The sequence below is a fragment of the Podarcis pityusensis genome (genome assembly GCF_964106645.2).
Source record: "Podarcis pityusensis genome assembly, chromosome: 16".
Lineage (NCBI taxonomy): Eukaryota > Metazoa > Chordata > Lepidosauria > Squamata > Lacertidae > Podarcis > Podarcis pityusensis.
The window spans coordinates 5,848,300-5,972,266 of record NC_138041.1 but is presented as its reverse complement, the minus strand read 5'-3'; the positions used below and the strand labels follow the sequence as shown (position 1 = coordinate 5,972,266).

General features: G+C 45.1%; 1 protein-coding gene and 7 long non-coding RNA genes across 12 annotated transcripts; 7 read left to right on the top strand and 1 right to left on the bottom strand.

Moving 5' to 3' along the window:
* The first annotated feature begins 19,555 nt into the window (after window positions 1-19,555).
* Window positions 19,556-30,528, top strand: LOC308465755 (uncharacterized protein). Of its 4 annotated transcripts, none has more exons than XM_080985961.1 (3): window positions 19,556-19,692; window positions 21,521-22,317; window positions 29,428-30,528. In XM_080985961.1, exons 2-3 carry the CDS (start codon window positions 21,521-21,523, stop codon window positions 29,777-29,779), a joined length of 1,149 nt encoding a protein of 382 aa, XP_080842087.1. In that variant the 5' UTR covers window positions 19,556-19,692; the 3' UTR covers window positions 29,780-30,528. The 4 variants fall into 4 exon arrangements, with proteins under 4 accessions (XP_080842087.1, XP_080842090.1, XP_080842089.1 ...); XM_080985964.1 differs by lacking the exon at window positions 29,428-30,528 and adding an exon at window positions 22,318-22,893 and having other exon boundaries at window positions 19,557-19,692; window positions 21,521-22,215; XM_080985963.1 differs by lacking the exon at window positions 19,556-19,692 and having other exon boundaries at window positions 21,712-21,890; window positions 21,927-22,317.
* A 14,740-nt stretch (window positions 30,529-45,268) lies between these two features.
* LOC308465236 lies at window positions 45,269-47,348 on the top strand. The gene is made up of 2 exons (XR_013980379.1): window positions 45,269-46,119; window positions 46,795-47,348. It is a non-coding gene; the product is annotated as an uncharacterized lncRNA (long non-coding RNA).
* A 3,189-nt stretch (window positions 47,349-50,537) lies between these two features.
* On the top strand, window positions 50,538-53,721 carry LOC308465102. Its single transcript, XR_013980244.1, has 2 exons — window positions 50,538-50,683; window positions 53,124-53,721. It is a non-coding gene; the product is annotated as an uncharacterized lncRNA (long non-coding RNA).
* Window positions 53,722-56,862: 3,141 nt separating this feature from the next.
* On the bottom strand, window positions 56,863-58,655 carry LOC308465767. Its single transcript, XR_013980562.1, has 2 exons — window positions 58,045-58,655; window positions 56,863-57,412 (listed from the first exon to the last, which is right to left on the bottom strand). It is a non-coding gene; the product is annotated as an uncharacterized lncRNA (long non-coding RNA).
* Window positions 58,656-73,964: 15,309 nt separating this feature from the next.
* Window positions 73,965-76,856, top strand: LOC308465119. Its single transcript, XR_013980248.1, has 2 exons — window positions 73,965-74,115; window positions 76,393-76,856. It is a non-coding gene; the product is annotated as an uncharacterized lncRNA (long non-coding RNA).
* A 9,391-nt stretch (window positions 76,857-86,247) lies between these two features.
* LOC308465125 lies at window positions 86,248-88,849 on the top strand. Of its 2 annotated transcripts, XR_013980254.1 has the most exons (3): window positions 86,248-86,352; window positions 88,235-88,423; window positions 88,496-88,849. It is a non-coding gene; the product is annotated as an uncharacterized lncRNA (long non-coding RNA). The 2 variants fall into 2 exon arrangements; XR_013980255.1 differs by having other exon boundaries at window positions 88,235-88,849.
* Window positions 88,850-90,204: 1,355 nt separating this feature from the next.
* Window positions 90,205-92,695, top strand: LOC308465135. The gene is made up of 2 exons (XR_013980270.1): window positions 90,205-91,623; window positions 92,152-92,695. It is a non-coding gene; the product is annotated as an uncharacterized lncRNA (long non-coding RNA).
* A 17,915-nt stretch (window positions 92,696-110,610) lies between these two features.
* LOC308465124 lies at window positions 110,611-111,917 on the top strand. Its single transcript, XR_013980253.1, has 2 exons — window positions 110,611-111,120; window positions 111,431-111,917. It is a non-coding gene; the product is annotated as an uncharacterized lncRNA (long non-coding RNA).
* The last annotated feature ends 12,050 nt before the right edge of the window (window positions 111,918-123,967 follow it).

Below are 123,967 nucleotides of genomic sequence, written 5' to 3'. Positions count from 1 at the left end.
GTTAAGGGTGGCATGAGTTACTCAGAGACCCCAATTCTGCTCAAAGAGCTGCAGTTCTCAGAGTGGTCTAACTATCACTCAGTCGTCACATTCTATCAAAGCAAAGGACAATAAAAGAAAATGAGATGAACCAGAGAAGAACAGACTTTGAAACCACAAAACCATTATGTGGTTTGTACTGCAAACTAAGCATAGGCAGTATCATGAGCAGTGGTTTATTCAAGGAATGCAGTTGCCAGACACGAACACACAGGGCAGGGTGCCTGGGGCAAAACAACAAGGAAGGGTGATAGTCTCCATGCCTTGGGTGTGTGCTTCCTGAAGCTCTCTGTCAGTCCCCTGTTGGATGCAGGATACTGGGAGATCTGGACCCAGGAAGGCACTTCTTATGCTTATTTGTCTTATCACATTCTGCATTCCTGCAGTGCTACCCAGTAATGACAGACTACGCAGAGCATCTTCTTGCTAAGCGATTTAAGCAGGCATCGTGTTCAAAATCCTGAGGATCACCTTTCTCTTTATGCAAAGGAGGATTCCAGAGCTTATACAACAAAGTGCTCTATAATTAACCCTAATTCACATGAGTCAGCTTGCTGCGATGTCAGGCGTTAAGCCACAATCCTTGAAATCACGCCTCTGAGCTCTCACCTTCTCTTCTGCGGTCTCAGCTAATTCTTCTTCATTTTTTCCCCCTGTTCTCCTCCTCTCGGTGTCATATACGCCTCCTGTTTGGCAAACAAAACATAAACATTACACTCTTCCAGTCTTTCAACCCTTAGCACAAGTGGTGAGAAGTATAGCCAATGGGCAGGGATGATGGGACTCGTAGTCCAGTGCGGTGATTTTATTATTTATACCCTGTCCATATGACTGGCTTGCCCCAGCCACTCTGGGCGGCTTCCAACAGGAGATTAAAAGTACATTAATACATCAGTCATTAAAAAACTTCCCTAAACAGGGCTGCCTTCAGATGTCTTCTAAAAGTTGTATAGTTATTTATCTCCTTGACATCTGATGGGAGGGCATTCCACAGGGAGGGCACCACTGCTGAGAAGGCCCTCTGCCTGGTTCCCTGTAACCTCACCTCGCTGTGAGGGAACCTCTAGAACAGGGTCAGCAAACTTTTTCAGCAGGGGGCCGGTACACTGTCTCTCAGACCTTGTGGGGGGCCGGACTATATTTTGAAATAAAATAATGAACAAATTCCTATGCTCCACAAATTATCCAAGGATGCATTTAAAATAAAAGGACACATTCTACTCATGTAAAAACATGCCAATTCCCAGACCATCCACGGGCCAGATTTAGAAGAAGAAGAGGAAGAGTTTGGATTTGATATCCTGCCTTTCACTCCCTTTAAGGAGTCTCAAAGCGGCTAACATTCTCCTTTCCCTTCCTCCCCGCAACAAACACTCTGTGAGGTGAGTGGGGCTGAGAGACTTCAAAGAAGTGTGACTGGCCCAAGGTCACCCAGCAGCTGCATGTGGAGCAGCGGGGAAGCGAACCCGGTTCCCCAGATTACGAGACTACCGCTCTTAACCACTACACCACACTGGCTCTCTCTTTTGAAGGCGATTGGGCCGGATCCAGCCCCTGGGCCTTAGTTTGCCTACCCATGCTCTAGAAGACCTTCAGAAGTGGACTTCGGTGTCTGGGCTGAACGATATGGGTGGAGACGCTTCTTCAGGTATACAGGGCTGAAGCCGGTTAGGGCTTTAAAGGTCAGCACCAACACTCTGAATTGCATTCGGAAAAATACAATGAGCCTTTACCACCACAGCCTCATCGCGGATAACACAAGATGACATGACAACTGCATCTTTTCAAACATTATATAAATGGTTCAGACAACAGAGATGAAAATTTTGCAGAAGAAGAACTAGAAGCTTCTCAGTTTTCCACCCCCAAATCTAATAATCTTGACGAAGATGAAAAAAGGAAGGCATGCTTGGAGGAAACAGGTGTTTGAAACCACCATAGCTGTTGGCAAAGTGGGTTCACGTTTGTGAGTTAAGGGGTGTAACAAAAGAATACAAGAGGTTGCCTACTGGAACAGGCTAATGGCCCAGCATCCTCTTCCCCACAGTGGGTAACCAGATGTCTAGGAGAAGCTCACAAGAATGACCTGAGCTCAAAAGCACGCTCCCCACTTCTCATTCCTCAAAACTGGTATTCGAAGCAACATAGCCATCATGGCTATCGACTATCAATCACTTTATCCTCCATGACTTTGTCTAATCCTCTTTTAAAGTCATCCAAGTTGGTGGCCATCCAACATCTCATTGGAGAGAACTCCATGATTTAACCAATTTGTCCTGAATTGTCCATCCCTGTGGAATGTGAGTGGCACCCACTAGAGCACTGGTTCCCAGCCTTTTTTTGGGCCATGCCTGTGATGGCCTGGGACTTGGGCTCAGACTCAGAACCAGAGGAATCTCAGTCTGCACTGGATCCTTTCCCTCAGGCATCATCTGAACCAAGTCTGGGGCCTGATCCTGAAGAGTCCCAGTCTGCACAGGTTTCCCTGCAACAAATACCAGCTGGGCCGAGTCAGGGGCCTGAGCCTGGCTCCAGATGCGGGGATTACCTCGTTGCCTCCAGCTGGGCCATCACTTACAGCTGCTCCACTACTGGTTCAGTCAGGAGAGGCTGAGGCGGCCCCTGGGTCTAGTAACCCACCAACATCTCCCGAGCTGCAGAGACTGAGGTCTGAGAGAAGGAGAGACCTGAGTACTCGCAGAAGGAGTGTTCACCTTCGGACGAAACAGAGAGGTGAGTCGCTGGGGGATCAGGACCAGCCGTTACCCCGACAAATATAAAAGGCTGTCGGACCCTTCCCCAGGTTGCAGGAGCAACATTGCTGTATGCTAGATCCTGCCTGAGATCCTGTACCTTTCCTTGCCTGGTATCCTGCCTGGTTTCCTGCCTTGGCCCTGTCAGACTGACTCCCAGTGGAACCTTCAAATTCTGGACTGGTCCTGGACCGTGTTTCATGGGTTACCCCCGGGCCCAGCACAATGCCCCACCTAAGTATCTCTAAAATCCTGATGCCCCCCATGACATATAATTCTTATTATTCAAAAAGTGAACTCCTATTCATGTGGAGGAAGCCTAAAAGGCCATTAACTGATAACTCATTCTCGAATTACCCCCCTTAAAAATCAAATTGCCCCCCTGTGGGGGCATGTGTCCCACATTGGGAATCACGGCACTAGAGGTTCTCAGGATGGGTGTCACAATTCCCCCATTCTGGAACCCATAGACTATTTTCTGGAACATGGAGTGGTTCTCAATATACTAGGAGATGTCTTCTGCTCTTGTAGAACATCCACATGGTATGTGATCTGCAATATGGCATGTGCCAGCCTTGTGAGCATGACCATGCCCAGCAATAAGTCCATCGTAGCTGCATTCACAATGCGTTCCGATCAGCATTATCCATGATTTCCTATTGTTCTGCTGCCCTGTCAGAAGACTGAGAACCAGAAGTCTTTTTCGCCTAATCACATCTCTGCCACACCCTTAGGCGTGCTTCTTACATCATGCCTTCTCATCTCCTATTGGTAGCTTCACCCGAGGCAGGTGGGAAGATGTCCTAATAGCCTCCAGCTGATCAACATGCAAACGAGCAAGCTGGCAAGGCATAAGAGAAAAATGAAGGTGACGAAGTCAAAAGCCATGCGTCCAGAAGGGTGACCAGGTGATTCTGAATTCGTCTCGTCTTCTCTCCTTCAGAAGTGATGCAGGAAATGAAGAGCCCAATCATAAGAGGGTGATTCAAGGACCAGATAAAAGGCCATCGTCTTGGCACTGTTCACTATCATAACTGCAGGTCTTCTCCACAGACGATTACCAGGCTATTGGGTAAGTCAGATTCAAGGCTATGTCATTGACATCCATGGGTGGAATACTTTTTAAAATGACACCTGGGATGTAGTCAACCAAGTGCTTTGTTCAGAGCAGACGTGTTAGATTCAAGGAACGATGGAGTGCGTGGTTGAACTATGGAACTTGCTCCCACAGGAGGCAGTGATGGCCCCAAACTGCGATGACTTTGGAAGAGGGTTAGACAAATTGATGAAGGAAGGGCTATTGATGGCTATCAGCCATGATCACCATGCTCTGTTTCCCCAGTTGAAGGCAGCAATGCTGCCTCGAAGTCTTCACAAGAGGTGGTGGGCAGCATCAGCCATTCTCCCAGCACAGGACCATAGGAGGTTTGCTACTTTGTAGCAAGTTGGATCATTGCCTCCATCTATCTCAGTATTGCCTACACAGACCGGCAGTGGCTCTTCATGAGGCACAGCTCTCACCCAGTTCTATCTGGAGATGCCAGAGACTGAACCTGGGAGCCTCAGCATGCAGGACAGATGAGGAGATAGGGCTCTAGCAGATGCCCAGAGATGCCGTTGGCTGCTGCCAACCCTTGTCAGGGGCTGTCAAGGGAGCAGCTTCATCAACGGGTCAGAAGGGAGTGTCAGAGCTTCGAAGTAAAGTCAGCTGTTTTATTTAGGAAATTAGTATTGCTCTGGCATGGCTGCCTCCGTGAAGATGTTGCCAAGACTGGCTCATGGCATCTCCCCTCCTGCTACCCCTCCTCTTCCAGACGTCTTCCATGCAGACAGAAACTCTGAGAAAGGAAGGGCCCCTTCCTTGGACTTTTCTAACTTTCTGTTTAGCTACATGTAATGCTCTACATGACCTCAGAGTCAAAGGGGGAGGGGAGTTCAAGACAGAGGGACCAGGTAACGTCTGACCTCTCCTTCAGACCCTGCACTCCAAGTGGGTCCCTCTGCACGTAGCCCTGTCCTTGGAGAACTCACTGCCTTCTTCACTCTTCATTCAAGCCTTCTGTGTCTTCCACCTCCTAGGTTCCTCCCTCCTCTGATCTGTCTTCTGGGTCCCACCACCATTCCCCTGGGTCTGAGCCTTCTTCTTCTTCTTCTTCTTCTTCTTCTTCTTCTTCTTCTTCTTCTGCTGCTGCTGCTGCTGCTGCTGCTGCTGCTGCTGCTTTGGCTTCCCTAAGGAGTTCCTCAGCTGGGCCTCCCGCCACTCTTTGTCATCCAACCAATCCCTGACAACCCGTAACAGCTTTGTGGTTTAAGGGATTTGGTTTAAGTTGTGGTTTAAGGGATTTGTGGCTTCAGGTGAGCGAAGCCATGAGTCACCTTCTGCTCCCTTTGACAAATGGGGAATTAATTTGAATTTGTTACTGAGGACTCCCAATGAGAAAAAGCCACAATTCAGTGACAGAGCACCAGCTTTTCCCTCAGAAGCTCCCAGGTTGAATCCCCAATGCTTTCAGGAAAGTCTGTGGAAAACGTCTGTCCCAAAGCCTGATGACCCACAGCCACTCACTTTGGCTATCTGGTATAAGGCAACTTCCTGTGTTCCTATTTAAATCAGACCTTTCCTTAGAATGTATGAGGACTGGAATCTTATTTTAGGACTCAGCTCTAGACATTTTCATATGGAAGGTCCCAGGTCCGGTCCCTTGACATGTTCAGTTAAAAGCATCTAAGAATGATTTATAAATTCTAGAGAGGCTCTGCCAGTCAGTGTGGGCAATCCTTAGCTAGATAGGTAGACCAAAGGTTTGACTCAGTATAAGCAGAACTTTTTTCAGAAGGAATTCACCAGGACTCAGTTCCTGCCACTCTCAAGTGGGTGCCAGTGCCTTACCTTGGGCTAAGAACTTAATTCATTCTGGAGGTCCATTCTTAACCTGAAACTGTTCTTAACCAGAGGTACCACTTTAGCTAATGGGGCCTCCCACTGCCGCTGCGCCGCCGTTGTGTGATTTCTGTTCTCAACCTGAAGCAAAGTTCTTAACCTGAGGTACTATTTCTGGGTTAGTGGAGTCTGTAACCTGAAGCGTCTGTAACCCGAGGTACCACTGTTTAAGAGAACTTCATTCATTGAGAGCTCTGGCACCTTTTTTCCTAGAAAAATAGCACTGAGTAAGTACAGTGGTACCTCGGAACTTTGCTGCAGGATGAGAACAGAAATCACACGGCAGCAGTGCGCCAACAGCGGGAGGCCCCATTAGCTAAAGTTTCAGGTTAAGAACGGACCTCCAGAACGAATTAAGTTCTTAACCCGAGGTACCACTGTATAAGGCATCTTGCTAGGTAAGGACTACATGGTTTAAGGGAGCAGGATCCCTGAGATGGTTGGTGGGTTCCAGCCAAGGAGAGACCTGGGTTGAAATTCCTTTTTTCAAATGGGCCATTCGTTGGGTGGCATGGGGTGGAGTGTTGGTGTTCTGAATCTTAGGAAATTGAATTGGTAGGGCTGTGCAGTGGGAGACCTGGGAAGCAGAGCTCGCTCCATCAGTTCTGCTGTGACAGGCCGGATCCAACAGGCCTTCTCCTCTCATCTCAGCTATCTCCTGGGGACAGACATTCCATTAGGCTGCCTCTGCGGGAGAGATAGGAAGCAGGGCTGATTTCATCAGCTTTGCTGAAGGCCCAGCTCCATCAGGCACCTCCTGCCCCTGAACTGTGCCAGCATTTGGTCATTATAGGAGCAACTGTTTAGAAACTGGTTTCTGAGTTTTGTTTTCCTCTTCCCTCCCAGTTCCCTCTCCCTTGTGTGATGTGTTTTATTTTTAATTTTTGTTTAGATGGTAATCCTACGGGTAGGGACTGTCCTGTTTTGATTGTATGTAAGCTGCTCTGGGAACATTTTTGGCTGAAGAGCAGGGTACAAATGCCTTAAATAAATATAATAATGATAGCAATAGCAACAATATGGCCAAAGTATGAAAGGAATCTGGCTGGTGACCACAAGATTCAATCCTGCGGGCTGCAAGACTGCTTTGCCAGCATGTTCCTTGCAAGGAATGCCCTGGCAAAACAGCATCCTGCGTTTGTAATAAAATTCAGATGAATTTTCATGAGGCCTAGCAATCATAATCTTAATTGCAAACTGATGTGCAAATTGCAGAACTGAACATAAATTGGGGAACATGAGAAACCCAGAATAAACTCAGAGCTTCACTCAGCACTAGTTTTGACTCCATTGCTTGAGCCAGATGGATACATTTTTGGCCGAATATACCGTATTGGCCCGAATATAAGCCACACTTTTTTTCCAAGTTCTGACCGTGAAAAGTTGAAGTGGGGCTTATATTCGAGCCAATACTGTATTCTCTGAAGGAATTTGCTGAGCATGTTGCATCTTCCACTCCTTCCTGCTAATAGCTTGTGCAACAATGTAATAATGGACCGGTTTATTACTGTGGGAGCCCTACAATTTGTTCAGATGCTTAATAGGAAACTCTGTATCCCAACCTGTTCCAACTACTCCAGATGGTTGATTTTACACTGTTCCACTGAAAAGGTGAAGGATCCAGGGGAAAAGATCTTCCTTTGCATTAAGAATGGGGAACGTCAGGCCCAGAGGAGGAAGAAGTGGCCTTCCAGGTTTCTCTGGGTGGCCCTCAAAACCCTCTCTGGGCCACCCACCCACACCCAACTCAACAGCTCTCCTGTATGCCTTCGTTGAGTACTGTTCTTAAGCTTGAACTTGCCGTTGGGCTTAAAAATGCTTCTTGCTTGCCTAGATGAAGGATGGAGACATGGGTATGTGTGTTTCTATGTAGAAACCTCTGATTTGGGAGGGCTGCATTCCCTCCACTCCAGGCCTGGGGTACCCCACTCTTGATATAAAGCAAAAACTTTGCTCCTGAATCCTTCACTCTGTTGGTGGAGCCAGTGATTTCTTCTTGGGGGACACGGGGGTACGCATACCCCTAAACATTTTGTGAATCTTTGTACTTTTGTCCATTTACTGTATTTACTTTTCTCAATTTGAACTATAAAATGGTGATTTTCTTCAGTCAAAATGAGAGTACCCCTAAACATTTATTTAGGGGAAAAAGCACTGGGTGGAACAATGTATTAACAGAAGGGGCAGCTGCAAAAGGGTGCAGAACCATTTTTCCCAATAAGTGTCGGAAAGTTTTTTTCCAAGAGCACTACAATTTCTTTAAAGACTTTCCAATTTCAGCAAGCATTCTAAGGACATTTTCTGCTTTTATTAATAAGTTTGATTGATCTTATCCATTGCATGCTTTTTCAGTTTGATGTGCACCACTTAATTAAGCCATATACCGGTACAAATAGCTTAAATCAGAAGCATGTCTCACATCAGCGAGGAGTTGTGCCTTCAGTGCTGTGGGTCCAATACCCTCCTGTCAGAAACCAGGCAGGAACCATCCTTTGCTCAGCTTCAGATGGCAGATTAAAATAGTTTTATTTCAGGAGTCCTTTGTACCATGAATGCATACCCTCCAACATTTCTCTGATGAAAATAGGGACATCCTGTTCCATAATAATAACAAGAATGATTTTACTATTTATACTCCATGGGCGGCGCTGTGGTCTAAACCCCTGAGTCTCTTGGGCTTGCCAATCGGAAGGTCGGCGGTTGGAATCCCCGCGACGGGGTGAGCTCCTGTTGCTCGGACCCAGCTCCTGCCAACCTAGCAGTTCAAAAACATGCCAGTGCAAGTAGATAAATAGGTACCACTGTGGCGGGAAGGTAAACAGCGTTTCCGTACGCTGCTCTGGTTTTGCCAGAAGCAGCTTAGTCATGCTGGCCACATGACTCAGAAAAACTGTCTGCGGACAAACACCAGCTCCCTTGGCCTGTAAAGCGAGATGAGCGCCACAACCCCAGAGTCATTCACAACTAGACTTAACTGTCAGGGGTCCTTTGTTGTTGTTTAGTCGTTTAGTCATGTCCGACTCTTCGTGACCCCATGGACCAGAGCACGCCAGGCCCTCCTGTCTTCCACTGCCTCCCGCAGTTTGGTCAAACTCATGCTGGTAGCTTCGAGAACACTATCCAACCATCTCATCCTCTGTCGTCCCCTTCTCCTTGTGCCCTCCATCTTTCCCAACAACAGGGTCTTTTCCAGGGAGTCTTCTCTTCTCATGAGGTGGCCAAAGTATTGGAGCCTCAGCTTCAGGATCTGTCCTTCCAGTGAGCACTCAGGGCTGATTTCCTTCAGAATGGATAGGTTTGATCTTCTTGCAGTCCATGGGACTCTCAAGAGTCTCCTCCAGCACCATAATTCAAAAACATCAATTCTTCGGCGATCAGCCTTCTTTATGGTCCAGCTTTCACTTCCATACATCACTACTGGGAAAACCATAGGGGTCCTTTACCTTTACCTTTTTATCTGACTGGGTGGCCCCAGCCACTCTGGGCAGCTTTCAAGCTATATAAAAACATAATAAAGCATTAAACATTGAAAACCTTCCCTATGCATGGCTGTCTTCAGATGACGCGGGGGTCACATAACTCCATACCCTCCAACATTTCTCTGATGAAAATAGGGACATCCTAAGCCGGGAAAGCAGGACATTCTGGGATCAAACCAGAAGGTGGCTTCTCTAAATCCAGGACTGTCCCTGGAAAATAGGAGCACCTGGAGGGTGTGTGAATGCTGTTCTTGTGTTCTGTGTTCTTATAATCCAGGGGGCAGCAACCTTTTGCAGCCTTGGGCTGGTCCACCGTTCCTCAGACCATGTGGGGAGCCAGACTATATTTTGAAGGGAAAAAATGGACAAATTCCTATGCCCCACAAATAACCCAGAGATGCATTTTAAATAAAAGGACACATTCTACTCATGTAAAAACACGCTGCTTCCTGGACCTTCTGCGGGCCCTTTTGAGAAGGCGATTGAGCCGCATCCAGCCCACGGGCCTTAGGTTGCCTACTCCCGTTTTAATCTGTGCTTTAAAGCTTGTGTATTAAATGTTTCATTTGCTTTTGTAATCAGCTCTGAAACTTATAGTGAAGGTATATTTCCAAGACCAACAACAACAGAACGGTGGCAGTAGTTGTAATGATGATAATAATAATAATTCTTGCACGTTTTTCCAGGTCTAGTCCATACTCCCAGGAGATGTATCCTCCACAGTATAGAGATGATCAAGATTCCTGTGACGACTATGGAGCATCAGTGTGTTCCGAGCCATCATGTGCTCCATCAGGAGCATCATATGACCCCTGTCACTCTGTGAGCTCCAGCTCTGCGGTGGACTGCTGTGGTACATCATCGCAGCAATACTGTCCCCCTGCACAACAGTATTGCCCTCCTGCTCAGAAGTACTGCCCTCCAGCTAAGAAGTACTGCCCTCCCGCCCAAAAGTACTGCCCTCCTGTACAGAAGTACTGCCCGCCTCAGCAGAAATATTGCCCCCCTGCTCAAAAGTACTGCCCTCCCGCTCAAAAGTACTGCCCTCCCGCCCAAAAGTACTGCCCTCCTGTACAAAAGTACTGCCCACCTCAGCAGAAATATTGCCCTCCAGCCCAAAAGTACTGCCCTCCCGCCCAAAAGTACTGCCCTCCTGTACAAAAGTACTGCCCACCTCAGCAGAAATATTGCCCTCCGGCTCAAAAGTACTGCCCTCCCACCCAAAAGTACTGCCCTCCTGTACAAAAGTACTGCCCACCTCAGCAGAAATATTGCCCTCCTGCGCAACAGTACTGCCCTCCCGTCCAACGGTACTGCCCTCCAGTCCAACAGTGCTGCCCTCCAGCCCAGACATGCTGCCCACCGCCTCAACAGACCTTCACACCGGTTGGAGAGCCCGAGATCTGCCAGATACAACAAGTCTGCCAAGCGCCACCACATCTTCTGAAGAAGTAGCTACGACTATAGATAAAGGCAAACGGGCTCACAAGGACATTTTTCATCTGTCTAGAAATGTTGTTCCTTTCCTTCCTTCTTGTGGTCCCCATGACCCCTGTGCCCTCTAAGGCAGGAAGACCTTTGTGGTTAATTCCCGGTGGTATAAATTCAGCACACAATATTCTGTGTGCTTCCTTAGTAATGATTAGTCATTTGCTCCCAATGTATAAGGCCAAATTCATGTGCACCTACGTAGCTGCATCTTAAGAAATTGATCATTTTGCTCCACCTTCCTGGAGAATTCGGCTGCTTTCAAGCCCAGCGGTCTATCAGAAACGTGGAAAGACCTTTTGATTTGGCTTTTACCTGCTGAGATTGAACCAGTGTAGTGGCATTTGCTGAAGGCCACACTGAAGTATGGGACTCATCCGTGGCATGCGGTCAGTGGACTAGGGAGACTAGGCTACTCCCCTAAAGGGTCCAAGAGCCCTCCCACCACCTTCCCAAAATCCACCCGACTTTGGGAAGAAGGCAGCAGGGTTCCAGCATCTTGTCAGAGGCCTGCCGCTTCCTTCCCAGAACTCAGGAAGCTTCTGCCTGGCTTAGGGAGGGAGGTGCAATGGTCACACATGTGACGTCACACACACACACACCATCACACTCGCAAGCTGGCCTTGCTCTCCCATGAAAAATTTCACCGCATGCCACTGGGACTCATAGTGCATAAGCTACTCCACACACTGAAGCATGGGTTTCGTAGTCCTTACAAAATAATGTATTCTTGCTCATGGGAAATGTTAGCATTTGCTGTCCTTTGTTGAAAGCTGATATTTATTGGAGATATATTATTGGTTCTGATATTTATTGGAGATCTTTTGTGTAGACTTAATTTACTGTTACTATCCTCATCATTTGAACAAGTATGCATGCAACAAAATAAAAGCACTTTCAAAAAAAAATCCATCTCTCCTGGCTCCTTCAGTTCTCTCCAATTTTTCTTTATGTTTTTATTTAGATTAATGATTCAGTTTTGATTAAAAAGGTATCCGATAGTACTCTCTGTATCCCCCCCATTCTAATAAAATTTCTTACAAAGTTATTTTATTAGAATTGAATGTTAAACCACTCTGTGAGGTGTAACTCTGCAAGGAAAATAAGAGGAAACTTCTAACAATTCTCTCCTTTTTTTAAAAAAAAATAGTTTTTATTAAGTTTTTAAATTATGCATCTCAAAATAAACATTTTACATAATACCATATATCCAATGACTTCCCCCTTCTCCCTCCATGGTTCATTTAACTTGCTTATCATTCCTGCATATTTTACTGTAACCATTCTAGTCTGTTCTCCAATTTACATCATTCAAATATTAATCACGCTGTTGAGTTAATGCTGCTAGTGTCTTCAGCTGTACAAAAGTTGTTTTCCAAATACTCACCAAAGATTTTCCACTCCTCTATAAATAAATACACTTCTTGCTCACTTATTCTATATGTCAAAACTGCTAGTTCTGTAAATTCTATCATCTTGAGTTGCCAGACTTCCTTACTTGGAACTTCCCTTACTTTCCATCTTTGGGCTAACAAAATTCAAGCCACTGTTGTTGCATACATACACACACACACACACACACACACACACACACACATATATATATATATATGGTAAAGGTACCCCTGCCCGTACGGGCCAGTCGTGTCCGACTCTAGGGTTGTGCGCTCATCTCACTTAAGAGGCCGGGAGCCAGCGCTGTCCGGAGACACTTCCGGGTCACGTGGCAAGCGTGACGAAGCTGCTCTGGCGAGCCAGCGCAGCACACGGAAACGCCATTTACCTTCCCGCTATAAAGCGGTACCTATTTATCTACTTGCACTTAGGGGTGCTTTCGAACTGCTAGGTGGGCAGGAGCGGGGACCGAACGACGGGAGCTCACCCCGCCGCGGGGATTCGAACCGCCAACCATGCGATCGGCAAGTCCTAGGCACTGAGGTTTTATCCACAGCGCCACCCGCATCCCACGATATATATATATATATATATATTGTATTATATTATATATATTATATAAATTTATATACAGTGGTGCCCCGCAAGACGAATGCCTCGCAAGACGAAAAACTCGCTAGATGAAAGGGTTTTGCGTTTTTTGAGTCGTTCCTCAAGACGAATTTCCCTATGGGCTTGCTTCGCAAGACGAAACGTCTTGCGAGTTCTTGCGAGTTTGTTTCCTTTTTCTTAAAGCCGCTAAGCCGTTAATAGCCGCTAAGCCGTTAATAGCCGTGCTTCGCAAGACGAAAAAACCGCAAGACGAAGAGACTCGCGGAACGGATTAATTTCATCTTGCGAGGCACCACTGTATATGGGAACTTCGTTCTGAACTATTCCTAACAGAAAGACCTCTGGTCTTTGGGGAATGTTGTTGGGAATCTTTTCAACTCATTATAAATCATTTCCTAATATTCTTTAACCTACTCTGGCTTCTCCTCAGATCGTATAATCTTTCACCTTTTACACCTAACAATTTTCAGGACTCTCTTAAGGCCACACCCTCTCCCCAGCCATACTCGCTCTCCTAAAACCACCCTCCCCCACCAGCAAAACTTCACATCTGCCTTGAATGTATTTGCCTTACTGGAATGCGTCCTTGAATTTTGACAATGGATGGGTCTACACATGCGGGGTGTGTGTGTGTAACCACACTATAAATAAGTCAGAAATTAAATCATTATATCAAAAGGGGGGGAAACCGCTATGTAAAATTGCATAGAAAAGTTTTTTACTCTGCAGCGCCATCTGGAGTCTCATGTTTACAATGCATTCTAAACACTGCTTTTTGACTAATGTACATGAGTCCAATGCCTCTTGCTTGCTTGCCTGGATGGTGGATGGGTGCGTGGATAGAAACTAGTCTACTGTACAAAGGTACAATCTACATTCACGGCTCTGCCCACTTTTGCCCTGCCCACCACTGGTATGTGGTCAACAGAAAGTTTCCAAGAATAGAACGCAGCCCTCAAAAATATGGTTTCCCACCACTGTTTTACATTAAGAACTGAGCTAGAAAAAGCGGAAACTCTTCTCTTTGCAGCTGCCTTTTGGGATATTTTTTTTCCCCAGGGTCTGGACACACTGCGTCCAATTCTGGCTACATTAACATATTGGACTTTCCCACTGATTTTTTTTTTTAATTTATGGGTAGCTCTCCCTTCCATTCCTGAAGATATTTTAAAACTGCTTCTTGGGACTCAGTTACAATAGTAAAAAAAAAACAACCAGTATTTTGAATGCATTATAAACATGCAACACCAGATGGCACTGGAGAGCAAAAAAAAATTCTATAGGAATTTGCATAGCGATTTTTTTCATTTGTTATAACGATTAAATTTCTGATTTATTTATAGCGTTTTTTTCCTGTGTGTAGATCCACCCTCAGTCAGAACAGGAAGTGACCCATCCAAACAATGGTTCGTATATGTGTGTCTGTGTGTGTGCGCGTTACACACACATAGACACACACGCAAACACAGTGCTACTTTTCTAGAAAAAGGTGCCAGAACTCACCATGAATGCCTCCCTTATTTTATTATAATGCCAATGGCGCCCACCTGAGAGATGCCAGAACTGAATTCTGGTGAGTTCCAATGCAATTTCCTTGAATTGGGTCAGTTCTGGAAGACAATTGCATTATAATGAGTTGTTTATGCTCTGGTAACTTCAAGGTTAGATTACTGCAATGCGTTTTCTGAAGATGGTTTGGAAAGTTCAGCTGGTGCAGAATTCAGTGGCCAGGTTGCTCACCGGAGCAAGACAGTTTGTGCATTTTGCACCGATCCCGGTCTGATTGCACTGGCTACCAATTAGTTTCCGGGCCCAATTCCAAGTGCTGGTTTTGACCTATAAAGCCTTAAATGGCTCAGGACCGCAATACCTCAAGGACCGCCTCTTTCCATATGAACCTACCCAGACCCTGAGATCATCTTCTCAGGTCCTTCTTCATGTGCCTCCTCCTCGAGAGGTCCGGAGGGTGGCAACTCAAGAACGGGGCCTTCTCTGCAGTGGCTCCCTGTTTGTGAAATGCTCTCCCCAGGGAAGTTCGCCTGGCACCTTCATTACACACCTTTAGGCACCAGGCAAAAACGTTCCTTTTTAACCAGGCCTTTGGTTGATCTGTTTGACATCCTATACCCTTTTAAAATGCGGCTCTTTTCGGGGTGAGGGTATTATTGGCTTGTTGTTATTATTCTGATTATATATGTTGTGATCCTTTCTGATTATATATGTTGTGATCCTTTCTACCACAGGGTGGTGTATAAATTCAATAAATATAATAATAATAAGAAGAAGAAGAAGAAGAAGAAGAAGAAGAAGAAGAAGAAGAAGAAGAAGAAGAAGTAGAAGAAGAAGTGTGATGCCCTGGAAGTTTCCCCCTTTGCTGCAATTTTGTAGAGTAGAGATCTGTAAGAGTTCAGCACAGCTTGCTAGAATGAGCACTTATTCCAGAAAGGCCAACCTGAATGAAGGAGTGGGAGATGTAGGGCCATGTGTCCTTTAGAGATAGGGCCACCTGGTCCCCACATGAGTCATAAGACATTGATTCAGCACTTCAAGGGTTGTGTAGAGTAGCATGGGAATATCTAAGCTATCACATCCCTTTGCTGTCTGCTGTATGTTATGACTACTTCAGACACTCCAAGTGTCAGGGAATGGTCTGAATCAGAGGACAAGCGTCCACTTGTTATGGTTTTAGTCTTGTTTTAAATATACTTCTTGTTCCTGTGTTTAAACTTCCCTTAATTCTCTTTAGTGTAAATTGCCTTTGAGATGCTCGTTTAGAAAGTGATTAATAAATCAACGAAGGTGATAATAATAATAGGTAGAAATATCTGGTTTTAATCTGGTCATGGGGCTCCATTTGGTGTTATACACACACAAACACACATACACACACACACCCCTACGTGGTTACAAAGCACGGATCCACATGGATTCTCAGGATTTTTGCATTGGGCTACCCCAAACTCACCGTCTAATCACATGTCTGTGGCCACAGCATGAACCACAAAAATCATACATCCACTGTTTCGTTCAGAATATTTTTTTTTCGTGTTTTCCTCCTCTGAAAACTAGGTGTGTCTTATGGACAGGTGCGTCTTATGGGGCGAAAAATATGGTACTCTTGGTATATGTATTGTTTTCCACTGTGTGCAGGTTAATTCTGTATCCAGGGCAGTACTCAGGCCGAGACCCTCCCTGCCTGCAGACTGTCTTGCCAGAGTGGTTCAGTTATCTCCCGCTTGGACTACTGCAATGCGCTCTATGTGGGGCTACCTTTGAAGGTGACTCAGAAACTGCAACTAATCCAGAATGCAGCAGCTAGACTGGTGACTGGGGGCGGCCGTAGGGACCGCATAACACCGGTCTTGAAAGATCTACATCGGCTCCCAGTACGTTTCCGAGCACAATTCAAAGTGTTGGTGCTGACCTTTAAATCCCTAAATGGCCTCAAAGGCCCAGTAGACCTGAAGGAGCATCTCCACCCCCATCGTCCAGCCCAGACACTGAGGTCCAGCTTCGAGGGCCTTCTGGCGGTTCCCTCACTGCGTGATGTGAGTTTACAGGGAACCATAGCAGCCCTAATTAAGGAAGCTTTTAATGTTTGATGTTTTATCATGTTTTTAATATTCTATTGGGAGCCACCCAGAGTGGCTGGGGAAACCCAGCCAGGTGGGTGGGCAATAAATAAATTATTATTATTATTATTATTATTATTATTAAAAATCAGGGTGGGGTCAACAGAAAACTAGAGAGAGGATGCGTGAGCAATGTTTCATGTGAATTGATGGTGACGACATTGCTCAGCTGACCTCATGCCAAAGCACGGGGGAATTTCTGCTTTCTGAATGTGGCTAATAGCGTCCGCAGCGTGGATGATCGTCTTGAGATGTACTGGACATGTTTCGCTCACGCGAGGGCCTCCAATTAGTTCTATCTCCACCACTAATTGCTCTTGATGCATCCCAACAACTCATTGCCCAATTCATATGTTACAATGGCGACATCTTGTGCAACTGATAATTGTCATGTTTCTAAGGAGTAACTCATACTTACTATGTACGCTTCCACAGATGAGTCACATGGAAAAACAACAGCAGATTTGTCTGACCTTATACCTTTCCAGCTGAGTACACTTCCCTGGCCATCTATGCTGGCCCACCAGGACTTTGATCAACTTCCTAGATTTGCTATCCATGTGGATGGAAACCTTGCAGTGCTCCAGATGTTTCTGCACTCCAGCTCCCATCAGCCCCAGCATTCAGCATGGCCCAATGGTCAGGAGTGATGGAAGTTCAAAATAACTTTTGTTTTAAAAAAACAAAGCCCAGAAGCCTTTCTTTCGGGAATTATAGGAACAGAACTACCTGAATTGGATAGAAATTTATTTATGTGTGCTACTACAGCAGCAAGAATGTTACTTGCCCCAAAATGGAAAGAAGCAGAAATCCCATTAAAGGAAAATTGATATAAAAAATTATGGCATATTCAGAAATAGTGAAACTTACCGGAAGAATAGGAAATCAAGATAACGAACTTTTTATAAAAGAGTGGAAATGGTTTATTGCAGGCATAGGCAAACAGCCCTCCAGATGTTTTGGGACTACAATTCCCATCATCCCTGACCACTGGTCCTGTAAGCTAGGGATGATGGGAGTTGTAGTCTCCAAACATCTAGAGGGCCAAGTTTGCCTATGCCTGGTTTATTGAATATTTACAGATAAATTGCAAACAGATAAAAACATTAGCAAGATTATTGTCTCTGGACCATAAATAAAGATTGATTGATTGATTGATAATAACCTGCAGTTTCATAAGAGTATATATTTCAAGTAGATAGGAAGGTAAACGGTGTTTCTGTGCGCTGCTCTGGCTTCGCTAGAAGCAGTTTAGTCATACTGGCCACATGACCCGGAAAAACTATCTGCAGAAGTGGACAATTGCCGGCTTCCTTGTAGAGCAAGATGAGCACTGCAGCCCCAGAGTCGTTCGCGACTGGACTTAATTGTCAGGGGTCCCTTTACCTAATTAAATGAGCAAATTAAATGAATTTGGATTTGCAGAAGATATTAAAAAATAAATTTAAGGAACCACAGAAAGAGGGGGAAGGAAGCCAAACTTTGAAATGTTAAATTGATTGTAAAACTAATGAAATGTATAAACTTCAAAAGTATAAATAACAACTTTTTTAAAAAAAGGAGTGATGGAAGTTGAAAGCTGGCAACATCTAGAAGGCCATAGACCTCCATAAACTTACACCTTCCAATTTATATAGAGAAATGCAAATTTAGAAATTTAGGTTGCAGCATCTGGGACCTCCTAATTTAGTTGGGGGGAAAGACTAAATGATGAATGATAGAAGCTTATATAATTATGCATGGCATGAAGAAAGTAAAAAGAAACAGTTTTTTCTTCCTGTTTCATAACACTAGAACTCGTGAACATTCAACGAAGCTGAATGTTGGAAGATTCATGCAGCAGATAGTTAAACTCAGCAATTCCATTCCACAGGTTCTAACCCACCCGAAAGACCTTTTCCAATTTGAAATGTGGTGGAGTAATTATAAAAATAATTATGACTATGGAAAAAGAAACTCTGAATATATCATATAATCAATAGCATGTTAACCCATTGTTATTTATAATAATAGAACAGTAGAGTTGGAAGGGACCTTGAGAATCATTTAGTCCAACCCCCTTCAATGCAGGAATATGCAGCTAAACTATTATGTGCTTTCGATGGTTATTATCATTTAACACTCATAAAGTGCCCATATCCTTCTAAGTAGAGTGTGTGCATACACACACAAAGAGACACAGGCACGTTAACCTATGTCCATGATGACTGGGACTCTAAACTAAAGAGCTGCCCCTTCCTGTATAATAATGAAGTTTGGAGTCTAAAATTATCTCAATGCACCATTGCCTACATCTGTACTGTCTATCCCAGGAATAGAGGAATTTTCGCATTCCTATAGCTGTTAGATTCCAACTATTATCAGCCCCAAGCAGGACAGCCAATGGCCAGGGGTAAAGGAGTTGGAGTCATATAAAGAGGACCACAGATACCAATTCCCTCCACTGGTTTAGCCCAGTGGAAGCCAATGTGATGCCCACCACAACTTCCATCACCCTTGGCCATTGACTATACTGTCTGGGGCTGAAGGGAGTTGGAGTCTAACAACATCCACAAGGCACAAGATTCTGCACTCCTGATCTAAAGATCTCCCCTCACCCACCATAACACCATTAAGCCCAAAGTCTGAAATTACCTAAACATATCACTATCTATATGTGTGCTGTCTGGTTTAGGAATTAGGACCCTGTGGTCTTCCAGATGTTATTGGACTTCAATACCCATGTGTCCTTCACCTATTACCATGATGGCTGTGGATGATGGGAGTCCAACATTATCAGGGTGGGCAGCAGATTGGGGAAGGCAAATCTGGAGATCGGAGTGACCCTCTGAAAATCCATATAAATGAGCCACCTGGAGAACTCCCATTCTTCAAATCTCAATCCACATGAGCAGCTGGCACGGGGTTCTACAAATCTGTGTGGCAAGGAGCTCAGCATGGTTCTGCCTGGTGCTGATGTGGAGACATTGATCTCCCACAACTTCATCTCTGAGTCACTAGGGCTACCATCCAACCACTGTAGCCAGCATCCCGTGCATTTCCCATAGAGCTCTTTGATCTTTATCGAAGCCACATCCTTTATCATCTGTATCATGGAACTGGTGTGACTACTAATTAGATGTATCTTGATCCATCGAAGTATGGTTAAATAACGTGTCAAGGATCAGGTGCCAATGAGTCCATGGTCTCCTTGGGTCCATGGTTTTGGACTGACCCACCATTCCCCGGCTCATCTATCATCTATAGGGAGGAGGACTGTTTAGAACCATATAAAAGGGCCTCTCTATCCAAGAGTCCTCATTCCCTCACTGGCCTTTGCCTCTTCACCAGCTGTCTTCTCCCCACTTGTTAAGGTAAGTCAGATTCTGCTGGTGCTTGTGTCTTCACTTTGCCCTGAGTGAGTTTCTAGACTTCTGCTATCAGTGTTAACTAGAATCCTGTTCAAAATAAAAAAAATCCTTCCAGTAGCACCTTTAAGACCAACTAAGTTAGTTCTTGGTATGAGCTTTCGTGTGCAAGCACACTTCTTCAGATACCTGGTATCTGAAGAAGTGTGCTTGCACACGAAAGCTCATACCAAGAACTAACTTAGTTGGTCTTAAAGGTGCTACTGGAAGGATTTTTTTTATTTTGACTATGGCAGACCAACACGGCTACCTATCTGTAACTAGAATCCTGTTGTTCAGATTGGGACTACACCATCAGGATATCAGGGAAAAACAGTGGACTCAGATGGTGGTGTGTGAGGTTTTGAAACAATGAATGGATGGATGCCCTGAAGCAGTGGGTTTTCTGTATCAGTGCTAGTTACCTTTTAGGTCCTACACTATGTTTCTATGGGTTGAGAATAAGGATCCCAGAGAAATGAGGAAGGGAGCCATTCAGGGATTCCTGTTGTGGATTTGTTTATTCTCTGTACTCTGGACAAGATTGGAGGGGGATGGGTGACAGGAATGCTCAGTCCTCGAGGCAGAAAAAGAAGCTGTACATTTCCACAGGTTAAGGTGGAACTTAAATGGCTCAGGACCACAATATCTCAAGGACCACCTCTTTCCATATGAACCTACCTAGAACCTGAGATTATCTTCTGAGGCCCTTCTTGGTGTGCCTCCTCCATGACAGGTCCGGAGGGTGGCAACATGAGAACGGGCCTTCTCTGCAATGGATCCCCATTTGTGGAATACTCTCTCCAGGGAAATTGGCCTGGCGCCTTCATTATACACCTTTAGGTGCCAGCTGCCAGGCAAAAATGTTCCTCTTTAAACAGGTCTTTGGCTGATTGATATCCAGTGCCCTTTTGAAATAGGGAGGGGGGATTTATTGTTATGTATATGCTTTTATTATGTATATATTTTTTGTTTTTATGCATATGCCTGCGGGCATAGGGCAGTATACAAATGTAATAATAAATAAAATTAAATAAGTGCAATTTTATATGAAGAATTATCCAAGCGGTGGAGGTTGGGTCATTGGAGCTAATGAGGGCAGTGTCACAAAAACCTCAGTCTGCTCTCAGAGAAGTCACAACTGTTTGCCTTCTGCAACCAGTTTAGGGATTGCCTGACATAACAGGCTCCTCTGCCCAAATCTGTTTCCAAAAGGTGAAAAGCCAGGTGCCTCCATGAAGGGCACAAGCAGAACAGGACCACGTCAGCCCTCAAATGTGTGGGTAGATGAGGTGTGGAGAACCTGGTGGACCTCAAGGTGTTGTTAGATGAGAAACTACAGAAAGTAGGACTGCTCTCAGTTCCTGCTTGTGGGCTTTCCATAAGCATTGGTTGGCTACTGTGAGAACCAGATACAGAACCACAAGGGTCACTAGCCTGTGGTCTCAAGACTCCAACTCCCACCATCTTTGATCACTGAACATGTTGGTTTAGGTTGGTGGGTGTTGGGGTCCCCACAACATCTGAAGAACACCAAGTCCTCCCAGCCTGATCTAAAGAGCTCCCCCTTCCCATTGGGAAAGACTGGCGTATTCACATCCTGTGTGATGTTTAAGAGCAAGGTTAGCTCTCTTACACTTGAAACATCATCCATGCACTTCCATCATATACTTGTAATTCAAGAATGGATGGACATAGAAGACAACAACAGATACATAATCTTGGTGGTTCAGGGAAAGAGAAGAAATCTGTGTTTCTGATCTAATGAGGTGTTGTTTCCCCCCGTGTCTTTCAGATGTGTGAAGAAGGGTGTAACGATAGAGTTATCTACTCTTCTGGGAGAGAACCCTGGTTCAATCTGAACTCAACATGGTATGGCCCAGCTGGATCCTGGTTGGACAACCGCCGCAAACCATTTCGCTATGTTGTAAACACAGCCTGTGTCACCGGTTGCAACCGCAGGGATGATGTACCGAGAAGAGGAGGCCACAATTACCGATGCTACGGCTATCGGCGCTCCACCTGTAGACAAGGGGGAAACCCAAGAGTGACCTGCTGTGTCCACAATCCTTCGGGAGGACCCCGTGATTACTGGGGGCGTCCAATAGGCGATTCGTGCGATGGAAATACAGGGGGGCACTATTCTAATGAAGAGTCGTTCTGCTGTGGATCCGGTGGTGGATCTGCTGGTGGATGCGGAGGTGGATCTGCTGGTGGATGCGGAGGTGGGCAAGGAGGGGCATGTGCCCAGCCAGTTGCTTCATCAGGAGGATGTGGAGGAGGACGAGGAGTGTGTTCTGAGCCTGGATGTGGAAGAGGAAGAGCAGTATGCGCAGAACCTGGATGTGGCAGATCTTCAAGAGGGCTGCAAACCTCTGGGGGAGCAGGGTGTGCTGGGTCTTCAGGAAGATGTGGAGGAGGACGAGGAGTCTGTTCTGAGCCTGGATGTGGAAGAGGACGAGGAGTATGTTCTGAGCCTGGATGCGGAAGGTCTTCAGGAGGGCTGCAAACCTCTGGGGGAGCAGGGTGTGCTGGGTCTTCAGGAGGATGTGGAGGAGGACGAGGAGTGTGTTCTGAGCCGGGATGTGGAAGGTCTTCAAGACGGCCACAAACCTCTGGGGGCTCAGTGTGTTCCGAGTCCAGCGTTAGATCTTCAGGAAGATGTGGAAGAGGAAGAGGAGTATGTTTTGAGCCGGGATGCGGAGGAGGAAGAGGAGTATGTTCTGAGCCAGGATGCCGCTCATAGGAGAGTATGTGCTGAGCCAAGGGGTTCATCTTCAGGTGGATGGAGGAGGAAGTGTTCCAATGATGAGCTCATCATCTACACAGAAGGTTCTTCCTTCCAGATGGTGAGAGGGAAGAAAGCTGCAGGTGCCGTCCTAGACTGACTGATGGTCCCAATACCAAACCACATAAATAGCCTTTTCCATCAATGCCTTCTTCTAAATTTGAAAACATCCTGAAAATGATGTACCGTTTCTCACTCCATCAACCCCTGAGTGATCCTGAAAACCTAAAGACTGTGTCCACTGCAGAGAAGTGTGAACATTTCTTACTGGACCATATCTGGACCATTGGTGCCTGAACATTATCTGCCTGCAACGAAGTTCTGTGCTTTTCCTGTTTTTCTTTTCCTTGGCATCAATAAAATTATGTTGATTGGCTAAAGTTGTGTTCTTCTGATGATTGGGTGCAGTCAGTGGCTGCCCTGCTAGTACCTTCTTTGTGGCCTGGGAAGATGGGTGTGGCTAGGGATTGATGTAAGTCAGAAAATAAATTGTTATATCAAAAGGGGGGGAAAGTTATGTAAAATCGTATTGAAATATTTTTTGCTCTACATCACCATCTGGTGTTTCATGTTTATAATGCATCGAAAACGCTGCTTTCTGAATAATGTAGCTGAGTCCAATGTTTCTTGCTTGCCACCACTTATTGCTCTTGATGATGCAAACAATTCATTGCCCAATTCATACCGTATGTTACAATGGCAACAACTTGTGCAACTGATAATTGTCATGTTGCTAAGGAGTGACTCATACTTACTATGTACGCTTCCACAGATGAGTCACATGGAAAAACAATGGCAGATTTGTCTGACCTTATACCTTTCCAGCTGAGTACACTTCCCTGGCTATCTATGATGGCCCACCAGGACTTTGATCAACTTCCTAGATTTGCTATCGATGTGGATGGAAACCTTGCAGTGCTCCAGATGTTCCTGCACTCCAGCTCCCATCAGCCCCAGCATTCAGCATGGCCCAATGGTCAGGAGTGATGGAAGTTCAAAGTAACTTTTGTTAAAAAAAACCCAGAAGCTTTTCTTTTGGGAATTATAAGGGCAGAACCACCTAAATTGTATTGAAATTTATTTATGTATGCTACCACCACAGCAAGAATGATACTTGTCCAAAAATGGAAAGAAGCAGAAATCCCATTAAAGGAAAATTGATATAAAAAATTATGGCATATTCAGAAATAGTGAACCTTACCGGAAGAATAAGAAATCAAGATAACAAACTTTTTATAAAAGAGTGGAAATGGTTTATTGCAGGCATAGGCAAACTCAGCCCTCCTGCTGTTTTGGGACTACAATTCCCATCATCCCTGACCACTGGTCCTGTTAGCTAGGGATGATGGGAGTTGTAGTCCCCAGACATCTGGAGGGCCAAGTTTGGCTATGCCTAGTTTATTGAATATTTACAGATAAACTGCAAACAGATAAAAGCATTAGCAGGATTACTGTAATAACCTGCAGTTTCATAAGAGTATATATGTGAAGTAGATAATTAAATGAGCAAATTAAATAAATTTGGATATGCAGAAGATATTGAAAAATGAATTTAAGGAACCGCAGAAAGAAGGGGGAGGAAGCCCAACTTTGAAATGTTAAATTGATTGTAAAACTAATGAAATGTATAAACTTCAAAAGTATAAATAAAGACTTTTTTAAAAGGGAGTGATGGAAGTTGAAATCTGGCAACATCTGGAAGGCCATAGACCTCCATAAACTTAAATCTTCCGATTTATATATTGAAATGCAAATTTAGAAATTTAGGTTGCAGCATCTGGGACTTCCTAGTTTAGTGGGGGGAGAGAAAGACTAAATGATGAAATGATAGAAGCTTATATAATTATGCATGGCATGAAGAAAGTAGAGTGAGAAAGGTGTTTCTTCCTGTTTCGTAACACTAGAACTCATGAACATTCAGCGAAGCTGAATGTGGAAGATTCTTCTTCATGCAACAGATAGTTAGTCTATGGAACTCCCTTCCACAAGAGGCAGCGATGGCCATCAACTTGAATGGCTTTAAAAGGGGACTGAACAAATGAATGGAGCAAAGACTATTTTTTTAAAAAAATAATTTTTATTAACAGGCCAATCACATCACATTATCTATATCACATTAGTTCCAAATTATACAGCCAAATTTTAAATTTTGTTGGGGGTACCCATACATCAAGCTCCGCACGAGTCCAAAACAGGCATCACTTATCTTACTGCTTTAATTAGACAGTTCTATCCATTTTGATCCGGACAGTCCTTTATTACTTCCTTTCTCTTCTTGTTGTTATCGTATATTCCTTTCTTTGAGATCTCTGATGATTTTCACAAGCAGGTTGAAAACTGGCATTCTGTGTGGGTTTTGTACTCTTCCAAAAATCATATTGGTCAGGGACAGCCTCTGTACAACGCTTCCATAAACAAAATTAATCTCCGGTCTGTCCTTTATTTTTCTCAGGCTTACCAAATAAATCAAATGAATGGAGCAAAGACTAGCATAGCTACAAGCCACAGTGGGTATGGGGTGCCTCCATGGGGAGAGGAAGAGATGCTTCTGAATGGCAGTTGCTGGAAACTACAGGACAGGAGAAGGGGGTTGCTTTCAGGTCCAGCTTGTGGGTTTCTGACAGGCACCTGGAGTGGCTGCTGTGAGCTGAAGATGCTGAACTAAATGAGCTATTGGCCTGATCAAACAGACTCGTCTTCTGTTCTTATATTGTCATGCATTTAATTGTTTTTGGTGGTTCTACCCACCACAAAGGGACGCGGGTGGCGCTGTGGGTTAAACCACAGAGCCTAGGACTTGCCGATCAGAAGATTGGTGGTTCGAATCCCCACAACGGGGTGAGCTCCCATTGCTCAGTCCCAGCTCCTGCCACCCTAGCAGTTCGAAAGCACGTCAAAGTGCAAGTAGATAAATAGGTACCACTCCAGTGGGAAGGTAAATGGCATTTCTGTGTGCTGCTCTGGTTCGCCAGAAGCGGCTTAGTCATGCTGGCCACATGACCTGGAAGCTGTACGCCAGCTCCCTCGGCCAGTAAAGCGAGATGAGCGCCGCAACCCCAGAGTCGTCCGCGACTAGACCTAACAGTCAGGGGTCCCTTTACCTTTACCTTTACCTTTACCGGACCCCAAAGACCTTTACCAATTTGAAATGTGGTGGAGTAATTATAAGAATAATTATGACTATGGAAAAAGAAACTCTGAATATATCATATAATCAATAGCATGTTAACCCATTGTTATTTATAATAATAGAACTGTAGAGTTGGAAGGGACCTTGAAGATCATTTAGTCCAACCCCCGTCAATGCAGGAATATGCAGCTGACCCATAGAGGGATTGAACCATGCTCTAACCCAGGGGTCAGCAAACTTTTTCAGCAGGGGGCCGGTCCACTGTCCATCAGACCTTTTGGGGGCTGGATTATACAGTAGTACCTCTGGTTACATATGCTTCAGGTTACAGACTCCACTAACCCAGAAATAGTACCTCGGATTAAGAACTTTGCTTCAGGATGAGAACAGAAATCGTGCTCCGGCGGCGTGGCGGCAGCAGGAGGCCCCATTAGCTAAAGTGGTGCTTCAGGTTAAGAACGGACCTCGAGAACGAATTAAGTACTTAACCCGAGGTACCACTGTGTTTTGAAAATAAAAATAAAAAAAATCCCACAAATAACCCAGAGATACATTTTAAATAAAAGCACACGTTCTACTCATGTAAAAACACGCTGATTCCAGGATTTAGAAGGTAATTGGGCCAGATCTGTGCCCCGGGCCTTAGTTTGCCTACCCATGTTGTAACCAGCTGAACTATTATGTGCTTTCGATGGTTATTATCATTTAACACTCATAAAGTGCCCATATCTTTCTAAGCAGAGTGTGTACATACCCACACAAAGAGACACAGATACCCTAATCTATGTCCATGATGACTAAGGCTCTAAACTAAAAACCCCCGTAAAACCATGAAGTTTGGAGTCTAAAATTATCGCAATACATCATTGCATACATTTGTACTGTTTATCCCAGGAACATAGCGATTATGTCCCTCCTACAGCTGTAGGATTCCAACTCTTATCAGCCCTGAGCAAGACAGCCAATGGCCAGGGGTCAAAGGAGTTGGAGTCATATAAAGAGGACCACAGATACCAAAGCCCTCCACTGGTTTAGCCCAGTGAAAGCCAATGTGATGCCCACCAGATTGTTTGAACCACAACTTCCATCACCCTTGGCCATTGACCATACTGTTTAGGGCTGAAGGGAGTTGAAGTCTAACAACATCCACAAGGCACAAGATTCACCACTCCTGATCTAAAGATCTCCCCTCACCCACCATAACACTATGAAGCTCAAAGTCTGAAATTACCTAAAAATATCACTAGCTAGATGTGCGCTGTCTGATTTAGGAATTAGGACCCTGTGATCTTCCAAATGTTATTGGATTTCAATATCCCACGATCCTTCACCTATTTCTATGATGGCTGTGGATGATGGGAATCCAACATTATCAGGGTGGGCAGCAGATTGGGAAAGGCAAATCTGGAGATCAGAGTGACCCTCTGAAAATCCATATCAATGAGCCACCCTGGAGAACTCCCATTCTTCAAATCTCAATCCACATGAGCAGTGATGAATAATACATTTATCAGCAGGCACGGGGTACTACAAATCTGTGTGGCAAGGAGCTCAGCATGGTTCTGCCTGGTGCTGATGTGGAGACATTGATCTCCTACAGCTTCATCTCTGAGTCATTAGGGCTACCATCCAACCACTGTCACCAGCATCCACTGTCACCAGCATTTCCCAAAGAGCTCTTTGATCTTTATAGAAGCCACATGCTTTATCATTTGTATCATGGAACTGGTGTGACTACTAATTAGATGTATCTTGATCCATCAAATTATGGTTACATAACGTGTCAAGGATCAGGTGCAAATGAGGCTGCTGTAGTATGCAGACATGGTCTTCTTGGGTCCATGGTTTTGGACTGACCCACCATTCCCAGGCTCCTGTATCATCTATAGGGAGGAGGACTGTTTAGAACCATATAAAAGGGCCTCTCTATCCAAGAGTCCTCATTCCCTCACTGGCCTTTGCCTCTTCACCAGCTGTCTTCTCCCCACTTGTTAAGGTAAGTCAGATTCTGCTGGTGCTTGTGTCTTCACTTTGCCCTGAGTGAGTTTCTAGACTTCTGCTATCAGTGTTAACTAGAATCCTGTTGTTCAGACTGGGGCTACACCATCAGGATATCAGGAAAAAACAGTGGACTCAGATGGTGGTGTTTGAGGTTTTGAAACAATGAATGGATGGATGCCCTGAAGCAATGGGTTTTCTGTATCAGTGCTAGTTACCTTTTAGGTCCTACACTATGTTTCTATGGGTTGGGAATCAGGATCCCAGATAAATGAGGAAGGAAGCCATTCAGGGATTCCTGTTGTGGATTTGTTTATTCTCTGTACTCTGGACAAGATTGGAGGGGAGTGGATGACAGGAATGCTCAGTCCCCGAGACAGAGAAAGAAGCTGTACATTTCCACAGGTTAATGTGGAACTTAAATGGCTCAGGACCACAATATCTCAAGGACCACCTCTTTCCATATGAACCTGCCTAGACCCTGAGATTATCTTCTGAGGCCCTTCTTGGTGTGCCTGCTCCATGACAGATCCAGAGGATGGCAAAATGAGAACGGACCTTTCCTGTATTGACTCCCCGTTGGTGGAATGCCCTCCCCCGGGAAGTTCACCTGGCACCTTCATTATACACCTGCTTCCCCTTCTGCAACCAGTTTAGAGATTGCCTGACATAACAGGCTGCCCAAATCTGTTTCCAAAAGGTGAAAAGCCAGGTGCTTCCATGAAGGGCATAAGCAGAACAGGACCACATCAGCCCTCAACTGTGTAGTTAGATGAGGTGGACCTCAAGATGTTGTTAGACGACAAACTACAGGAAGTGGGGTTGCTCTCAGTTCCTGCTTGTGGGCTTTCCATAAGCATTGGTTGGCCACTGTTAGAACTGGATATAGAACTACAAGGGCCAGTAGCCTGTGGTCTTATGACTACTACAACCTCCACCATCTTTGATCACTGACCATGTTGTTTGGGGTTGGTGGGTGTCAGAGTACTCACAACATCTGAAGAACACCAAGTCCTCCCAGCCTGATCTAAAGAGCTCCACCTTCCCATTGGGGAAGACTGATTAACCTTCTCTCCATGTTTAAGAGCAAAGTTAGCTATTTTATACTTGAAACATCATCCATGCACTTCCATCATATACTTGTAATTCAATAATAGATGGACATAGAAGACAATGGCAGATACATAATTTTGGTGGTTCACAGAAAGAGAAGAAATCTGTGTTTCTGATCTAATGAGGTGTTGTTTCCCCCCCGTGTCTTTCAGATGTGTGAAGAAGGGTGTAACGATAGAGTTATCTACTCTTCTGGGAGAGAACCCTGGTTCAATCTGAATTCAACATGGTATGACCCAGCTGGATCCTGGTTGGACAACCGCCGCAAACCATTTCGCTATGTTGTAAACACAGCCTGTGTCACCGGTTGCAACCGCAGGGATGATGTACCGAGAAGAGGAGGCCACAATTACCGATGCTACGGCTATCGGCGCTCCACCTGTAGACAAGGGGGAAACCCAAGAGTGACCTGCTGTGTCCACAATCCTTCGGGAGGACCCCGTGATTACTGGGGGCGTCCAATAGGCGATTCATGCGATGGAAATACAGGGGGGCACTATTCTAATGAAGAGTCGTTCTGCTGTGGATCCGGTGGTGGATCTGCTGGTGGATGCGGAGGTGGATCTGCTGGTGGATGCGGAGGTGGGCAAGGAGGGGCTTGTGCCCAGCCAGTTGCTTCATCAGGAGGATGTGGAAGAGGACGAGGAGTGTGTTCTGAGCCTGGATGTGGAAGAGGAAGAGCAGTATGCGCAGAACCTGGATGTGGCAGATCTTCAAGAGGGCTGCAAACCTCTGGGGGAGCAGGGTGTGCTGGGTCTTCAGGAAGATGTGGAGGAGGACGAGGAGTGTGTTCTGAGCCCGGATGTGGAAGAGGACGAGCAGTATGCTCAGAACCGGGATGCAGAAGGTCTTCAAGAGGGCTGCAAACCTCTGGGGGAGCAGGGTGTGCTGGGTCTTCAGGAGGATGTGGAGGAGGACGAGGAGTGTGTTCTGAGCCGGGATGTGGAAGAGGACGAGGAGTATGTTTTGAGCCAGGATGCGGAGGAGGAAGAGGAGTATGTTCTGAGCCGGGATGCCGCTCATAGGAAAGTATGTGCTGAGCCAAGGGGTTCATCTTCAGGTGGATGGAGGAGGAAGTCTTCTACGCCATTGGAAAGATGCTGAAGAAGGCCTGCCTGTTCCAAGCCATCAGATGGGCTCCAAATCATCCTGTCGCTGCAACCACAATAATGTTACAGAGAGAGATGCTGTTGGGCCGAGTGGCTGGCAAGAGCAACCACAGCAAAGGAAGCTTGATCTTATTTATTTATTTATTTATTTATTTATTTATTGTATTTATGCATCAATTAGTAGCCAAGCTGGGCTCTCAAAGCAGCTTACTCTAGAAATTCAACCCCCCCCCCCCTTCCAAAACTACAATACATCAGGAAAGCATGAGAGCGGTAATAGCCTCTTCTGGGCCATGTCTATTGATGAGCTCATCATCTACATAGAAGGTTCTTCCTTCCAGATGGTGAGAGGGAAGAAAGCTGCAGGTGCCGTCCTAGACTGACTGATGGTCCCAATACCAAACCACAGAAATAGCCTTTTCCGTCAATGTCTTCTTCTAAATTTGAAAACATCCTGAAAATGATGTGCCATTTCTCACTCCATCAACCCCTGAGTGATCCTGAAAACCTAAAGACTGTGTCCACTGCAGAGAAATGTGAATGTTTATTAGTGGACCATATCTGGACCATTGGTGCCTGAACGTTATCTGTCTGCAATGAAGTTCTGTGCTTTTCCTGTTGTTTTCTTTTCCTTGGCATAAATAAAATTCTCTTGATTGGCTAAAGTTGTGTTCTTCTGATGATTGGGTGCAGTCAGTGGCTGCCCTGCTGGTTACTTCTTTGTGACCTGGGAAGAGGGGTGTGGCTAGGTATTGATGTAGCCAGGGTCATGTCTCAGAAGGCATACAGAGAGGAAAGGAGGTCCACATTTTGTTCCAAGCCTAAGACTCCCTATCCTTGTCCTATATATCTGTCCAGGGCATCTACAGGTCCTTTTCATATTTCCTGAACCCCTTTGCTGATACAGGTGAAAAGGAACCATTAGACGACAGATGAGGAATCTTGCAACTTTTCAATCTACAGGGTGAAGAGGTGGTCCCATTCCTCCTTTTCCTTCCCCCAAGGAACCGTACATGGGAGCTATATGGGATAGCATCCACTGTTAGCCCTGCTCAGGGCAGATTAATTTAAATTAATAGAACATTAAATTAAATTACTCTGAGGAGGGCTAACATCAGTGACAACCCCCCCACACACACACTTTAGAGAGACATGTGATATCACTAGCGATTGCACTAAAAGGCATTCCTTGAGCAATGCATAAAGGAAAAGAGATTCAAGTAGGTAGCCATGTTGGTCTGCCGTAATCAAAATAAATAAATAAATAAATAAATAAATAAATAAATAAATAAATAAATATATTGAAAAAGATTATTTTAAAAACTCTTCCAAAAAAAATTCCTTTAAAAGTTTCAAGTCCTTAAAAAAAAAAAATTCTAAACAAGTCTTTAAAAGAATCCTTCCATAAAAATTAAAAAATTGTCCAGTAGCACCTTAAAGGTAAAGGGACTCCTGACCATTAGGTCCAGTTGTGGCCGACTCTGGGGTTGCGGCGCCCATCTCGCTTTACTGGCTGAGGGAGCTGGCATACAGCTTCCAGGTCATGTTGCCAGCATGACTAAGCTGCTTCTGGTGAACCAGAGCAGTGCACGGAAATGGCGTTTACCTTCCCACCAGAGGAATTTATCTGCTTGCACTTTGACGTGCTTTTGAACTGCTAGGTTGACAGGAGCAGGGACCGAGCAACAGGAGCTCACCCGTTGCGGGGATCTGAACCGCCGACCTTCTGATCGGCAAGTCCTAGGCTCTGTGGTTCAACCCACAGCGCCACCCGCGTCCATCTACCTTAGAGACCAACTAAGTTTGTTCTGGGTATAAGCTTCCATGTGCATGCCTGGGCAGGAATTCAAGGAAGGGCTAGAGGTCAGTGCTAATTGTAAGGGTTGAGGTGTGCGTTGAGTAGGAGCAAGATGTCTCCAGCTATTGGGGTGGAGCAGAATCTGCCTTGGCAAAGAGGGTTGGGTCAGTTAATTCTCGGACTCCTTTCTGGTCCTGCTGTTCCCATGAATGCTATCTCTGAAGGGTGCAAAAGAGGGGATGGGAAAAGGAGATAAGGACCTGGGTAGCTCACTTGATAGATTATGAGACTCTTAATCTTGGGCTCATGGGTTCAAGCCCCACACTGGTCAAAGAAGAAAAAATCTGCATTGCAGGGAGTTGTGCTAGATCAGCCTTTGCCCACCTGTGGGTCCCCAGATGTTGTTGGACTACAACTCCCACCACTCCTAGCTAGCAAGGCCAGAGCTCAGGGATGATGGGAGTTGTAGTCCAACAACATCTGGGGACCCACAGGTTGAGAACCACTGTACTAGATGAACCTTGTGGTCCGCTCTAACTCTACAATTCTCGTTGGGAGGGGGGGACAAGTCAGAATGGCTGTTAGCTAATATGACAAAATGGAACTTCCAGGTTCAGATGCAGTACACCTTTGGATACCAGATGTTGGAAGAAAAACAACAGATGTTTATGAGCTTTCCAGAGGGATGCGTCTGGCCCATCCTTTTCCAGCTTGATGGCTTCCAATTGTCGCTGGACTACATCTCCCATCAGCCCTGACCACTAGCTGGTGCTGATGGGAGTTTGGGTCCAGCAATGTCTGAAATGTCACAAGTTCCCTACTCCAACTCTATGAGATCATGGAATGCCACCAGGACAAATAACTGCAGCATATTAGTGGGAGATGAGCACCACCTTCTGGCCACCATGCTTCTGGCACAGTTTCTTTCCTTTGTGAGGAATAGGTCTTGATGTTGGTTGGCATTCTTAACTGGTGAGATCAATATTTTGGGCACAACCTTGGCCTGTAAAGCGAGATGAGCGCCGCAACCCCAGAGTCATCTGCAACTGGACTTAACTGTCAGAGGTCCTTTACCTTTAAGCATGGACAGGGCTTCCCAGAGGCCACAGTCACACCACACATTCAAAGCACCATGATACCTCTTTAAATAGACAGTCAGTCAAGTTTATTGCTTATAGCCAAAGGCTGCTGCAATGTATGCCATGTCATTCAATAAAATATATACTAGTTTGATACAAAAACTTAAAACATTTATATTGTCAAAACGTGACCTAATCCTCACATAGCTATAGGAACTCCTTAATATACAAATTGAAACATTAGACAATAAAATTTATAAGCTAAAATCACCGCGGGGCCACTAATATATTACAAGTAATATTAAACAATACAATAGACAATTATGTACAAAGTTTAGGGAGAAAGCTACAGCTTGGTGTAGATGGGGTCAAATAAATTCATCCCCATTACAGTTGATAGCTATCTCGGCTATATAATTTTTTCTAATTTTCCTGGGGGCAGTTGCAAAAAGTGCCACACCCCAGTTCACATCTTTAAATAGTCATGGCTTCTGCCCAAAAATTATGGGAGCTGCATTTTGTTCTGGATACTAAGGGTTGCTAGGAGATCCCCTGTTCCCCTCAGAGAGCTACAATTTCCAAAGTGGTTTAACCATTGATCCTTCTTCACAGGGAACTCTGAGAATTGAAGCTCTGTGAGGGGAATTGAGGTCTACTAGTAACTCTGTTAGAGCTGCCATATTTTGAAGAGCAAAAAAGAGGACACATTTGCCGACTTCTGCTTTTAACTATGGATCAGTATGTCGACTCTCATTTTACATACCCATGAGAAAGAGGTTGTGTCCTGGGAAAAGAGGACATTTGGCAGTTCCTAAGATTCTTTGGGGGAAGCCATGACTGTTTAAAGTGGTATAAAAAGGGACCCCTGACCATTAGGTCCAGTCGTGACCAACTCTGGGGTTGCGGCACTCATCTCGCTTAACTGGCCGAGGGAGCTGGCGTACAGCTTCCGGGTCATGTGGCCAGCAGGTCTAAGCCGCTTCTGGTGAACCAGAGCAGTGCACGGAAACGCTGTTTACCTTCCCACCAGAGCGGTACCTATTTATCTACTTGCACTTTGACGTGCTTTTGAACTGCTAGGTTGGCAGGAGCAGGGACTGAGCAATGGGAGCTCACCCCGTTGTGGGGATTTGAACCTCCAACCTTCTGATCGGCAAGTCCTAGGCTCTGTGGTTTAACCCACAGCGCCACCCGCGTCCCACGTAAAGTGGTATAAAAAGGCTTTAAAGGTAGGGTATAAATATGGCCTGATTATCAAAAGAATAAAAAAGGAAAAGAAGAAGTAAAAGATTCTATACCCTCCAAGTGTCCCAATTTTCCATGGACAGTCCAGGAATTGCAGAAGCCATCCCGGTTTGTGATTTAATCCCAGAATATCCTGGTTTTCCTTTTTCCTCCCCTCCACGTCTCAGAGAACAACTGAAACTGGTAGGTGCAAAAACTGAGTCTTGTCTATACTGACAATAAAATACCTGCACCGAATGAAGGAAATGGTAAAGCTGGCATATAATTTTGAAGAAAAATGTAACCAATCCACTTTACATTCTTTAACTGAAATGTTTCAGCAGACAGCAATTTTGTTAGGAAAGGTGGGAAGTGTTTATTCCTATTTTCAACGGAGAAATGCTGAAGCATATAGGACTCCAAGCCACGGAGCTTCAGATAGACTCTTTTTTCAAAAAATAATAATATTTATTAAGTTTTCCAGTTTAACAATCCAATAAAGGCCACATTAAAGACATTCCAAATTATAAAATAATCAAACAGTTGGGAGGATGATTACTCCCATCTCATCCTCAAAATATCCCATGTGAAATGGCTCAGCCTCCGCCATGGCAAGTCAAACCGGAAGTCTAACTTCAGATAGACTCAAAAGAACAAAGAAGGACAGAACTTTTTTTATGTATGCTACAACAGCAGCAAGAATACTCATTGCAAAGTATTGGAAGACGCAAGATCTACCCACTCTGGAAGAATGGCAGATGAAGGTGATGGACTACATGGAATTGGCGGAAATGACTGGCAGAATCCGAGACCAGGGAGAAGAGTCGGTGGAAGAAGATTGGAAGAAATTCAAAGACTATCTACAGAAATATTGTAAAATTAATGAATGTTAGAATGATGTTGGATAGAAATTAAGTGGTTTCCTGCTGTAACGCTTTAAGGGAATATGAAAAAAGGGTTATTAATAGGTAAAAATCTAATGCTATTATTTTCAAGATCAAAGATTAGGATAAATAAAGAGGGTAAGGATTTGCTGAACCAACAAATTGAAGTGGAATACAAAAAAGGGAGGTATGAGGAGGTCCGGGAAACAAGCTAAAGGAAAATAATCAATGGAAAATCTGTGTGTTTTTAACTATTTTTATTTTGTATTTTTGTTATTTATTTATTTTTTCATTTTTATTGTAATACTTTAAAAAAGCTTAATAAATATCTTATAAAAAAAAAAAAACAAAGAAGAGCAAGACTCTGCCTCTTTGTTGGGAGAGATAAGAGGGTTGATAGAAATAGGATCTATCTATATCTCTGTCTATTGATCTATATCTCTGTTTTGTTTTGTTTTGTTTTGTTTTGTTTTGTTAATTTTATATCTCTCCCTTCCTCCCAAAGGAAGCCAGGGCAGCACTCAGCAAGTGACAAAACAATAGAACACACTGTAAAAATATCTTCAAAACTAGGTTGACCAATAAAGATATCAGTTTAGAAGGCTCATGGGCATCTGGTTGGCCAATGTGAGATCAGGATGCTGGACTAGATGAGCCATTGGCCTGATCCAGTAGGGTTCTTCTTATGTTCTTATCAGTGCTTTTTTTCTAGGAAAAAAATAGGTGCCGGTGAAGTTGTAACAGTAAGTGCCACACTTTTTGACAAAAACAAAAAAAGAGGTGCCGGTACTGTGTACCCCTGAGTACCCCCTTTTTAAAAAGCACTGGTTTTATATACCTAATGAGACCTCATATGGCCAGGAGCCATCAGGAGGTTTAATATTTTATTTTATTTCAAGTATTTACATGCCACTTTTCATCACAGAAGACCACAAAATGATTTACAAAACGTCAGCAAGTCAGAACTGCTCAGATTTCCAGTTTGGATGGAGACTTTTCAGATTCAAAATGCAATTATTCTTCTCTGGGGAACCTTCCAAGGGCCATATGCCAGAGTAAAGAGATGCATATATAGGTAAGATCTAGCATTGAATGCAACCCATTGAAATTAATGGGTCCAAGTGAGTCACATCCATTAATTTCAATGGGTCTCCAATCCATCAAAATCCAAGGAACCTCCTATTTCCTCCTTTACTGAATTAGCTGGTTCTTTTTAGACCACATTTTATTCCTATTTCAGGCTCTGAATCAGGCTTCCTCAACCTCAGGCCTCCAGATGTTTTTTGGCCTACAACTCCCATGATCCCTAGCTAGCAGGACCAGTCATCAGGGATGATGGGAATTGTAGTCTCAAAACATCTGGAGGGCCGAGGTTGAGGAATTCTGCTCTAAATTATGTATCAGAATACCTTATAATATAACATTTCACTTCCATAAATCAAGAGCTATGTTTTCCCTTTCCTACAGCTGTGTGGGGAGCAAAATAATTTCTTCCTGTTGCATCTCAGCAATAATGAATTGACTCTAATGCTAGCCCTACTCAGAGAAGGCCCGTTGAAATTAATGGGCAGGTGAAGGAAGGTGGGCATTCTATGATCCGTCCAGAGGAACCGTGGGCACTTGCTCTACGGAAATGTTTGGTTACCAATAAAATAAAATAAAATAAAATAGGATTCTCTGTACAGGCATTGAGCCAATGAGGAAAGGATAAAAATGACTTTAAGCAAAAGGTCTTGGATATAGGAACACAAATGGCTCTTTTTTTGGAATATTATGTAATTTGCTATTTTGTGCACTCATATAAGGGAGCACCCATCAAGTGAGATTCTACGTGCATTCTCCAGATTATGATGCCCTGGGCCATATTAGCACAGTAAAAGCTACAGTGGTACTTTCGTTCTCAAACTTAATCCGTTCCGGAAGTCCATTCCAAAACCAAAGTGTTCCAAAACCAAGGTGCGCTTTCCCATAGAAAGTAATGCAAAATGGATTAATCCATTCCAGACTTTTAAAAACAACCCCCAAAACAGCAATTTAACATGAATTTTACTATCTAACAAGAGCATTGATCCATAAAATGAAAGCAATAAACAATGTACTACAGTCACACATTCAATCAGTCAGTAGCTGAACTGGGTTCCACACAGTCACAAAAACAGAACAAAAAAGCTGCAAAAAGAAAAACGCAAAATAAATAGCAAAAACAGATGGACCTCAGCGTAACACTCAAAACAGAGGACGTCCAGCTTCCAAAAAAAGTTCCCAAACCAGAACACTTACTTCCGGGTTTGCAATGTTAGGGTTCCAAGTTGTTTGAGTACCAAGGCGTTTGAGAACCAAGGTACCACTGTATTCTGCTTAATTAACTTGGGTTCTTTAATTCTTCCACTCTGCAAAGCACGTCATTGGAGATGACCCAATATTTTTGCTTACTCCTCCTTGACAATAAAACGAGGTTTCCTTCATCCATCTCTTGAGTATAAGCCTGTTGATTGTAATTCACGTGTCTGGGGAAATGACAGAGTTATCCATCACTGCCTTGCCTCATAATTATGGCTCACACATCACTTAACAGTTCCTCCATGTGAGTCTTACCTTCTCATTTCAGAAACACACCTCAGATAACCCAAGACACCAATCAGGGTTTCACAATGGTGCACCCTGTTCCCAACTTTCTGCATTTCCTGCATTCATTAGATGTTTTGTTATATCTGTATATGGATGGGCGTGTCTAAAATCACAGGCGAGGAGAGCACTGTTGTTGCAATGAGCTCCTGTTGGCAAGCTTCCCCTTTGGGAAGCAGTGTGGTACAGTGGCGAGGGTGTCGGACTAGGACCTGGGAGAGAGATGGCTTCAAATCCCTGCTTGGCCAGGAAGCTCACTGGGTGACCTTGGACCACTCACTGTCTCTCTGCCCAACCAAGGTCATAGTGGAAATGAATGTTCCATGGCCCTTCTTATATTCTTGGACGTACCGTATTTTTCGCTCTATAAGATGCACTCCCCCCCCCCCTAAAAAGTAAGGGTGAATGTTTATATGCAATAACAGCAGTAAGAATATTATTGGCCCAAAAATGGAAGCAAGAACAGTTACCGTCAATTGAAGAATGGAGGATGAAGTTAATGGACTATGCAGAATTAGATAAACTAACAGGAAGGATTCGAAACCGGCGAGACCAGAAATTCACGGAAGACTGGAGTAAATTTACGGACTATTTGAAAAATAATTGTGAAGAACAAAGGTCGACGTTTGTAGGGTTGCATGAAGTTTTGTGAGGAGTATTATTAGAAGTATTGTAAAAATGGACAAGGGGAGGATGATTTGTTAAGAGATGTAAAGGCAATATAAAGTTAAGAAATGCATAAGAAGTGGTTAAAACGGTGGATCATCAGAGGTGCTGATGGGAGTCCAAAAAAATTGTATAAGTGATAAGTTTTGTCGTACATTTTATAATTTATATGTTAAAATTAATAAAAAAAATTATAAAAAAGTAAGGGGAAATGTGTGTGCATCTTATGAAGCGAATGCAGGCTGCACAGCTATCCCAGAAGCCAGAACAGCAAGAGGGATCGCTGCACAGCAAACTAAGACCCAATCGCCTTCTAAATCCAGCCCGCGGACTGTCCGGGAATCAGCATGTTTTTACATGAGTAGAATGTTTCCTTTTATTTAAAATGGGCCTGCCTGGTGTTTTTACATGAGTAGAATGTGTGCTTTTATTTAAAATGCATCTCTGGGTTATTTGTGGGGCATAGCAATTCGTTCATTTTTCTTCTTCAAAATAGAGTCGGGCCTCCCACAAGGAGCCTGGAGAAGAGGAGGTCAAGGGGTGATATGATAGCCATGTTCAAATATATAAAAGGATGTCACATAGAGGAGGGAGAAAGGTTGTTTTCTGCTGCTCCAGAGAAGCGGACACGGAGCAATGGATCCAAACTACAAGAAAGAAGATTCCACCTAAACATTAGGAAGAACGTCCTGACAGTAAGAGCTGTTCGACAGTGGAATTTGCTGCCAAGGAGTGTGGTGGAGTCTCCTTCTTTGGAGGTCTTTAAGCAGAGGCTTGACAACCATATGTCAGGAGTGCTCTGATGGTGTTTCCTGCTTGGCAGGGGGTTGGACTCGATGGCCCTTGTGGTCTCTTCCAACTCTATGATTCTATGATTCTATGAAGGTCTGAGGGACAGTGGACCGGCCCCCTGCTGAAAAAGTTTGCTGAACCCTGCTTTAGAAGCATGGTAGAAAAGTCAAGGTCACCTGGGAGATTGGTGTTCCGGGATTCCCCTAAAAATCAGCACTGTTCAAGGTCAACTGGGAGATCTGGTTCAGGACAGGAAACAGGAAGTCTTTCTTCATCTCATGTGCTGTTAATTACAACTTACAAAACTCTCTGGCACAAGGCGACAGCCACTGCCTTCAGTGACTCTGGTCTGGCTCCATTTAAGGCTGGTCTCTTTGTTCGGGTGCACAAGCTGCCTATTTCAATCAGCCCTGCGTTTTCAGTGATGAGGACTGGAATCTTCCTTTCTTTTTAGATAGGAGGCTGCATCCTAAATCCCTCTGAACTCCCCCCCCCCCCAAGCTGGGATGAAGTTGGCCCACATTCTCCTGAATCAAGTACTCCGATAAGCCTCCCCCACAATTGCATGACTCTTCCTCCCTTGAGCAAACCAGTCACTCGAGTCTCATACCTGTTTGCCATTGGGTGGACACCTAAATGCTTAATCTCACTATAATATCCTGCTCATCAACCTGGAATGTTTACTCAACACCTCCAAACAATGCCAACCTCTTCCTGGGTCCAGAGAGGGACATCAAAGGGGGAATCTCTCAACAGTTGCTCCTAAGATGCTCATTCTTGCTAATTTTACCCAGATTCTAAATTCAGCCCAAATTCCATTTTTTCAAATAATAATATTTTACTTTGTTTTCCATATAGAAAATTACATTTGTTACTCAACAACTATATTCCAATTCAGAAAAACTAGTTACTCCCCCCCTCACCCAATTTCGATGTTTATAACCCAAACTGCATATAATTGTATTTTAAGGTTCCGTCTTATTTTATTTCATCCTCTCCAACATGTTACTTCATATATTCTGCTGTTTTCTTGCACTTCAATCCCCGCTATGGTGTTCGCATATGAGAAGTAACTTTTTATATGGACCAGAAATGGTTTCCAGTCTTCTTTAAAAGAGTCTAAATTTGCATTTTTTATTGGTGCCGTCCATTTTACCATCGCTACGTATTCCAGTACGCTTCAAAGTGTTGGTGCTGACCTTTAAAGCCCTAAACAGCCTCAAACTAGTATACCTGAAGGAGTGTCTCCACCCTCATCGTTCAGCCCGGGCACTGAGGTCCAACGCCAAGGGCCTTCTGGCAGTTCCCTCACGAGGGTTAGAAATGAAGTTACAGGGAACCAGGCAGAGCGCCTTCTCTGTAGTGGTACCCACCCTGTAACGCCCTCCCACCAGATGTCAGATCTGACTTTTAGAAGACATCTGAAGGCAGTCCTGTTTAGGGAAGTTTTTAATGTTTGATGTTTTATCGTTGTCAGGGCTGCCTCAAGTCTCAGCTCACAAAAGACCAACGCCTTTCTTTTCTTATATACAAAAGTGTTTATTGCAGTTCATTGTTTGCTTCAGATCCGAGGCGCGCAGCCCTACGTCTGCTAGGCTTAGACCGCTGAAGTCCCTTCTGAATCTGTCCCTCCCCTGCACCAGTTTAAGAGGCTTGCGCTGCTCCACCTCTTTCTCTCTTTCCTTTTCCGCAGGGTCTTTCTGCCCGCTGGGGTTTCGCCCCTCCTGGATTCCTCCGACGCGGAATCAGACTGCTCTTGCCCCCTCCTGCGGGCTTTGGGACCTGGCCCCTCCTCCGGGCTCCCTGTACTTCCGCGCGCCTCTACATTTGAACTTGGCGCGCGCCCCCAACCTCTAACGCTACTCCCTTCACTACTCCCCTTCCGGGAGGGTGGCTTGCTCCGACCTCCCTCCTTTCTCTACTGCCGGAGCCGCCTCCCCTGATACACTGGAACCTCCACCCCCTTCGCTGCACTCTGGCGGGGAGGCTGGTCCTGATGCCCAGCTGCCACTTTGGGATCCCCCGCTGGCCCCCTGCTCCTGACAAGTCCCCCCTGGGGCTCCCCTGGCCTTGACCACCGGCGCCCCCTTCTGGGAATCCTCTGATTCGCTGGAAAGACTCATGGAATCTCTAGAGTCATCGTCATCCTCTTCCTCGCTGTCCTGGGATTCATCCCCATCGCTCTCCATCTCCTGCCTACCCTGTGCCTCTGTCCCTGAACCCCTGACAATCGTGTTTTTAATATTCTGTTGGGAGCTGCCCAGAGTGGCTGGGGAATAAATTTATTATTATTATTTTATTATTTTATTACTTTATTATTTTATTATTTTATTAATTTCTTATTATTTTCATCAACCATTCTTTCTGTGAATGTGTTCTCGCCTCCTCCCATTTCTGAATCCTTACCACTGTAATCACATATATACATAAATACTGTTAAGGCTTTCTTGAGATTTTGCTGTGTAGAAGGATTCTGGCCTCCTGGGAAAAGTCACTTTAATTTTTTTCTTTAATTTCATGTCCCATATACAGTCATACCTCTTGTTACGTTTGCTTCATGATACATTTTTTCAGGTTGCGTCCCACAGCGACCCGGAAGTACCAGAAAGGGTTACTTCTGGGTTTTGCCACTTGCGCATGCGCAGAAGTGGCGAATCACGATCCACGTGTGCGCAGATGCACAGATATGGGTTGCGTTCCTTTCAGGTTGTGAACAGGGCTCCGGAACGGATCCCGTTCGCAACCAGAGGTACCACTGTATTCAGCCCGAATTCCAAAGCAAACCCTAAATGCACTCACACTTATCTGTTCCTCCATCTGCTCTTGGTGTGATTGACATGAGCAGACACACTAATGCTGGAAGGGAGGGTGGTAAATTACATCTGCAGAGCACCGTCACCATGGAATGATCTGTATATGTCAGTGGGAGGGGAGAATGTTTCATTAAGACTGACAGCAAGCCCTTAACAGACAGTGTCCTGAGCCCATAGAAGATTGAATCCAGATTAAAATCTTCAGCATTGTGCATAAGTATGTCCTAAGAGCACAGCTGCTGGATCAGACCAAAGACCTCTCTAGCCCAGAATCCTGTTCTCACAGTGGCCAAACAGATGAGAGATAGGAAGCCCTTAAGCTTCCAGATATTTTTTTCTGAATAATTAAGATGGTTTTCTATTGTCTTTGTTTTATTCTTAAATCTGTGTTGACTAAAGTGATTAAAATTTGCAGTTCTGCTGTATCTTACAAAGGTCTACTATTTTTCTTTGCTTTGCTGTCATCAGCGACAGGTGACCATGGAAGCAGGAAGAAATATCAGGAGAAGTTCAGTAGCTCACTGGTAAAGTATCTGCTTTGCATGCAAAAGGTGCCAGCTTCAATCTCCAGGACTTTGGGATGTCCAAAGGACCAGAACAGATTGTTATTGTATGTGACAACAGCTTCACAGATGCTTCTAGCCCAGAGATGGGAGGAAGAGTCAACCCCGACCAGAGAAGAATGGCAAACCAAGATGGTGGACTATGCCGAAATTAACTGGGAAGCTCGGGAATCAAGAAGACAAGAACTTTTGTTTTGAGAAAAAAGAATGGGAAAAAATTATAATTTATTTACGAGACCATTACAAACAGGTCAAAATATTGGCAGGATTCTAATCACACTTGCAAAGAAACGAAAATTATGGATAAATTAGAAGGGAAAAATTTGGATTGTATTGATATTCAGTTGTAAATATTGTCATATGGACCCATGGAAGGGACGGGGGGAAGTCAGGAGATTCAGAGCATAGCTGTCAACGTTTCCCTTTTTTAAAGGGAAATTCCCTTATTCCGAATAGGATTCCTCGCAAGAAAAGGGAAAAGTTGACAGCTATGAGTCAGAGTCATCTCAATATTTGGATTCTGAATTGTTGTTTGTTGTATGTTTATACTTTTTAAAATCAAATAATAATTAAAAAATAATGAAAAGGTATGTCCCATGCCTGAAATCCTGGACAGCCATTGCCACTCAGTGTAAACAATCCTGAACTAGATAGACCAATGGATTGAATCAGTATAACTCAGTTTCCTATTTAAACTGGCCCTTAATTCACAACCATGAGGACTAGAATCCATTTTAGAGGAAGGACCATAATTTGGAGACAGAGCATCTGTTTTGCATACAGAAGGTTGCAGGTTAAATCTCTGGCATCTTCAGGTAGGGCAGGGAAAGTCTGGATAGCTACTGCCAGTCACTGTAGACCAGTGGTGGCCAAACTTGGCCCTCCAGCTGTTTTGGGACTACAATTCCCATCATCCCTGACCACTGGTCTTGTTAGCTAGGGATGATGGGAGTTGTAGTCCCAAAATAGCTGGAGGGCTAAGTTTGGCCACCACTGCTGTAGACAATGCAGAGCCAACCAATGATCTGACTCGGAGGAAGACAGATCTTCCTATCTTCCTAACTGTGGCTTTTATAGGTTGCATAAGAAGACTTCATTTCCTGTTTCCATTTCGTTAAATGGAAACTTCAGCTGCACACAGCATTATGTCTTCCTCGCAGCTCCAATGATCTCATTGTAGTCCTGTTAAAGGGACAGTTCCAGCAGTCTATGGGTGTCATTTCCTTCCTTGTGACAGTGTCATAATAGTAGATCATCTAAGGCGACACATGGGCCATCATTGCTGTGAATCATCAGGAGTGATATCTCTGTTACTAGTATAGTGATACTCAATGCTTTTTTCCTGGAGGGACGCATACTCCTAAACATTTTGTGAATCTTTGTACTTTTGTCCATTTACTGTATTTATTTCCCCCCGATTTGAACTATAAAATGGTGATTTTCTTGAGTCAAAATGAGAGTACCTCTCAACATTTTTTTAGGGGGGGGGAGCACTGGTGGAACTACTAGCCTCAAACCTGTGTCAGTAGCTTGAAAACCACAGAGTTATAATAGAACAAGTGAATGTTTAAATGATCATGTTTTTACACTTTATGTGTTCCGTTTTCATGGGTCTGTGACCATATAATAAATGACTGAATCATTACAAGCTGTTCAGCAGTAGAATGGACTACATAAGACTCGCCTTCACTGGAGGTTTCTAAACAGAGGCTGGAAAGTCATCTATCGGGGATTTTTTAGCTGTGATTCCTGCATTGCTGGGGTTTCAAATAGATGACCCCTGTGACCTCTTCCAGCTCTACAAATCTATGATTGAATGAAGGAGCAATAGAACTTTGACTAGGGATTATGGGAGGGCATATATGTTGTGTTCCATGATAATGCTTTTGTGTATATTTGTTTTTAACCGGGTTGTGGATTTTAGTTTTATTTGTACACGGATTGGAGAGCTTTTCGATCGAATGGTTTACACATCTTATCATACACATACAGTGGTACCTCGGGTTACATACGCTTCAGGTTACAGACGCTTCAGGTTACAGACTTCGCTAACCCAGAAATAGTACCTCGGGTTAAGAACTTTGCTTCAAGATGACAACAGAAATCGTGCTCCAGTGGCGCGGCTGCAGCAGGAGGCCCCATTAGCTAAAGTGGTGCTTCAGGTTAAGAACAGTTTCAGGTTAAGAACGGACCTCCGGAACGAAGTACCACTGTACTACAGCCAATTGGATGGTCTTATAGACTAATTCCAGAAGGATGAGGGGTTCGTCGGTGCCTACCAGACATAAAACAGAAAGCCCATTGGATCATAAGAATGTACCTGCTGGATCATCTAGGCCCATCTAACCTAACAGCCAGGTCTCTCAGTAAACTATTAAATTCTGCCAGGAAAGCCACAGGCAGAGCATGAATGGGAGAGCCCCCTCTCTCACTGTTAAGTCATAAGAGAATAAAACCAACCAGAGATGGAAAGAAGACCAAGTCCTTACCAGAGAAGAATGGCAGATGAAGTTGATGGACGATGCTGAAATGGCCAAAAGGACCGGAAGAATCAGAAATCAGGAAGGCCAAAATTTCCATAAGGAATGGGGAAAAATTATAATATCTTAAAGACCATTGTAAACAGTTAAAATCGTTAGTAAGGATTGGAATATGACTTGTAGTTTAAGAGTGAATTCTGGAAACAATGGAGATGTAAAATATTTGGACTATCATAAAAGATGCAGAAGGAAATGATAAATAACAGGACCCACAAAGGGGAGGGTGGGAGGCCAGGAGATTCCTTGGATTCTTGTTTTTATGATTGATGTTTGATATATCTCTATGAAATTTTGATTTGAAAAACAAAATAAATAAATAAAATTTTAAAAAAGAGAGAATAAAACCAACCTGGCTGCTGGGTCAACGACCAATCTAGTCCAGCATCCTGTCCTTACAGTGGCCAATCAAGTGACCCACAATGGGAAGCCCACAAGCAGCAATTCTTCCTACTGATGATTCCCAGTGACTGGTATTACGCTCAGGCATACAGCATATAACACTGGGAGAACGTAGCTCTCATGGCTGGGAGCCACTGTTAATCTGATCTGCACTAATAGGTTGTATCCCCTTTTAAAGCCATACAAGCTGGTGGCCATCACTGTAGAGATGAAACACACCACTTCTGGAAATCCTGCAGACTCCTGTCAGGCCAGTGAGCATGGGCTGCAGGATAGTTCAGTCGGTAGAGCATGAGGCTCCTAATCTAAGGCTCATGGGTTCAAGCCCCATATTAGGCAAACAATTTCTGCATTACAGGTTATTGGACTACTTGACCCTCCTAGTGCCTTCCAGTCCTACAATTTTCTGATAGAGAAGGTGAGTAATTGAATGTGTACATAATGTCGTTTTGGTTCATTGTAGCCATAACTGAATTTCCATGGAATGTGCATGAGCTCTGCCCACACCAAGTGATCTCATAAGAGAGAGAAACACCCCTGGTTTCCCCACCTTGGAACTCATATGGGGTGTGTCCAGCAATCATTGCCCAGGTGACACAAGGACAACACGACTGAGACCCAAATGGATGGAGACATAATCCCTTGTTGGAAATTCTGTGTGCAATGCCATGAGTCAAAGCCAAGGTTGCACAGCTCCAACTAATTAAGAAAGAGATTGGTACAAAATCCAAGGAAAAGAAAACAAATAGGCATGGCTGGGCCATGGCTGACTTGACAGGAGGGGTTGGCTAAGGAATAGTATAAAAAGGTGCTCTGGATGGGAAGCTGACATTCACAACAGCTGCACTTCCAGAGATCTCTTTGGTGAACTAGGTAAGTCAGTCTCTGTCTCTGTCTCTGTCTCTGTCTCTGTCTCTGTCTCTGTCTCTGTCTCTGTCTCTGTCTCTGTCTCTGTCTGTCTCTGTCCCTCCCTCCCTCCCTCCCCTGTCCTCCTTTCAGGCAGTGGTGACTGGTGCCCATTGGGACTGGCATGGTGGAAGGCCTTAGAAGCAATCTGGTTCCCTCCAATGCTGCTGGACTCCAGCTCCCATCATTCTCCTAACAAGTCTCAGCACTCTTAACAAACTACAGCTCCAATAATTATTTGGGGGAAGCCAGGACTGTTTAAAGTTGTTTCTTGGGGCCTTAAATGTATGGTCTGCATGTGGTCTTGAGAACAATCTGTTGCCCACCAATACTCCTATTAGCCGCAAGCATGGCCAGTGTTCAGGGGTGCTGGGAGTTGCCATCCAACAACATCTAGAAGACACCACATTGGCTACTCCTGGAGTAGTGTGAGAGAGATGTTGGATAATTTCCATGCTGACTGGTGGGGCAGGAGGCAAGGAGCCCAACAGCAGGGTTGTTGTGGGAATAAAATGGGGCAGGAGAGGGTCATTAATATCCATGCCTTGTGTGGCTCCCAGGACGAAAGTTGGGATGCAAATGCATTCAGAAATTAACCAATTATACAAGAGTAAGCCCAGATCTGCCTTCTGTTTCCTTCAGGTTCGCTTTGACAAGCAGGAAAGATGTGCTCCCGTCAGGACAAAGACCAATGCTACAAGCAGGAGAAAGAAGAAGGGTCCTGCTGTGGTGGCCGGAGGTCTTCCACCAGTGAGGACCGAGGTTCCTGCTGTCTGGGACGGAGAAACAGCGGAGGGTGTCATGGCAATCGGGGTTCATCCGGCTGTCATGGGAAGCAACAAGAGCAGCAGCAGCAGCAGCAGCAGCAGGTCTTCCAAGTGCCATCCCAGAAGCTGAAGTAACACCAAGGAGAATTCCTAGAAGGGCCTAATTCTGCAGGAATTAGGTGGAATCATTTCAACACCAGTTTCTGAGCACTTGAGACACTCTCAATACGTTCTGTCAGCTTTATCCCTGCAACAAATTCCACCACCCCAGTGCTCCAAATTCTCAGCTGCCTCTTCTCCTCTTCAAAGGGGAACATCTCCTGTGACATTTGAAGCATTAGAAGAGCAAGGAGAGACCTCCAGCTATTTCTATTTGCTGTTCATTTGCACACATGAGAGAATAAATAATAAACAATTAATAATAATGAACTCTTGATTTTTTATTTCTTTTAAACTTTTTTATTTTAAGAAACTCTGCATTTCATCCAAAGAATCATCCATTTCAATCCCGTGAATGACCAATGTCAATGTCATGTTGATGTAGGTTCATAGGAAGTTGCATTCTCCTGAAACAGAGCATTAGTCATGTAGCTCAGTATTGCATACATTGATTATTGTGTACATTCTTGTGTACAGTGGCTCTCCACGGATTCAGGTAAAGGAGGCAGTGATGCTTCTGAATTCCAGTTGCTGGGAATCCCAGGAAGGAAGAGTGCTCTTGCATAGCCTCCAACATTTCTCTGATGAAAATAGGGAGGTCCTATTTCTATTGTTATTATCATCATCATCATCATCATCATCATCATCATCAATATTCCACCCATCTGACTCAGTTGTGAATCACTATGGACAGCTTCCAACATAAAAAATAAATAAACTTCAGTATACGTGGTTTCCTTCAGTTGTCTTATAAAGGTTGTATAGTGACTTATCTCTTTGGTTCAGGGGTTGGATAATTCCATACCTTCAAACATTTCTACAATGAAAATAAGGATGTCCTAAGGAAAAGTGGGACATTCTGGGATCAAATCAGAAACCAGGAGAGCTTCTGTAAATCCAGAACTGTCTCTGGAAAATAGGGACACTTGGAGGGTCTACTCCTGTGGTTTTTGCACTGTGAAAATAGGATATTGAATGAGATGCCTCATTGGCCTGATCTATCATGATTCTTCTTTTGTTCTTATGGGAATGCCCGGTATTGAACCTGGGAGATTGTTTGCTTGCAAGAAGTGCTCAAAAGAGACATAGAAGACACTATCTAACCTTCTGAAGGACTCCACTCTGTATTTGTGTAGGGTTTCTTCTCCTGATGATAACCCACAAGGCAGCAGGAATGGCTTTCTCCTCAGGGTTCACTTCCAAAGCCTTTCTCACGAATGAGTATAACCACAAGGCAGGAGAGATTTGGATCACAGTTTTCCTTCTCCTAGATGAACTACCTTCTGAATATGATGAGCCCCGTCTGCCCCCATGCCACTGTATAAGACAGTAATATAAAAATATCTGAGCAACTAATGGTAAATGATTACAAGCAAGCAACAGTAAGGGTCACAGCTTAGTGGCAGAGCATACAGCAAGTGCCAGGTACAGTCCTGGCATTTCCAGATAGGGCTGTGAAAAGCTCCCTGCCTAAAACCCCAAAGACTCAATGCCCTTTCAGTGTGTTTAACAGTAATAGATGTACCAGTGGTCTGACTCTGTAGAAAACAGCCTCCTGTGTAAACCAGCTTTTTATTCAAGAACACAGGACTGAATACTCACTTGATTTTTAGGCTAAGGACCATAGCACTGTGGCAGAGCAGTAATATAAAGGCATAGCTGTCAACCGTCCCTTATTTGGCGGGAAACTCCCTTATCCCAGTGCCGTTTCCTGCTGCTGTCCCGGATTGATGATGTCCCTTAAATTTCCCAGGTTTCATGCTCACCCGGCTCAGGAGGGAAGCAGCGGCTCGGGGTCCTCCGCCGCACGAGAGAGAGAGCGCGCTCGAGCTGCCGCTTCTCCGTCTCTCCCTTTTCCCCCTCAGGGGCGCGTCATGAGGAGACGGGTGGCGGCGGGCGGGCAGGCAGCCCCTCTCTTGCGAGACTTCCACCGCGTTGCTAGGGGAAGCCGGAGGCGGCAACAGCAGAGGCTGAGGAGGCGGCCTGAGGGAGGAGGAAGAGGAGGGGATGTGGAGGGACGCAGAAGGGCGGCACTTCAACAGCCGCAGTGCCACCGCAACTGCCTCATGCCGGGCTCACAGGAGAGAGTCTCTCTCCCTCTCTCTCAGGCGGGGAAGGGCCGATGGAACTCCTCGTGCAGGACGATGGCAGCCCCAACGTGCATAAGCTAAGCAAAATCCCTTATTTTGGCTGCTGATCCCTTATTTTCAAGGCTGCTGGTCCCTTATTTTGAAATCTGTAAGTTGACAGCTATGTATAAAGGTAGCTTAGTGGCAGAGCAGCCTCCCTAACTAGAGCTTAGAAAGGCACCCTGTCTGAAACACTGCAGACTGACTTTTTAAAATTTATTAACATATAAAACGCATACATATACATTTACACAATACACATACACAACACACTACCTTATTTTCTTAACATAAACCATACCTACATTACTCTATATAATACCTACCTATACTGTACATATCAACATACCTACATACCTACCCCACACAGACACCCACCAAGTGACTTCCAGCCATTCTTGTTACGCTACTTTATTTTTCCAACTAGCTTAAATGCATTTCATTATTTCTTTAATCTCTTCTTCTATCTTGACTTTACTCTCCTTTCACTCTAATCATTTTCTGGATTCACTCAATATCTGCCAGAAATTCTACTTGTTCCACATAAATTATGATGTATTCCTTAAAGATAAAAGGTAAAGGGACCCCTGACCATTAGGTCCAGTCGTGGCCGACTCTGGGGTTGTGGCGGTCATCTCACTTTATTAGCTGAGGGAGCCGGCGTACAGCTTCTGGGTCATGTGGCCAGCATGACTAAGCTGCTTCTGGAGAACCAGAGCAGCGCACGGAACCGCTGTTTACCTTCACACCGGAGTGGTACCTATTTATCTACTTGCACTTTGACGTGCTTTCAAAGTGCTAGGTTGGCAGGAGCAGGGACCGAGCAACAGGCGCTCACCCCATCGCAGTGATTCGAACCGCCGATCTTATGATCAGCAGGTCCTAGGCTCTGTGGTTTAACCCACAGCACCCCCATTCCTTAAAGATAACCGACTCCTTATTCACTTTTTGTACCATATCTCCTCTTATCCTCCCTGTTAGTTCGGCAACACTGCAGATTGACTTGGTGTAAGACAATTCCTTATGTTCTATATTGGGACCAAGGCCCAGTAGCAGAGCATCTTCCTTTAGTACAGAAGGTCCTAGGTTCAAACAACAACACTTCCAGGTAATTCTAGGAGAGCCTCCCACCCTGAGCCCCTCAAGAGCAGTTGCCAGTCCATGTGGATGGGGCTAGATGGTGAAGTCAGGTGTTGCATCCTGACAGAAGGCACCCACAGACACAGGTGCATAACATACTCAAGTGTAACGGAAGATAGGAATCTCATGTAGGAATGAGTCAAAACTCATTAATGCAAGATGGTGGGGAGTTAATGAAATGTGAGGCCATGGGTGCGTCAAAAATTCTAATAGAATGTCTCTGGTGCCTGAAATGGAATGTCTGGAGATGGTATAAAAAGCTCTTTTGTTCCGAGGGATCCTCATTCGCTCGACAACACTTGACTTGACAACAACGTCTTCTCAGTGATTGACCGGGTAAGTGTGAGGACCTCACTCTTCTCTGGACTGTCAATGGATCTATCATTCTTCAAGGAAGCCTTCTGCCAAATCTAATTGAGTAGGACCAATAGCTTTCCAGATTTGCGACCGGAGAGGTTAATGGCTGCTAGTCACGATGGCTATGTTCTACCTCCACGGGCAGAGGCTGTTTGGCTCTGAATACCAGTTACTGGGAAGCTGTTGTGCTCAGGCATCTGGTTGGCCACTATGAGAACAGCATGCTGGACAAGATGGGTCTTTGTCAGATTCCCGTAGGCTCTTTTGTCTTGTCTTGCTTTCATGCAAATATTTTACCAAACCAAATTCAAGATGCTTGTGATAACTTAGAAACTCATTAACAACTTGGGACTTAGATACTTGGGCTCCCAACTTTCATCATCCACAGCCAGCCAGACCAAAGGTAAAGGGAGATGGGCATTGTATTCCATCCTGCTGTAAACGATAGTGATGGGATGAGCCTGGTGAAACTCGTCCTTTAGCAAGGAAGGGGAAGAGGTCCTGCAGACCCATCTCTCCCCCTGCTGCAGCCTGATGGAATTCCTAGTGATGTGCTGAACCTCTGAATGGCCTTTATCTTGATTAGATTGTTGGGTTCATATAGCTCAGTGCTGCCTATTCTAATGGGCAGCAGCTCTCCAGGGTTTCAGACTGGATCTTCTCCCAACCCTTCCTGGAGGATCCAGGGATTGAGCCTGGGACCTTCTGCATGCAAAGTCAATGCTCTACTTCTGAGCCACAGTCCTCCTCCATAGGAACAAACAAAGTTGCCTTGTATGGAGCCAGACCATTGGCTACAGATTGCTCAATGTTGTCTACCTTGATTGGTAGCGGCTCTGCAGACCCAGCCCTGTCTGAGTGAACCTATGGCCTTCTTCTGCATGCAAAACAATTGTGCTATTCACAGAGCTATGGGGCCATTCCCCCTCTTAGTCAAACTGTTGGTCTATCTCACCTAGCTGTTCCTCCTCTGACCAGCTATGGTTGTCCATGAGTATTTGGCGGTGGCAAATCTATGATGGAGATGCTTTTTAAAAAAAAAAACTGAGCAGGGATTTGATATACAAAGCATGTGTTTTAGTGCTGAGTAATGGGATTTCTCGATTGACATAGCATTTTGTGAGAGCTTGACTACTGTCTATAAATGGCTGTAAAATCAGGATGTAGCTGGAAATTTAGAGGGTTTTTATGGCATTTCTTTTTGTGCCTGGTTAGATTGGCTGGACAGGAGTGGGGACAAGGAACAAATCTTGATTTCTGAAAACACAATTGAAAACTGCCAGGTGTCCTAAAAGCAATGTAGATTTGGGGGAAAGAATCTCAATTCAGAGGCATCTGTGTTGTAGGGAAAGATCTCTCTGGGGCACCCTCTAAACCCTAAGGTGCAAGGATAAATATCGTATGAGCAGCAGCATGTATTACAAATGTTGCTGATGTTGCATATCCACCACTGGTGGGAAATAAATTTCCTTGGGAAATATTCTAGTATATTTAAAGAACATGCCTCAAGCAATCAGGGATCCTATATGAAACATACATATAGAGGTATAAAATAGGGAAGGGGGAACCTGTATCCCTCCAGATGTTGTTGGTCCCTGATTCCCATCACTGCTAGCCAGCATGACTGATAGCAAAGAATGATGGGGGCTGGAGTCCAAAAACAACTGGAGGATCTCAGGTTTCCCATTGATGATCAACAGGGTTGCCAAACCTCCAGGTCTAACCTAAAGTCTCCAGGTTTTCTTTGACTCCCTTCAAATGCCTTGTGGGGTCTTGAATCTCCAGGTGTGGAAGAATGCCAGTAAGAATAATAGTGGAAGTAAAAGTAATAATTCATTCAGAAGATTGGCAAGCTTCATCTCACCAGGAGCTGGCTGCAAATGACAGCCCAGATACTTGGGGAGGGTCTGCCCTGCTTGCTTTTCTCTCTCAATTGACCTCAGTCTCCAGGACACATAACAATACAAGGAACCACCCCAGGGTCTCAGATTTGGGCTCTAAAATATCAGGGTCTGGGATGTTCCTCACGTGGCAACCCTGCTGGTCTAGGAAATGATGTCTATCAAAAGTAGGGAACCTCTGGACCCCCAGATGTTATTGGACTTTTATGTCTATCATCACCAGCCAGCATGGCTAATGGAAGAAGGAAAATGAGAGTTCTAGTATAGGCATAGGCAAACTCTGGCCCTCCAGATGTTTGGGACTACAATTCCCATCATCCCTAGCTAACAGAACCAGTGGTCAGGGATGATGGGAAGTATAGCCCCAAACATCTGGAGGGCCAGAGTTTGCCTATGCCTGTTCTAGTCCAAAAACATCTGGAGGATCACATACCTGCTTTACAGAATACCCCAAAAGCTGCTCCCTTGGAGAAACCGGATCAAAAATGACGTTGGTCTTTCTCTCTCTCTCCATCCAGAAGTTATCAAAGCCATAGCAAAGATGAGCCAACAACAACAACAACAAGGAGGAGGTGGCTGTTGTGGCGGCAGAAGTGGTGGTGGAGGAGGAGGAGGCTGTCATGGTGGTGGTGGCCATGGAGGAGGAGGAGGCTGTTGTGGTGGCCGTGGAGGTGGTGGTGGATCATCTCAACAAAGCCAGAGGAGTGGAGGAAGCTGCCATAGTGGTGGCAGTGGTGGTGGTGGAGGTGGTGGAGGATGTTGTGGTGGCCGTGGAGGTGGATCTTCTCAAAGCAGAAGCAGCAGCGGAGGAGGATGCTGTGGTGGCAGGAGCAGCGGTCAAAGTAGCGGTGGAAGCAGTGGTGGAAGCAGCGGCGGATGTTGCGGTGGTGGCGGCGGTGGAAGTTCTCAGCAGAAGATGAAGTAGATGCCTCCAGAAAGAGCTGAAATCCCAACCCACAATGACCACCACCTCTTCAAGATATCTTCTTGCAAAGCAAATGGTTGCTGTCTTTTCCAGATGATGAGCCAGACCTTCCTCTGGCATGGAGAACATAAGTCTTTCATTTTTCTGCTATGACTACCTCTTTCAAGGCATTAAAAACTTCTTTCCTGCAAGCCTTTTAGTGTCATGGTGTTCTTTTCCTATCTTCACTTCTCCATACACACATAATGTTCCTACTCTTCATCCACATTGTCCTCTCTGCTCCCAAGCTCTGCAAGTAGTCCTTACACAAAACGTATGGGAGATGCTTGGGATTGAACCTGAGACCTTCTTCATAAAGAAGGTTCTCTGCCACTGATTTAGGAGTCCTCCCAAAATAGGAAGCCGCCTAGATAATCTTGCCCAGTATGGCCTACTGTGACTGGCTGCATCTCTCCAGGGCCCCAAAAAGAGGAAGATATCCCCCATCCTTTCCCACGTGATCTTTTTTCAATTGGCGATGCTGTTGGCTAAACTTAGGATCCTTCTTCCATTATTGAGATAGAATGATGGACCTACGGTCTCAGTATAAAGGAGCTTCCTATTTTCTTCTTCCACGGTGGAATATGCAGGTGGCTTTTAAGAAAACCTGATTTAAATTTGACCTCTTCAGTGAACGGTTCACTTTGTACCTATTATTTTACATCCGTTCTTATTTCAGGCAAAGACAGAGGTGTTCTTTTGAATCTCCTCCCAGCTTCCACCTTTTCCAAAAACACCCAGATGAGTCATCTTGTCTAATTCCTTGCCAAACAAACAGAACCTGATTATCACATGACACGAGAAGTTAGCCAGAAAGTCTGATTAGGAAAATATATAGAAGAATGTCTAATGCTCTCCTTAGGGTTGTAGATCATAGGAGCCAATTCCTAAGGGCCGTAGTGGCTTCTCCCTCCCTTAAAATATTTGAGGGGACTGGGCCCCCAAGAAGTTAATAGGCATTGTCATTCAAATGGTGTGGGGTGTGGCTTAAGTGGCCCCCCACAATACTTCATTCAGATTGGCACCCCTGTTGCAGATGATTGGTCCATCTAGCTCAAGGTCAGTTACACTGATTGGCAGCTGCAGCTTTCTAGTGATTGGACCTAGCCCCTCCTTCATGCAAAACAGCAGTTTTACCAGTGAGTTACAGTCCTTCCTTTGGGTTGGATCTGTGGTGTCCCTGTGGACCCAACTGGTTGTCATCAGATGGGCTTCAGGTGTGTTGTGGTTCTAGACTGTCAGGAGTTAACACTTCAGGAGCATGGTTCTTATCAACTGGGTGCACTGCCCACATGATCTGTGCTTTTTTCCTTTGATCTGTGCTCTGTGGGGGCTGAGCTCTCTCTGGAGAGCAGTCTGTCTGAGAACGTTAGCAAGGTTGTTAAGAGGCAGAAAGCTGCAAACATGCAGCTAGATTCTGTAGGTTTTTCTTTTCTGTTTTGAATGTTTCTAAATAAAGAGTTTTAGATTAGAAGCACTGGTGTCAACCTGAGTTATTGAGGACACCACGTAGACACAGACAAGCCATTTTATGCTGCTTGTGAACTCTGCTATTATCTGGTGTGATAGGAATTTTATGGTCTTAAATATATGGTAATGTTCATAAGTGTACCAACCAAGCACATACATAGATCAGCACAGGAAGGCCAACCTGAAACCATTTTGATTCCTAAACTGACCAAATCTTTTCTCTGCAGGGTCAAAATGGAAAAGCCTCCCCATTGTCTTTTCCTTCACAAATCCTGTCTTAAGAGTATGTCTGTGTTTGAATAGGGTGTGAGCCTGTGACCTGGCCCAGGAACTAAGTATTTATCATTACAAAAGACTGGCCAGGCTACCCAGGAAATCCAATCAAGTAACCTGCCAGATAGGAGATAAACAAGGACAGGAGAAAAACAACATTCAAATTTCTGTTTTAGACCGCCTTTCCTGTGATGCAGGTGTGATGTATCTGAGGGGTGGTCTTAGGTTACACCCCTTCTGTGATGTATGTATGATGTTTCTGGGGGGTTGTCTTGATCTACAGGGTGGCAATTTCAAAAGTCTTTATAAGGCCTTGCACACCATTTTCCGAGATCTCTCCTCTCTCCTGCAGGTGAGGGGAGCACCCTGTTGCAACAGATCAATAAAGGCCAAGCCTACAGGCTGCTGTTTTGCTCCAAGTAATCCCGGTTGGTGTCTTTGTTTTTTGTCCAAGGGAGCCCTCGGATTTTTCTGTTAACACTGGCAACTGAGGAGAGTGGCAGTGCATGGAGTGGAAGCATGTGGGTGCCATTGGAAGTTTGTCGGAGTGGCAATAAATCAAATTTATTGCAGGGCCATTGCAGCAGACTCAGTGGGTCAAAAGATATACGACCCAACAAACTTTAACAAGGAGACATTGTATAAGAGTAAGGTATTTTACGTGTTTGTGTCTGTTTGTTCATTGAATGTGTTTAAAAGCTCGCTTTGAGGATAAGTCCTCCAAACCGGCTTTCAATAAAAACAAACAAACCAATGTCCCAGGTTCAATACCTGGCATTCCCCAAAACAAAAGAAGAATCGTGATAGATCAGGCCAATGATGCATCTCATTCAATATCCTATTTTCACAGTGCAAAACCCCAAGAGTAAACCCTCCAGGTGCCCCTATTTTCCAGGGACAATTCTGGATTTATAGAAGCTGTCCCGGTTTTTTATTTGACCCCACAATGTCCTGCTTTTCCTTAGGACATCCCTCTTTTCACTGGAGAAATGTTGGAGGGTATGAAGTTATCCAACCCCTGAGCCAAAGAGATAAGTCACTATACAACCTGTAAAAGACATCTGAAGGAAACTACATATACTGAGGTTTATTGTGTTTTTTTATGTTGGAAGCTGTCCAGGGTGACTCACAAGTGAGTCAGATAGGTGGAATATTGATGATGAAGATGCTGGTGCTGATGCTGATGCTGATGATAGTAATAATAATAATAATGGCATAGGACCTCCCTATTTTCATCAGAGAAATGTTGGAGGCTATGCAAGAGCACTCTTCCTTCCTGGGATTCCCAGCAACTGGAATTCAGAAGCATCACTGCCTCCCTTACCTGAAACCCTGGAGAGCCACTGTACACAATAATGTACACAATAATCAATGTATGCAATACTGAGCTACATGACTAAGGCTCTGTTTCAGGAGAATGCAACTTCCTATGAACCTACATCAACATGACATTGACATTGGTCATTCACGGGATTGAAATGGATGATTCTTTGGATGAAATGCAGAGATTCTTAAAATAAAAAAGTTTAAAAGAAATCAAAGCTCAGGAGTTCATTATTACTAATTGTTTATTATTTATTCACCCATGTGTGCAAATGAACAGCAAATAGAAATAGCTGGATGATTCTCTTTGCTCTTCTCATGCTCCAAATATCACATGGGATGACCCCCTTAGAAGGGGAGAAGAGGTAGCTGAGAATTAGGAGCATTGGGGTGGTGGAATTTGTTGCAGGGATAAAGCTGAGAGTGCCTCAAATGCTCAGGAACTGTAGTTGAAATGACTCCACCTAATTCCTGCAGAATTAGGCCCTTCTAGGAATTCTCCTTGGTGTTACTTCAGCTGCTGAGATGGCACTTGGAAGACCTGCTGCTGCTGCTGCTGCTGCTGCTGCTGCTGCTCTTGTTGCTTCCCGTGACAGCCGGATGAACCCCGATTGCCATGACACCCTCCGCTGTTTCTCCGTCCCAGACAGCAGGAACCTCGGTCCTCACTGGTGGAAGACCTCCGGCCACCACAGCAGGACCCTTCCTCTTTCTCCTGCTTGTAGCATTGGTCTTTGTCCTGACGGGAACACATCTTTCCTGCTTGTCAAAGCGAACCTGTAGGAAACAGAAGGCAGAACTAGGCTTACTTTTATTGAATCAGTTTATTTACGATTCCATTTGCATCCCAACTTTTCTCCCGGGAGCCCCACAAGGCATTTATAAATGACCCTCCCCTGCCCCATTTTATTCTCACAACAACCCTGCTGTCGGGCTCCTTGCCTCCTGCCCCACCAGTCAGCATGGAAATTATCCAACATCTCTCTCACACTAATCCAGGAGTAGCCAATGTGGTGTCTTCTAGATGTTGTTGGATGGCAACTCCCAGCATCCTTGAACATTGGCCATGCTTGCGGCTAATGGGAATATTGGTGGGCAACAGATTTCTCTCAAGACCACATTCAGACCATACATTTAAGTCCCCAAGAAAAAATAGTCCTGGCTTCCCCCAAATAATTATAGGAGCTGTAGTTTGTTAAGAGTGCTGAGACTTGTTAGGAGAATGATGAGAGCTGGAGTCCAGCAGCATTGGAGGGAACCAGATTGCTTCTAAGGCCTTCCACCATGCCAGTCCCAATGGGCACCAGTCACCACTGCCTGAAAGGAGGATGAGAGAGGGAGAGTGGGAGAGAGAGAGAGAGAGAGAGAGAGAGAGAGAGAGAGAGAGAGAGAGAGACTGACTGACTTACCTGGTTCACCAAAGAGATCTCTGGAAGTGCAGCTGTTGTGAATGTCAGCTTCCCATCCAGAGCACCTTTTTATACTATTCCTTAGCCAACCCCTCCTGTCGATTGAGCCATGGCCCAGCCATGCTTATTTGTTTTCTTTTCCTATGCATTTTGTACCAATCTCTTTCTTAATTAGTTGGAGCTGTGCAACCTTGGCTTTGACTCATGCCATTGCACACAGAATTTCCAAGCAAGGAATGATGTCTCCATCCATTTGGGTCTCAGTCATGTTGTCCTTGTGTCACCTGGGCAATGATTGCTGGACACATCCCATATGAGTTCCAAGGTGGGGAAACCAGGGGTGTTTCTCTCTCTCATGAGATCACTTGGTGTGGGCAGAGCTCATCCATATTCCTTGGAAATTCATTTATGGCTACAATGAACCATCAAATGTGTATTTGATTACTCACCACTTTCATAGAATTGTAGGTCTGAAAGGCACTAGGAGGGTCATCTGATCCAATACCCTGTAATACAGGAATTGTTTGCCTAACATGGGGGTTGAACCCATGACTGTGAGATTAAGAGTCTTATGCTCTGCCAACTGAGCAATAATCGATCGCATGACATGGTGCATACACGCCGTTTTTAAAAAAATAATATTAATGTTTTATTGGTTTAAAAAAACAAAAACAAAACAATCAAGAAAACAAATCCGAATCGATACATATTACCGAGAGAGAAAAAAATTAGATTCCTACATAACAAATTCCATCATGACTTCCGATCACCACAATGTGGTTCCTAAACTACATTTTCGGCTACATACTTTCTATTGTCTCTCCGAAGTTGTTTCAGTTAAATTGATTTTGTACAACTCTCTAATTTCATGCAGAAGTCAATTCAGGCCTCCCAGAGAATTTAGATTTTTACAATGTTCTTTTAAATATACTCTGTAAATATGCCATTTTCTATTGAAAGTTTGTTTTGTGTCATCTCGGAGTTTTGCTGTCATTCTTGCTAACTTTGCATATTCTAACATTTTCATTTGCCACTCCAGTTTGTTAGGGATGGAATCTCCTTTCCAGACTTCTGCAATTAAACTTCTTGCTGCGGCTATTGCATACATAAAAATTCTCCTTAATTTTTTTTTAAATTTCGTTATGCATTATACATAGCAGAAAAGCTTCAGGCTTATTGGAGAAGGAGAATTTAAACATTTTCTTAATTTTATTATAAATTATATCCCAGAATTCCCTTTTTTTTTTTTTTACAATTCCACATGTGGTTCATCGTGCCTTCCACCTCTCTGCATCTCCAACTTATGACTGGCCTGGTTTTGTACATTTTGGCTAGTTTTACAAGTGTTAAGTACCATCGGTAAAGCATTCTCCTGAAATTCTCTTTCAGGTCATAGCACACAGTGAATTTCAGTTCCTACCTCCATAACCTTTCCCATGCTTCCATTTGAATATTGTGACCAGAATCTTTGGCCCATTGGACCATTACTGATTTAACTTCCTCCTCCTTGACCTCCCAGTCTAGGAGGAGTCTGTACATTTTAGAGGGTGATTTTTTATGGTTTGAATTAGATCTTTCTCAAGTCTTGATATTTCTGTGGAAAAGCCCTTCTGTTTGTCTTTTCGGAATGTCTCATTTACAGTGGTACCTCAGGTTACATACGCTTCATGTTACAGACTCTGCTAACCCAGAAATAGTGCTTCAGGTTAAGAACTTTGCTTCAGGAAAAGAACAGAAATCGTGCTCCAGCAGCGCAGCGGCAACAGGAGGCCCCATTAGCTAAAGTGGTGCTTCAGGTTAAGAACAGTTTCAGGTTAAGAACGGACCTCCGGAACGAATTAAGTACTTAACCTGAGGTACCACTGTAATTGGAAATATTGCAACCAGTGCGTTAAGTGGGTTTGAATTTCTTCAATTATTATTTTTTAAATAGCCTATTTTCTTTGTCTTCCAATAAATCTTTGTAAGTTGCCCAATTATCTCTCATGGGTTTTTTTCCTTTACCGTTAATGCTTCTAACGGGGATAACCACCATGGCATTTTTGGCTCTAACAGGTCCTTATACTTAGCCCACAGAATATATATCAATTCTCTAAACAGGTGATTCAAAAAGCCTTTGTGGACTTTAACCTTTTCATAACCTAGGTAAGCATGCAATTATCGAATCCTTCCAGATCCAGCAAGTGTTTTGTAGTGTCAACCATTCCCAGACCCAGGAGAGACAAGCTGCCTCATGATACATTTTCAGGTCTGGCAATGGGGGGAGGGGACCCTCTCTTTAATGTCACTTAATAGTTGGTGCTTAATCCTGGGTCCTCCCCCAGCCAAATAAATATTGAGATATCCCTCTGCCAATCTCTGAAACACCTTGCACACATGATCACTGGAATTGATTGGAACGTAAAGATCATTCTTGGAAACACATTCATCTTTATCGTGGAAATTCTTTCCCAAAAGGAGATGTTTAATGTATTCCAAATCTCCAAATTCTTTTTTTATCTCCTTCCAAGTCTTAACGTAATTATCCTGAAATAGACACGGTGCACACACACCATTTGAATGGCAGTCCATCATTTTTTGGAAGCCCAACCCCCTCATATATTTTATTGGAGGGAAAATCCACTGGGGCACAAAGGACGACTATGATTTACAACCCAAAGGAGAGCACTAGACATTCATCTATATATTTTCCTAATCAGCCTTTCTAACTAACTTCTCTTCTCAGGTGGTAATCAGGTTGAGTCTGATTGGCAAGGAATTAGACAAGATGACTCATCTGGGTGTTTTTGGAAAAGGTGGAAGCTGGGAGGAGATTCAAAAGAACACCTCTATCTTTGCCTGAAATAAGAACAGATGTTAAATAGTAGGTACACAGTGAACCATTCACTGAAGAGATCAAATTTAAATCAAGTTTTCTTAAAAGCCACCTGCATATTCCACCATGGAAGAAGAAAATAGGAAGCTCCTTTATACTGAGGCCGTAGGTCCATCATTCTAGCTCAATAATGGAAGGAGGGTCGCAAGTTTAGCCAAAAGCATCTCCAATTGAAAGAAGAACACATGGGAAAGGATGGGGAATATCTTCCTCTTTTGGGTGCCGTGGAGAGATGCAGCCAGTCACAGTACGCCATAGTGGGCAAGATTATCTAGGCAGCTTCCTATTTTGGGAGGACTCCTAAATCAGTGGCAGAGAACCTTCTTTATGAAGAAGGTCTCAGGCTCAATCCCAAGCATCTCCCATAAGTTCTGTGTAAGGACTACTTGCAGAGCTTGGGAGCAGGGAGGACAATGTGGATGAAGAGTAGGAACATTATGTGTGTATGGAGAAGTGAAGATAGGAAAAGAACACCATGACACTGAAAGGCTTGCAGGAAAGAAGTTTTTAATGCCTTTAAAGAGGTAGTCATAGTAGGAAAATGAAAGACTGATGTTTCCCATGCCAGAGGAAGATCTGGCTCATCATCTGGAAAAGACAGCAACTGTTTGCTTTGCAAGAAGATATCTTGAAGAGGTGGTGGTCATTGTGGGTTGGGATTTCAGGTCTTTTTGGAGGCATCTACTTCATCTTCTGCTGAGAACTTCCACCACCGCCACCACTACTGCAACATCCGCCGCTGCTTCCGCTGCTGCTTCCACCGCTGCTTCCACCACCGCAGCATCCTCCGCCACTGCTGCTTCCACCTTGAGAAGATCCACCTCCACGGCCACCACAACATCCTCCACCACCTCCACCACCACCACTACCACCACTACGGCAGCATCCTCCACTCCTCTGGCTTTGTTGAGATGATCCACCACCACCTCTGCCCCCACAACAACAGCAACCGCCTCCACGGCCACCACAGCAGCCACAGCCTCCTCCTCCTCCTCCTCCTCCTCTTCCACGGCCACCACAACAGCAACCGCCTCCACGGTTGCCACCACAGCAACAGCCACCTCCTCCCTGTTGTAGTCGTTGTTGGCTCATCTTTTCTATGGCTTTGATGACTTCTGGATGGAGAGAGAGAGAAAGACCAAAGTCATTTTTTGATTTGGTTTCTCCAAGGGAGCAGCTTTTGGGGTATTCTGTAAAGCAGGTATGTGATCCCTCCAGATGTTGTTGGACTAGAACTCTCATTTTTCTTCTTCCATTAGCCATGCTGGTTGGTGATGATAGACATAAGAGTCCAATAACATCTGGGGGTCCAGAGGTTCCCTACCTTTGATAAACATCATTTCGTAGACCAGTAGGGTTGCCACATGGGGAACATCCCAAACCATGATATTTTAGAGCCCAAACCTGAGACCCTGGGGTGGTTCCTTGTGATGTTATGGGTCCTGGAGACTGAGGTTAGTTGAAAGAGAGAAGCAAGCAGGGCAGGCCCTCCCCAAGTATCTAAGCTGTCATTTGCAGCCAGCTCTGTTAGGATGAAGCTTGCAAGTTGTATGCACAGTCTTCTTAATGAATTATTACTTTTATTATTATTGGTATTCTTAAACACCTGGAGATTCAAGCCTCCGCCAGGCATTTGAAAGGAGGTGTTAGGTTAGACCTGGAGGTTTGGCAACCCTATTGATCATCAATGGGAAACCTGAGGCCCTCCAGTTATTTTTGGACTCCAGCCTCCATCGTTCTTTGCTTATCAGTCATGCAGGCTAGGAGTGATGGGAATCAGGGACCAACAACATCTGGAGGGCTACTTGGTCCCCCTTCTTTATTTTACACCTCCGTATGTGTGTTTCATATATGATCCCTGATTGGTTGAGGCATGTTCCTTAAATATACTAGAATATTTCCCAAGGAAATTATTTCCCACCAGTGGTGGACATGCAACATCAGCAACTTTTGCAATCCATGCTCATACGATATTTATCCTTGCACCTTAGGGTTTAGAGGGTGCCCCAGAGAGATCTTTCCCTACAACACAGATGCCTCTGAATTGAGATGCTTTGTTCCCAAGTCAACATTGCTTTTAGGACATTTGACAGTTTTAAATTGTGTTTTCAGAATTCAAGATTGGTTCATTGTCCCTGCTCAAGTCCAGACAATCTAACGAGGCACAAAAAGAAATTTCCACCTAAATCCTGATTTTATAGCATTTATAGACAGCATTCAAGCTCTCACAAATGCTATGTCAAAAGAAAAATCCCACTACTCAGCAGTAAAATATATGCTTTGTATATCAAAGCCCTGCTCAGTTCAGTAATTAGCATCTCCATCGTAGATTTGCCACTGATACAAACTCCTAGACAACCACGACTAGTCAAATGAGGAACAGCTACTGTAGGTGAGAAGGATCAACAGTTTGACTAAGAGGGGGAATGGCCCCATAGCTCTGTGGGTAGCACAATTGCTTTGCATGCAGAAGAAGGCCACAGGTTCAATCGGACAGGGCTGGGTCTGCAGAGCCACTATCAGTCAAGGTAGACAACATTGAACAATCTGTAGCCTATGGTCTGGTTCCATACAAGGCAACTTTGTATGTTCCTTTCTATGGAGGAGGACTGTGGCTCAGAAGTAGAGCATTGGCTTTGCATGCGGAAGGTCCGAGGTTCAATCCCTGGATCCTCTGGGAAGGGTTGAACTTAACAATCTAATCAAGATAAAGGCCATTCAAAGTTTCAGCACATCACTAGGAATTCCATCAGGTTCTAGAAAGGGGAGAGATGGGTCTGCAGGGCCTCTTCCCCTTCCTTGCTAAAGGACGAGTTTCATCAAGCTCGTCCCACCGCTATTCTTTACAGCAGCCATTCCATCAGGGTGGAATACAATGCCCATCTCCCTTTACCTTTGGTCCGGCTGGCTGTGGATTATGAAAGTTGGGAGCCCAAGTATCTAAGTCCCAAGTTGCTAATGAGTTTCTAAGTTATCACAAGCATCTTGAGCATAGCAGCATATCTTGAGCATATCTTGAGCATAGCAGCAGCACTTATAATTTCCAGTAACTGATGCTCAGAGGTGCAATGCTCCAGACATAGCCACCACAGCCATTGATACCCTCAATCTCCATAAATTTGCCTCATCCTATAAAAATGTCAGGAGAGCCTGCTGCATCATGCAAAGGTGGCCCATCTTGTCCAGCATCCTGTTCTCATCGTGGCCAACCAGATGCCTTAATGGGAAGGCTGGAAGCAGGGCCCAAGTGCAATGGTAGGTCTCCCCACTTTTGCTTCCCAGTAACTGGTATTCAGAGCCAAACAGCCTCTGCCAGTGGAGGTAGAACATAGCCATCGTGACTAGCAGTCATTGACCTCTCTGGTTGCAAATCTGCAAAGCGATTGGTCCTACTCAATTAGATTTGGCAGAAGGCTCCCTTGAAGAATGGCAGATCCATTGACAGTACGGAAAAAAAATGAGGTCCTCACACTTACCTGGTCAATCACTGAGAAGACGTTGTTGTCAAGTCAAGTGTTGTCGAGCGAATGAGGATCCCTTGGAACAAAAGAGCTTTTTATACCATCTCCAGGCATTCCATCTCAGAAACCAGTGGCATTCTGAAAGAGCTTTTGACGCACCCTTGACCTCAGATTTCCTTAACTCCCCACCATCTTGCATTAATGAGTTTTGACTCATCCCTACATCAGATTCCTATCTTCCGTTACACTCGAGTATTCTCAAGTATGTTATTCACCTGTGACTGTGGGTGCCTTCTGTCAGTATGAGTTGTTGTTTGAACCTAGGACCTTTGGCAGGAAAGGGAGATGCTCTGCCACTGGGCCTTGGTCTCAATGTAGAACATAAGGAATTCTCTTATGCCAATCAGTCTGCAGTTTTTTAGACAGATGCTGCAGATTTTACCTGTGCATGCAGATTTGATGCTCTGCCAGTGAGCCACCTTTATATTACTGCTCTGCCACAATGCTATGGTCCTTTGCCTAAAAATCAAGTGAGATTTCAGTCCTGGTGTTCTTGAGTAAAAATCTGGTTTACACAGGAGGATGTTTGCTACAGAGTCAGACCATGGTACATCTATCACAGTGTTCAACGCACTGAATGGGCATTGAGTCTTTGGGGCTGTTGTCCAATTGTAATCATTTACCATTAGCTGCTCAGATATTTTTATATTACTCTGCTTCCTTGTGGTTATGCTTATTTGTGAGAAAAGCTTTGGGAGTAAACCCTGAGGAAAAAGCCATTCCTGCTGCCTTGCAGGTTATCATCAGGAGAAGAAACCCTACACAGATACAGAGTGGAGTCCTTAAGAAGGTTAGATACTGTCTGCCTTGCCTCCTTCCAGCAACTCCTGCAGCCAAACAGGGGCCACGTCTCTTTATTTTCCTTTGGATCACATCAGCAAGGCAGAGAGGGGGTTCTTATCATCCGGGCAGCCCAGGAGCTGCATGCATATGGCCCAGGCTTGCGCCCCAGAGATGACTCTTTGATGTTGCTAAAGTAGCAAAAATGACATGGGAGGCAGCAGTTGTGAATTAGTGGTCTCTGCAGCCACAACAGGTGCTGTGATTCTCCAGTGGTTTAACTTCACCCTCAGAGGTGCACTAAATTGTCTCTCAGGACAGATGGATCCCAACAATAGGGGGCAGGATGCAAATATCCTTAATGAATGCCCAGGGAGAACAGATTGAGTGGCCGCAAAGATGGGAAAATGGGGGGGGGGCGGGACAGAAAAGGAACCTATTTTTAAAAAGTGCACAACTCCAGTCAAGGTGGGGCCCTTTTTTCAGTCTTTCAGTGAAAGAGAAGAACATACTTTAAAAAAAGAAAGTAAGAGGCATGTTGACTAAATTTAAAATAATGGAAGAGATGGTTTTAAAAATCTGGTTCCACATGATTGCAAATTTAGTTCAGACTATCCCTAGTGGGAGTTTCCCTGCAAATCCTATAAAACATAGCCTCTTTATGTTTGAGTTTCAGGATTATTCTGCTCGAGATTTGGTCGCTCATCCCACCCTGAGTTTGGAAGAGGGTGAGCATAATCTTACTGGAGGGTGAGGTAGCTGGACTTATATCAGGTTTAATGTTCAATTCCATGGGGACATTTTGGAGGAGCTGCTTCCCTTTTTCCTTGGGACTCATGTTTCACCTCCACTCTTTCACAAATTTTGAAGAGGATCAAAGAAATTCATGGAAGATAAGACTGGATAAGTGGATAGTTAATGGAAATCCTAAGTGGAAGGGTCTTTGTCTTTGTCCATGAAGATCAAACCTCTCCATTCTGAAGGAAATCAGCCCTGAGTGCTCACTAGAAGGACAGATCCTGAAGCTGAGGCTCCAATACTTTGGCCACCTCATGAGAAGAGAAGACTCCCTGGAAAAGACCCTGATGTTGGGAAAGATGGAGGGCACAAGGAGAAGGGGACAACAGAAGACGAGAAGGTGGGACAGTGTTGTCGAAGCTACCAGCATGAGTTTGACCAAACTGCGGGAGGCAGTGGAAGACAGGAGTGCCTGGTGTGCTCTGGTCCAGGGGGTCACAAAGAGTCGGACACAACTAAACGACTAAACAACAACAAACAGGTGGGAGGGTTGCTGTTGTGCTTGGGTCCTGCTTGCAGGTTTCACACAGGCATCTGAATGGCAACAGTGAGGACAGGGTGCTGGACTAGATGGGATCTTCTTCTGTCCTTATGGGAACATGTGACTATTGGCTAATCTAGCTCTGGCAGAGGCTCTCCAAGATTTCACACAGGGAGTCATTTCAAGCCCTACCTGGAGGTTCCAGCAATACAATCTGTTGTAGCAGGCAGATGACTCACCCTTTGACTGATGTTTCCTTATTCGTTGTTGACTTGTTTGTATTTATATTTCACCACCTGCCCTGGGGCAGCTTATGCGATGGCCATAATAACAGAGTCAAGTAAAATCAGTGAAGGAGATCAGTTGCAGGACCAGAACAAAACAGAGGATTGCCCCAATATCCAACCAGTTGTGATTATTGCTATGAGGTAGGCAAAACCACCAGGTCACAGCCAACATATGCACATTTTAAGCAGATGTAGGGCACAAATGGCCTCCAGATGTTACTGGACTACAGTACCCATCATACTTGACCATTGAGCATCTGTGCTGGGACTCACTGCAGTTGGAGTTTAATAACATCTGGATGGCCATGGGCTCCCAATTCCTTCACACCCATGTGTGTGCATTTAATATGTGATCCCCAATTGGTTGAGACATGTTTCTAGGACACAGGCAGAAAACTTGGAACCTTCAAAATATTGATGGACTACAAATCTCATCATTTCTGACTGTTTCCCATACTGGATGGGGGCTGATGGGAAAGCTGGTTGAAGAACCTCTGGAGGACCACCATAACATTTTGGACAAAACAGGATGGGATGGACAAATTATTGAATACCAGCAAGACTGAAATAGAAGGGATTTGGCTGCTTAACCCATCCCCACCTGGTGGCCTTCCTTGAGGGAATTCTGGAAAGGGGGAATCATCTCTCCTTTGCAGATGGGGTCAGAATGTGATACTATACTAGGCAGGGCACTGGTCTGATCCAGCTCGGCTCTTTGATTGTTCTGATTCCATATGATGGGGAATTTGAGCATTGGTTAGGGGAATACCCTGATTTCTCCTAGCCCAGCTTCCGAGATGATTTCCACCACTTTCCTGTAGATTACCATGGAAAATGAGCTGAAACAAATCAAAGCACTGGATGGGTTTGATTCACTAAGCAAGGGAGGAAGACCTACTGAATGCAGCATATGAATGAAGCTATCCCATGGTTGACCTGTATATTCCACCCAGATTATTTTCCTATCTCAAATCCACCACCTCCTGCCAATTACGAGCAGAGTAGTCACATCCTAAGCAATTATCATGCCCACACACTTCTCTGCAGGATGCTATCAACTTCAAACATTACTTATAAAAGTCCTGTAGGTTTAGGTGTCAATTCATCAGCAGAACCCTTGGTGAGGCACCCAACTTGAGCGATCATTGGTTATGCAATGTAAGCTTCAGGTGTGGCTTCCAGCCGTAAGACACATCCAGTAGTCACAAGAACATGATATGGTGACAAGCCTGTTGAATGTCAACCAAGGAGAAGGAATGTAGTTCAGTGCTAGAGCACCTGTATTACATGATGAAGGTCACTGGTTCACTCCCTGGCACCTTCTGGCACCTCCAAGTAGATCAGGGAGATGCTCTCTGAACCACTGGAGATCCACTGCCAATCAGGATAGACAAGACTGAGGTTGATGGACCAAGGCTTTGACATACTTAGTGTCAGGGACTGGCAGGACTCTGAGAAGTGTGCACCATGGAAGGGGAGATGGAATCTGACCCAGGAGAGGAGTCCTGTGTTTTGTGGGGAACTGTGCTGGTCAGGAGGCAAGAGTCAGAGGCAGGGGGAGCTTCAGAGCTGGAGCGTGGAGTGCAGGATGGGTTGGAACAAGAGGAGGAAGCGGTAGGTGGTTTTGTCTTGAAGCTGCCACAAGACTCAGCCAATGGATTCATTCACTAGTTGAAGATGCTGGACTAGGTGGGCCATTGGCCTGATCTGTAATAGCTCTTCTTATGTTCTTATAAGTGAAGGTGAGAACCGCAACCTTCATACCCTGCCCATGGGCTCCTGGAGGAATCTTCTTTGCACATAGCTTGTGAGAGGTCTTTTGATCCAGTGGATGCATCCACTTGCAGAAGAACTGGGTGTGATTTTATTGCCAAGTCCACCTTTCACCTATATTCATGTAAACACACACTCACATATATATATATGGGGCAGGTGCCTTCAGTGGCAGAACGTGTCAAAACACCACCCAGAGGCAGGGGCCAGGGAATGTCCCCAAGGGGGCAGAGGGAGCTGTCTGCAGCTCACATCACATTCTCTCTCACACGCAGCCTCTCCTCCCCCATCTGGGAGCTGGAGGGGCTGTGGATGGAGCTGCATGTGGCCCAGTCCAGCCCAGGAGAGGGGCAGCAGCTCTCTGCCTCCAACTCTCCACTTTGCCCCTGGGCCAAACATGACCCAGAAGTGGAGCTGCATGGAAGGAAGCTGCCTCAGCAGCTCCGGAGCCAGGCTCTGATGGGAGCCTGTTGTGGGGCGCCTAGTCGTGCCCCCTCCAGAAAATGCACCTGGGGATACGCCCCTCCAAGTCCCCATGTTATGCCACTAGGTGCCTTCCCTGTAGTCTTCAGCAAATGTAAAAAATAAAAATAAAAATGTTTAAACAAGTTTATCCAGATGTTTAGAAGGTTGATGAGAGTTTTAATCGGTTTTTAGTTATTATTTTAACTCTCCAGAAGTCTTAAATTATTGTTATTAATTCTTCTCACTGATAATTTAATTTTTTTAATTTTTTTGTAAACTGCTTTCAGGGTGTTTTCTTTTTTACAATCCAGCAGTGTATAAATTTTATGATATAGATGTCATGAACACTTCTGACCAAGGTATAAGCTCTCCAGAGGAGTCAGAAAGCAGCTGACAAGAGAGAGGCTCGCGTTCTTCCCAGACAGCTGCGAACGGTAGTTTATCAACTCCCCCTCACTGTGATAATGACAGGAATGTAGAGAGTGTGCTAGACAGCAACCAACTCTTTCAAATGATACAGGCAATATCAGAAGGCGGGAGGGAAAGCAGTTTGACACTGGAAGGGAAGTTAATTCATCCAAGGAGCAGACGTATGAGAAAGGTCTTAGATAGAAAACAAAGCCAGAAACAGAAAGGGCATAGGTTCTGGATATTCTGCCATACCTGAAATCACTCCCCAGAAGGGTCAACTGATTCATAAGTCACGGGCATGCGGATGGGCATCTGAGGCTGAGTGTTTGTATTGCAATAAATCTTCAAGCTAATTACAACTTGCATGCTGTGTTAACAAGATGGCAGCCTGGCTCTCGACAATAAATAAACTAGATTCCTATAGTTTAAGGCTATCAATGGCTTCTAGTCCTGATGGTTATATTCCCTCCAGAGTAAGAGGTCAGCATATGTCTGCATTCCACTTCCTAGAGATTGCAGGTCAGGGAAAGTGCTGTTAAACCTGCAACTTGTTCTGGACTTCCTATCAGCAACTGGTTCGGAAATGAGAGGACTTGATGCTGGACTAGATGGGCCATTCGCCTAATCCATAATAGCTCTCCCAATGTCCTTATGAGTAAAAAGTAAGGGAGGACTCTATCCTTCATGTCCTGCCTAGGGGCTCCTGGAGTAATCTGACCGGCCACAGTAAGAGCAAGATTCTAGACTGACCTTTGGTCTGATCCAGAAGGATCCCTCTGATATGTTTTACATTCAGATCCCCGATACCGCCTATGCTCTCCAAAGCCTCCATCATAAAGAAGTCTCTTTATTTTCCCCAGATTGCTCTCTGGTGCAATCTGAGCTACCTTACCCTGGAGGCTCTTTCACCAGCCCAGCCCAGAATCCAGGGAGAAACATATAGGGTTCATTGGCAAACTAGCATTGTTCATTTGATGACTGTACGGTAGTGGGTGGAAAAACTCGTGATATACCAAATAAATCTACATGTGCAGGAAAGGGGACAGGTAGACCACAGGTAGTGGTGGGGGAGCTCTTCCCCAGCTGCATTCAGACTTTGGGTGCTCAGTGATGCAGTGGGTGCAGTGCCAGCAACTCCCGGCTGGTTGCCCAGGAACATACAAAGACAAAGGAATGTTTCTTACCGTCCTATTTTTATTCAGTATTTACAGAGGCTATAGAACCCAGCCTCTTGGATAATGGAGGGAATCTCCATCCCTCGTCTCTCTCACTTCCTCAATCGTCACTTCTACAGGTGCTGCTACATGCCCTCTGTCTTTGAGCTCTTTGCTCTCCTACTTTCGAGACACACCAGGTTCTGGGAGAGGGGGGTCTGGAATGCTTTATAAAGACACTGTGTCCATCAGTTGTTGCCCTCCTGGTGGTTCCCCTTCCCCCTCCTCCTCTCCCAGTACTTCCCAACCTTTCTCCTCATCTGCCTCTGAGCTGTGACCTCCATCAAACCCCTGTTGTAAATCTAAACTGTCTTCCTCTTCTCTGGAAGGGTCAGGCTGGGGAGGTGGTCTCCTCTTCTCTGGAAGGAGAGGCAGTCTTCGCCATTCCTCCTCTGCCCAGTCCCTGACATGCAGTTAGGCAATCTTTAACTCTGGATCTAGTGGTTGAATTAAGTACTCCTCTCTTCAACAGGTAATGTGTGGCAGGGACTGACAAGGAATGAGATCTTGGGGTCTACTAGGAAGAAAAGTTGCAGCTTGGGAGTTCTTTGTTTAAAGAAAATAAATAATAGAAATTTTAAATAAATAAATGCAGGGCATAAAGAAAGTGGATAGAGAAAAGGTCTTCTCCCTCTCTCAAAACACTAGAACTCACAGACATCCAACGAAGCTGAACACTGGAAGATTCAGGACAAATTAAAGAAAATGTGTAGAGATAAACTCATTCCCAAAGCTAGCAGTGTTGAACACCCACTTGGATGGTTTAGAAAGGGGTTTGGATAAATTCATGGAGGATTAGGCTATCCATGGTTATTAGCTCTGCCTTGGACGTAAAGTTTCTGAATACCAGTGGCTGAAAACTACAGGAGGAGAGAGTTGCTGTTTTGCTTGAATCCTGCTTGCGTCTTGATGACTACTATAGATGGTCTGCTTGAAGCATAGCTAAAGATGTCCCCTTCCTCCACCACTCATAGCCAGTGCCAGATTTATGTACAGTGGTACCTCGGGTTACATACACTTCAAGTTACAGACGCTTCAGGTTACAGACGCTTCAGGTTACAGACTCCACTAACCCAGAAATAGTACCTTGGGTTAAGTACTTTGCTTCAGGATGAGAACAGAAATCGTGCAGCAGGAGGCCCCATTAGCTAAAGTGGTGCTTCAGGTTAAGAACAGTTTCAGGTTAAGAACGGACCTCCGGAACGAATTAAGGTCTTAACCCGAGATACCACTGTATAATCTAAACAAGCTCTAGCTTAGGGCCCCACTCTCTTGGGGGCCCCCCAAAAAAATAAAGGGGGAAAAACCTGGATGTACATGTCCAAAATATAAGATAAAAAACAAATAAAACCTACATACAGCAACAGTGTTTTATGTTGTGTAGGCTCCTGTGATGTAAGCCATGGGCCCCACCTGCTAGCCTGCTCCCTAAAATATCACTGGTTTGCGCATTTCTACATACAGTGGTACTTTGGTTCTCAAACTTAATCCGTTCCAGAACTCTGTTGGACATATAAAGGGCCCCATTACCTTCAGTAGCTTAGGGCCTCATCAAACCTTAATCCGGCCCTGTTCATACCCCAATTCCTGCCTTTTGACCCTTCCCTTTTCCCTTTTCATGGTGTGTAGAAACTAGGACTGTTCCCACAGAACTCCATCAGACTCATGGCACCAATCCAGGGCCCCCCAGTCAGCTTGCCTTGCCATGAGGAAATTCAGGAATCGGCCCACACCACCTAGATTTATTCAGTGGTGAGGCTAATGTTTATCTTATTTGTATTAAATTAAACATTGGTTTAGTTTAATTAAACATAGGTCCAGGAGGGGGCCAGAGGAAGAAACATTACATCTCCTCCCCACTGCTCTACATAAACCCCAAAATGTATTTTTCATCGCTTGACATTTTCCATAATCAGGCTGAACTAGAATTTGGCATTATTTTGCTTCATCCTTAGGTACCCTGCCTGTCCCAATCACCAAACAAATGAATATGCTTTTCCCTTTCTCACTTCCAGACAAAACAGTACCTTTAAATGCTGTAATTTAAACCCAATATGCCTCAATCCTAAGAACAAGAGTTACCCAAGCACTTCAAGAGAGCTCCCCTGTTCTTACCTACCAATATCAGGTTCTACTTTCGTGTTCCGTTCACCTCTGACCTTTAAAACATATGTTAATTGCCCAAAATATACATTTTCAAGGAACTAGGAAGCCCAAACAAATGGATTTCAATTGGCACATCTTTTGGGAAGGGTAACAACAGACGTCCCCCCAAAACAAAAGAATTTATTATTATATTTCACCATTGCGGCTAGAATCTTATTGGCAAAAAGGTGGAGAACGAGTACGGTACCCGGCAAGGAACAGTTGCAGTTTAAAATGCTGAATATGCTGAATTGGCAGGTATAATGAAGAGGATAAGAAAAAAGGGTGATAAAGAATATAAGGAGGAGGCAGTGGGAGACAGGAGTGCTCTGGTCCATGGGGTCACGAAGAGTTGGACACGACTAAACAACTAAACAACAACAAAAGCTACCAGCTAAGGTGGCTATGCTCTGCCTCCATTGTTGAAAGCAGTACAGTGGTACCTTGGTTTTGGAACATAATCCATTCTGGAAAAACATTCGGCTTCCGAAATGTTCAAAAACCGAAGCATTTACTTTCCGGAAGCATTTACTTACAGAAAACTCAATACAAAAGCCACGTGGTACGTTTGACTTCTGAAAAGCATTCAAAAACTGAAGCAGTTACTTCTGGGTTTCCAGCTCTCGAAAACCGAAACATTCGACTTCCGAGACATTCAAAAACTGAGGTACCACTGTAATGCTTTTGGATACCAGTTGCTGGAAAGCACAGAAGGGGAAACTGTGCTTGTATTCAGGTCCTGCTTGCAGTTTTCCCATTGAGGCACCTGGGAGGCCACTATAAGAATAAGAATTGGGCTAGGTGGCCCATTGACTTGAGCCAGCAGTCTCCTTATGTTCTTATTGGAATCTTGTTTCCAAGCTCTGTCCTAGGTCCCTGAAGATATATCTTCCCCAAAGTTAAAATATATTTCCCCCGTACCATATTGCAAGGGTAATTTGTCATTTGCATCCCATCCCAAAATGCTGGAATTTATGATTTCAGAGGAACAGATGTGAAAGGCTTCGGGACATGTACAAGCCACCCATTAAGCTGTCAATTACATTGTTATAGAGTGGCGTGAAGAATTCACCAAGAGAAACCCACACGTTATTCAGTAACTGGAGATAACCATCTCTCGTCAGTCAGCACAATTAATGCAAATCGTTGTGTCATTAAGGCCAGGCATTGGATGCTGCGAGAGCCAATGGGCCTTCTCAGAACTCATCACCATTTCTGAAAGAGGGCATTGGGAGATGCTATAAAAGGTCCTTTATCTCAAGCTCTTCTCATTCGCTCAGAGACACCTGACTTGACCAACGCTTGACTCGGTGATCAATAGGTGAGTAGGAGGACCTCCTAGCTATTAATGGGTCTATCAGATGCAGGGAGAAGCGTTCTTAGAAGTTCAAAACCCTGGAGATGCTGTGGATTTTTCAGTGGCTAAAGGAAGTCCTTCTTCACATGGTGCATAGTTAAACTATGGAATTAGATATTATTTTTTATTATTATTAGGGACGCGGGTGGCGCTGTGGGTTAAACCACAGAGCCTAGGACTTGCCAATCAGAAGGTCGGCAGTTCGAATCCCCGCGAGGAGGTGAGCTCCCATTGCTCGGTCCCTGCTCCTGCCAGCCTAGCAGTTCAAAAGCACGTCAAAGTGCAAGTAGATGAATAGGTACCTCTCTGGCGGGAAGGTAAACAGCTTTTCCATGTGCTGCTCTGGTTTGCCAGAAGTGGCTTAGTCATGCTGGCCACATGACCTGGAAGCTGTACACTGGCTCCCTCGGCCAATAAAGCGAGATGAGCGCTGCAACCCCAGAGTCGGTCAAGACTGGACCTAACGGTCAGGGGTCCCTTTACCTTTACCTTATTATTATTATTTATATACCGCCTTTCATCCGAAGATCTCACAACATAAAAATACAGGAAGACGTGGTGGTCACCAACTTGGATGACTTTAAAAGGGGATTAGATAAACTCATGGAGGAAAAGGCTATCAGTGCCTACTAGCCACAATAATGATGTTCTCCTTCCACTCTTTGAGGCAGTATACTTCTGAATATCGCTTGCTGCAAATCACAGGTGGGGAGAGCACTCTTGTACTCAACATTTGACTGCAAGCCTCCCATGGGCATCAGGATGGCCACTATGTGAATAGTAGAACTTTTCTTATGTTCAAATCAGTGAGTGAGTGAGTGTTTAGCTCCATGCCCTGCCTGTGGTCTTCCTGCTTGAATTTGATTGCCCACCATGAGAACAGGATGCTGGACCAGATGGGTCCTTGGCCTGATCCAGCAGGTCTCCACTGCATGCGGTGCATTTGTTCCATCACGGAACAATTTTTCTAGCAGCCCAGGTAGCTATAACTGATCAGACCATTGGTCCATCTTGCCTACTAGTAGCGGCTCTCCAAGGTGCCAGGCAATGGTTTATCCCAAGTTTCCACAAACCAGTGGGCTATCAATGCTTTGAACTACAACACTCATCATTCCTGATCATTGGCCAGGCTGACTAATGGGATTGATGGGAGCTGTAGTCCAAACTATTCCCCAAGCTGGGGGAAAGACTGGTCTCTCCTTTCAACTGGAGACTTCAAACGTAAAACCTTCTGCTTGCAAAGCATGTGAGGTCCTGCCAACAGATAGTCCTTCTCAAGGGCCATAGAGCTATTCAATGCTTTGATCAGATTATATATTTGCATAGACATAAGTCATACCTCGAGTTGCGTTTGCTTCACATTGTATTTTTTCAGGTTAAGAACGTGGCAAACCCGGAAGTGTTTGCTTCCGAGTTTGCCACATTGCGCATGCGCAGGAGCAATCTGTGTGCTTCGTGCATGCGCAGGAGCGCTCTATCACGTCACACACACACAGAGAGAAGCAGTGCTCCACTTACGGACTTTTCAGGGTGCGAACGGCACCCCGGAATGGATTGCATCTATAAGTAGAGGTACCACTGTATATGGAGGAACCTTTGTGTAATTTATTTGAATTTTTAGGATATGCACATCATAGAAGTGTAGAGTTGGAAGGTACACCAAGGGTCATCTTGTCCAATCTCCTCCAATGCAGGAATAAAAACATAGAAACATCAGAACATAGGAAGCTGGAAATACAAGATGCTTCCTTCCATGGAAGCAGACCATTGGACAATATAGCTCAGTATTGCCTACACTGATTGGCAGTAGCTCTCTGGGGTTTTGTGCAAGCATCTCTCACTGTTCTACCAGGAGATGCCAGAGACTGAAATGGGGACCTTTGGCATGTCAAGCAGATGCACTGAGCTACAGCTCAGGTCCTGATATCTCTTAGTATATGTATAGATATAGGTTTCTCTGGGAGGTTTAGGTTGGTGGTGGCAGAGAATACCTATAAATGTTTGTGTTGTTTGTAGGAAATCCCATAGCATAACATAAATCTGAATTCCTCACAGACCTTTTTCCTCCAGTCATTCCTGGAATTCAGTTCCCATCAGCCCAAGTGACCCCGGCAAATGGTGAGGGAGCATGTTTAATCATAACCCAGCATCTTCTGGAGGGCCACCAAATCCCTTTGACTTCAAAGGTTCTGCTGTCTTTGAGCCCCCAAATGATGTCAATCTCTTTCTCTCTTCCCCAAGGGTTATCCAATCCACAGAAAAGATGAGCCAACAACAACAAAGAGGAAGCTGCTGCTGTTGTGGTGGTAGAGGCTGTGGGTGCTGCGGTGGCAGCCGCAGTGGCGGGGGATGTTGTGGTGGCAGCCGCAGTGTGGTTTCCTCTCAGCAGAGTCAGAGCAGCGGTGGATGTTGTGGTGGCAGTAGCGGTGGCAGCAGAGGTGGTGGATGCTGTGGCGGTAGCAGCGGCGGCGGATGTTGTGGTGGCAGCAGCAGCGGCGGATGTTGTGGTGGACAACAAAGTCAACAGAAAGTCTTCCCCCAGAAGCTGAAGTAGATGCCTTCAAGGATAGTTGAAATACTCAATTATTATCACCACTTCTTGCATATTCCCTTTCCTTCTTGCAAACCATAATTGGCTAAATGTGAATAATGTAAATGTTCAGACTTCTTTATTGAAAACTCATTAAAAATTTCTTGCAAACGAAGATATCTGTGTGGTTGAGTTTTTCTGCTCCTCTATCTATATGTTTATGCCCAAGATGTACTCATGGTGCATTGATTCCTACCCTTTAACCATGGGCGTCATTGACAGTAGGAAGCAGTAATGTTTTTAAATGCCAGTTGCATGGAGCCACAGGTCCTGCTTGCAGGGTTGCCATAGATATCTAGTTGGGCACTGTAAGATCAGAATATTGGTCTACATGGGACAGCAGGCTCTTCTCATGTTCTCATGACACTCTACCCTGGGTAACAACAGTTAAAGTGTTTATTCCAGAGATGAGTAGATTAATGGAATTTGTCATGATCCCAGAATCCATCAGTGACCAGACCACCAAGCTAAAGGATATAACTGTCAAACCTTAGCTTTGTCTAAGGAACTGAACTGAGTTTCTGACTCTGAGATGGATCAGGGTCCCAATAAACCTGAGACTGGCAGGTGGGAGCCCACCAAATAGATCCTACAGCACCAGGACTAATGCCAGGGGTCACCAATGTGGTGGCCTCCATATGCCTTGGACTACATCTCTCATCGTTCCTAACTATTGGCCATGCCAGTTGGCACTGTTGGGGGTTGTGGTCCCCAACACCTGAAGAGCACTACATTGGCTATCCTTGGCCTATAGGGAACCAACAGTGCAAAAACAAACCCCTGTGTTGCAATACAGAATAATCTGCTCAAATACAGCCGCAACACGTGGCTAATGGATATAGTAAATGTATTATTACTAGTAGTAGTATGTCATCCAAAATTTACAATTCATCAACTTCAAAATACAGTGGTACCTTGGGTTACATACGCTTCAGGTTACATACGCTTCAGGTTACATACGCTTCAGGTTACAGACTCCGCTAACCCAGAAATATTACCTTGGGTTAAGAACTTTGCTTCAGGATGAGAACAGAAATCGCACGCCGGCGGCGCAGCAGCAACAGGAGGCCCCATTAGCTAAAGTGGTGCTTCAGGTTAAGAACAGTTTCAGGTTAAGAACAGACCTCCAGAACAAATTAAGTTCTTAACCCGAGGTACCACTGTAATATATATATCAGTCCATAACCAAGAAGTAGTCAATGAAATGAATTGCTGGCAGGGAACACCACAACGCCTTTCAATGGATGATGTCCAAGTCAGTATATCCAGATTGAATCAACTGTTTCGAAGATGAATCTTCATCAGCAAATAGTTTTAGATAGAATATCCATACAGGTAAATATAATACTTGTGGATCAGAGCTCACTAACCAGTGAGAGGTGCCCATTCATACCAAAGTCTTGTCTTTTTAACACTCTTGTTCTCCAACTGTGGGTGACATTTAGGTGAGGTGAACTGGAAGGAAGAGGCTGCAAAGGCCCTTGGTTCAGTTCCAACTATGCTTGGAGTCTGTTGTTCACTAAAGGGGGAAAAACTTGCTTTGCCCCCTGAACTCCTCCATAAGTCCAGGGGGGAAAGAATTATAGCCCCCACCCTCCTCTAAGCCCAGTGGAAGCTACTGCATTAGGTCAAATGGCCCACTGCTTCAACAACCTCAGTTTGTCCTCAGCCAGCCTCCATCTGCCTATTGTCCTACTTACAACAAGTCCAGGGGGTGTTCACACACCCTGTGAGCATCCTCAGTCTCAGTGTTGTCCTTGCAGAACTCCAACAAGAAGAGGATGACGAGAAAACTAGAATGAGTTGGCCACGGTTCTCATTGACTCTTGCCACACTTTCACAAATAAAATAACATTTTCCTCTCAAATACACTTCATTAAATTGCAGTTATACTGTATTTTTAAGCTAATCGGACTGTGGGATAATTGTTTGAAACACATGTCAGTGGCTTCCTTTATTTCTAAGATCCATATCAGGAAAGACACCCCACGCAACTGTGTCATGAGTGCTCTAGACATTGCACAAAGTGTAAAATATCTATACAGCAGTCAGCACACAATGGGTGCATGAGTCCTCAAATATACTAGAAAATTACACAAATTGTAAGAAGCTTTCAACAGGCTTTGAAAATATGTTAACCCTTTTAAAATCAGTTGATGCAGCAGTCTAGGCTGAGAGGCAGTGGCTTGCCCAAGATCACCCAATGAAATTCATGGTTGAGTGAGGATTTGAACCCTGTTCTCTCATGTTCTGGTCCATCACTCTAACCACCAAACATATGAAGCAAGCAAACAGCACCCTCACCCACCATCCTTTGTTACATACACACTTGAAATGTTGATCAGAACAAAGTACATTTGTCAATTATCCAGAAATCTTATTGATTTCTCTAGATAGATAGATAGATAGATAGATAGATAGATAGATATAGATAGATAGATGATGATGATAGATAGATAGATAGATGATAGATAGATAGATAGATAGATTAGATAGATGATAGATAGATGATAGATGATAGATAGATAGATAGATAGATAGATATAGATAGATAGATAGATAGATAGATAGATAGATAGATAGATAGATAGATATAGATGATAGATAGATGATAGATAGATAGATAGATACATAGATAGATACATAGATAGATAGATACATAGATAGATAGATAGATAGATAGATATAGATAGATAGATGATAGATAGATAGATAGATGATAGATATAGATATAGATATAGATATAGATGATAGATGATAGATAGATAGATAGATAGATAGATGATAGATGATAGATAGATAGATATAGATAGATAGATAGATAGATAGATAGATAGATAGATAGATAGATAGATATGATAGATAGATAGATAGATAGATAGATGATAGAGATAGATGATAGATGATAGATAGATAGATTGATAGAGATAGAGAGAGATAGAGATAGAGATAGAGATAGAGATAGAGATAGAGATAGAGATAGAGATAGAGATAGAGATAGAGATAGAGATAGAGATAGAGAGATAGAGATAGATAGATAGATAGATAGATAGATAGATAGATGATAGATAGATAGATAGATGATAGATGATAGATAGATAGATAGATAGATAGATAGATATTGATAGATGATAGATGATGATAGATAGATAGATAGATAGATAGATAGATAGATAGATGATAGATGATAGATAGATGATAGATAGATGATAGATAGATAGATAGATAGATAGATAGATAGATAGATAGATAGATATAGATAGATAGATAGATGATAGATAGATAGATAGATAGATAGATGATAGATAGATGATAGATGATAGATCTAGATAGATAGATAGATGATAGATAGATAGATAGATAGATAGATAGATAATAGATAGATGATAGATAGATAAATAGATAGATAGATAGATGATAGACAGATAGATAGACAGATAGATAGATAGAGATAGATCGATAGATAGTCTCATTATTGTCTGTCCTGAATCCTCCAACATTCAGCTCCTTGGCATGCCCAATTGTTCTAGAAAATTATGTCTAGACTCATTTCTCAAACTGTGCTGAACATCTCTGTCAGGACACACAAGAGCAGTGGTTCCCAACCTTTTTTTGGCCTTGCCCTACCTAAAAGGTAAAACGACCACTGACCATTAGGTCCAGTCATGACCGACTCTGGGGTTGCAGCGCTCATCTCACTTTACTGGCCGAGGGAGCCGGCGTTTGTCCACAGACAGCTTCCGAGTCATGTGGCCAGCATGACTAAGCCGCTTCTGACGAACCAGAGAAGCGCACGGAAACGCCATTTACCTTCCTGCCCTTTACCTTACCTATTTATCTACTTGCACTTTGATGTGCTTTCGAACTGCTAGGTTGGCAGGAGCAGGGACTGAGCAACGAGAGCTCACCCCGTCACGGGGATTTGAACCGCCGACCTTCTGATCGGCAAGTCCTAGGCTCTGTGGTTTAACCCACAGCGCCACCCACGTCCCTCTTGCCCTACCTAAGCATCTCTAAAATCCTGATGTCCACCATGACATATAATTCTTATTATTCAAAAAGAGAACTCCTATTCATGTGGAGGAAGCCTAAAAGGCCGTTAACTGTGAATAACTCATTCTCAAATTGCCCCGCTCAAAAATCAATTTGTCCCCGTGTGGGGCGTGTGCCCCACATTTGGGACCACAGCACTAGAGTGTGTCGTTTTAATGGGTGAAACATAATTTTTGCAAATTTCTTCAGTGAGCTTCCTTAAGATATATTTACAAATAATCTCCTATTATTTTCATGATTAGACAACCTTTAGCTTCATAAATCTACATTTGACTAAAAAGGACACACATACACTGCATTTGGAAAACACAATCATTTTAATTTTACCTTTTGAAAATGTCAGGCAATGCTATAAAAAAATAGTTTCTCTGCATAAAACTTATCCTACTATGCATACAACGTTACATTGTAATCATAAAACATTAGAAAGTAATGACATCAGTTAATAAGAAGTTTAAACAAGAAAATTAATCAAGCCTTGCTTTGCTTCATTCTTGTACATCAGTGTGATGTAGTCCTCATGTTTCTCATGTGTGTTCACCCTGCTTGCTGCTTCTGCGACTTGTTTTCACAAACCTCTCCATAGACTAAGCATGACAGAGCCATTGTGGAACTTGCATGGGGTTGTCAGTAAACTGCTGTATTTCCTTTGTAGTAAGTCTGCATGTTATAGGAGGTTCATATACTCTTTCAGACCAATCTCTCTGCTACAACAGGAATGAAGCACTGAGATTGATGAGAAGTCTCTTCCTCAGACGTACAGAAAGATCTCCCAGAATGTCATCATCTCTGCCCCTCAAGTCAACGATCTTTCAGAGCTCTCCTTTCCTCACTGTCATCTGAGTGACAAGAGTGTCTGGATTATAATTTCACTTAATGCACCGAATTCCAGACCATCCTAGTGTCCCTATTTTCCAGTGACAGTCCTGGAAAAGCTGTCCAAGAGGTTTTCTTGTCTGTATGGCCTTTGTGATCCAATACCTGTACTCTTGATCAATAGACACATCCTTTATGACATTGTCACTAAGAAAAGTAAGATGTTGTCAAACTGATAGTTGGGTAATGAAGGATCAGTTTTAAGTTCTGCAGTGGTGTCTAGCATCTTGTCAATGTGACCTGACCACTTACTGTTAGGCAAAGTCTTCCCGTCAACTGATGTGATCAAGTGTCACAGGAATAACGTGTTCGTCTGGAGGACTGACAACCAGATTCTCTACCATTACGTTACATCCTCCAATATATATATGAAGTTTACATGAAATTTAGGTGAAAGGTGGACTTGGCAATAGTGGATGAATCCACTGGATCAAAACACCTCCCACAAGCTATGTGCAAAGAAGCTGAGTCTTGTGGCAGCTTCAAGACAAAACCACCTACCGCTTCCTCCTCTTGTTCCAACCCATCCTGCACTCCACCCTCCAGCTCTGATGCTCCCCCTGCCTCTGACTCTGGCCTCCCGACCAGCACAGTTCCCCACAAAACACAGGACTCCTCTCCTGGGTCAGATTCCATCTCCCCTTCCATGGTGCACACTTCTCAGAGTCCTGCCAGTCCCTGACACTAAGTATGTCAAAGCCTTGGTCCATCCGCCTCAGTTTTGTCTATACTGTGGCAGTGGATCTCCAATGGTTTAGAGAGCATTTCCCTGATCTACTTGGAGGTGCCAGAAGGTGCCAGGTGTTCTAACACTGAACTACATTCCTTCTCCTTGGTTGACATTCAACAGGCTTGTCACCATATCATGTTCTTATGACTACTGGATGTGTCTTATGGCTGGAAGCCTCACCTGAATCTTACATTGCATAACCAATGATCACTCAAGTTGGGTGCCTCACCAAGGGTTCTGCTGATGAATTGACACCTAAACCATCAGGACTTTTATAAGTAATGTTTGAAGTTGATAGCATCCTACAGAGAAGTGTGTGGGCATGATAATTGCTTAGGATGTGACTACTCTTCTCGTAATCGGCAGGAGATGGTGGATGTGAGATAGGAAAATAATCTGGGTGGAATATACAGGTCAACCATGGGATAGCTTCATTCATACGCTGCATTCAGTAGGTCTTCCTCCCTTGCTTAGTGAATCAAACCCATCCAGTGCTTTGATTTGTTTCAGCTCATTTTCCATGGTAATCTTCAGGAAAGTGGTGGAAATCATCTCGGAAGCTGGGCTAGGAGAAATCAGGGCATTCCCCTAACCAATTCTCAAATTCCCCATCATATGGAATCAGAACAATCGAAGAGTTAATCTGGATCAGACCAATGCCCTGCCTAGTCCAGTATCATGTTCTGACCCCCCCCCCCTGCAAAGGAGAGATGATTCCCCCTTTCCAGAATTCCCTCAAGGAAGGCCACCAGGTGGTGATGGGTTAAGCAGCTAAATCCCTTCTATTTCAGTCTTGCTGGTACAATTTTGTCCATCCGATCCTGTTTTGTGCAAAAAGTTATGGTGGGCCTCCAGAGGTTCTTCAACTAACTGCCTTTCCCATCAGCCCACACCCAGTATAGGAAACAGTCAGAAATTATGAGATTTGTAGTCCATCAATATTTTGAAGATTCCAAGTTTTCTGCCTGTGTCCTAGATACTTGTCTCAACTGATTGGGGATCACATATTAAATGCACACACATGGGTGTGAAGGAATTGGGAGCCCATGGCCATCCAGATGTTGTTAAACTCCAACTGCAATGAGTCCCAGCACAGGTGCTCAATGGTCAAGTATGATGGGTACTGTAGTCCAGTAACATCTGGAGGCCATTTGTGCCCTACATTTGCTTAAAATGTGCATATGTTGGCTGTGACCTGGTGGTTTTGCCTACCTCATAGCAATAATCACAACTGGTTGGATATTGGGGCAATCCTCTGTTTTGTTCTGGTCCTTCAACTGATCTCCTTCGCTGATTTTACTTGACTCTGTTATTATGGCCATCGCATAATCTGCCCCAGGGCAGGTGGTGAAATATAAATACAAACAAGTCAACAACGGAAAAGCAAATGTCATTCAAAGGGTGAGTCATCTGCCTGCTACAACAAGTGCATATTTTAAGGAAAAATTAAACTGCTGATGACTTTGCGTTAGGATTAAAAATAAATAAATAAATCACAAACTGGTGTGGAAGCTTAATATTGGAAATATATGAAAGGAAGAGAAATTGAAACTGAGATTTGCCCAGCCCTAGTGAGCACAGATTTAAACCCTGGCTTCTTCCCTCCACAAATAATCTTAAGAACAATTTGTTCAGGGTGCTGGGAGTTGAAATTATGTGAAGGGGAAGGTAGACGTCCAACGATTATTTGGCGGAAGCCGTGTATGTTAAATGTGCTTTAAATGTACGGTGTGTAGTCAGAAACTTTGGCCAACCAGTTGCCTATGTCACAAGCAGGACACGGAATCATAGAACTGTAGAGCTGGAAGGAATATCAAGGGTCATCTAGTTCAACCCCTTGCAATGCAGGACATGTGTTAAATGAGATAAAATTGTGCTTCATTTGAATTTGCAAAATTGAACAGCAATTGAAATTGTCCAATTTGTACGCCACCATCAATAACACATGGAACTCAGCTATGATTTGACATGCATTTTATTGTTGTAAAGACATGAGAAATTAAGCTACGGCATTCGTCAGAGTACACCCAGCTGTTGAATGCAACCTGATGAGATAGAAAGGATTTGAGGTTGAAGGAGATTCAGCATGCATGAATGGCTTGGCTCCATTTTGTTTTCACTATGCCTGATGGTAATGATGGACCAGGCTTGCTACTTCTCTTTGGACCAAGCACAGCTCCGATTCCAGTGCTGTTCCTCTGGTGGTGGGTTGGAATCATGAAACTCAAACATCAAGAGGCTAAGTTTTATAGGATATGCAGTGAAATTCCCACTAGGGATGGTCTGGGTTAAATTCGCAACCATGTGGAACCAGATTTTTAAAACGATCTCTTCCACTATTTTAAATTTAGTCTACATGCCTTTTTCTTTCTTTAAAGTATGTTCTTCTCATTCACTGAAAGACTGAAAAAAGGGCCCCACCTAGACTGGAGCTGTGCATTTTAAAAATAGGCCGGATGGTCCATTTTCTGGATTGATTGGTTGATTGATTGATTGATTGATTGATGGATGGATTTATCTTTAAGGCCACCCAATCAGTCCTCCCTGGGGTATTAATGACAATTGTTAAGGACATTTGCATGTCACCCCCTCTTGTTGGGATCCATCTGTCCTGAGAGACAATTTAGTGCACCTCTGAGGGTGAAGTCAAACCACTAGGAAATCACAGCGCATGTTGTGGCTGTAGAGACCACTGATTCACAACTGCTGCCTCCCATTTGGTTTTTGCTGCTGTGGCAGCATCAAAGGGTGATCTCTGGGGAGCAAGCCGTGGCCATATATATGGAGGTCCTGGGCTACCCAGATGATAAGAACCCCCTTTCTTCCTTGCTGATGTGATCCAAAGAGGGGGAAAGAGCATTTCATGTGGCCCCTGTTTGGTGCAGGAGTTGTGGGAATGAGGTGAGGAAGACACTAGTATCTAACCTTCTTAAGGACTCCACTCCATATTTGTGTAGGGTTTCTTCTCCTGATGATAACCAGCAAGGCAGCAGGAATGGCTTTTTCCTCAGGGTTTACTCCCAAAGCCTTTCTCACGAATGAGTATAACCACAAGGCAGGGAGATTTGGATCACAGTTTTCCTTCTTCTAGATGAACTACCTTGATGAGCCCCATCTGTCCCTATGCCGCTGTATAAGACAGTAATATAAAAATATCTGAGCAACTGACAGTAAATGATTACAAACAAGCAACAGCCCCAAAGACTCGATGCCCATTCAGTACGTTGAACACTGAGATAGATGTACCATGGTCTGACTCTGTAGCAAACATCCTCCTGCGCAAACCAGCTTTTTATTCAAGAATGCCTGGACTGAAATCTCACTTGATTTTTAGGCTAAGGACCACAGCACTGTGGCAGAGCAGTAATATAAAGGTAGCTCAGTAACAGAGCATCAACTCTGCTTGCACAAGGCTCCAGGTAAAATCCACAGCCTCTTTAACTAGAGCTTAAAATGACACCCTGTCTACAACACTGCAGACTCACTTGATGTAAGACCATTCCTTATGTTCTATATTGCGATCAAGGCCCAGCGGCAGAGCATCTTGGTTCCTGCAGAAGGTCCTAGGTTCAAACAACGCTTCCAGGTAATTCTAGGAGAGACTCACTGCCAGAGACCCTCAAGAGCAGCTGCCAGTCCATGTGGATGGGGCTAGATAGTGAAGTCAGGTGTCACATCCTGACACAAGGAACCCACAGACACAGGTGCATAACATACTCGAGTGTAACGGAAGATAGCAATCTCATGTAGGGATGAGTCAAAACTCAGATGCAAGATGGTGGGAAGTTAAGGAAATCTGAGGTCAAGGGTGCGTCAAAAGCTCTATCAGAATGCCAGTGGTTTCTGAGATGGAATGCCTGGAGATGGTATAAAAAGCTCTTTTGTTCCAAGGGATCCTCATTCGCTCGACAACACTTGACTTGACAACAACGTCTTCTCAGTGATCGACAGGGTAAGTATTTTCTCTGGACTGTCAATGGATCTGTCATTCTTCAAATCTAATTGAGTAGGACCAATAGCTTTCCAGATTTGCAACCGGAGAGGTTAATGGCTGCTGATAACAATGACTATGTTCTACTTCCACTGGTGAAGGCTTTAGGCCACCTTTGGCATAATGCAGTAGGGCTATCCTGACATTCTTAGAGGATCAGGCAAATTCACTGACAGTGAGCTTATCAATGGCTATGATGGCTATGTCTGGAGCATTGCACCTCTGAGCATCAGTTACTGGAAATCACAAGTGCACAGACTGCTGCTGAACTCAGGACTGGTTTATTGAGGCATCTGGTTGGCCAGTATGAGAACAGGAAGTTGGCCTTGTTGGGTCTTTGTCAGGATCCAGTAGGTTCTTTAGTTGTTCTCATGATGATATTTTACTGAACCAAATTCACGATGCTTGTGATAAGTCAGAAACTCATTAACAACTTTAGATACTTGGGCTCCCAACTTTCATCTTCCAAAGCTAGCCTGACCAAAGGTAAAGGGTGATGGGATTTCTATTCCATTCTGATGCAATGGCTGCTGTAAACGATAGTGGTGGGATGAGCCTGATGAAACTCATCCTTTAGCAAGGAAGGGGAAGAGACCCTTCAGACCCATCTCTCTCCCTGCTACAGCCTGATGGAATTACTAGTGATGTGCTGAAACTTTGAATGGCCTTTGTCTTGATTAGATTGTTGGGTTCATATAGCTCAGTGCTGCCTATCCCAACTTGCAACAGTTCTCCAGGGTTTCAGACTGGATCTTCTCCCAACCCTTCCCAGAGGATCCAGGGATTGAACCTGAGACCTTCTGCTTGCAAAGCTAATGCTCTACTTCTGAGCCACAGTCCTCATCCGTAGAAAGGAACATACAAAGTTGCTTTGTATTGAGTCAGACCATTGGCTAGCAACTCAATGTTGTCCGTCTTAACTGGTACAGGCTTTGCAGACCCAGCCCTGTCTAACTGAACCTGTGGCCTTTTTCTGCATGCAAAACAATTGTGCTATTCACAGAGCTATGGGGCCATTCCCCCTCTTAGTCAAACTGTTGGTCTATCTCACCTAGCTTTCTTCCTTTGACCAGCTGTGGTTGTCCATGAGTCTTTGGCAGTGGCAAATCTACAATGGAGATGCTAATTTTTTGAACTGAGCAGGGCTTTGATGTAGAAAGCATGTGTTTTACTGCTGAGTATTGGGATTTCTCAATCGACATAGCATTTTGCAAGAGCTTGACTACTGTCTATAATTGGCTGTAAAATCGGGATTTAGCTGAAAATTTAGTGGGTTTTTTATGGCATTTCTTTAAACTGTGTGTTAGATTGGCTGGACTGGAGCAGGGACAAAGAACCTTAAGCCCTATAGAAATTGTTTGACTCCAACTCCCACCAACCACAGTCAGTATGGCCAATGGTCAGGGATGATGGGAGTTGTAGTTCAGCCATTTTCTTGGACTCCAGCTCCTATCAGTCCCTGCTAGAATTACCAAAAGTCATGTGTGGTGAGAGTAGGAATCTGGAAGTTCATAGGTTCTTCAACTCTCATGGAATTTTTAAAGTGGTGTGTGTCATTCTACAAGAAACGAAACAGTACAAGAGGTGGGTTGCACACAAAAAATCCAGCCTTAAATCAGACTAAATTGTTTCCACATACTGAGAGTAATCACACAATAGGGGGCTTAATCCTAGACAGGAAGGAGTTGTCCTCTTTCAGGGATACAGAATGGGTATCCTGGGATAGTCTTGTTGCACTGCAGAACAACATATGGAGGATATTTTACAGAATACCCCAAAAGCTGCTCCCTTGGATAAAATGGATCAAAAAATGACGTTGGTCTTTCTCTTTCTCTCCCTCCAGAAGTTTTCAAAGCCATAGCAAAGATGAGCCAACAACAACAACTACAACTGGGAGGAGGTGGCTGCTGTGGTGGTGGCCGTGGAGGCGGTTGCTGTTGTGGAGGCAGAGGTGGAGGAGGACAAGGTGGCTGCTGTTGTGGTGGCCGTGGAGGCGGTTGCTGTTGTGGCGGCAGAGGTGGAGGAGGACGAGGTGGCTGCTGTTGTGGTGGCCGTGGAGGCGGAGGCGGTAGCTGTTGCGGAGGCAGAGGCGGAGGAGGACGAGGTGGCTGCTGTTGTGGTGGCCGTGGAGGCGGTGGCTGTTGCTGCGGCGGCAGAAGTGGTGGTGGATTATCTCAACAAAGCCAGATGAGTGGTGGTGGAGGTGGATCTTCTCAAGGTGGAAGCAGCAGCGGAAGCAGCGGTGGGTGTTGTGGTAGATGAAGTTGATGTCCCCAGAAACAGCTGAAATCTCAACCCACAATGACCACCACCTCTTGAAGATATCTTCTTGCAAAACAAACGGTTGCTGTCTTTTCCAGATGATGAGCCAGACCTTCCTCTGGCATGGAGAACATAAGTCTTTCATTTTCCTGCTATGACTACCTCTTTCAAGGCATTAAAAACTTCTTTCCTGCAAGCCTTTTAGTGTCATGGTGTTCTTTTCCTATCTTCACTTCTCCATACACACATAACGTTCCTACTCTTCACCCACATTGTCCTCTCTGCTCCCAAGCTCTGCAGGTTGTCCTTACGCAGAACTTATGGGAGATGCTGGGGATTGAACCTGAGACCTTCTTCGTGAAGAAGGTTCTCTGCCACTGATTTAGGAGTCCTCCCAAAATAGGAAGCCGCCTAGGTAATCTTGCCCAGTATGGCCTACTGTGACTGGCTGCATCTCTCCAGGGCCTCAAAAAGAGGAAGATATCCCTCATCCTTTCCCACGTGATCTCTTTTCAATTGGAGATGCTGTTGGCTAAACTTGGGATCCTTCTTCCATTATTGAGCTAGAATGATGGACCTACGGTCTCAGTATAAAAGAGCTTCCTATATTCTTCTTCCACGGTTGAATATGCAGGTGGCTTTTAAGAAAACATGATTTAAATTTGATCTCTTCAGTGAACGGTTCACTGTGTACCTATTATTTTAAATCCGTTCTTATTTCAGACAAAGACAGAGGTATTCTTTCAAATCTCCTCCCAACTTCCACCTTTTCTAAAAACACCCAAATGTGTCATATTGTCTAATTCCTTGCCAAATAGACATAACCTGCTATACACGATTATCACCTGACAAGAGAAGTCTGATTAGGAAAATATATAGATGAATGTCTAATGCTCTCCTTAGGGTTGTATATCATAGAAGCCGATTCCTAAGGGCCTTAGTGGCTTCTCCCTCCCTTAAAATATTTGAGGGGACTGGGCCCCCAAGAAGTTAATGGGCATTGCCATTCAAATGGTGTGTGCGCACTGTGTCATGTGATTGATTATGTGGGGTGTGGCTTAACTGGGCCCCCACAATACTTTGTTCAAGTTGGCACCCCTGTTGCAGATGATTGGTCCATCTAGCTCAAGGTCCAGTTACACTGATTGGCAGCTGCAGCTTTCTAGCAATTGGACCTAGCCCCTCCTTCATGCAAAACAGCAGTTTTACCAGTGAGTTACAGTCCTTCCTTTGGGTTGGATCTGTGGTGTCCCTGTGGACTCAACTGGTTGTCATCAGATGGGCTTCAGGTGTGTTGTGGTTCTGGACTGTCAGGAGTTAACACTTCAGGAGCGTGGTTCTTATCAACTGGGTGCACTGCCCACATGATCTGTGCTTTTTTCCTTTGATCTGTGCTCTGTGGGGGCTGAGCTCTCTCTGGAGAGCAGTCTGTCTGAGAACGTTAGCAAGGTTGCTAAGAGGCAGAAAGCTGCAAACATGCAGCTAGATTCTGTAGGTTTTTCTTTTCTGTTTTGGGTCACATTGTATAAGAGTTTTCTGGTTTTTGGCTTTGGGTCACATTGTATAAGAGTAAGGTATTTTACGTGTTTGTGAGTGTTTGTTCATTGAATGTATTTATAAGCGAGCTTTGGGGATAAGTCCTTCTAAGCGGGCTTCCAACAAAAACCAACAAACCAATGTCCCTGGTTCAATACCTGCCATTCCCAAAAACAAAAGAAGAATCATGATAGATCAGGCCAATGATGCATCTCATTCAATATCCCATTTTCACAGCGCAAAACCCCAAGAGTAGACCCTCCAGGTGCCCCTATTTTCCAGGGACAGTTCTGGATTTACAGAAGCTGTCCCAGTTTTTTATTTGATCCCAGAATGTCTGGCTTTTCCTTAGGACATCCCTCTTCTTATTGGAGAAATGTTTGATGGTATGGAGTTATCCAACCCATGAGCCAAAGAGATAAGTCACTATACAACCTTTCTAAGACATCTGAAGGCAACCAGGCCTTCTCGGCAGTGGAACGTCCTCCCATCAGATGTCAAGGAAACAAACAACTACCTGACTTTTAGAAGACATCTGAAGGCAGTCCTGTTTAGGGAAGCTTTTAATGTTTGATATTTTATTGCTTTTTTATTCTGTTGGGAGCAGCCCGGAGTGGCTGGGGTAACCCAGCCAGATGGGTGGGATATAGATATTATTATTATTATTATTATTATTATTATTATTATTATTATTACCACTGATAGTCCAATCCCCATGAGTTTGTCTACTCTCCTTTTAAAGTCATCCAAATCAGTGGCCATCACTGTAGAGATAACAGATGCCACTACCGGAAATCCTGCAAACTGCAGTCAGCCCAGGATGCAATGGAAATGTGTGCATGGAGTACAGGATAGCTCAGTCGGCAGAGCATAAGACTCTTAATGTCAGGGTCATGGGTTCAACCCCCATGTTGGGCAAACAATTCCTGTATTACAGGGGATTGGATTAGATGACCCTCCTAGTGCCTTCCAGTCCTACAATTCTATGAAAGTGGTGAGTAATCAAATACACATTTGATGGTTCATTGTAGCGATAACTGAATTTCCATGGAATGTGCATGAGCTCTGCCCACACCAAGTGATCTCATAAGAGAGAGAAACACCCCTGGTTTCCCCACCTTGGAACTCATATGGGGTGTGTCCAGCAATTATTGCCCAGGGACAACATGACCAAGACCCAAATGGATGGAGACACCGTCCCTTGCTTGGAAATTCTGTGTGCAATGCCATGAGTCAAAGCCAAGGTTGCACAGCTCCAACTAATTAAGAAAGAGATTGGTACAAAATTCAAAGGAAAAGAAAATAAATAGGCATGGCTGGGCCATGGCTCAATCGACAGGAGGGGTTGGCGAAGGAATAGTATAAAAAGGTGTCCTGGATGGGAGACTGACATTCACAACAGCTGCACTTCCAGAGATCTCTTTGGTGAACCAGGTAAGTCTCTCTCTCTCTCTCTCCCTCCCTCCCTCCCTCATCCTCCTTTCAGGCAGTGGTGACTGGTGCCCATTGGGACTGGCATGGTGGAAGGCCTTAGAAGCAATCTGCTTCCCTCCAATGCTGCTGGACTCCAGCTCCCATCATTCTCCTAACAACTCTCAGCACTCTTAACAAACTACAGCTCCTATAATTATTTGGGGGAAGCCAGGACTGTTTAAAATTGTTTCTTGGGGCCTTAAATGTATGGTCTGAATCTGTTGCTCACCAATGTTCCCATCAGCCCCAAGCATGGCCAATGTTCAGGGATGCTGGGCGTTGCAATCCAACAACATCTAGAAGACACCACATTGGCTGCTAGTGGCAAGTAGCCCGACAGCAGGGTTGTTGTGAGAATAAAATGGGGCAGGGGAGAAACATTTATAAATGACTTGTGGGGATCCTGGGAGGGAAGGTAAGATGCAAATGCTTTCAGAAATTACCCAATTATACAAGAGTAAGCCCGGAGCTGCCTTCTGTTTCCTACAGGTTTGCTTTGACAGCCAAGAAAGATGTGCTCCCGTCAGGACAAAGACCAATGCTACAAGCAGGAGAAAGAGGAAGGGTCCTGCTGTGGTGGCCGGAGGTCTTCCACCAGTGAGGACCGAGGTTCCTGCTGTCTGGGAAGGAGAAACAGCGGAGGGTGTCATGGCAATCAGGGTTCATCCGGCTGTCATGGGAAGCAACAAGAGCAGCAGCAGCAGCAGCAGCAGCAGCAGGTCTTCCAAGTGCCATCCCAGAAGCTGAAATAACACCAAGGAGAATTCCTAGAAAGGCCTAATTCTGCAGGAATTAGGTGGAGTCATTTCAACTACAGTTCCTGAGCATTTGAGGCACTCTCAGCTTTATCCCTGCAACAAATTCCACCACCCCAATGCTCCAAATTCTCAGCTACCTCTTCTCCTCTTCTAAGGGGGTCATCTCCTGTGACATTTGGAGCATGAGAAGAGCAAGGAGAGTCATCCAGCTATTTCTATTTGCTGTTCATTTGCACACATGAGAGAATAAATAATAAACATTTATCAATAATGAACTCTTTATTTGTTCATTTTTATTTTTTTATTCTAAGCATCTCTGCAGTTCATCCAAATAATATTCCATTTCTATCTGGTAAATGACCAATGTCAATGTCATGTTGATGTAGGTTCATAGGAAGTTGCATTCTACTGAAACAGAGCCTTGGTCATCTAGCTCAGTATGGCATACATTGATTATTGCATACATTATTGTGTACAGTGGCTCTCCAGGGTTTCAGGTAAGGGAGGCAGTGATGCTCTGAATTCCAGTTGCTGGGAATCACAGGAAGGAAGAGTGCTCTGCTGGTTTTACACTGTGAAAATAGGATACCTAATGAGATGGGTCATTCGCCTGATCCATTCGGGCCCTTCTTATTTTCTTATGCAGATACCAGAGATTGAACATGGAAGCTTTGTTTGTTATACTGTTGGAAGCCCATTTGGGAGAACTTACCCTAAAAGCTCACTTATAAATTAATGAATACACATACGTCCAATACCTTACTCATACAATGTCACCAGATGCCCATCTGATGACCTGGGACCCGTTGAGTCTGCCCAGATAACATTGCTCCAACCCAAAGGATGGTCTGTAGCTCCATGGTAGATCTGCTGTCTTGCACATGGAAGGGGCTAGGTCCAATCTCTGGAGAGCTGCTGCCATTCAGTGTAGCCAATCTTAAACTGGATGGACCAGTCATCTGACATTGTGTAAGGAAATTTCTACAACCCTAAGGAGAGCATTAGTCATTCATCTATATATTTTCCTAATTAGCCTTCCTGACTAATTTCTCTTACCAGTTGGTAATCAGGTTGTGTCTGTTTGGCAAGGAATTAGACAAGATGACTCATCTGGGTGTTTTTGGAAAAGTGGGAGCTGGGAGGAGAATGGAAAGAACGCCTCTATCTTTGCCTGAAATAAGAGCAGATGTCAAATAATAGGCACACTCAAGAGACCAAGTTTAGATCAAGCTTTCTTAAAAGCCACCTGTATACAGTGGTACCTCATGTTACAGACGCTTCAGGTTACAGACACTTCAGGTTACAGACTCTGCTAACCCAGAAATAGTACCTCGGGTTAAGAACTTTGCTTCAGGATGAGAACAGAAATCGCGTGGTGGTGGCATGGCAGCTCAGGAGGGCCCCATTAGCTAAAGTGGTACCTCAAGTTAAGAACAGTTTCAGGTTAAGAACAGACCTCCAGAATGAATTAAGTTCTTAACCCGAGGTACCACTGTATTCCACCATAGAAGAAGGATACAGGAAACTCCTTCATACTGAGACTGTAGGTCCATCATTCTAGCTCAATGTTGTAAGAATGATGGGCATTCTGTGGCTCTCTGGGGATTTGAGACAGGAGACTTTCCCAGCCCAACCTGGAGCAACAGATCTTGAACCTGGACCTGGGACCCTCTACAAACATAGCATGTGTTCTGCCACTCAGCAGTTGTTGTTGTTGTTGTTGTTGTTTGTTTTAACTCACCATTTTCCCTGATGGGACTCAAGGTGGATTACAGATAAAAACAAGATTTGCGTTTTTTTTAAAGGAAAAACAATAATTAAGAAGCAATTAAACACCGATTGAACTATCTACATATCTAAAATCTGTTTAAAACATGAAAATAATTACACTAAAAAAAATTACGGCACCAGTCCTTTCATTAAAAGCAGTCAACTTCCCAAACCCCGTAGGAGAAAGAAGGTCTTCAACTGCCAGCAGAAGGACATTGTTATGTTTCCAAGGGGGTTGCTCGGGAGCAAGCAGGCAAATATCTCCATACTTGGCTGTGAAGTCTTGGCTTTGCTGCCAAAATAAACTTTATCTGTCCTGTGCACCACTCTCCCATGGCTGACTCAATCGCTGGCAGAATCCGTGAGTGGGCGGTTCTTAAACTTTCCCCAGCAAAGCAGCTTCTTGACGCCCAATCTGCGCCTCCCCTCTCTGCGCGAATGCTTTCTGCGCAAAGAGGGCGTGGGCAGCGGAGGACCCCTTCCCTCCCCGCTTCTCCCAGGCAAGGAGTCCTGGGACCGCCTCACCACTTCCGACTCCTGCAGCTCCTCTCCACTGGAGCCGCGTTTACTGTCTCCTCCGTTGAAGAGGCGCTACTTCCCACGATCCTTGGAGGCTCTCTATAATCCATTTGGCTTTTGCTCTCTCCCTCCTGCACTGATGGCAGTTCCCTGACAGACATGAAGGACAGAGACAGTCTAGCTCCTCCAGGGAAGGAATTCCAGAGTCTGGGAGCAGCCACCAAGAAGGCCCTTTTCTGCATCTATCAGAATATTGGCCCCTCTAGCTCAGGTCTGTTGGCACTGAAGGACAGCATCTCTCTAGAGTTTAAGGCAGGGATCTCTCTCCATCCAATCAGGTGATGCCAATCGTTAGACCTGGGAATTGAACCTGGGAAAATTCCTAGAATTGCCTGTGAAGAGGAATTGTTAAATCACCCTGAAAAGTGTACCTCTGTGAGGGAAAAGGGGTCTCCTAACAGCCATTAGTACCCTTAACAAACTACAGTGCCTGAAATTTTTTGGGTGGGGAGGGCATGAGTGTTCAAAGTGGTATCAGAGCACTTTAGATTTGTGTTACAGATGTGGCCTCAGGGGGACTCTGATGCTCTCCAACCTTACTGGACTCCATCTCCTATCAGCCCCAAGCATGGCCAATGGTCAGGGATGCTGGGAGTTGTAGTTCAGCAACATATGGAAGGCATCACATTCACTACTCCTGCATAAGTGTGTGCGGATGTGTGTGTGGACTGCAGTGGTGCATAGTTCCGACTGAGATTGGCAGGGAAGAAGCTATGGAGCTCAGCAGCCCATGGCAGGCAAATTCTAATTTCATCCCCATTTAGTTCCACGTTGTCTACACTGATGTTGTCTCCAGACCTGACTGGATATGCTGGAAATTGAAGCTGGGACCTTCAGCATGCAAAGCTGTAGCTCTACTGCAGAACTTGCCTTCTTGCAAGTCAGAGCTTGGTCCATTGAGCTGTGAATTGAAGATTAATAGGACAGAAGGCAGGGAGGACAACAGTAGGCAGAGAGGGAGACAAGGGCTGATGGGACCAACTAATTCTGATTTTCTCCCCATCCTCCTCCTCCTCCCTACAATGGGCAGCACTGAAACTAAGTTGACAGCCAGGGCCACCCTCCTGATGGGCTGTAGGTAAGAAGGCAGGCAGGTTCATGTTGGCTGATGTTGGTGGTGCAATGCCTATTCACTTTAATGGACAAGCTTCCAGTGGATGTGTGTGGATTTGGCCAAGCATTTTATTTTGCATGCCACGGATCCAAAGTTCAGCCCTCAGCATCTCTAATTGAAAAGAGATCAGGTGGGAAAGGGTGGGAAATATCTTTCTCTTTTTGAGGCCCTGGAGAGATGCAGCCGGTCAGAGTAAACCATACCAGGCAAGATTCTCTTTTTTGAGGACCAGTGGCAGAAAACATTATTGTTTATTTTAATGTAGAAGATCTCAGGGTCAATCCCCATTATTTCCAAGAAGCACTGCATAAGGACTGTCTGCCTATTCGACAGCTGCTTCCCATCAGAGTGGACAATATTGGGATAAGTGGGGAAAGAGTAGGACATTACGAAGCAGGTTCTGAAGTGTGCAGGAAGTGAAGATGGGGGAGAAAACACCATGACACTGAAAGGCTTGCAGGAAAGAAATTTTTTAATGCCTCCACAGAGGTAGTCATAGCAGGGAAATGAAATACTATGCTTCCCCCTCTGGAGGAAGGTCTGGTTCATCATCGGGAGGAGACAATAACCAGGAGATCTTCAAGAGGGTGGTGGTCATTGTGGAGTGGGATTTCAGCACTTCTTGGAGGCATCTACTTCATCTTCATCTGCTGAGAACTTCCACCACCACCACATCCGCCACTGCTTCCACCACTGCTACCGCCACCGCAACATCCGCCGCTGCTTCCACCGCTACTTTGACCGCTGCTTCTGCCACCGCAACATCCACCGCTGCTTTGGCTTTGTTGAGAAGATCCACCTCCACGGCCACCACAGCATCCTCCTCCACCTCCTCCTCCACCACCACCACGGCAACATCCTCCACTCCTCTGGCTTTGTTGAGATGATCCACCACCACCACCGCCGCCGCAACAGCCACCACCTCCATGGCCACCACCACCACCACCACCACAACAGCCTCCTTGTTGTTGTCGTTGTTGACTCATCTTTGCTATGGCTTTGAGAACTTCTGGGGAGAGAGAGAGATAAAGACCAATGTCATTTTTTGATCCAGTTTCTCCAAGGGAGCAGCATTTGGGGTATTCTGTAAGGCAGGTATGTGATCCTCCAGATGTTGTTGGTCTAGAACTCTCATTTTCCTTCTTCCATTGGCCATGCTAGCTAGAGATGCGAGAAGAGTCCGACAACATCTGGAGATCCAAAAGCTCCCCACCTCTGATATGAATATTTGTCTAGACCAGTAGGGTTGCCAAGTCAGGAACTCAAGTTTTCAATTGTGTTTTCAAAAATCAAGATTGGGCCCCCTCTTAACCACAGTGCAACAAGGCTTCCCCAGGATAGCCATTCAGTATACTCGAAAGAGGACAATTCCTTCCTGTCCAAGAAGAAACACTCTGTTGTGAGATTACTTTCAGTATGCGGACACATTTAGTCTGAGGAATTTAACTCAGAGGAGGTCTGTAACCTCCTGTAACACAACCTGAATTGGCTTGGAGATACAAACCTGGGTATTTTTTTCATGCAACTCCCCCCCCCCTTGTACAAATTCCTTTCCTTATACAATAACAGCCCCTCCCTTAAGCATTCCACAAAAACACTTAGACCAGGGCTCAGGAACCTCTGATCTTCTCTGGTGGTTGGTCATGGCTGAACCACAACTCCAATTACTCACAACCATTGACCATCCTGACTGGGGCTGCTGGGAGTTGGAGTCCAAAAATATTGTCGAACAACAACTCCCATCATCCTGACCATTGGTCATGCTGGCCAGTGGTTGATGGGAGTTGGAGTCCAACAAGTTCTAAGGGGCCACGGGTTCCTTGTCCTGCCAGTTTAACCAGGCACACACATTAAGAAATGCTATAAAACCCTGCAGTAAATCCTGATTTTACAGCCATGTAAAGACAGCAATCAAGCGCCCACAAAAATGCTAACTCTATGGGGAAATTGCAATACTCAGTAGTAAAGCCCCACTCAGTTGAGTAATTACCATCTCCAGCATAGATTTGCCTCAGCCAAAGACTCCTAGACAGCCACAACCAGTCAAAGGAGGAAAAGCTAGGTGAGATTGACCAACAGTTTGACTAAGAGGAGCAAGGGCCCCATAGTGCAGTAGGGGAGAGATGGATCTGCAGGGCCTCTTTGCTTTCTTTGCTAAAGACCAGTTCTATCAGGCTCATCCCACCACTATTATGTACAGCAGTCATTCCATCAGGATGGAATACAATTCCCATCACCTTTTACCTTTGGTCAGGCTGGCTTTGGATGATGAAAGTTGGGAGCCCAAGTATCTAAGCCCCTAGCTGTGAATGAGTTTATAACTTATCGCAAGCATCTTGAATTTGGTTCAGTTAAATATCACCATAGGAACAAATAAAGAGCCTGCTGGATTCTGACAAAAACCCATCTAGGCCAACATCCTGTTCTCACAATGGCCAGATGCTTCTTGGGGAGCCTATAAGCAGCTCCTCAGTGTAGTGACAGTCTGTCCACCTGTGATTTCCAGTAACTCATGTTCAGAGGCATACCACTTCAGACAGTAGCGGTAGAGCATAGTCATCAGGGTTTCAAGGAGCCATTGACACCCTCATTCTCCATAAATTTGCCTGATCCTATAAGAATGTCAGGAGAGCCCTGCTGCATCATGCCAAAGGTAGCCCATCTTGTCCAACATCCTGTTCTCATAGTGGCCAACCGGATGCCACAATGGGAAGGCTAGAAGCAGGGCCTGGGTACAACGGCACCTCCCCACTTGCGCTTCCCAGTAACTGGTATTCAGGGGCATACAGCCCTCACCAGATGTGGTAGAACATAGCCATCATGACTAGCAGCCCTTGACCCAGGCTTCCTCAAGCTCGGCCCTCCAGATGTTTTTGGCCTACAATTCCCATGATCCCTAGCTAGCAGGACCAGTGGTCAGAAATGATGGGAATTGTAGTCTCAAAACATCTGGAGGGCTGAGGTTGAGGAAGCCTGCCTTGACCTCTCCGGTCACAAATCTGGAAAGCTATTGTTCCTACTCAATGAGATTTGGCAGAAGGCTTCCTTGAAGAATGACAGATCCACTGACAGTCCAGAGAACAGTGAGGTCCTCATACTTACCCTGTCGATAGAAGACGTGGTTGTCAAGTCAAGTGTTGTCGAGCGAATGAGGAACCCTTGGGACGAAGGAGCTTTTTATACGCTCCCCAGACATTCCATTTTAGGCATCAGAGACATTCCAGTAGAATTTTTGACGCACCCATGGCCTCACCTTTCCTTAACTTCACACCATCTTGCATTTATGTGACTCATCCCTGCATGAGATTCCTATCTTCCGTTACATTTGAGTATGCCACCCACCTGCGTCTGTGGGTGCCTTCTGTCACCCCAGAGTTATGTGACACCTGACTTCACCTTCTGGGTGAAGGATCTTTCCCGATATATCCGCCATCTGCTTTGGGTGTTTTGTTGAATCTTACGTTCCTATGAAACTCAAGATCTTCGAAACAGCATTGAACTTAGGGAGCCATCTATCACTGGCTCAGACATTTGTCCCTTCTAACCCAGTCTACAGAGAGACTCTTGAGAGTCCCATGGACTGCAAGAAGATCAAACCTATCCATTCTGCAGGAAATCAGCCCTGAGTGCTCACTGGAAGGACAGATCGTGAAGCTGAGGCTCCAATACTTTGGCCACCTCATGAGAAGAGAAGACTCTCTGGAAAAGACCCTGATGTTGGGAAAGATGGAGGGCACAAGGAGAAGGGGACGACAGAGGATGAGATGGTGGGACAGTGTTGTCGAAGCTACCAGCATGAGTTTGACCAAACTGGGGGAGGCAGTGGAAGACAGGAGGGCCCGGCGTGCTCTGGTCCATGGGGTCACGAAGAGGCGGACATGCCTAAACAACTAAACAACAACAACCCAGTCTACACTGATTGGCAGCTGCTTCCCCTAGGCTTACCTGGAGGGGTTGGGGTTGGAAGCTGGGACTTTCCACAGGGAACAAAGATGCTCCACCACCAGAGCCACAAGCTCCTTGGGACTGGGCAATTTTATTTGTATATAATTTTTATTAAATTTCCTGTTTTACAATTTAGAATATTCATTTAAACAACCTTAAAATATCAACGACTTCCCTTCTTCTCTTTCCGTGGTTCATTTTGCATAGCATCAATCCCTGCATATTTTATACAAACTAAACCATTCAGTATTCCATTATTACTTCCATCAAAACTTATTTACACTGTTGAATTTATCTTAATGCTGCCAACGTTTTCAAGTGTACACAATTTCCCCCCATATATTCAATCGACATTTTCCAATCTTCTTTAAATGAATGTTCTTCTTGTTCTCTTATTCTGTAAGTTGGATCTGCAAGCTGCGCATATGCAATCAGTTTTAGTTGCCATTCTTCTCTTGTTGGGACCTCGCTCATTTTCCATTTTTGGGCTAACGAAACATAGGCCGCCATAGTGGCATACATAAATAACCTTTTTTAACACCTGGGAATTTCCATCTGAATTGTCCCCAACAAAAATGACTTTGTGTTGTTGTTGCTTTTGGGAAAGGTGCTTTTAAACCTTTTCAATCCATTATAAATTATTTCCCAATATTCGTTTACCGTTTTACAGGTCCACCATATAGGAAAAAACATATCTTCGACCTCAAGGGACTGGGCAATTTTAGGCCCCCAAATATCTTTGGGTTAGGGGCTGGACCCCATCACACAATGTTCAAAAAGCCGCAATCAGCTCTTCCCAATGTCCTGGTGTCACGCACAAGACATCAGGACATTGATGTCACACATGCAATATTTTTCCTTCCAATCGCTCTCGCAAACGGGCTTCTTTGTCTGCCACTAAGCCATCATCCCACCATATAACATAAGAAGTTGTCTTACACCAAGTCAGTCTCCATCCACCTAGTTCTCCAGGGTGTTTTTCTAAGCTCTGGCTAGAGAGGCTACAGATTTTACCTGGGATCTTGTGCAAGCAGAGTAGAAAATATCTGCCACTTGTAAAACAGTAAAAGAGTATGGGGAATTGATCCATACTGAATTGGGGAAAAAATGTATAAAAGTACTTCCCCCCCCCCAAAAAAAAAAACCCAGAGTCCTTTCTGTTGGACTCCGTCTGGTTTCAGACGGAAATTCCCAAGTGTCAAAAAAGGTTATTTATGTGTGCTACTACTGCACAGTGGCGTAGCATGGGGGGTGCAGGGGGGCCGGCCGCACCGGGCGCAACATCTGGGGGGGCGCGCTCGCACTCGCAGCTCTCTGCCCCTAGGGCAGAGGGGGCGCAAATTACTTGCCTTGCCCCGGGTGCTGACAACCCACGCTACGCCACTGCTACTGCGGCCTGTGTTTCGTTTAGCCCCAAAATGGAAAGCGAGCGAGGTCCCAACCAGAGAAGAATGGCAACTTAAGTTGACAGAATATGCACAGCTTGCAGACTCAACATATAGAATAAGAGAACAAGAAGAACATCTGTTTAGAGAAGATTGGAAAACGTTTATTGAATATGTGGGAAATGACTGTGTACAGCTGAAAACGCTGACAGTGTTGAGAAGAAGAAGAAGAGTTTGGATTTGATATCCCGCCTTTCACTCCCCTTCAGGAGTCTCAAAGCGGCTAACATTCTCCTTTCCCTTCCTCCCCCACAACAAACACTCTGTGAGGTGAGTGGGGCTGAGAGACTTCAAAGAAGTGTGACTGGCCCAAGGTCACCCAGCAGCTGCATGTGGAGGAGCGGAGGCACGAACCCGGTTACCCAGATTACGTGACTACCGCTCTTAACCACTACACCACACTGGCTCTCAAATGAGATAAATTCAGCAGTGTAAACAAGTTTTGATGGATGCAATAATGGAATACTGAATGGCATAGTTTTTTGTAAAATGTACAGGGATTTATGTTACGTAAAATGAACGATGGAAAGAGAAGAAGGGAAGTCACTGCTTTCTTAAGGATCTAAAAATGAGTAAATTGTAAAACAGAAAATTTAAATATCTATCTATCTATCAATCAATCATCTATCTATCTGCCACTAAGCTACCTTTATATTACTGCTTTGCCACAGTCCCATGGTCCTTTGCTTAAAAATCAAGTGAGATTTCAGTCCTCGTGGTCTTAAATAAAAAGCTGACAAATAGCAAACTGCCTTCTACAGAGTCAAACCATGGGTTCACCTGGCTCCGTTTTAACTGTACTGAAAGGGCCTTGACTCTTTGGTGATTCAGGCAGTGAGCTTTTCTCATTCCTGGGGATGCCAGGAATGAAACTGGGACCTATTGCTTGCCGAGAAGACACTTTGCCACTGAGCTAAGACCCTCCCTGTTGCTTGTTTCTGATCATTTCCTGTTACTTGCCCAGATACCTTTATATTATCGCCTTATAGAGTGGCATACAAGTGTCATTAACAAATATCATTAACACCCCAGGGGAGAACAGATCTGGTGCATTAAAGATGCCAAAAATAAATAAAAATAAATATTCAGAAATGGACCAACTGGCCTGTTTTTAAAATACATCGTCCCAGTTCTTGTGAGGCTGTCTTTTCAGCCTTTCAGTGAATGGAAAGAATATACCTTTAAAAAGGAGACTAAATATAAAACAGTGAAATATGTTATTTTAAAAAATCTGGTTCCACATGGTTGCACATTTAGCTTAGACCATTTCTAATGAGAGTTTCAATGCAAACCGTATAAAACACAGCCTCTTTATGTACTCAGTTATACAGCTGCAAATAAAACGTTTAAAGTGTGTTTTAAGTGCAATATACACTGGGACACTAGGTGACGGTGGTGAGCCTTATGGAAAATTCAATGTATTTTTTAAAATACTTTTGTAAAAAGAAATTTCAGAACGTTTTTTTATATGTGTGTAGATTCCACCTGTGTTTGAGATTCACAATTTTCAATTCAATGGGAAAAAATCTCTAGGACTCTTTTTTCACAAGCACCCACTCACTATTTTCTAATTCCTTTTTCAGCTCTCTGTAATAATAATAATTTAATAAATAATAATAAATAAATAAATAAATATAAATAATAAAGTTGGTAAAGGTACCTACAGAGTCCGTGCTCACTAAATAAAGGTAAAGGTAAAGGTAAAGGTACCCCTGCCCGTACGGGCCAGTCGTGTCCGACTCTGGGGTTGTGTGCCCATCTCACTTAAGAGGCCGGGGGCCAGCGCTGTCTGGAGACACTTCCGGGTCACGTGGCCAGCGTGACGAAGCTGCTCTGGCAAGCCGGCACCAGCGCAGCACACGGAAATGCTGTTTACCTTCCCGCTATAAAGCGGTACCTATTTATCTACTTGCACTTAGGGGTGCTTTCGAACTGCTAGGTGGGCAGGAGCTGGGACCGAAAGACGGGAGCTCACCCCGCCGCGGGGATTCGAACCGCCGACCATACAATCGGCAAGTCCTAGGTACTGAGGTTTTACCCACAGCGCCGCCTCAATTTCAGTTTCTCTTACTTTCACGTTTTTCTGTTCTTAAGTTCCCTTCTCCAGATTTCCATATCAGTTTGTGATTTAAAAAATAAATAAATCCCAATGCAAAATCGTCAGCATTTTAATTTTTCCTTAAAATGTGCATTTCATTTGCAAATCTGCCTAATAATTTGGGTGTTTATTGCCATTTTCTCTGACAGAATGCCTTTTTATATGCCATTTTCAATCGTATATGGGCTGATGAGGAATCTAAGAGCTCTGTCCATGGAGAATGGATACCTGTTGTAGCCTGTAGAGGACTCACCCTTTGAATGACATTTACTTATTCACTGTTGACTTGTTTGTGTTTATATTTCACCACCCGTCCTGAGGCAGCTTACACAACAGCCGTAATAACAGTCAAGTAAAATCGGTGAAAGAAATCAGTTGTGACACAACCCACCAAAAAAACAATAGCACAGCTGTACACTCAAGAGAGAAATTTCACCCAATTCAGTGCAGAGAGTTTGCCTCGCCCGATCTGAGCCCCTATCAGAATAACATCCATTTATTTATTTTTTAAAGATGCAATCTTTTTGGCCAGTAAAGAGGGAGCCAGACTGGTGATTGGACTGGAGATGGAGGAGGAATTGGTTTGGTCTGCTTTTGACAGAGGACTGATCCGCTCCAAGCTTGATGAGTTTGATCACAACAACTAGATGCCCCAATGGCCTTCTGGTGTGCAAAAATAAATAAATAAATAAATGTGTAGAAAAATACTTATTTCACACAAATGGTGCAAACAAAAGGTGCATTTTTGTGGAGGACTGCTTTTGAAAACATTGGAAAGTATTTTACATTTAAAAGTGGATATTTCATATAAAACTGTATAACGTATGCACATTTTAAGCAGGTGTTGGGAGACCGTAGCTCTGCCCAATCAGGAATCAGCATGTTTTTACATGAGCAGAATGTGTGCTTTTATTTAAAATGCATCTCTGGGTTATTTGCAGGGCCTGCCTGGTGTTTTTACATGAGTAGAATGTGTGCTTTTATTTAAAATGCATCTCTGGGTTATTTGAGGGGCAAGGGAATTCATTCATTTTTTCCCCCTCAAAATGTAGTCCGGCCCCCACAAGGTCTGAGGGACAGTGGACCGCCCCCCTGCTGAAAAGGTTTGCTGACCTCTGGTGTAGACAATTCTGAGCTAGATGGGCCTGTGGTTTGACTGTGTAAGGTAGCTTCCTATCTTCCTATGTTCATCACCAGCTCCTACAGATGAAACATCAACAGATCATTCTAGCTTTAAAGTGAGAGCTATCTGGCTAGCCAAATGAATAGTTAATCAGAAACCACAGCAATGTTTCTATAATTGTTTTTCCAGCAGCTCTCCGTTGCTTTTTAAAAAACAACAACAACAACACCCTGTCTTCCTGGTGAGTAGGTTTGTCCTCATTATTCACATCCTTTTTAACTTTTCTCTAATAGAGGCTGTTTACAGTGATTAATTGACTGATTTTGCAGCAATCGGTTGCCCCACAGAAAAGAACAGGGTTTCAATGAATAATAATAATATTTCTATTATTTATATGCCACCCATCTAGCTGGAAGATGAGCAATATTTGCCTTTTCTTCTTCTTCTTTATTCAGTACAAGCCATTTTTTCCCTCGTGTCTTGACATAACTACTTGATTTTTGTGAGAACAGTTGGCATATTACACACCCCTGTTCTCTTTCTCCTATAGTCTTGGCTGTAACCATAAAATTTGATCTTGGAAGGCAGACAAAAAGACACAATGCATATTTCAGCTATAGAACTCACTCCTATAAGAGACTGTGATGGCCACCTAATTACCTGAGGATTAGGAAAATTCATAGATGGCTCCGACCTGGTGGAATGCTCTGTCCCATGAGACCAGGGCCCTTCAGGATTTAACCTGAAGGCCCTGTAAGGCAGAGCTATTCCGCCTGGCCTTTAATTTGAATTCACCCTGATCTTTTATTTCCCTTCCCTTCCCTTCCCTTCCCTCCCCCTCCCCTTTTATGAAACTCATGCGCTCTGAGACCCCACAGCTAATTCTCCTCTGGCCTCCTCGCTGGCCCAAGTAGGACCAATTCAGCCAGCTAGCCCTGGGGATTATCTAATGCTTATTTCCCCTAAATTGATTTTTGATTTTTATTGTTATTCATGTTTTTATACTGTATTTTATGCTGCTTTTATGATTGTTGTTGTTGTTTAGTCGTTTAGTCGTGTCCAACTCTTTGTGACCCCCTGGACCAGAGCATGCCAGGCACTCCTGTCTTCCACTGCCTCCCGCAGTTTGGTCAAACTCATGCTGGTAGCTTCGAGAACACTGTCCAGCCATCTCGTCCTCTGTCGTCCCCTTCTCCTTGTGCCCTCCATCTTTCCCAACATCAGGGTCTTTTCCAGGGAGTCTTCTCTTCTCATGAGGTGGCCAAAGTCTTGGAGTCTCAGCTTCAGGATCTGCCCTTCCAGTGAGCACTCAGGGCTGATTTCCTTAAGAATGGATAGGTTTGATCTTCTTGCAGTCCATGGGACTCTCAAGAGTCTCGTGTTTTAAATTTGTTGTTAGCCACCCTGAGCCCAGTTTTGAACCAGGAAGGGTGGGGTATAAATAAATTATTATTATTATTATTATTATTATTATTATTATTATTATTAGGGAGGTGATGCTATCAATGGCTGCTACGGTCAACTTCCATTGTTTGACGTATTATGTTTGTGAATATCTATTGCTGTGAATCCCAAGTAAGGAGAGTTGCTGTTGCTGTTGGTTTTCCCATTGGGAAATCTCTTTGCCATTGTGAGAACAGAGTACTAGACTCAAAGGGGCCATTGGCTTGTACCAGCAGGGTCCTTGCCCATGTGCCCTGCCTATGGCTTCCTGGGGGGTTTTTGTTTGGCCACTGTGATAGCAGGATGCTGGACTAGACAGAGCACTGGCCTAATCCAAGTGGACTCTTCTAATATTCTTCTAAGAGAGCTTGCTATAGCTGCCAGTCTGTACTTGTAGAAACGGAACAGCTTCTTTTTAATATGTGTCAAGCGTGGAGAGTCCTCTCCTCCCCTGGTAACTTCATAGGCAAGAATCACAAGCAGTTTGTATTTTTAGAGTCCTTTTTATTCAGTCATCTGGTTGCAAAGCAAGAATCCAAATCTCTCCACAGAGACAGGTGTTGGCTACTCTGAGCCCTTCCTCTTCTGTCCCCAGCAACATCCTTGGTGCCAACAAGAAGTTCCACCCCTCTTCATTCGCTGTTCTGTAATACTGCTGGACCTGTGAGCCCAAGGCAAGGGGGGCTCTAGGGAGGTCTCTGCTGGCTATTCCCTCCCTTCTTCCACCATCTTGTAGCTAGGTAACTCCTGTGGAGGCTGTGTAGCATTCTCTTTTCTCTCTCCTACTGAAACTGCTGGGGAGAAGGGGGCTGAATCGTTCCCTTCCTCCTCCTCTTCACAGAGAAGCTGATCTGGCTGGGGATACACAATCCTCCTGTTCAGACCATGACAATACGTGCCATCTATCTAGCTAATGTTTCATTTCCGTATTTGGCATGTGGTAGTGTTAGACGTGCACTGCTGATCACCCACTGTGTTTGCTAGTTGGCTACAAAAATCATAGGCTCTCTTGGGCAGTATTTGACAGCCTGCAATGAACAAGACATGGGTGGCGCTGTGGTCTAAACGACAGAGCCTAGGGCTTGCTGATCAGAAGGTCAGTGGTTTGAATCCCTGCGACGGGGTGAGCTCTTGTTGCTCGGTCCCAGCTCCTGCCAACCTAGCAGTTCGAAAGCACGTCAAAGTGCAAGTAGATAAATAGGTACTGCTCTGGTGGGAAGGTAAACAGCATTTCCATGCGCTGCTTTGGTTCACCAGAAGCGGCTCAGTCATGCTGGCCACATGACTGTACACCGGCTCCCTCAGCCAGTAAAGTGAGATGATCGCGCAGCCCCAGAGTCGTCCGCGACTGGACCTAATGGTCAGGACTACCTTTACCTTTACCTTTAATGAACAAGAACATGCTACTGGATGAAGCAGGGCGTTGGTCTGATCTAGCTGAGCTCTTTGATAGTTCTTATCCCATTTCTAGTTATATGATGGGGAATATGAGACTTGGTTAGGAGAATGCAGGGACTTCACCAAGCCCAGCTTCCTAGATAGAATCATAGAATCATAGATAGAATCATAGAATCATAGAATCATAGAGTTGGAAGAGACCACAAGGGCCATCGAGTCCAACCCCCTGCCGAGCAGGAAACACCATCAGAGCACTCCTGACATATGGTTGTCAAGCCTCTGCTTAGATGACTTCCACAGTTTGCCTGCAGGTTAACCATGGACATTGAGCTGAAACAAATGAAAGCACTGTGTGGGTTTGATTCCCTAAAGAAGGGAAGAAGACCTTCAGAATGCAGTGTATGGAGCTACTGGTTGGATGACCTGTATATCTCCACCCAGGTTCTGATTCTATCTGACATCCTCCACCACCTTTCCAATTGCACGCAGAGAAGCCACATCCTATGCAATTATCTTGCCCACACGTTCCTCTGCAGGATGTTATGAATATCAAGCCTTACTTGGAAGAATCCTGATGGTTTAGGTGTCCATCTGTCAACAGAAACCTTGGTGAGGCATCTAGCTTGAACAGCCATTGGTTGTGCAATGTAAGATTGGGGTGAGGCTTCCAGCCATGAGACACATCCAGTAGAGTCACAAGAACATGATATGGTGGCAAGCATGTTGGACGCAAACTGAGGAGAAGGAATGCAGCGCCTGTTTTACATGCAGAAGGTCAATCCCTGGCACCTCTGGGTAGATCAGGAAGAGACCCTCTGAAACACTGGAGACCCACTGCCTGTCAGTATAAACAATACTAAGGTTGATGGACCAAGGGTTTGACTACATGTAATGTCAGGGACTGGTGTGCACCATGGAAGGATAGCTGGAATCTGACCCAGTCTTGTGTTTTCTGGGGAACTGAACTGGCCAGGAGACAAGAGTGAGAGGCAGGGGGAGCTTCAGAGCTGGAGGGTGGAGTGCAGGATGGGTTGGAACAAGAGGAGGAAGCGGTAGGTGGTTATGTCTTGAAGCTGCCACAAGACTCAGCTTCTTTGTCCTAGCTTTTGGGAGGTGTTTTGAGCCAATGGATTCATTCGCTAGCTGAAGATGCTGGACTAGGTGGGCCATTGGCCTGATCCATCATAGCTCTTCTTATGTTCCTATAAGTGAAGATGAGAACTCTTTCCTTCATGCCCTGCCCATGGGCTCCTGGAGGAATCTGAATGGCCACAGGGAGAGCAAGATGAGAGGCAATGATTGACCTTTGGTCTCATCTTCAGATAGTTTCCTCTGATATTTTTGACATTCAGATCCCTGATACATCTGAGTCTGCTACTGCCTATGCCAGGGGTCGGCAAAAATTGTTAGCAGCGGGCCGGTCCACTGTCCCTCAGACCTTGCGGTGGGCTGGAGAAACAGCACCGGGGGGGGGGCTGGAAGAAGAGGTGAGGGGGGCAAGTAGTCCTCCTCCCCCAGCCCCCAGCCCCAGCCACTGCACTTACCTTCCCAGGGGCTGCTGCCACCACCACCACCGCTGCTGCTGCTTCTCATAGGTAGGCAGAGCGAGCTTCTCTACTCTCTGGCCCACAGGAGCACCAGGGCAGCGGCAGCGGTGGCGGAAGGAAGAGGCCAAGCAGCAGCGGCTTTGCCAATCAAACGCCGCACCTGGCTTACATCAGCGTGACATGGGGACGTCTCTGCCAATCAAATGCCGTTGAGTGGCAGAGCCGCCACCACTCAGCCTCTTACTCCCATTGCAATCGCCAGGAGTCTCGGCTTCACGGCGGCTTGCAGCTTCGCGGCATGGGCCGGATCGAAGACCCAGGTGGGCCTGATCCAGCCCAGGGGCCATAGTTTGCCAACCCCTGGCCTATCTTCTACACCAGAAAGTTTTCTCTTTCTTTCCTGAAAGCTCTCTGGTGCTTACAACACCTGAGCTACCTTGCCCTGGAGGTTCTGTCACCAGACCAGACCAGAATACAGGCAGAAAAATCTAGGGTACATTGGCAAACTACCATTGTTGATCTGATGACTGTACAGTAAAAAGGTAAAGGTACCCCGCACCGTTAGGTCCAGTCGCGGACAACTCTGGGGTTGCTCGCTCATCTCGCTCTATAGGCAAAGGGAGACAGCATTTGTCCACAGGCAGCTTCCGGGTCATGTGGCCAGCATGACTAAGCCACTTCTGGCGAACCAAAGCAGAGCACGGAAACGCTGTTTACCTTCCCACCAGAGCGGTACCTATTTATCTACTTGCACTTTGACGTGCTTTCGAACTGCTAGGTTGGCAGGAGCAGGACCGAGCAACGGGAGCTCACCCCGTCGTGGGGATTCTAACCACCGACCTTCCGATCGGCAAGCCCTAGGCTCAGTGGTTTAGACTACAGCACCCCCCACGTCCTGACTGTACAGTAGTGAGAGGGAAAACTCGTGATATGCCTAATAGGTCTACAACATGTGCAGGAAAAGAGACAGCTAGACCACCAGATAGGGGAGCTCTTCCTAGCTGGATTCATAAAAGTGAGCCTGAGAGGGCTTGGCAATGGGCTTTGTGGGGTGGCCAGGGATGGTGGTGGCACTATGAAGCTGAATGTTGGAAGATTTGGGACAGATAAAAGAAAGTACTTCTTAATATAGCTCATAATTAAACTATGGAACTCACTCTCACATGAGGCAGTGATGGCCACCAACTTGAATGGCTTTAAAAGAGGATTTCACAAATTTAAGGAGGACAAGGCTATCAGTAGCTACTAGCTAGGATGGCTATGCGCTGCCTCCATTTTGGAAATGCTTCTGGATACCAGTTCATCTTGCACTTCCTGATCAGAAGGTTGGCGGTTCGAATCCCTGCAATGGGTGAGCTCCCGTTGCTCTGTCCCAGCTCCTGCCAACCTAGCAGTTTGAAAGCATGCCAGTGCAAGTAGATAAATAGGTACCGCTCCAGCTCCTGTCACAGTGTTTTGTTGCACCAGAAGCGGTTTAGTCCTGCTGGCCACATGATCCAGAAAACTGTCTGTGGACAAACGCCAGCTCCCTTGGCCTGAAAGCAAGATAAGCGCCGCAACCCCATAGTCACCTTCGACTGGACTTAACCATCCAGGGGTCCTGGAAAGCTCAGGAGGGGAAGCTGCTCTTGTGTTCAGGTCCTGCTTGCAGTTTTCACATTGAGGCACCTGGGAGGCCACTGTAAGAACAAGTTTTGAGTTAGATGGGTCATTGGCCTGATCCAGCAGTCTCCGCTTATGTTCTTATTTGACTCCTGCTCCCAACCTCTGGCCTAGGTCCCCGGAGATATTTCTTCCCCAACGCTCAAATGCTCCTTTCCCTGAGCAAATTGCAAGGGAAATGGGGTCTCTCCACTCTATCCCAAAGTGCTGGGTTCTATGAATTCAGAGGAGAGATGAGAAAGTCTTTAGGACATGTGCAAGGCTCACACTAAGCTGGCAATTACCTTGTGCTGGAGTGACATGAAAAATCCACCAAGAGAAACATGCGCGTTATTCAGTGTAGCTAGAGATAAGTATCTCGTGAATGGCCGAGTCAGCCTAATTAGTACCAAACATTGAGTCAGCATGAACAATGCAGGCATTGTATGCTGTGAGAGCCTTTGGGCCTTCTCAGAACCTGCCGCCGTTTCTGAAACAGGCCATTGGGAGATGGTATAAAAGGTCCCTTTGTCTTAAGCAACTCTCATTCACTCGACAAAGCTTGAATTGACCAACGCTTGACTCTGTGAACAATAGGTGAGTATGAGGACCTCCCAGCGCTTCATGGGTCTATCAGATATAGATCGAAGCATCCCGTGAACTTCAAGGGAAGACGTAGCTTAAATTGCATCTTATAGGACAGCCTTTCTCAACCTGTGGGTCCCCAGATGTTGTTGAACTACAACTCCAACCACCCTTAGCTAGCAAGGTCAGAGCTCAGGGACGATGGGAGTTGTAGTCCAACAACATCTGGGGACCCACAGGTGGAGAACCACTGTTCTAGGAGCTATTCCCTCTGAGACTTCAGCCCTCAAAATGATGCCAATCTCTTTCTCTCTTCCCCAAGGGTTATCCAATCCACAGAAAAGATGAGCCAACAACAACAAAGAGGAAGCTGCTGCTGTTGTGGTGGTAGAGGCTGTGGGTGCTGCGGTGGCAGCCGCAGTGGCGGGGGATGTTGTGGTGGCAGCCGCAGTGTGGTTTCCTCTCAGCAGAGTCAGAGCAGCAGTGGATGTTGCGGCGGCAGTAGCGGCAGTAGCGGTGGCGGATGTTGCGGCGGCAGCAGAGGTGGTGGGTGCTGTGGTGGTAGCAGCAGCGGCGGATGTTGTGGTGGACAACAAAGTCAACAGAAAGTCTTCCCCCAGAAGCTGAAGTAGATGCCTTCAAGGATAGTTGAAATACTCAATTATAATCATCACTTGTTGCATATTCCCTTTTCTTCTTGCAAACCATAATTGGCTAAAATTCCCCATGAACTTTCCTCAATGTGAATGATGTAAATATTCAGACTTTCTTCTTGAAAACTCATTAAAAGTTTATTGCAAACAAAGAAATTTGTGTGGTTGTGTTTTTCTACTATATCTATATGTTTATGGCCAAAACGTACTAACTAGAACGAATTGGCACCTCCTCATATTCATCAATGAATGTTTTTGTTTTAGATAAACTTTAGATAAACTTTACTAAATTGCATTTATATTGTTGTAGAAATCAGACCATGAGGTAATTGTTTGAAACATATGTCAGTGGCTTCTTTTATTTCTGACATGCATGGCAGGAGAGACACCCTGCTCAACTGTGCCATGGGTGTGCTAGACATAGTACAAAGTGTAAAATATTTATACAACAGTCAGCATACAATGTGTGTATAAGTCCCTTCCTAAAATATACTAGAAAATTATAAGAGTTGCAAGAAACTTTCAACAGGTTAAGAAAAAAGGTTTGCCCTTTTAAAATCAGCTCATGTAGCAGTTTTCTTGGCCTTACATGGCAGTCTGCAGTTACACATCTTAGACAGGGATGCAGGTGGTGCTGTGGTCTAAACCACTGAGCCTCTTGGGCTTGGCGATCAGAAGGTTGGTGGTTCGAATCCCCGCAACAGGGTGAGCTCCCATTGCTCTGTCCCTGCTCCTGCCAACCTAGCAGTTCGAAAGCATGCCAGTGCAAGTAGATAAATAGATACCACTGCGGCAGGAAGTTAAACAGCATTTCCATGCACTCTGGTTTCCGTCAAGGTGTTCCGTTGCGCCAGAAGTGGTTTAGTCATGCTGGCCACATGACCTGGAAAGTTGTCTGCGGACAAACGCCGGCTCCCTTGGCCTGAAAGCAAGATGAGCACCGCAACCCCATAGTCGCCTTTGACTGGACTTAACCATCCAGGGGTCCCTTACCTTTTACCTTTTTTACACGGGTTAGAACACCTGCACAGTTCTGTTATTTTGTTCGTTTGTTTCGTTGCATTTATATGTGCATGGTTTCCCTCGTCTTCATTTAATCCCCACAACAACTCTGGGGTAACCCAGTGAACTTCATGGCTGAATTGGGACTTGAATCCTGTTCTCCCATTCACTAGCACTCTAACCACCAAACCGCACTAGCAGAATATGAAGCAAGCAAACACCACCCACATCCGCCATCCTTGAACTGTTGACCAGAACAAAGTTCCTTTGTCAGTTATCGAGAAGTCTAGACCTTCTTGATTTTTCCAACAATATGTATAAACATAGTAATTCCATAAATCTTTCAAAGCTGCACTGATTTTCACCACAGATCTCAAAACTGCACTGATTTGGGACTTCCTTCAAATTAAAAAGCAATGTGGGGTCACAGGCCACAGCCGCATGACCTACCAAGCCTAACACATCCAGAACACAAGAAGTCTGATGCTCATTGTGACATGTTCCCTTTCCTTTCTATCTGGAGCATGCAATTAGTCATATTAGGTGGGTCTCACAAGTTCAGCCAAACCTTCTGGGTGTGATGAGCAGGGTAAGAAATCACAAAGATCTGGAATCGGGTTTCAGGAGTCTCCTTCTGCCTTTAATAACTGCTTTACTGTGTTGCATAAGGATTCCCCTGACCGAGATGCCATCATAATAATAGATCTCTGGACCACAACCTAGTTCCCATTCACCTCTTGAAATTCCACACACTTTCACAACAAGCGCAGCGGGGTTTAATTACAGCTTTTAGAAATACCCAACTTGCTTGTGTGCTGCTCCACTTCTTTCATGACACGTTTTGAAAAAGAATCACCAGGTTGCAGGCTTATCCCCATTCTAAGAACATCTGGTTTGTTGTTGTTTAGTTGTTTAGTCGTTTAGTCGTGTCCGACTCTTTGTGACCCCAGGGACCAAAGCACGCCAGGCCCTTCTGTCTTCCACTGCCTCCCGCAGTTTGGTCAAACTCATGCTGGTAGCTTCAAGAACACTGTCCCACCATCTCGTCCTCTGTTGTCCCCTTCTCCTTGTGCCCTCCATCTTTCCCAGCATCAGGGTCTTTTCCAGGGAGTCTTCTCTTCTCATGAAGTGGCCAAAGTCTTGGAGCCTCAGCTTCCAGTGAGCACTCAGGGCTGATTTCCTTAAGAATGGATAGGTTTGATCTTCTTGCAGTCCATGGGACTCTCAAGAGTCTCCTCCAGCACCATAATTCAAAAGCATCAATTCTTCGGCGATCAGCCTTCTTTATGGTCCAGCTCTCACTTCTCTCACCAGAACATCTGATAGTGACTTGCTTTCCCCCCCTTTTGTGTCTAAGATACCCTCTGACAGTGTGTCTGGGCTGAGGGCCTTACAGCTCATATGGCTGTCTGATAGCAACTTGCTTGCATGCTTCTTTCATGTCTAAGGTCTGAGAACGAATCTGAGTTGAGGCCCTTAGGACACCTCCTACAAATGTCTAATAGCAACTTTAGATTCTTCATTTCTTCCATTTCTAAGTGGAAAACCCATTGAGAATGAATTTGAGTCAAAGGCCTTACACCTCATGTTAATGTCTGATAGCAACTTGCTTGTATCATTCGTTCCTTCCATTTCTAAGACAGATAAATGAATTTGGGTGCTTAATGCTCTAATACAGGCTTCCTCAACCTCAGCCCTCCAGATGTTTTGAGTCTACATTTCCCATAATCCCTGACCACTGGTCCTGCTAGCTAGGGATCATGGGAATTGTAGGCCAAAAAACATCTGGAGGGCCGAGGTTGTGGAAGCCTGCTCTAATAGGAATGTCTTTGAAGCATGAACCTTAAGCGGGAGTCTCAGACAGAGGTTCCCTCAGTCTCATCCAGCAAGCAAGCGTCCCTCTTATACTATTGAATCAGTCTCTACTCCAGGCGCAGGCAAACTCCTGTACAGACTACAACTCCCATCTTCCCTAGCTAACAGGACCAGTGGTCAGGGATGATGGGAGTTGTAGTCCCAAAACATCTGGAGGGCCGAGTTTGTTTATGCCTTGCTCTACTCTCTTCTGAGCAGCCTTCAGCTGATCCATGGCCCAATCCAGCTCCACTCCACAGGGGATTACAGTTCAAGACTGAAGGGAGCAGGTTAGCCAAACAGGAGAAACCTGCCCTTCCACATCCACCTCCATGCCAAGGTGAGGTTTGCCAGAGGCTCAAAACCAATCCCTTTTCTTCCACCAGACACTCCATAGGGCAGAACGCCAGCAAGGAAAACCCAACCTAGAACTGGGAGGATATTAAACACAGTTATTAAGAAGAGGACTCCCTCTCAGGTGTTTGCTAGATGGTACCTGGCAGATTGAGATGTCCGTAAGGTCGCATTCGGCCTGCAGGCCACTGCTACAGATTGGTCTGGCTCAGAATAGGAGAACTTTCTATATTGAGGCCCCATTTGCACCAGACACGGTACCATTTTTGACCATCATGCATTCCCCCAAAGATCCTGGGAGCTGTAATTTGTTTACGCTGCTGAGAGTTTTCAGTAGACCGCTCTTAACTTAACAGAACTGCAACTCCTAAATTTTTATTGCTACTTTCATTGGGATTTCCTCATTCTTCCATCCTTGTGCTAACAAGATTCTTGCCGCTGTTGTAGCATACATAAATAAGTTCTTTATTTTTCTTGGCAGGTCTTGTCCTATAATCCCTAACAAAAATTTAAACATTTTTTTTAATTCATTATATATCATTTCCCAAAAATGTTTAACTTCTCTACATCCCCACCACATATGGTAAAAAGTCCACATATGGCAAAAAGGTACTGCTCCAGCAGGAAGGTAAACAATATTTCTGTGCACTCTGGTTTCCGTCACAGTGTTCCGTTGCGCCAGAAGCGGTTTAGTCCTGCTGGCCACATGACCCAGAAAGCTGTCTGTGGACAAACGCCGGCTCCCTCAGCCAGAAACTGAGATGAGCGCCGCAACCCCAGAGTCACCTTTGACTGGACTTAACCGTCCAGGGGTCCTTTACCCTTTACCATTGTGACTGGCAAAGCAGAAGGTGGGGAACCCTCATAGTAGGTAGAGCCAGATTCATCAGCCTCCCTGCTGAGTTCTACTGGGGCATAGCTGTCAACCATCCCTTATTTGGCAGGAAACTCCCTTATCCCAGTGCTGTGTCCCGCTGCTGTCCCTTATTGATGATGTCCCTTAAATTTTCCAGGTTTCATGCTTGCCCGGCTCGGGAGGGAAGCAGCGGCTCGGGGTCCTCTGCCACGAAAGAGAGAGCGCGCATGAGCTGCCACGTCTCCGTCTCTCTCTTTTCCCCCTCAGGGGCTCGTCGTGAGGAGACGGGTGGCGGTGGGTGGGCAGGCAGCCCCTCTCTTCCAAGACTTCTGAGGGGGGGGGAGGCGGCAGCAGCAGCGGTGGCTGAGGAGGTGGCGTGAGGGAGGAGGAAGAGGAGGGGATGGGGAGGGATGCAGAAGGGCGGCGCTTCAGCAGCTGCCGCGGCACCTCATGCTGGGCTCGCGGGCAGCGTGGGTGAGAGTCTCTCTCCCTCCCCCCCCTCAGGCGGGGAAGGGCTGATGGAACTCCTCACACCAGGACGATGGCAGCCCCGACGTGCTGCTTAGCATCCCCTCCAACCAGTGCAGCATCTTCATGTAGTGATTTCCCCCTCTGCATCCCTTTCATAACTCTATTTTTATAAATCATTTCTCCATCCATAGTTCAAATTTTTACTACAAGTTTTCTGTCACTCCTACCAATGTATGTAACTCGTTACAATAGCTTTTCAACTAAATTATAAACTTTCCCCATTCTTTATGAAAGAGGTCCTCTTCCTGGTTTCTAATTCTGCCTGTAAGCTTTGCCATCTCGACGTCGTTCATCAGTTTTGTCTGCCACTCTTCTTTGGTGGGAGTTGTAGACCCTTAGGATCATCTAGTCCAACCCCCTGCAAAACACAGTCAGTCGCAGCCAAAGCAGCCTGGCTCCATCAGTGCCGGATTTCTGTATGAGCTAAGCAAAATCCCTTATTGTGGCTGCTGATCCCTTATTTTCAAGGCTGCTGGTCCCTTATTTTCAAATCTGTAAGTTGACTGCTATGACCAGGGGTAATATTGAAACTCAGGTGAATGAAGCTGCAGACAGTGTCACACAGCTGTGCTTGCAAGCAGGCACATGGGAGCTGGCCGAGTTCAGACTAAGAGTGAGGTGGGCAGTGCCAGCATCTCTTTCCAGCAGTTCAGCCAGATGCCTCCATGAAGCTAGCAAGCCAAACTCAATAATAACAACCCTCTCTCATGCGTGTTTTGTGTACAAGAAGTACCTACATGTTCTAAACGCCAGAAATTCCTTACCTGTGAGCCAACCTTTTTATCCCGGTGTCAAGCTCACCAGCACCATCTGGTGGATAGGTACAGACATCGCAAGGCGGCTCCATCAAATCCATCGTCTTTTCTATAGCAGCCAACCAGATGCTTGAAGGAGAAATCTATAAGCAAAGCCTGAAGGGCCGGGGCTCAGAGATAAATCGTCTGCCTGGCATGCAAAAGGTCGCGGGTTAAATCTCCAGCATCCCCAGGTATGATTGGGAAAGACTCCTGTCTGAAACCCCTAGAGAACAGCTGCCAGTCAGTGTGGGGATACTGAGCCAGATGGACAAATTGGCTGACTCTCTATAAGATACTTTCCTCCATAAGCCACCCTCCCTGTGATTGCCTTCCTTTAAGAGTTTGGGTGTAATCCTTGACACCTCCCTTTCAATGGAGGTGCAGGTTACAGCAACAGCCAAGGCGACATTTTTCCACCTTCGCCGCATCAAGCAGTTGGTCCCTTACTTTTCCCACCCCGACCTGGCCACAGTGATCCATGCGATGGTCACCTCCAGGCTTGACTACTGTAATTCACTCTACGCAGGGCTGCCCTTGAAGCTGTCCCAGAAACTCCAGCGGGTGCAGAATGCTGCAGCGAGGCTCCTCACGGGGTCTCTGCCATGGGAGCATATTCATCCAGTGCTTTTCAAGCTGCACTGGCTTCCGATGGAGTACAGGGTCAGATTTAAGGTGCTGGTTTTGACCTTTAAAGCCCTTCATGGCCTAGGACCCTCGTACCTACGGGACCACCTCTCCTGGTATGCTCCATGGAGGACCTTAAGGTCCATAAATAGCAACACCCTAGAGGTCTCGGACCCTAAGGAAGTTTGATTAGCTTCAACCAGAGCCAGGGCCTTTTCAGCACTGGCTCCAGCCTGGTGGAACGCTCTGTCTCAAGAGACCAGGGCCCTGCGGGATCTGAATTCCTTCCGCAGGGCCTGTAAGACAGAGTTGTTCTGCCTGGCCTTTGGCTTAGAATCAATTTGATTCCCCCTCCTTTCTTTTTTCCTTTCTCCTCCTGTGATATTTTATGCTTTAATGTTTCAATGTTATATTTTAATCTTGTTTTTTAAGTTGTATTTCAATCAACTTGTTTTTATAATTGGTTGTTAGCCGCCCTGAGCCTGGTCTTGGCTGGGGAGGGCGGGGTAGAAATAAAATGTTTGTTGTTGTTGTTGTTGTTGTTGTTGTTGTTGTTGTTGTTTGCCTCTGGCCTGTGGTGTTCAGAGGTAGACTGCCACAGTCTGTGGAAGTCTGCATTCCAGGGGGTTGGACTAGATGAGCCTTGGGTGTCCCTTTCAGCTGTACAATTCTCTGATTCTAAGTGCAGCTAAGGGGATGTATTAATGCCACAGACCATATTTTTTCGTGTATAACATGTCCCTGTGTATAAGACACCCCCTATTTGGGGAACTCAAAATTAAGAAAATGGGGGAGATTACCCGGAGTTGTTGAACTTTTTTGGGGGGGGAGGGATGCCTAAAAACGCTCACCCGGTCGCACGTGATGCAGAAGCCTCCAATCGTATTTCTGCTCGCCGCCAGCAGCCACCAAACACCCGCCCAATTGCCGCAGCAATGGCCGAGAGACAGCAGCCATTGGCACTGCCACCAATCACCCACACTAACGCCAGTGACAATATGCTGCTCGCGGCAGGAAACCATCCACCGTCCTCCCTCTGCGCTACCCGTCTATAAGAAGACCCAAATTTTTTACTGTTAATTTAACATAATAAATCATCGTCTTATACACGGAAAGTACGGTACTAATATCCTATTCCTCCTGGCAAATAGAAGGAGAAGGGGAAGAAATGGAGGCAGTGAGAGATTTTACTTTCTTGGACTCCATGATCACTGCAGATGGTGACAGCAGCCACAAAATTAAAAGACGCCTGCTTCTTGGGAGAAAAGCAATGATGAACCTAGACAGCATCTTAAAAAGCAGAGACATCACCTTGCCAACAAAGGTCCGTACAGTTAAAGCTATGGTTTTCCCAGTAGTGATGTATGGAAGTGAGAGCTGGACCATAAAGAAGGCTGATCGCCGAAGAATTGATGCTTTTGAATTATGGTGCTGGAGGAGACTCTTGAGAGTCCCGTGGACTGCAAGAAGATCAAACCTCTCCATTCTGAAGGAAATCAGCCCTGAGTGCTCACTGGAAGGACAGATCCTGAAGCTGAGGCTCCAAGACTTTGGCCACCTCATGAGAAGAGAAGACTCCCTGGAAAAGACCCTGATGCTGGGAAAGATGGAGGGCGCAAGGAGAAGGGGACGACAGAGGACGAGATGGTTGGACAGTGTTCGCGAAGGTACCAGCATGAGTTTGACCAAACTGCGGAAGGCAGTGGAAGACAGGAGTGCCTGGTGTGCTCTGGTCCATGGGGTCACGAAGAGTCGGACACAACTAAACGACTAAACAACAACAAAAATCCTATTGCAAGAGTAGCAGCTCCCCCTGCTGGCCACTTAGGGTTGCTATTCTGACTCAGCTTTATTATTCTGAGATCCTTCTACAAATGTGCCGCAGGGCGTCATTGCAGGTGGTTCTTTCAGACATCTGTCAGGGGGTGGAAAATGAGTAATTACTTCACTTTTTTAAAAAAAGGAAACATTGGCAGTGCTTTCCCACATGCTCTAAAATTAAATGAGCTACATCTTTCAACCTGCCTGGAAGTAGCAATTGAGGATTAGCCTGTCACTTCATTCTTCGAGAACAGAGGGTGAAACTACAGAATGTGGGACTTTGTAATGAAACCGAGTTTCCTAAGGATTGAATGATGGGTAAACATCCTAAGGGGCTGCACCTCTGCTCACTGAACGTGCTCTCCTGCTAGTATTCTATCCATTAAGGCACAGTTAGGCACGAAACCATGAAATGGGACACGAATGGCGCTGTGGGTTAAACCACAGAGCCTAGGGCTTGCTGATCAGAAGGTTGGCGGTTCAAATCCCCACGACAGGGTGAGCTCCCGTTGCTTGGTCCCAGCTCCTGCCAACCTAGCAGTTCGAAAGCACAGCAAAGTGCAAGTAGATACGTGGGGCTACGTGGGGCTACCTTTGAAGGTGACCCAGAAACTGCAACTAATCCAGAATGTGGCAGCTAGACTGGTGACCGCCAAGACCACATAACACCGGTCTTGAAAGACCTACATTGGCTCCCATTACATTTCCAAACACAATTCGAAGTGTTGGTGCTGACATTTAAATCCCTAAAGGGCCTCATCCCAGTATACCTGAAGGAGCATCTCCACCCCCATCATTCTGCCCAGACGCTGAGGTCCAGCACCGAGGGCTTTCTGGTGGTTCCCTCACTGTGAGAAGTGAACTTACAGGGAATCAGGCAGAGGGCCTTCTTGGTGGTGGCACCTGCCCTGTGGAACACCCTCCCATCAGATGTCAAAGGAATAAACAACTATCTGACATTTAGAAGACATCTGAAGGCAGCCCTGTTTTAATGTACGGTACTTTTAATCTTTTGTTGGAAGCCGCCCAGAGTGGCTGGGGAAACCCAGCCAGATGGCCAGATGGACAGGATATAAATATATTATTATTATTATTATTATTATTATTATTATTATTATTATTTTCATTAATGCACCATCACCACCCAAAAGAAGAGGACAATAAAGGACACCCGCCTGCATAGCATCTGCACACTCTCCTATATGTATAGTAGCAAATTTAGAGCTATAGTATGTGCAAGTTAAGATGATGTTTGGCTCTGTCTCCAGTCAACCACAGCCAGCAAGGACAAGGATAATGAATGATGGGTTTTGTAGTCAAATCAGACTCTATACAAATATGTCCTTTCATATGGGGTGGAGTTCTCTCTGGGCATTGATGGACTCATACCTTCAGAAGCCCCAGTCAGCCAACATAGCCAGTAGAGAAGAGATCTGGGGAGCTGTAATCCAGCAACATCGGCTTCTCCATTGCCTAGGGTTGTTAAAGCATAATGAGATCATGGAAAGCTGCAAAAGGGTCTCTGGAAACTGAATGACTGGGTGGGGAAATGACAAGTATAGCTCAGTGTAAACAACTGTAAAGAGACACGTGTTGATGACGGAGGATTATTTAATTTCTATACCGTTTAATATATTAAAAACGTGGTGTACAGAAAACTGAAACAACAGACAACCTGGGATACATCTTTTTTGTTGTTTAGAAATTAGTCATGTCTGATTCTTCATGACCCCATGGACCAGAGCACGCCAGGCACTCCTGTCTTCCACTGCCTCCCGCAGTTTGGTCAAACTCATGCTGGAAGATTTGAGAACACTGTCCAACCATCTCATCCTCTGTCGTCCCCTTCTCCTTGTGCCCTCCATCTTCCCCAACATCAGGGTCTTTTCCAGGGAGTCTTCCCTTCTCATGAGGTGGCCAAAGTATTGGAGCCTCAGCCTCAGATGATCACCAGGGCTAGCTGGCTAAATTAGTCCCACTTGGGCCAGCGAGGAGACCAGGGGAGAATTAGCTGTGGGATCCCAGAGCAGGCAATCTTCATAAAAAGGGGAGGGGCAGGGAAGGAAGGGGAACAAAAGATCAGGCCAGGTTCAAATTGAAAGCCAGGCGGAATAGTTCTGTCTTACAGGCCCTGTGGAAGGAAGTTAAATCCTGTAGGGCCCTGGTCTCATGGGACAGAGCATTCCACCAGGTCGGAGCCATCACTGATAAATAGGTACCGCTCCGGCGGGAAGGTAAATGGCGTTTCTGTGCGCTGCTCTGGTTTCGCCAGAAGCGGCTTAGTCATGCTGGCCACATGACCTGGAAAAACTGTCTGCGGACAAACGCCAGCTCCCTCGGCCTATAGAGCGAGATGAGCGTGCAAGTCCAAAGTCGTCTGCGACTGGAGCTAACGGTCAGGGGTCCCTTTACCTTTAAGGTCATTGTGGATGGATTAACGGAGACACTAACCCGGTGAAAAAGGCAAATCCCTTGCTAAGAATCACTAGGAAATGGTATTGAAAATGAAACTGCCAGTATCACAATGTTGCTATACAAGTCTATGGTGCAGCCACATGTGGAATACTGTGTAGCGTTCTGGGCTGGATCTACGATGATCTTTTAAACGTTATTAGAACAATATTAACGGTATTGTTCTAAAACATCACTGCCCAAAAAAATACCACCTGTTCATTACCTCTCTAATAGCAGTTTCCCTTGTTGTTGGTTCCTGGTTGCTCTGCAGCGCCCTCTGGTGCCACATTTTAATAACGCATTACAGTGGTACCTTAGTTTTTGAACAGCTTAGTTCCCAAACAACTCGGAAGCCAAACACTGCAAACCCAGAAGTAGGTGCTCCGGTTTTCGAACTTTGCCTCGGAAGCCGAACATGCTCCTGAGCTTACATTTTTACTGTTGCGCAGCAAATTTGAGTCCCCCGCATAGCAATTAAGGATTTCTTCCTTCCGTTTTACCCTTAAGCAGCAAATTTAAGTCCCCTACCCCCATCGTAATGAAAGCCCTCCATTTCTGATTGCAGTGCTCTGAGGTAATATTTGGGGCTTTTGTTTTTGCTATTTCTTTGCGTTTTTGTTTGTGTGGCTTTTTCATTTTTGTGTCTGTGGCTTGTTTTTCATTTTATGACTGACTGATTGATTGATTGATTGATTGTGTGATTGCGGAAATGGATAAAAGCCCTCCATCCAAACAATGAATATCATCAGTGCAAGTAAGAAAAAAAAATTAATTTTTATCATCTACAATACTGTCTTGTTTATTTTATAGTACAGAATATTGATTATTGCTTTCATTTTATGGATCAATGGTCTCGTTAGATGGTAAAATTCATGTTAAATTGCTATGGGGGGGGGGAATAAAAAAAAATTCCTTCCAGTAGCACTTTAGAGACCAAGTAAGTTTGTTATTGGTATGAGCTTTTGTGTATGAGCTTTCTTTTTTTATTTTGTTTTGACTCCGGCAGACCAAGACGGCTACCTACCTGTTATTTTAGGGGTTGTTTTTAAAAGTCTGGAACGGATTAGTCCATTTTGCATTACTTTCTATAGGAAAGCATGCCTTGGTTTTGGAACGCTTTGGTTTTGGAGTGGACTTCGGGAACGGATTACTGTATTTTTCGCCCTATAGGACGCACCAGCCCATAGGACGCACCTAGTTTTTTGGGGGGGGAAATCAAGGGGGAAAATTTTATTTCCCTCCCAGGTTTGCGCAGCCATCCCCAAGCTAGAAGAGGGAGACGGAGCGCTCCGTCTCCCTCTTCTGCCTTCAGGGACAGCCTCTCTAGCCTCCGTGGGGCAGCGGCTTGCCCCGCAGTCCCCCGACCTTGTGGGGCTGGAGATGGGGAGAAGCAAGCTTGCTTCTCTCCCCCCCCCCCGCCAGCCTCCATACCAGGTCCGGGAATAGCAGGGTGGCGGCACTCCACCTCCCCGCTATCCCCCAAGCTTGTGGGGCTGGCAATGGAGAGAAGCAAGCTTGCTTCTCCCCCCCGCCAGCCTCCAGACCAGGTCCGGGAATAGCGGGTTGGCGGCGCTCCGCCTCCCCGCTATCCCCCGAGCTTGTGGGGCTGGCGATGGAGAGAAGCAAGCTTGCTTCTCCCCCCTGCCACCCTCCAGACCAGGTCCGGGAATAGCGGGTTGGCGGCGCTCCACCTCCCCACTATCCCCCAAGCTTGTGGGGCTGGCGATGGAGAGAAGCAAGCTTGCTTCTCCCCCCCCCGCCAGCCTCCAGACCAGGTCCGGGAATAGCGGGGTGGCGGCACTGCGCCTCCCCGCTGTTCCCCGAGCTTGTGGGCTGCAGGCTGCTGCCAACAAGCCTTGCGAGCCCGCGGGACCTCCCGCCGGGCTTGCAAGGCTTGCGGATAGCTTCCTGAA

Excerpts from the sequence above, each read along its gene's own strand:
- LOC308465755 (XM_080985961.1), top strand. The coding sequence starts at position 21,521 with ATGTGTGAAGAAGGGTGTAACGATAGAGTTATCTACTCTTCTGGGAGA. Across the intron at positions 22,318-29,427 it reads TCTGAGCCGGGATGTGGAAG|AGGAAGAGCAGTATGCGCAG; the intron begins GTCTTCAAGACG and ends TGGATGTGGAAG.